This window comes from Oncorhynchus mykiss, chromosome 2 (genome assembly GCF_057628025.1).
Source record: "Oncorhynchus mykiss isolate SJ-2025 chromosome 2, ASM5762802v1, whole genome shotgun sequence".
In the NCBI taxonomy this organism is placed as follows: domain Eukaryota; kingdom Metazoa; phylum Chordata; class Actinopteri; order Salmoniformes; family Salmonidae; genus Oncorhynchus; species Oncorhynchus mykiss.
Genome location: NC_143023.1, coordinates 32,347,492 through 32,491,670, shown reverse-complemented (window position 1 = coordinate 32,491,670; position 144,179 = coordinate 32,347,492). Strand labels below are relative to the sequence as shown.

At 42.8% G+C, this 144,179-nt stretch overlaps 8 protein-coding genes and 1 long non-coding RNA gene across 14 annotated transcripts in view; 8 read left to right on the top strand and 1 right to left on the bottom strand.

The window, feature by feature from the left end:
- sv2a (synaptic vesicle glycoprotein 2A) overlaps positions 1–6,297 on the top strand; it is a 68,426-nt gene extending 62,129 nt beyond the window's left edge. Inside the window, exons 11-13 of the mRNA XM_036946294.2 lie at positions 528–734; positions 1,185–1,344; positions 2,041–6,297. Coding sequence (XP_036802189.1) covers positions 528–734; positions 1,185–1,344; positions 2,041–2,224 — 551 coding nt within the window. The 3' untranslated portion in view covers positions 2,225–6,297. The remainder of the gene's footprint in view (positions 1–527; positions 735–1,184; positions 1,345–2,040) is intronic.
- A 293-nt stretch (positions 6,298–6,590) lies between these two features.
- Positions 6,591–8,215, top strand: bola1 (bolA family member 1). Its single transcript, XM_021559550.3, has 2 exons — positions 6,591–6,660; positions 7,239–8,215. Exon 2 carries the CDS (start codon positions 7,276–7,278, stop codon positions 7,726–7,728), a length of 453 nt encoding a protein of 150 aa, XP_021415225.2. The 5' UTR covers positions 6,591–6,660; positions 7,239–7,275; the 3' UTR covers positions 7,729–8,215.
- Positions 8,216–37,510: 29,295 nt separating this feature from the next.
- On the top strand, positions 37,511–54,090 carry LOC110487618 (nuclear receptor subfamily 2 group F member 5). Its single transcript, XM_021559540.3, has 4 exons — positions 37,511–38,636; positions 49,115–49,395; positions 49,686–49,932; positions 52,021–54,090. The coding sequence occupies exons 1-4, from the start codon at positions 38,270–38,272 to the stop codon at positions 52,335–52,337; spliced, it is 1,212 nt and encodes a 403-aa protein (XP_021415215.2). The 5' UTR covers positions 37,511–38,269; the 3' UTR covers positions 52,338–54,090.
- Positions 54,091–82,595: 28,505 nt separating this feature from the next.
- On the top strand, positions 82,596–91,507 carry LOC149985056 (uncharacterized). The gene is made up of 4 exons (XM_090215050.1): positions 82,596–82,634; positions 90,350–90,767; positions 90,848–90,911; positions 91,142–91,507. Exons 1-4 carry the CDS (start codon positions 82,596–82,598, stop codon positions 91,374–91,376), a joined length of 756 nt encoding a protein of 251 aa, XP_090071176.1. The 3' UTR covers positions 91,377–91,507.
- On the top strand, positions 91,142–101,046 carry LOC110487594 (uncharacterized). 4 transcript variants are annotated; one of them, XM_090197180.1, is made up of 7 exons: positions 91,543–92,296; positions 92,731–93,018; positions 93,228–93,324; positions 94,280–95,207; positions 95,351–95,420; positions 95,675–95,847; positions 96,699–97,593. In XM_090197180.1, the coding sequence occupies exons 1-7, from the start codon at positions 91,978–91,980 to the stop codon at positions 96,852–96,854; spliced, it is 2,031 nt and encodes a 676-aa protein (XP_090053306.1). In that variant the 5' UTR covers positions 91,543–91,977; the 3' UTR covers positions 96,855–97,593. The 4 variants fall into 4 exon arrangements, with proteins under 4 accessions (XP_090053290.1, XP_090053306.1, XP_090053302.1 ...); XM_090197176.1 differs by lacking the exons at positions 94,280–95,207; positions 95,351–95,420; positions 95,675–95,847; positions 96,699–97,593 and adding exons at positions 98,183–98,393; positions 98,522–98,687; positions 99,136–99,386; positions 99,856–101,046 and having other exon boundaries at positions 91,573–92,296; XM_090197164.1 differs by having other exon boundaries at positions 91,142–91,622; positions 95,675–97,593.
- A 1,513-nt stretch (positions 101,047–102,559) lies between these two features.
- LOC110487588 (uncharacterized) lies at positions 102,560–131,917 on the bottom strand. 3 transcript variants are annotated; one of them, XR_005036445.2, is made up of 5 exons: positions 123,868–123,991; positions 123,034–123,144; positions 108,353–108,420; positions 106,452–107,492; positions 102,560–106,370 (listed from the first exon to the last, which is right to left on the bottom strand). It is a non-coding gene; the product is annotated as an uncharacterized LOC110487588 (long non-coding RNA). The 3 variants fall into 3 exon arrangements; XR_016486054.1 differs by lacking the exons at positions 123,034–123,144; positions 123,868–123,991 and adding an exon at positions 131,715–131,917; XR_005036447.2 differs by lacking the exons at positions 102,560–106,370; positions 123,868–123,991 and adding an exon at positions 124,050–124,147 and having other exon boundaries at positions 107,378–107,492.
- rpz (rapunzel) lies at positions 107,006–117,908 on the top strand. Its single transcript, XM_021559504.3, has 3 exons — positions 107,006–107,085; positions 110,679–110,735; positions 114,712–117,908. Exon 3 carries the CDS (start codon positions 114,806–114,808, stop codon positions 115,487–115,489), a length of 684 nt encoding a protein of 227 aa, XP_021415179.2. The 5' UTR covers positions 107,006–107,085; positions 110,679–110,735; positions 114,712–114,805; the 3' UTR covers positions 115,490–117,908.
- LOC149985055 (protein rapunzel-like) lies at positions 112,189–114,170 on the top strand. Its single transcript, XM_090197202.1, has 2 exons — positions 112,189–112,301; positions 112,864–114,170. Exon 2 carries the CDS (start codon positions 112,897–112,899, stop codon positions 113,563–113,565), a length of 669 nt encoding a protein of 222 aa, XP_090053328.1. The 5' UTR covers positions 112,189–112,301; positions 112,864–112,896; the 3' UTR covers positions 113,566–114,170.
- Positions 123,956–128,099, top strand: LOC110487585 (protein rapunzel). The gene is made up of 3 exons (XM_036946241.2): positions 123,956–124,423; positions 125,921–126,417; positions 126,605–128,099. Exons 2-3 carry the CDS (start codon positions 125,924–125,926, stop codon positions 127,293–127,295), a joined length of 1,185 nt encoding a protein of 394 aa, XP_036802136.1. The 5' UTR covers positions 123,956–124,423; positions 125,921–125,923; the 3' UTR covers positions 127,296–128,099.
- Positions 131,918–144,179: the final 12,262 nt, after the last annotated feature.

Here is a 144,179-nt window from a genome sequence, read left to right as displayed (position 1 = left end):
TGCCATGCAGGAGCTACTCATTTGAATTTGAGTTAGAAACTAATTTCACTGCTTTTGCTTTAGTTCTTAATCCCTCTGTGATTTCCCACTAAGAGCTAGAAGCTGCTAGATTGTTGCCATAGTGCAGAATGTTAACCCACTATGGGAACAACCACATGATGGATTTATGCTGAGAAGTACAGCAGAGCAAAACCTAGAGATTGGAGGTCAGAGGTTAGGCCTGGACACTATGGACAAACTGTTCTCTTATGTACAGTAGAATAAAGAATTCAGTATTATGAATGTATTTTATTGAGTTACTCATTGAATAGGCCCTAGATATGTGAACCTTAGCCCCAGTTCATATTCTGTTGTTCATCCGTTAGAATGACTGTGGTTTATTGTACTGTGTTCATATGAAATAGCTGACATTAAAGATCCGAGCATTACAGAATGCATTAAAGTCTATCCCTACATTGAATCTATTTAACCACAATTCTCATCAATACACCCCTCTCCCCCCTCGCCCCTCCTTCTCTCCCCTGCAGATCTGTTCAAGTACAGGCTGATCAACAGCAAACTGGTCAACAGCACCTTCCTGCACAACAAGGAGGGCTGCATGCTTAGCGACTTCAGCGACGAGAACAGTGCCTACATGATTTACTTTGTCAGCTTCCTGGGCACCCTGGCCGTGTTGCCTGGCAACATTGTGTCGGCGCTGCTCATGGACAAGATTGGACGGCTGAGGATGTTGGGTAATAGAGCGAGGAGTGGCACAGTGTCGTCACGGCTACAATCGTGTCATTTGATTTTGTACCGTACTGTTGGTGCATGTCTTCGACACATAGAGATCACTAGCGGACCAAACTAATGCACAGTACACTGTATCCTGATCCAGTTATCACTTTGTTTTCTATTCTTTTTAAAAACGTTTTTTAATTTCCCACTAAGAGCTAGAAAACAAAATGTTGTCTGTTAAAAACCTATGGTAGATTGGGCAGAATTTCCTGTCTCACAACGGCCAAAATGGATTCAGCAAGAATAGCAGGCATATTAAATGACATATTCATAGATTCACTCATTTTCCCTCTCTTCTTCTCTCTTTCTCCCCTTTCCCCCTCCCTCTCTCTACCCCTCCTTACCCCACATCTCCCTCCCTTTCCCTTCCTCCCCATCTCTTTCCCTCCTCTCCTCTCGCTCTCCAGCGGGCTCCAGTGTGATCTCTTGTGTCAGCTGTTTCTTCCTGTCGTTCGGCAACAGCGAGTCGGCCATGATCGCTCTGCTCTGTCTGTTCGGGGGCATCAGCATCGCCTCCTGGAACGCCCTGGACGTGCTGACGGTGGAGCTCTACCCCTCTGACAAGAGGTAGGAAACCCCAACCAGAGAGCCACACCAAAACCTTGGCACTGTGGAAGGTTGTAGCTTCCAGGGTTTACTGGCAAAAGTGGTGCCTTGATGTGATTGGCTACACTAGATGGAGGCAAATGGAGGAAGTAGTACTGTGTAAGAGCATTGGTGGTAGTGGTGTGTGAGACTGGGTGGGAATCCTTACTGCCACCCCATGGCTGAGTGAACACTGCACTGCCTCAACCAACCTATACTAAAAAATCCTGTATATCCCAGTAAACTGGGTTGACTGAAACATTTCTGGCCATTTCAAAACTCTGAGATCTCATCATAGCAGACTGGCTGTTCATTATTATTAATGGAGTTCTAGCCCTGAATGCTGATTGGCTGGCAGCCGTGGTATATCAGACCGTATACCATGGGTATGACAAAACATGTATTTTTTACTGCTCTAATTATGTCGGTAACCAGTTTATAAAAGCAATAAGGCACCTCAGGGGTTTGTGGTAAATGGTCAATATACCACACCCCCCATGCCTCATTGCTTAATAATATCTGACCATGATTAAATATTATTTTCCAATTTCAGAAAGAGTAGTAGCGCTCCCTATCTGGCTGAACAGTCCTCCTGCAGGTGTCACATTATGAGTTCAATCTGAGACTGTTTGAATAGAGGTCATTATGGAACTGACTGATCTTCCTCTCTCCTCCCAGATGCACAGCGTTTGGCTTTCTAAACGCCCTCTGTAAGCTGGCAGCCGTGTTGGGCATCAGCATCTTCACCTCTTTCGTGGGCATTACCAAGGCTGTGCCCATCCTGTTTGCCTCCGGGGCGCTTGCAGCGGGCAGCTTCCTGGCGTTCAAGCTGCCGGAGACACGGGGCCAGGTGCTGCAATAATGTGGCCACACCCCTAGGGGGCAACGTGGGGGGCCGGAATGAGTAAGCCACACTGTGAACAACAAGCAGCCCAAGAAACCCCTAAACTCTGCCCTGTACGCCCCATTGAAGTCACAGCCTATTCACAGGAATTAGTTCAATGCAGATGCTGCACAGATCTACTAAGTTGTAAATATTGTGGATTGCCTGATATTGGATGTACTGTTTAGATAGACACATCTCTATACTACTAAGATCTGTGGAACTGTGCTGCCGCTGCTTGACATTGATCCCCATGAATATGCTGTGAGTTGGTCGAGGAAGGGAAGTGCAACCAAACTCTGCCCCTAGACCAACAGAAGCTGTTCCAACTTTAATGCTTGTTCAGTGCAATCTTAATCACTGAGTGTATGTGTTTAGGAGGGTTGAGGAACTAGTTTAGATGCAGGTCCCCAAAATGAAGACAGATTTATGGGGTTATGGGGTAGGGACATGGGGTCTAGTTTATGAGCCATGCCAATAGCCCGTAATAGAAATGACCACTAGCCATCCGATCTGTATTCAGACCAATTTCTCCGATAAGCTCAGCTCACTTCCCATCTACATGTGTCTACATTGTTATGGGAGAACGTCAGTCAAAAATGATGCGTTATGCCTTGATTTGAACCATTTTTGACTTAATGGGTCAACCAGAACATTTCGTTAAACCAAGGCCTCTCCTCATTATCACACCTTCCAAGGTCTTGTGTTTATTTTATGTACAAAATAACTGCCATTTTATAGATGCTAGAACATTCCAGGTTTACTTTTCATTATGGTTTGAATGAGACTGTTGACAAAAGTGATCTGTTGAGCTTTTCCCCTTTAAAACATTCTTTCTAGCCGTTCTTATCTCAGTCAATCATAAACGGCTGCTCAAATCAATCCTTCAAATCTCAATTTCTGACTGTGTTGAAATTTGTTCAGCCCATATTGTTCTCCATGTACATTTTAGAACAACACTTTTGTTCAAACATTCCACGTTTAAAGCACAAATGTTTGCGGATGCAAATATGACTCTTGTCACAACTTGTTACAGTAGTTATTACTATTGTCACGTTTTAAACAAACGTTTAAAATCCCACAGTTCAATCGGCATTCTTGCTTCATATATCCTGTAGTAAGAAATGCCTTCTTTGTTCCATCTGTCTTAGGCATTATGTTTTACTCTTACAAAATGTGTTTTTGGAAAGTGGTATGCATTTAACTAAGTATGTAAGTGAATTCATGGACAGTTTGCTAGAAAGATAGAACACGATATGAAAGTGGCATTGAAGTGTATCATGTTACTGTAGATCAATAAGTCAGATGTTAGATGTTATATCCATGTCCTTTTCACGAGAGAAATCACACTGCCTTTGATATCATTCGGCTGTTCTAACATTGACCTTGGATTTCTGGAACATTCTCGCATCCCTTAAACACATCAAACCATTTTAATGTGCTCAACTGAAACATCCGTTTTCATTTTTTGTGTGATATTTCCATACAGGAAGTAGATGTTAAAAGTGAAGTGAAAATCTTCAAAATAATGAAGTTGAAAATAAGACACAAAGGTATGGAAAGGATATACTAAACTTCAGTGAAACATTGTGATATATTTTCAGTAGATTTCAATTGATATTTGTTTTGAGTTTGAAAGACATTTAGATATATTTACTTTTGGTGCAATATATGTGTTTCAAAAGAGACTATAGTGGGAAGCACATATATGCACTGTCATTAAACACTAACATGTACGTCATAGCCCATATCTTATTCTGAGCATAATTCTGATATGGGTGTGAGAATGTGCTTGTTTGCCTGTGCACGATTGAACTTTGACCTGCAATATTGATGACTCTTTTGTGGATTCTTGATAGCTTGTTTATTAGTTGTTTTATTCGATACTCGGAGTATGATTAACTGATGTGGCGATACAAGTAAAAGCTGCTTCATTGATCGGATGATCAAAACGAGAATTAAAACTCAATGAGAAGGAGAACATTATTGGATGCTATTGGATGCTATTGGGAAACATTTCACCGAGCATTGAAATAGAAGTAGTATAACTTTCCTTTGATTTCCACCCTTGAAGCTTAGAACATCATGATAAATGGGTACATTTAACATGTTACACACCTCCGCTGAGGTTTTTTTTATCATACATGATAGACTAGGACTAAACACACTGCTAAGGGCAGTGTCCTCATGGGATATTTGATCCATAGATTTCCTGTACATTGGTTTGGTACCAAAACACATTTCCCATTTCCCTTATAGCTAGCACATTGATCAAGTGTGGTATGTTCACAATTGCATGTTACAAAGAATCAAGCAGAGAAAAGCAACAAGCACTGATTCAGCCACAAAGGAAATTATCATAAACTGCCATTTTTTAGGATAGCAGCCATATGTAGACTTAACAGCATTCTAGATAAAGACCAATCCATTGCACTAGCTGTACATGCACAGTTGTTAATGCCTTGCATTCTTCAAAAGACCAAAACCTTTGTGACATAAAATATATCAGTAGCTAGCACATGAAGGGTAACAGAAGGTGACGTAGGCACACCAACTGCTTTACAAGTGACCACTTTAAGACAGTAGCCAAATGATTCATTGGTACCAAATGAGTCACGCATGCAGTTGTGAACAGCGCACAAAATAATCAGTATACGTTGATTTACAGTTGTCGCAGTTGACTATTTATTGACATAGCAACCTCTCACTTTACTTGATGTTTACATGACCATAAACTAGCATATTCCACACAATTGACATGCATTAGTCTACACACCCAAACCTTTCACTGATGGTTTAGTGACTGCCGATCTATAAGTGTGCCATGAGTAACTTCTCATTTATTATTGCCAAATATTTTTGTATGTCTTAAGTTTATACTATGTCATTAAAAAAACTGGAATATAGATTTAAATATGTAAATTAAAATACATGAAATATAACATAGATCATTAATACATATTATAGGTCTTTATAACCTTTGACTCCTTGAACATATTCCTGTAGTAGGGGGAGCAGTTTTTATAAACTGATCTGGGACGTGGATGGCCAGTCTGTCGGAAAGTACATTTGTTAACAATTCCTCTAAGTAGCAGAGTAATCTTAAAAGATTCCATTTGTTATTGAAGAATCAGCCTCAGCATTGCAGCATGTGTCTGATCTGTGTTTCCATATCCTATCTGTATGTTGTCCTAATTATACCGCCCATGAAATGATAAACAAGGATGTCAATATTATTGTTGTATAGTACGAGATGGAACGCTGTGAAATGCTCAACTATCTATTTACTCTCTCAGTGAACCAGTTCAGGATATTTTAAGTCAAGATTGTTTCTAGTACCTATAGTTGCATATTTTCAATTCTGTTACAGGGTTTTTTTGTATTCTTAACTTGTTGCTTGGTCAACAGTCAATCATGAGTGCAAAAACGTAATTATAGCAATAAGTGTTCGATTATTTGTCTTTTATCTCTCCCCAAAACACTACTGGGAAATTAAGCACATTATATGCTGGGCCTTTTCCACTGAAATGCTGTGTGTTGGCTTCTACTAAATGGGACTGAATGGCTAATATTTACTTCTAAAACTACCCCTAGGTCTTTGGAGGCTTTTGTCAATAAGAATATATTGTGATTAATTCATGTAACAGAGAATTTATCACTGTCATTGTACTGTGCTGTAGAATCTGTAGTTGTTTGTATGTAAGTATAGATCATAGTATTAGGAATTACAATACTCTATACATGTGGAACCATAAATAAAATACAAAGGACAAAAAAACTGAAGTGTAAATGACAGAATACTATTATATGTTGTCTTTGATTTTGTGTATTTTGTAAATGAGAATGGAATATAAGTAAATACATCAAAATAAATACTACTGGTTATGAAGAATACTTAAATGTTACAACGTCATGATTCTGTTATAAAGTTTGTGTGTGAGATTTTTTCTTATCTTTTGTCTATGTTTATTTATTTGCACTGTTGTGCACTTGACATTTTCAGAACTGCAATGGATAGCAAAGAAAAATAAACTACTGTCCTAATGATGAAACACTTGTAATTATTTAATTTACCGAATTGATCATCAATGATATAATGGATTTCTTGACTTCTGTGCCTAGGGGTCAGAACAGCATCCCACTGGGAACAGATGTCAATCCAACGTCTTATTCCACGTTGGTTCAATGTAATTTCACCAACAGGCATGATAGCTCATTTAGAAAAAAATGTACTTTGCAACAAACCTCCACCAGTAATAGATTTACTAGCCTACAAAGACTACAATTTACTGCTGAAATATGAGTCCCAGGCCGTCTACAAAGACTACAATTCAAACAAAGACTACAAGTCCCAGGCAGTCCAAAGCAGGCAGCACTTCCTGTGTACGTTGGAAAACTGAGGACACTGTGAAAAGGTAGGTAGCTAATACATGTATTACAACTCACTTTGGGTTATTACAGCTTTGATCATTTATTAATAACAACCCAAACTAGCTAAGGTACTATTCGAGGCTACGAAATGCAGTCAATATGGCGGTGATTACTGCAAGAAGCTTGCTAGCCAGTTAGATAACGTTAGCTAGCTAACGTAGCTAGCTATAGTATGTTGTGAAAGAAATTAGCAAACGTCGTTGCGCAGCATTGCATTTTCATGTATCTAAAGAACATAGATGTTGTAGCTATAGCTAACAGATACTGTAGCTATGTAAAGCAGAGTCTGCTGTAAAATAGCTAGCTTAACAGCAGATAGCGAGCTACTGAATGTAAGCTACAAAATGGTTCCAAAAGGGTTATTCGGCTGCCCCCATAGGATAACCATTTTTGGTTCCAGGTAGTGCCCTATTTGGTTCCAGGTAGAGAGCCCTTTTAGGTTCCATGTAGAACCCTTTCCACAGACGGGACAGCCAAAGAACCCTTTTAGGTTCTAGATAGCACCTTTTTTTTCTAAGATTGTAACTTCTGAACCTGAAGAGAGACCACTTCTTCATTGCAGGCTTTCTACAGTCGTCGACTTCCCCAAAATCCTCTGAATGCTGCCCAGTGTTCTCCGCTGTGCCAGTCCAATCTCCACCACCCTCGCCTTCACCAGGCCCTTAGCCCACTTCAGACCCCACATGGCTCCTGATCCCAACCGGCCCGTGGAGGGGGCCATACGGACCAAGCTCACCCAGCAGTTGGAGCCAGAACACCTGGAAGTCCACAATGAGAGCCACATGCACGCCGTGCCCCCTGGATCCGAGTCCCACTTCAGAGTCCTGGTGGTCAGCCCACGCTTCGACGGCCTCTCCCTGCTACAGCGCCACCGCCTTGTCAACGAGACCCTAGCCGAGGAGCTGAAGAGCTGTGTCCACGCGCTGGCCATCCAGGCCAAGACACCCCTGCAGTGGGGCAGCAACCCCAGCATAGCCAAGAGCCCACCCTGCATGGGAGGATCCAAGGGGGACCACACGGTGGAGGAGAAACTCAAGGCTGGACGGGACTGACCAGCAAAACTCAGCAGTCATCAACCCTGGTTCTAGAGAGTAACAGCCTGTGCGGGCTTTGGTTCCAGCACTAACTCATCTATTAAAATGTGTTGTCTGTTCAATACCTTGATAAGTTTAATCAGGTCTGGAACAAAAGCCTGAACGCCCCATATGCCTGCAGTTGAAGAGGGTGTCAATTAACATTGTTGTAAACTAGTGTGATATCATTTCAATACTGCTTGAGAGATTGTTTCTAAATGAGCAACATCGCTTCGGTCTCTTGGCAGTTTAATTCAAGAAGAGTTTGGTTTTAGATTAGACTCCTGCATTTTAGTGGCCATCACTAAAATGAAGTGCACGAAGAAGTGAAGTGCACGAAGTCGAGACAGAATAAAGAATATGTTTTCTCAAGGTGCATTGGGGCAGTTTTGTGGTTAGCATTATTTCCCCCCCCCCCCCCCAAAGGGCTTGGGTGTCTGCTAATAAAAATACATATTTGATGACATTTTGCTTGTAATGTTTTTGTTTTGCATGCTACCTTTGAATACACATCTACAATATAGGTTTTAAAACGTGCTGTGTTTTGATTTGGAAACGGAACACTAAGTGTAGTACTTGTGGTACCACGTGAGGGCAGTATGTGCAAATGTTCTGTTGATGTGAAGTACAGAGTTTGACGGAATGATGACACATGGCTTCGTTATTTTCCTATGACACTGCCTTTCATCAATTCTTCAATACGGTAATTATTCAATCCAATACTTTTTATTTCATTTCTCACCATAACAAAATGCCAGTGTTATAGCAACAGGGGATAATCACTCAAATTGTGGAATATAAAGTGTTGGTTAATAGAGGTGGTCAAACTCGATTGTCTTAACTCACATACAGGGTGTATCACAGTTCACTTACTTCCTTATCAATTTGACTTATTAGCCTGTCTTTTCTAATTATTGTGGATGGCTTAGGGCCAGACGACAGGGTGAAAGATGTTTGGTGGTTCTCAGAATGACATGTCCTAACCCCTTCATGGCCGTGTGTCTCTATTTCTGTCTCGGGCTGTATGTGTCAACGTGAAGGTCCTCTTGTCCTACCCTCAACCCCAGGACCTGTCAAAATATCTGTTATTACAAAAACATGTAAGAGTAATGACACGAAAAACATTGTTGGTGATAGCCTAAACAAACAGTGAACGAACATCTTTTCCCAATGTGTTGTTTTTACGATAAATTAGTAAACATTTTAATGTTTTAGGAGGTTTTATTGAAATATTTCAGTACATCAACAAACAGGATAACTTTAAAATATGCAACTAAATCAAAACAACCATCCAAGCGGCCATTTTTCCCATGAATGTTTTAAGTGCTGAAAAGCTCATAAAGATGGTCCTTATTGAATGTGGAGACAACTCAAGGTTGACTTCTACAAACATCCCTGTCTGGAATAGACGACCTGTCAGGCATTACAAAAGGCCCCATGAGGAAGGTGAACAACTGGTGTCACTGGTTTGAAAAAGGAAAAGAGTAACGCAACCATTTTATGACCCTGTCCATTAGAGTCAGGCCTCAGGGGGAGACGTAAACTACTACACAGAGGCAAAAAGCGAAGGGTGAAGGCAATTGCAATAAAGTCTACTGCCTCGGGAAGCAAAGACTTGTCTCTGCAAATTAGATTTACCTGTCACAATTCCAGGTGCTGTTATGAGGGAGTGGTGAGGAGGACACGTCAACCATTTTAAGCTAGCATAGCATAGTGCTGTTGCAACAAAAATGACAAAGTTGATTGGCTGAAATCCATCATAAGTTATGAGATTAGAGTTTGTCAGAGTTTATTGAACTGCTAGTTCACAACTCAATCAATACATTCTGATGGTGTATAGGTAGCATGGGTTGGGGTAAATTGCTTTCCAATTGGAAATACTTTGAAATGTATTAATTAAAAGTATAAATAATGTTGACATATAATGTGGTGTCTTCAATTCATGAACTGAATGGAAATGAAATATTAAAAACTAAAACAAATTAAAGCCAAACCTGGAAGATAGGCTGCTTTCCCTCTGGCTGGTCACTGGTGATGATGGATCATTCAGGGGGTCCCGGGTTGCCCACGTGTCCCGGTCTGGGTGATCCATCAGTGGGAACCCACCTCAGTGGTAGCCTGCTCTACGTCAGAGCCAGGAGTGATGGTGCCAGGCCGGGCTGGGACCCTGGGCAAGGCAGGGTTCCCGCGATGGCCCCTGATTTACGCTCCCTGCTCTGGACCAGTGCTTCTTTTGCACAGCTGACCCCTCCAGGTTGGCGGTCAGGGGGGCTCGAGGAGAAGAGGGAGGGAGGCACCAAATGGGTTTCTACTCTGAGAAAAGGCCCTGCTGGGGCCTGCTTGACCGTCCCAGGGGACTATCTGCCTCCACAGCCCCCTTGTCATCTGCAGTGTCTGTGCAGCATGTGTGTGGAGGGAAAATAGCCTGTTTAACACATTTAGTTCAACCCCACTAGTAACAACAATTGTTAAATTTACGTGTTTTGAATGATAAAGCTGGGGGTGGTACACATTTAAAAACAATTTATCATTGTAGGAAATGTTACACAGACCCATGACTATTACATGGGATGATTTGTACTAGCTTTATTATTCTATTTTGCATTAAAAACATACTTTGGCAAGTCTTCACAGTATACTCGTAGGTCAAAATAGGGAATACATCACATTCAAAACACTAATTATAAGTTAGAAACTTCAGAAACGGTTTTAAAAGTTCACACTGATCTGATAAATAATCATTATCTGGTTTCACAATGTGAGAAAAAACAAATGTTGGATTTAAGATGATGGTAATAGCCTATTAAGTCCTTTAATTGGAAAGTTTTTCTCTCTCTCACACCACACTGCCTACTAATGAATTCAGTGAATGGGCGGCTTGAAAGAGAAGGACAAAGAAAGAGATAGGGGAAGACAATATCCTTGTGTGGGAGAATTAGTTACACTCAGTAGTCTAAGTATTCAAAGCAGAGTAAAAGGGCTGCATGGATTAAGAGAAAAGTCCACACAGGTGGGCTCTGGGAGAAACCAGGGTCACTTGACAGGACGTTACCTCGTTTGATAAACACCAGCCGTGCTCACAGGAAGAAGGAAGGGAGTTATTTTATAGGGGAATTAACTGGCGCTTCACATCAGGTATTTTATTAAGGCAGATCTCCCAGGTGTGTAGTGCAACCAAGTCAAGCAAAACATCTTGGAGGGTTGCTTAATGAGAAACATCTTGGATCTAAACTTCATAATGGTCAGTAAATAGTCATACTGATAAGGGTTGTATTGATAAGGGTTGTATTTGAGTTTTCATGGGAGAGGAGTTAAACAATCTCAAACAGTCAATCGCACGTAATCACTTTTGCACATTTTCCTCTGCACATTTGTCAATCATGTCATTAGATGAGAAGCATTTTTCTACCTTTGTCCTTTTACATTTTCACTTATTTTATTCTGGTTGCAAGAACGTTTGACCTCTTCACAAACTCCAGTCATAAAATAAGCAGGGCATATCGATTGTTTTCCCCCTTTTTACAACCAAAGAAGACAAAATGTTCAGTTGTGTAAAAATATTTACTCAATCGCCAAACTCGAAAAAATAATGAAATCGAGTAACATTTTGCATGTGCCATGCAGAGTATCTGCCTTTGTGTGATGACGACCTTTGGTGTGCATGGTTCGCTGACTCACATGACAGTGGAAAACCATGACATCAGAGTTGAGGCTGGGGCTGGTTAAGGCTGGTTTTGGGCCAGAGTGCACAGGCCTTACCCCTAAGCCTTCTGGAGGATCCACACTCAGTAATTGACATGTATGCCTCTTATACTCTCCCCTGCAGGGCTTCAACTAGAGGAGTGTACATGTCAAGACAGATGGGACACAGATAAGACTCCCTCTTTCAACCTCGTCTCTCTCTGTCCTCCCTCAAGCTCTCTCTTTCTCAGCCCCCTGTCAGCGTTTGAGCAACCTCTGATCTTTTGTTGATCTATGATGCGTCTTTTAACCTGTTCCCGTTCCTTTCTCAACCTTCCCTCTTCTTCTAATCGCCCTTCAACTGTTTTTAGTTTAGGACACCCCTCTCAATCCGCTCTCGATCTGCTCTCGGCCCCCACCCGTAGTTTCTCTCGATGTCCTACTATTTTCAAACTTTCCCTCAACTTTCCCTCAACTTTCCCTCAACTTTCCCTCAACTTTCCCTCAACTGTTTCAAAGCAACCCCTCTGAATCCACTTCCAGCCGCCTTGCTCATCCTCTCAGAGCTTTTTTCTTTTCTTTCTCGCAGCCTTCTTCTAACTTTTCTCAACCCTTCCCTCAACCTCCGTTCCACTCTTAACTTTTCCTCAACTCTCTCTCAACTTTTTAGCCGGCCCTCATGTCAATCCTCTGTAGACCACCTAACGTAGCCTGGCTGCCCTTTGTCCTTCAACCTTCTCTCAACTTTTTCTCAACCAGCCCTGCCATTCAAATGAGCTCCATGCTCTGCTTCTTATAGAGGAATACCAATGCTGAGCCCCCCAGAGAGCTGACAGAGCCTATTTATGTTTAATGCACAGCCTGAAGCTATTATCATATTACCAAGTGATGTTATTGATTTGCCCCCTGAGTATTACTTAATGTTCATGTTTTTAGTCAGAGGTTGTAAGTTATTCAAACATAAATGTTAGGAATTTTTTTGTATTTTGAGTGACAGCCGACAGAGGTACATGAGCCTATGGCTGTAGGGTGCGGCGCCTACTTTGGCATCAACTCTCTCTTCCTTATGGTCTCTTTCTGGTTTAGTTTGTTGGAGCAAAATGCACTGACATGGATGGTTACTCATAAATGTAACTTCAACTCATAATTCATTCCCTGTCTATAGGAAATGATCAGACCATGCGCAGATACTGAATAGATGAATGCTTCATTCTCAGGATGTTGAGGAAGTATTTAAGAGCAAACAGTAGCTATTCCACACAGTGCTATGGGGCCTCTGTTTCCTGTTGGAAAAACAAGTGGTCACGGTCGGGTCACCCAAACCTAACGTTGCAGTAAACTCTCATGAATGCCCCCCATTCCATGCCAACCTGCTGAATTGCTGAGGAAAGGCACCTGGTGTGCGTTGCTAGTGGTAGTAGTGTCCTATAAAAACCCATGGGAGAGATCGTTTGTCCGGGCGTAGGGCATCCCAACGCGAGGCCAGTGAATAGAGGGTTAATCTTCATCGCTTCAGATGTACGGTCAAGCTGAAAAGAGCCAGAACGCTTGACTCGGGGCTCCGACAAAATGTGATCTATTGTTCATCTGTCGGGCGCCCGTGATATATTCTATCCTACACTCTCGGACAAAACGTACCCGGCGATTATACAAGCGGGGGCCGCTGGCCTGTAACAACGCCAGCTCAGGGAGTTTGGACACCAGGGTGTTTGACCTCTCGGGTCCTCTTGCTCTTTTGTTCCCAGTGACCTCTGTTGCTTTTACCCCCCCTCTGAACCTAAAACCTCAGTCCCCGCCCTCACTCTCCCACACACCCTTCACACAAACAAATAAAGAAATGGGGCCCTCCAGTTTATTTTATTAGCACTTTGAAACCCAGGCCTTTTAAAGGGGAGGAGAGAAAAATAATAATAGGATAGCCTTTTAATTTGAAGAGTTATTAGGGTTCAAATAAAACAACAGGGCTCGGGTGAAGCTCTGAGTCAGATGGGGGTGTCACCGTGTTTGATTTTAGGAACCCCTCTGTTTTTGTCTTTGACCTTGGAGCTCTGAAATGGTGGAAAACGCAGACTTGGTGCAGGGGTTTCTCTCTCTCTCTCTCTCTCTCTCTCTCTCTCTCTCTCTCTCTCTCTCTCTCTCTCTCTCTCTCTCTCTCTCTCTCTCTCTCTCTCTCTCTCTCTCTCTCTCTCTCTCTCTCTCTCTCTCTCTCTCTCTCTCTCTCTCTCTCTCTCTCTCTCTCTCTCTCTCTCTCTCTCTCTCTCTCTCTCTCTCTCTCTCTCTCTCTCAAAAAGTATGCCCGACACACACACTTTTTCTTCAACAGCTAATGTGGATCAAGTATTAAATAAAATAAATCACACATACACCACCAGTCCTGGTGTGGTGTATGTTCATTGCCACAGGGCTGTTGTCCCCTTGTCTAACTCTGAATTGACCTAGTGAATAGTGGTGGTAGGTAGGCAGTCCCTGCCCCTTCCTGAATCCAATTTACAGTAAACACTCTCCACATAGGTCTCCGCTCCACTGAACCTGTGTAGGGCTTGTATGCCCACTTCTCTTGTTCCCTCTCCTCTACTTCCCTCCTCTTCCCCTGTTCCTCCACTTTACAGTTGGTTCTTGCATCATCTTTTCGACTGTTTACTAAACAGACCTCTCTTGTAGCCCTCCCCCTCTTTCCTCACATGCATGTCTTTGTTTGGGATCATCTAAGCAGAAAATGGTTTTGCCCTCAGAACAGTCTCAATTTGTCAGGGTATGGGCTCTACAAGGTGTTGAAAGCGTTCCACAAGGATGCTGGCCCATGTTGACTCCAATGCTTCCCACAGTTGTGTCAAGTTGGCTGGATGTCCTTTGCGTGGTGGACCATTCTTGATTGCTACGGGAAACTGTTGAGGCTGAAAAACCTAGCAGTGTTGCAGTTCTGGGCACATCCAAACCAGTGTTTTGTCTCGCCCATTCACCCTCTGAACGGCATACATACACAATCTATGTCTCAAGGCTTAAAAATCCTTCTTTAACCTGTCACCTTCCCTTCTACACTGATTGAAGTGGATTTAACAAGTAACATCAATAAGGGATCATAGCTTCCACCTGGATTCCCCTGGTCAGTCTGTGTCATGGAAAGAGCAGGTGTTCCTAATGTTTTGTACATTCTGTGTATACCAGCAGCATGCCTGGCGTTAAAGGAGACAGGAGACAGGAGTATTTAGGCGCTCATTCTGGGAGAGGGAAATCTGACAGTGCCAGTCTCCTTCCCTGAGGGGGAAAACCCCAGAGCACAGGGGAAGTACAGCAGCTATACACAACACTGCAGAACACAGCCTAGCACAGAACATAACATAACAGTCTATCACAGAACACAACAGTCTTATCACAGAACACAACAGTCTATCACAGAGCACAACGGCCTAGCACAGAACATAACATAACAGTCTATCACAGAACACAACAGTCTATCACAGAACACAACAGTCTATCACAGAACACAACAGTCTATCACAGAATACAACGGCCTAGCACAGAACACAACAGTCTATCACAGAACACAACAGTCTATCACAGAACACAACAGTCTATCACAGAACACAACATAACAGTCTATCACAGAACATAACATAACAGTCTATCACAGAACACAACAGTCTTATCACAGAACACAACAGTCTATCACAGAACACAACAGTCTATCACAGAACACAACAGTCTATCACAGAACACAACAGTCTATCACAGAACACAACATAACAGTTTTTCACAGAACATAACATAACAGTTTATCACAGAACACAACAGTCTATCACAGAACACAACAGTCTATCACAGAACACAACAGTCTATCACAGAACACAACATAACAGTCTATCACAGAACATAACATAACAGTCTATCACAGAACACAACAGTCTTATCACAGAACACAACAGTCTATCACAGAACACAACAGTCTATCACAGAACACAGCCTAGCACAGAACACAACAGTCTATCACAGAACACAACAGTCTTATCACAGAACACAACAGTCTATCACAGAACACAACAGTCTATCACAGAACACAACATAACAGTCTATCACAGAACACAACAGTCTTATCACAGAACACAACAGTCTATCACAGAACACAACAGTCTATCACAGAACACAACAGTCTATCACAGAACACAACGGCCTAGCACAGAACACAACAGTCTATCACAGAACACAACATAACAGTCTATCACAGAACATAACATAACAGTCTATCACAGAACACAACAGTCTTATCACAGAACACAACAGTCTATCACAGAACACAGCCTAGCACAGAACACAACAGTCTTATCACAGAACACAACAGTCTATCACAGAACACAACAGTCTATCACAGAACACAACGGCCTAGCACAGAACACAACAGTCTATCACAGAACACAGCCTAGCACAGAACACAACAGTCTATCACAGAACACAACAGTCTTATCACAGAACACAACAGTCTATCACAGAACACAACAGTCTATCACAGAACACAACAGTCTATCACAGAACACAACATAACAGTCTATCACAGAACACAACAGTCTTATCACAGAACACAACAGTCTATCACAGAACACAACGGCCTAGCACAGAACACAGCCTAGCACAGAACACAACAGTCTATCACAGAACACAACAGTCTTATCACAGAACACAACAGTCTATCACAGAACACAACAGTCTATCACAGAACACAGCCTAGCACAGAACACAACAGTCTATCACAGAACACAACGGCCTAGCACATAACATAACAGTCTATTACAGAACATAACATAACAGTCTATCACAGAACACAACAGTCTATCACAGAACACAACAGTCTTATCACAGAACACAACAGTCTATCACAGAACACAACGGTCTATCACAGAACACAACAGTCTATCACAGAGCACAACGACCTAGCACAGAGCACAACGGCCTAGCACAGAACACAACGGCCTATCACAGAACACAACGGCCTAGCACAGAACATAACAGTCTATCACAAAACACAACAGTCTTATCACAGAACACAACAGTCTATCACAGAGCACAACGACCTAGCACAGAGCACAACGGCCTAGCACAGAACACAACGGCCTAGCACAGAACACAACGGCCTAGCACAGAACACAACAGCCTAGCACAGAACACAACAGCCTAGCACAGAACACAACAACCCAGCACAGAACACAACGGCGTAGCACAGAACACAACGGCCCAGCACAGAGCCCAACGGCCTAGCACAGAACACAACGGCCTAGCACAGAACACAACGGCCTAGCACAGAACACAACGGCCTAGCACAGAACACAACGGCCTAGCACAGAACACAACGGCCTAGCACAGAACACAATGGCCCAGCACAGAACGCAACGGCCCAGCACAGAACGCAACGGCCTAGCACAGAACACAACAGCCTAGCACAGAACACAACAACCCAGCACAGAACACAACGGCCTAGCACAGAACACAACGGCCTAGCACAGAACACAACGGCCTAGCACAGAACACAACGGCCTAGCACAGAACACAACAGGCCAGCACAGAACACAACGGCCTAGCACAGAACACAACAACCCAGCACAGAACACAACAACCCAGCACAGAACACAACAGCCCAGCACAGAACACAACAACCCAGCACAGAACACAACAACCCAGCACAGAACACAACAGCCTGGCACAGAACACAACAGCCTGGCACAGAACACAACAGCCTGGCACAGAACACAACAACCCAGCACAGAACACAACAACCCAGCACAGAACACAACAACCCAGCACAGATCACAACAGCCTGGCACAGAACACAACAGCCTGGCACAGAACACAACAGCCTGGCACAGAACACAACAACCCAGCACAGAACACAACAACCCAGCACAGAACACAACAACCCAGCACAGAACACAACAACCCAGCACAGATCACAACAGCCTAGGACAGAACACAACAACCCAGCACAGAACACAACAACCCAGCACAGATCACAACAACCCAGCACAGAACACAACAACCCAGCACAGATCACAACAACCCAGCACAGAACACAACAACCCAGCACAGATCACAACAACCCAGCACAGATCACAACAACCCAGCACAGAACACAACAACCCAGCACAGAACACAACAACCCAGCACAGAACACAACAACCCAGCACAGATCACAACAACCCAGCACAGAACACAACAACCCAGCACAGATCACAACAACCCAGCACAGAACACAACAACCCAGCACAGATCACAACAGCCTAGGACAGAACACAACAACCCAGCACAGAACACAACAGCCTAGGACAGAACACAACAACCCAGCACAGAACACAACAGCCTGGCACAGAACACAACAACCCAGCACAGAACACAACAGCCTAGGACAGAACACAACAGCCTGGCACAGAACACAACAACCCAGCACAGAACACAACGGCCTATCACAGAACACAACGGCCTAGCACAGAACATAACAGTCTATCACAAAACACAACAGTCTTATCACAGAACACAACGACCTAGCACAGAGCACAACGACCTAGCACAGAGCACAACGGCCTAGCACAGAACACAACGGCCTAGCACAGAACACAACGGCCTAGCACAGAACACAACAGCCTAGCACAGAACACAACAGCCTAGCACAGAACACAACAACCCAGCACAGAACACAACGGCGTAGCACAGAACACAACGGCCCAGCACAGAGCCCAACGGCCTAGCACAGAACACAACGGCCTAGCACAGAACACAACGGCCTAGCACAGAACACAACGGCCTAGCACAGAACACAACGGCCTAGCACAGAACACAACGGCCTAGCACAGAACACAATGGCCCAGCACAGAACGCAACGGCCCAGCACAGAACGCAACGGCCTAGCACAGAACACAACAGCCTAGCACAGAACACAACAACCCAGCACAGAACACAACGGCCTAGCACAGAACACAACGGCCTAGCACAGAACACAACGGCCTAGCACAGAACACAACGGCCTAGCACAGAACACAACAGGCCAGCACAGAACACAACGGCCTAGCACAGAACACAACAACCCAGCACAGAACACAACAACACAGCACAGAACACAACAGCCCAGCACAGAACACAACAACCCAGCACAGAACACAACAACCCAGCACAGAACACAACAGCCCGGCACAGAACACAACAGCCTGGCACAGAACACAACAGCCTGGCACAGAACACAACAACCCAGCACAGAACACAACAACCCAGCACAGAACACAACAACCCAGCACAGATCACAACAGCCTGGCACAGAACACAACAGCCTGGCACAGAACACAACAGCCTGGCACAGAACACAACAACCCAGCACAGAACACAACAACCCAGCACAGAACACAACAACCCAGCACAGAACACAACAACCCAGCACAGAACACAACAACCCAGCACAGATCACAACAGCCTAGGACAGAACACAACAACCCAGCACAGAACACAACAACCCAGCACAGATCACAACAACCCAGCACAGAACACAACAACCCAGCACAGATCACAACAACCCAGCACAGAACACAACAACCCAGCACAGATCACAACAACCCAGCACAGATCACAACAACCCAGCACAGAACACAACAACCCAGCACAGAACACAACAACCCAGCACAGAACACAACAACCCAGCACAGATCACAACAACCCAGCACAGAACACAACAACCCAGCACAGATCACAACAACCCAGCACAGAACACAACAACCCAGCACAGATCACAACAGCCTAGGACAGAACACAACAACCCAGCACAGAACACAACAGCCTAGGACAGAACACAACAACCCAGCACAGAACACAACAGCCTGGCACAGAACACAACAACCCAGCACAGAACACAACAGCCTAGGACAGAACACAACAGCCTGGCACAGAACACAACAACCCAGCACAGAACACAACAACCCAGCACAGAACACAACAACCTGGCACAGAACACAACAACCCAGCACAGAACACAACAACCCAGCACAGAACACAACAACCCAGCACAGATCACAACAGCCTGGCACAGATCACAACAACCTAGCACAGAACACAACAACCCAGCACAGATCACAACAGCCTGGCACAGAACACAACAACCCAGCACAGAACACAACAACCCAGCACAGAACACAACAACCCAGCACAGATCACAACAGCCTGGCACAGAACACAATAGCCTAGGACAGAACACAACAACCCAGCACAGAACACAACAGCCCCAGGTCGTTCAAAGAAAGATTTGACCCGTTAATTACTGAATAAGGTGAGATATTTGATAGAGGTTTTGTAAATGCACCAAACCAAGACAGGATCACCAACATGGCAAGGGTTGATAAAAATGGATGAACTCTTCATCTGAAAATAATTGACACCCAGAATCATAATTCTGTGATGCGGCCGACAGCAGAAGACAGATGTGAGATGGTGCTGAGAGGAGAGATGTGGGTAATATAAGTGGCTTGCTCCTGGACGGCCAACTAGGTCAAGAGAATCAACGCGGGGGTGAAGGGGCTCACAAAGGCGTGAGGAGAAGGTCAACCGTGAAATTCCCCCCTCTTTGCCACTGTGACCCCCCAGGGAGGAGTCTTAAGGACTGGAGAGGAATGTGTATGTGTGTGTGTATGTGCGCGTGCAGGTGTGTACGAGTGTGTGAGAGTGCGTGTTAGAATAGTATGTCTATTCATGTTGAGTGTGTGTGTGTGTGTGTATAGTATTTCTATGAATGTTTTGTGGTGTGTGTGCATGTATGTTCGTGTGTGCGTACGTGTGCTTGCACGTATGTGTGTGCGCGCGTATCTAGGTCGGGATTCCTCTTTATCCGCCCTGCAGTCAAACAACTCATCCTTGTCATACCCTGTCGCCTCATGCTGCCCCACTTGGCAGGGTTTTTTTTTGTTGCACTCTCTCCACGTCAGCACTCACCTACAGTACTACCACTATGGTTACTCACATATTGTTTACTAGGTCATTGTCTTCTCCTGTAAATCCTTATTTAGTCTCAATGCTTATTACTAAATGCTATGATTTTTTACATTTATGGTTGTGGTAACGTAGACAGGTGAAGTGTAATTACAGTGTAGGTACACGTTGTCAGCACTTAAAACTGTTATTTTAATTCTAATTAAAAGTGTTATTTTAAGTCTTATAAAGGAGACTTCTTAAGAAGGGCATTTATTTTCCAGTAAGACACTGTAGCCAAAACAAGTTGCAATCAACACAGATAGTACGTCCCCCAAACGCAAACAGACCAGTTGACCCCTGTTCCTTTTGAGGTGTGTTTTAAATGAACATCACATTGACTCGTTAAAGTAGTAGCCATTCTGGTCCTAGAGAGTCTCATGGAGTCCTAAACTCAGTGTTCCCTTTCTCGCCCAAGTCTTGTCCAAAAACTTGAGTTGAACACTGTGAACTCTGACCATTGTGTAAGAATGTCATGCACTGATGTCAAACTAGGATTTACGTGACAACTTGAGTAATGCACACACATCTTAAGTTAGGATTTGGGATGTTAATGAACTCAAAACCAGAGACTGTTGTGTTATGTTCATAATGACTTACGGTCATTTCCCTCCAAAACAAATCTAAAATACTAAACTGGTCAGAGCTGGCTTCTTTCAGAAGAATCCAAACTATAATCGATCATCGGTGAGAGAGGCCTTATGTAAGCTTATGTAAGAGCAGGGAGAGTGATTTCCCCTGTGAGCATAGTTTAGCCCCACCATGCTGAAAGTCCACATAATGAATGAGCATTAAGCTACGGTAGCCACGGTCAGAGCTTGTAAGTGATGACTGAGGAATTTACTGTAACGGTCAGTCAGAGGACCTGGCGGTGTGTGTGTTGGATGGTAAAAATGTATTTGAACAGCTTTGCAAAAGGAAATGAAAGACCATGAGCAATTACACATTATTACATAAACATGAACATATTTGATAAAGTACAGTAACCATAAAACAACCCAAAACAAGTGCACTCACAGATAGTATGTATCTCTTATGGTCTCCATTTTGTTTGTGATTGTGTATGTGTGTGTGTGTATGTGTTCATGCTTCTGTATGTGTGTGTTAGGAGTGGTAGGACGTAGGGCTGGAGGGTCAGTCAGCAGGAGGAAGGTGGTGGTGGTGGGCTAGGCCCCTCCCTGAGGTCAGGGGAGAGAGGATGAAACCTGTCATTAGAAAGGTGAAGGGAAGAAAGGCCTCAACGGGGGAGCTATTGTCCCGGGGGCGGCGAGGAGGTCCACCTCTTTAGTGCCTCAAATAACACGGCAAGGCCGCCATTGTGCTGGGGTGAAAGGGCCGGGGGCGTGGGGGGTGCTCCCAAACAGTGGTCAGAGGAGAAAGCCCCCCATGGGTTAGGGGGTTGTGGGGGCTATTTCGGCTGCTTTTCCCACTCTTTTCTTTTTCTTTCTCGTCAGCTCATCCAGAACCCGTGGTTTGAGAAGATCGGCAGTGGGGGGGATTCCTTGTCTTAGAGAATGGGGTGTTGCAGATTGAATGCCATAGTTTGACATCTAAGCTGGGGCTCAATGCAGAGTCGGGACCTTTCACTCATCCCTGTGTTTTAAGAGGACGGGTCACACAGATAAAGGGGAAGGCTAAAGACCTAACGCTTTCCTTTTTTCAGAGGCAGAGTGGCGAGATTCTTAACAACTCTGTCAATTCTCTGAGCACCGAACGCAAATAGAGCACAGGAAATACACTTTCACAACAAGTTAGCGGCAAAGTGGATGAAGCTGATGTTGTACAAAATGTGCACCATTCTAGACCACCTCTCCCTTTTCCTCTCATTTCAGTGCTGTGTGATTTTCTCTTACAAAACAGATACTTTATCAAAGAAAATTCAGCTTCTGAATTTCATTTACCTTGCCTGAATAAACTAGCATTCTGCTAATTATGTGTACTTTTCTCCAAAGCTGTTCCCACCACCAGAGCACCTAATAAACTGATTGGACCAATTATCAACTCCATCAGAAGGCTTTCACCCAATCCTGAAGCGCTGATGACTTTAGAGGGACAATAAAACCTGCTGAGTTGTGACCTGAATGTTTAGGAAACCTGAGAGAGACAACGTGTACAGAGTGAGCAGGTCAAACACTATGGTGAGAATGAAGAGTGCTGACTGAGTGTTGCTCTGCGCTGCCTTGGTTTGCACTTCTCTTCAATGGGAACCTGTGGTAGATGGTTAGCTCAATGACCAATGTCAATGACAAGTCTGAAATAGAAGGATGATCAGTGGTAAGCTGCTGCTAGAGAAACAGAGGAGAAGGAGAGAGAGAGAGAGCGAGCACGCTTGAATGTGTATTGAGGGAAAGCAAGGATGTGTATTGGGAGGTGGAGATAGGACAATTTTGCATTTCCAATCCACTGAGAGGTGAGGAAAATAGCAACAAGGCTCTCTAACAGTGCAAACTGTCACAACTTCTATTAGAAGGCAGAAGAGGAGGAGGAGGAGCGGCTGCTTTGCCTAATCACTTTCCCCGCTGACTTCTCAGAGGGGAAGGAGTGACAGATCACAGCCCCGCTAGCACAATGCAGCAGTCCCATACTCCTCCCTCCTGTATTCCTTTCTCCTCCCTCTATCCTCCCCATCCTATTGAGAGGACGCCCGGGGTGCCTGGTTCTCTAGTTCTGCCCACTGGGCTATTGAGGAAGTGATGGATGGCTTCATAAAGAGACTCTTGTTGAATCCCAAATCAGCCCCTTGTCCCTACCAACTTGCTCGGAAGTCACGTGTTGCTGACGAAACTCAAAGGGTGACTTCCAGAGTGGCGAGGGGATCAAATAAACTCATCAACTTTGGGACACAGCCGTGACTGAAATAATTTCATTTGTTACATGTGTTACACCTGGAAATCAATGTCATATATTTAGTCACGCCTCTCCATTCGCCTCTCTTCTGTATGAAATTATGCAAACTCCAAACATATCGCGGTGCGTGTTGAGTTACAACTTCGCTGTGAAGCTGGCAGCATAGCTGGGTCAGTTGACGTGGCTATTGGAGGGTCGAATTAGCACCTACACCCTCAATAGTTTAACACCCTCAGCTTTGGGACACTGATTGGTCTCTCTCTCTCTCTCTCTCTCTCTCTCTCTCTCTCGTGAGAGTGGTGGTGAAGGAATTCTGGCTTCTCTCCTTTGCTCTCTCTTCTCTTTTTTCCTCTCTTTTTCTCTTCCTCTCTCTCTGTTTCCGCCTCTCTCCCTCTTTCTCCCCCTGGGGCAGAGGACAGATGCGGAGGCCTTCCTTTCCCAGCATTCCCAAGGGAGAGAGTATACAGGCCTTAACACCCTTTTGGGGATGGAGGGATGGGGGACATATGAATGGAGGGAGGGGGTGGGTTGTTGTTGTCCAGGGGTCACGTATTAGGCGTTAAGTGATGCATAATGAATGCATTGTTTGGGGTAATTTTGGGCGATTTTACTGATTTGGCCTTTAATTGGGTCGTTCTCTATGAAAGTATCCCGTAAAGACAAGTATTTTACAGGCCTAGTATTTTACATGGTTAGTTTGGGCAACAAAAATCGACAGTTGAATGCAGTTAAATATAGTTATTTAATTATTCACCTTCATATGGTTCATTTTAAAAGGTAGTTCCAGTTACCATTCCCTTAATCACATTTGTTCTTGTTAATATCCATACTACTGTAGTTTTCTGCCCCAGTATGTCTTTATGTTGCAGCTCTTTGAGAGAAACTACAAACAGACCTTTCATAATGCTCTTGATGAAATGTATCTTCATATCATAAGCTGGCAGTTCTAACCAGTCTGGTGGTTATTTGGCTCATTCTCCTCAGGCTGTTGAAGTGACAGCACATGGTGGTTTGACTGTGAGGACCCATTCAGCCTCATGGCTTCCGTAGCCCAGGCGTAAAAATCAGCTACATTTAATCAGACACGGTGCAGAGTTTAAAGAAAGGGATCAAGAGACCTTTGTCTTAATGGATTGGCTACAGTTTAGGGATCCACCACACCAAGTTACCTTAGATGAAGGCATGCCACTCGGTAACAAACTAACTCAAACCACATGGTGTTTCCTGGCATTTTTCTTGTCTTTTTGGGCTTCAAACTTTAAAAAATTGTGTTGTTTAATAATTGGAGACGTTAGACTGGGTTAGTTAATAAGAATATTGGTCAGCCATGTTTTCAATTGATGAGTCCATCAATCATTTCAAAATGATTCTTCAAAAAATTAGCAAAAAGGGAAAAAGTAAGCCTTGTTTTTTAGCAGGATCACTTGACTTTCTCTTCTCAGTCTGTGGTCCTATTCTTCAGTCTATCCGTCTGTACATTAGAATTTCAAGCTTATGGCCATGGCAATTCTTAGAAATACAGAAACGAGACAGCATTAAAAGGCCACCACAGTCCAACAAAGAAGTAAATCAAGTGGTTTGACAAACGCTCACCAGACAGTTTGCCGTTTGTCATGGACGTGAATGGAACTAAACGAGAAGTGCGGACACGTCGTTCAGATCGACATTGCTCAGATACTGCACAAGAGGCCTTTTCAGACAGCTGCAACACTGATTACATTGTGAGAGGGCCAATCAAAGAGAAAAATGACGAGAGCAGTCACGCCGGACACACACAATGCACAAACGGCAGTGGTCAGATGATGGAAAGAGAGGTGGTGCACCACAGGGTTTTAGAGTCGTACTGGGGCTGTTGGGGCATCTCGTACTGGGGCTGTTGGGGCATCGGCATGGGAACAGAGGACTCGCACCATCTCGCAAACATACACACTAGCTCGCACACACTTACGTGTGTGTGTGTGTGTGTGTGTGTGTGTGTGTGTGTGTGTGTGTGTGTGTGTGTGTGTGTGTGTGTGTGTGTGTGTGTGTGTGTGTGTGTGGGAGAGAGGGAGGATTGCTAGAACAGGGATTTTTTTTGTGTTGGGGGGAAAGAGAGGCTTGGACACTTCATCTTCTCTTCTCACTGCTGCCAAAAAGGGCAGAGGTCAAAAGTCAGGGCGATTGGAGAATTCCTGCTGCATGCCTACAGATCGGGTTTCAGGGGTGGGGGAGGGACGTGGACTGCCCTAGAGGGATATAGGTGCCTCTCTCTCTCTGTGTGTGTGTGTGTGTGCGTGCGTGCGTGCGTGCGTGCGAGAGAGCTTGTGCGGACAGCTCTTTATTTAAAACTTCTCCTTACAGCTCTAGTGCTCACAGCATTTGAAACACTCTCTTGAAGTGTACTGCTCTGCAAAAGCCTTTTGGTAAAAACTTGCCCAACATGTTGCAAAACTAATACTCCTAACTTGGTGTCTAGATTAGAACACCACTATCATACTGTAATGCATTTTGTAGTTTAAACTTTTAGTGATAAAGCGATTATGGTGTGAAGAAATTTAAAGACAGGACTTGGGAACCAAAGCTATGCCTCTTCATCCAAACAAATGGTTTAAGAACTCTTCAAAATAGCTCCACAAGAGCTGTTGCAACTTGGAACACAGGCTCGATATATGGCGGATTCACCTTGCGCTGGGGACAACAAAAGGCCACTTTAAAATGTGCCGTCGTGTCACATGACACAATGCCACAGATGTCTCAAGTGTGTGCAATTGGCATGCTGACTGGAGGAATGTCCACAAGAGCTGTTGCAAGATAATTAAATGTTCCTTTCTCTACCATAAGCCACCTCCAATGTCTTGAGATGCACAGAGATACCGTGACGAGATCCTGAGGTCCATTGGTGTGCCATTCATCTGCCACCATCACCTCATGTTTCAGCATGACAATGCCTGGCCATATGCGCAAGGAATTCCTGGAAGCTGAAAAATGTCCCAGTTCTTCCATGGTCTGCATACTCACCAGACATGTCACCCATAGAGCAAGTTTGGGATGCTCTGGATTGACTGCATGTTCCTGTTCCCTTCTAATTTGGGGTGGCAGGTAGCCTAGTGGTTAGAGCATTGGGCCAGTAAACGAAAGGTTGCTGGATTGAATCCTTGAGCTGACAAGGTAAAAATCCATTGTTCTGCCCCTGATCAAAGCAGTTAACCCACTGTTCCCCAGTAGGCCGTCATTGTAAATAAGAATTTGTTCTTAACTGACTTGCGTAGTTAAATAAAGGTTAAAAAAATAAAAAATCCAGGAACTTCACACAGCCAATGAAGAGGAGTGGGACAACATTCCACAGGCCACAATCAACAGCCTGAACAACTCTATGTGAAGGAGATGTGTTGTGCTGCATGAGGCAAATGGTGGTCACACCAGATACTGACTGGTTTTCTGATCCACTCCCCTACCTTTTTAAGGTATCTGTGACCAACAGATGCATATCTGTATTCCCAGTCATGTAAAATCCATAGATTAGGGCCTAATGAATGTATTTCAATTGACTGATTTCCTTATATGAACTGTATCTCAGTAAAGTCTTCGAAATTGTTGCATGTTTCATTTATATTTTTGTTCAGTATGTATTGTTTAACCAAAAAAGTTGTGTTTGAAAACGTAACTGAACTATTTTGATAAGGAAAACTTGAAATGCATTTAAACAATCTGAGGTGTTTTCAGATGTAGAAGTTTCTCCAAACATTATTAATGACAGCCATTTTTTATAATTAGAGGAAAGTTGAGGGGAAGCAAGTAACTCGCTGACTTGTTTCTTCAGTAAATCAATGTTTAATAGCTAATGACTGTTTTTACACCCAGCCCTAATGGGCTTAAACCATCCGACTCATCCATGATCAGTTTAAGACGACATCGTCGGTTATACATTTAGCAGAAGGTTTGGTCATTCAAATGGTTTGAGATGCAAAGCACTACAGCCCTCAGCGACTAGTTCCCCCATTGTAGCCGTTGTAATTGATCATTAACGAACATGTGCTCCCAAGTCTCCAGTGGCTCCAAGACCCCAAATAGAGAGCACAGCTGTCTTTCCATTGTACTTATCCATGGAGCCACAAAATAACGCAACACTCTGAAGCCTACTGCCCTGGCTATGTGCTGGAATTTAGAACGTTTACTTTCCAAGACTTGGAGGAGATGAGTGAAAAGGGTGTTGAACGGTTGATGTGCAGGAAGCGTTAGAGTAAACGTGGGGGCTCACTTTTATGATTTCAAAAAAGAACGACTGATTTATGGACATGTAGGTAGTGCACAGTTTCTTTGTGGCCGATAAAGTTACACAGGGAACTACAGAGAGTTTAAAGGGACATGTCAGGTCAAACCCATGGAGAATTACCTGAATAGTGTGTTATTGTTGCACGGTGCAAACATGGGGAGAGTCATTCAACTACGACAGCTCTTTCTTAAGCCATGTTTGTTACATTACCAATCCATGGATGTAATAGCTATTTAATCGTGTGGGTAATATTAACATACCATATAAAGGAAGTGTTGATTTTATGTTCATTGAGCCACCAGGCAATATTTTCTTTAATGAGGAATAATACAATTTGTGAATGCTACATACTGTACAGCAGCACATAGCAACTTATTCAGAAATGTCTCCAGAAGCTTGAGTGACACCCCAACAACATAACGTTGAAGTAAATCTAACTTTTAAACGTTCATATTCTGTTAACTCATAATCAAATAATGTTGTTGACTCATTCCATACTCGCATTTGTGGCCAAAGTATACATTTGAGAAAAAAACACTTCAAGAACAACACCTCAAACTTATCTCAGACTGTTAAAAAAAAGAGCTATTTCCTCATAGAGGATGATGTCATATATTGAATATTTTTAATGACCGGTATATGCCCACACCATTCTGTTGTTGATGTACACCGACACCATTCCAACACTGAAAATCAGCTTTTTAACATACTTAATGGGATACATTGAGATTTTGGCAATGAGTCAGATAAAAACATGGATACCATTTTTATGTCTCTGCTTACAGTTTGAAGAAAATTGCTAACTAGCATTAGCGCAATGACTGGATGTCTATGTTACCATATAGCATTATAGCATGCTAGCTGTTACCATAGACATCCAGTCATTGTGCTAACGAAACTACCTCTAACTTCCTTCATACTGGATGCAGAGCCATACACATGGTATCCAAAATCAAATCCAATTTTATTGGCCACATACACATGGTTAGCAGATGTTAATGCGAGTGTAGCGAAATGCTTGTGCTTCTAGTTCCAACAGTGCAGTAATATCTAACAAGTAATCTAACAATTCCCCAACAACTACTTAAGACACAAAAATCTAACAAGTAATCCTAACAATTCCCCAACAACTACCTAATACACACAAGTCTAATGGGGTGAATGAGAATATGTACATTTAAAGACAAGGTGCAGTAGATGGTATAAAATACAGTATATACAGTACATGTGATATGAGTAATGTAAAATATGTAAACATTATTAAAGTGGCATTATTTAAGGTGGTATTGTTTAAAGTGACTAGTGATCCATGTGATTGGATCCGCAATTTCCTCTGACTCCGGGGAAAGAGAGAAAGTGCTTCTTTGCCAAAATCCAAATATATATATTTAGTTAAACATTTTTTGTCAAAAAAACTATTTTACTCATATTGTAATTAATTATAGGTCATATTTCATAGAAATCTGGAAACACTTGACAGTTACTTTAATTATCCCTTTTGATTAATGCACAAAATGTGTGTTGCAGATCATGCGGTTTCAGGGTTTTGTGTGGTTTCCAATAGAAGTGTCGGCTTTATTACAAATTAACAGTGAACAAGTGCTCCACTCACTGTCCCATTCACAGCATCCACTGCACAACCCTGGCCCAGAGAACAGTGCTATCACACAGAGAAAAACACAAAGGTCAGAACCTACTCCCACCACCCCCTGTTCCCCCTTCTAAAACCAGAGACTCTCCCACCCATCGCCCCTCAGCCACACACACTTCCCTCCACTCTCAGGCTCCCATCCTGTCCCAGCAGAGCCCATACACTGAGGCCTGTTTACAGTTTCAGATCCCTTACTACCCACGTTCACGCTCAACATTTTTTACACGACCAGGGATCATGAAAGAGAGCAAACGAGTCATTGATGGATCGGGCGAGGGTCTAAACTCAGGGGGCCGGGGGGCACAACCCCCACCTCACACCCAACCACCCCTTCCAGTCCTAGGGCTGTGTGAGTGGTGTGTTCTGATCAGGCCCAGCTCTCTCTCTCAGGTCCTAATGGGGCAACTTGTTGAGGGGGCCGTAGCTTTGATGCCAGCTGAGCTTCTTAACAATGTGTCCTTTCTGTGATTGGGGTGAGAATTCGCCAGCAGGGTTCCAGCAGGGGAAAATGTAAACTACGGATTAGCTTGACTAATGGCCCCTTGCCTGTCATTGATGTTAATTAGTGTTAATTAGGTGCCCCTCATTAAACGGGATGGGGATACGGCCATGGAACCTGTGTGTGTACACTTGAGGCTTTCTTTGAGACCTGGGCGACTCGGAAGAGTTAAGTACTGTCGCTTTTATGTGAATGAAATTCGGAGCATGTTGGGAAAATGTCTGGAGTGCGTTTGGGGGGGGGTCCCAAAGCATGGCGTTGGTCCCACGTGGGGAAAAACAGCACATCTCAAAATGGATGGGGCACAGTGCAGACAATGCATGTATCATCTCTTCAGCTGGTAACTTTTTTCCTGCTGTGACAGGTCCATTTGCTGCAGCCTATAAACACAACGAGACTGATGGAACAGACCCGGGCCCTGACCCTTTTTTTCACACGCCATCAGGACCACATCGAACTGATATTAATTGCTGGTTGGGCCATAGGGTGGGGGCATAATCACAATGAGTTGGTTCCGAGGGTGTTGGAACCAAATCTGGTGGTATTCTGCTGTATATACTGTAATTTCAGCTTTACACACACAAGCCGAGGCCTCCCTTAGTTAACATCGCGGCTGCAGCCGCTTCCCTCTGTTGCTCTTCTCTCGTTGTCAGAGGCGGTTTGCTCTGGCCACAATGATTCCCTTTCACCGGGTTTGATCTTCACAGCTTTTCAGGGGGTCCTCTTTTCTACTGTTCCAGGGCTCAAGCCACCCTACACAACTAATTTTTTAAATTGAACCTCTATTTAACTAGGCTAGTCAGTTAAGAACAAATTCTTATATAACAATGACAGCCTAGGAACAGTTGGTTAACTGCCTTGTTCAGGGGCAGAACAGCAGCTTTTTACCTTGTCAGCTCAGGGATTCGAACTAGCAATATTTTGGTTACTGACCCAACGATCTACCCACTAGGCTATCTGCCGTCCCAGCATGCCACCCTATAAACCTCTGATCTGTGCTTGTGTATCCACTGATCCGGGAGTGACTGGTGGGATTGGGATCTTTTTGGCTAAAATCCTCCTCCGTGGTACATAATCAGACACTTTGTTGGCTCAGTTAACCCATATTGTTATAGAGGCCCATTGGAACTCTGATGCTATTCAGCTTGCCATCACATGACATGTGTCCTCCCCTCTGCTTAGGATGTCCACACACACACACACACACACACACACACACACACACACACACACACACACACACACACACACACACACACACACACACACACACACACACACACACACACACACACACACACACACACACACACGTCCACCATGTCTCTGTGACTCACTGCTACCTGAGGGGTGTTTTCATGTTGACATACGTGGCCACCCCTCCTGGGGGTGGGGCAGTTTGGTGGCGGAGTTAAACAAAAAAGAGAAGAAGAAAAAAGCCTCTCTGGCCAACACCTGGTATCACTTTATTAACCCTCGGCTGTCTCGACTCTGAGAGCCCAGGAACAGCGGGGGCAAAGGGGGCGGGGGGCTATGGACGTCACCACGCTGCCTTTGAAGGGGGAAGTGATGCCCCGCATCGGAGCCCCAGCGATGACTTTACCAGTGCCATGACCCTCGTGACCTCAACCCCCCCCCCCCCACCTCTCCACAGCTGCTGGTCCCTATTGGCCGGCAGTGGAGCCTCAGTGGTGGAGGTTAGAGGGAAAGAAGAAGGGAATGGAAGGAGAGGAGGAGGAGGAAACGGAGGGGGCCAAGGCGAAAGGTCAACTGTTGGTCAGAGATTTTTATTGGGAGAGAGGGAGAGAGGGAGAATGTGTTAAAGACCACCATCTGAGATTTTAACAGTGGGGAGGGAATTTGGCCTTTTTCCACCCCTGCACACGTTAACTACACAGAGATGGCTGGACTGACCTGGCCTGCTGGCCTAATGTTTCGTTACTAAGAACAGAGGAGTATTCTCCATATGTTTGTTACTAAGAACAGAGGAGTATTCTCCATATGTTTGTTACTGAGAACAGAGGAGTATTCTCCATATGTTTGTTACTGAGAACAGAGGAGTATTCTCCATATGTTTGTTACTGAGAACAGAGGAGTATTCTCCATATGTTTGTTACTGAGAACAGAGGATTTCTCCAAACATTTGCTGGTGGTTCTTGTCTTCTGTGCCTACAGATTGGACCATGGGTTGTAGCCTGGCTAGTAGAGATTCCATCATAAGGACGTCACATGGTGGACATCTAATGCAATCAGACACTAGAGCGGGTCTGGGATCAGTCAGAAGTCTGTGTGGCCCTTGACATGGCCATTGGTGAATCATGATCACAAAATAATCTATACGGCCTGATGAGGTAAATCTAACAGCATGTGGTCGAAAAGCATGACGTCTAGACAGACTAGATTGAAAAGACTAAATCATCGCCCACACAGACAAACCTCCTTACACAAGAAGATAATTCATCTCATGCAGGAGTTATTGGAGATGAAGAATAAAAAAACGGCATCAGGATCCCCAATCTTTCCCGCATTGTGCTCGTATGCTGCCTCATTTCCTGTTTTTGGCATTCTTATCACCACAAGAGCACAACGACGACATTTGGCTAAAACGCTAGCCACTTCCAGGAGATGTACGGTTGGCAGGCCTGTGTTAGCCAGGTTCCACTGGGAATGCATTAGGAACCTTGCGAGGCGGTGCTGGGTGTTCTTCTCCAGATGTCTGTCTTCTTCATGGCTGTTTCAATGGAAAACAGTGTCACACAAGGTTATCTCCTGACTTGGCCCCAGCCATGCGAGGTCAGAACTGTTCCGGCTAGCCTAGTGCGCACAGGCTAGCAAGTCCCTTCCCTCTGCAGGGGCCAGGGGTTCATTTATTGACCGATCACATGACTGCAGTTCAGGGTAGAAATGGCTGCAAACATTACAGGACACAAGGCTGCCTCCTTATAGTCCAGTCTTAGGTAGTCACACACTTGCATGGTCCTCAGGTGGCACAGCCAATAGACAGTATAGAGGAGACAGTAACACACTACTGAAGATCTGAAATGCACTTCATATTTCACAAGAGTTCTGCTTATTATTTGTTTGTTACATAAACTAACAACTTCTTAAACTGTGGACAATTTGATGGCATCATAAATAGTGTGGATGTGTGATAGGGTATCCTTTTTTTGGTGAATAAGTATATAGGACTATGGGCAAAGTGCGGGGTCTGGCAGCATAGCTGGCTCGGTTGACGTGGCTATTGGAGGGTCGAATTAGCCCCTACACCCTCAATAGTTTTAACTCCCTCAGCTTTGGGACACTGATTTGTGATTCAGCCTCTCTCTCTCTCTCTCTCTCTCTCTCTCTCTCTCTCTCTCTCTCGCTCTCTCTCTCTCGGCATCTTTTTATGGAACTGACATTCCTGGAGTGGTCGAAACAGAAGCCCTTGTTTAGGAGCAACCCTCCCATCCAGTCCCTTTTTTCATCTTCCTAGTTCTGGAGCCTGAGTTCAGAGGTCGAGACCCCCTCCAGCTTCAGAGACATGTCAGGTCATGCTAGCACATAGCATTCCCTGTATAGCCCCCCTGGAAAAGGCCCACTGACTCTAGGCTGTGGCAGGACCCTACACAATAGGTGTGAGTAAGTGTGTGTGTTCGAAAGATAGTCAGTTGAAAATGTTTAAGACTTTTGGAAGAAAGTGTCCATGTGTTTAGAATTTTTTATGTGTAGTTTTTCCAATCCAGGTCCTAATATCAGTAGTTAGAATAACTTAATTATAATATATTATTTTAGAACTATTAACTCCTTATCTATATAACTATAACAAACTTGATAATATGTCATAGCTTCTTATTGTACAGGAAGTTAGTGAGAGTGTTTGTTAAAAATGTAAAAAGGTAATTAATGTAGGAATAAATTAAATAGGAAACTGAAAACCATAAGGTGGTACTGAATTGAAATAAGCAGTGAATGCTGTAAAACAAACACAGTCATTTATCCAAGTGTCAAAGTTGAACTGATAACAAAAATACACATTTTAGGGAGTGTCTTACTGGTTTTATAAAGGTCATGAGACTAAGCAGGGACTTCATTCATGTCATAACATATCTTGCTCAGCAAAATGGCAACAACTTCATAACCACTGCAACAAAAAAAAAGTATGAGAAATGAGCTTGGGATGGACAAACGGGGAAAATGGAGTGGGGAAATGAGTGACCCCTTCCAACATATAAACAAATAACTAAATAAATCCTAAGGACACTGGGGTGAGGGAAGCAACCCCTAAGGGGTCAGCGCAGGAACAAATAAATCTCCCTTAAAGACGCCATGCTTCTCCATGGTTAACCTCTTAATCAACCCCAATCGGGCTAAGGAAACAGCAAGGCCTAAAAACTGTCGGCTCAGACCACTATAAAAAGTAAACATGCTCACACATTCTCTTTGACACACACACAAACAAACACACATTTCCTTGGATTTTCATTGATGTCTGTCTCTGTGCTAGCCTAGTTCTTCTTAAAGAAAAACGAACAGGTCTGTGAGAGCCGGAATTCTTACTGGTTGGTAGGTGATCAAATACTAATTAAATGCTAATTAATTACTTAAAAATCATATAATGTGATTTTCTGGATTTGTTTTAGATTCAGTCTCTCACACTTGAAGTGTACCTATGATTAAAAAAATACAGACCTCTACATGCTTTGTAAGTAGGAAAATCTGCAAAATCGGCAGTGTACCAAATACTTGTTCTCCACACAGTACATAGAGAGTCCAAACACCACTTCCTGTCTCTCTAAGGGCCTTAGTGTGGCCCTGTCCAACAGGTCATTCAGGTCCCACTTCTATTTTCGCCCCACACTCAGCTCACATACCTGATCAGTTTATGGACACCTTTCTGAAATGGGTCATATTTAGCATAGCCAGAAGAAGCATTGCACTGTGGGCCTCTGGCGTTGTCAGAGCCTTCATAAATTACCCAGTAAACCTGTTGCCTTTGCATTTGCTAGGCAATCCTATGCGGTCCTGTTTACCCCCCCCCCCCCCCCCCCCCCAAAACCTGACCGCCAGTTGTTGTGGTAGTCTATCACTTAAAGCTGTAATATCAATTTCAATCATCAAGTTACAGCTAAATAACAACAAATATAACCCTAATTTATGTTTAGAAATACAATCCAAAATGTTATTGTCATCTTAATAAGTCATTATCAAGGTCCATAAAATCAGGTCTCTTTACCTGCATCTTTACCTGCATTGACCCTTTTTGCAATGACTCTCTTGAACTGGCTATGCACACCCACTTGACTCTACCCACACACTCACACATACTTACGCTGACACACCAACACACACACACACATGCACACTACATACACCCACACACACAGCCTATACACTTTCACACTCACTACTTAAGCTGATGCTACTGTCTATTATATATATCCTGTTGCCTAGTCACTTTATCCCTACCTATATGTCCATAGTTACCTCAATTACCTCGTACCACTACACATCAACTCGTTACTGGTACTCATTGTATATAGCCATGTCATTTTTACTCATTGGTATTCGTTATTTACTGTGTAATTTTTTCCTCCTGTCAGTATTTCTATGTTTTCTTTGATATCTTTATCTTTAACTCTGCATTTATAGAAATTGACTCACAAGTAAGCATTTCACTGTTACTATACAACTGTTGTATACGAACCATGTGACAAATAAATACAATTAGAATTTCATGGATCGTTTTTATGCCTTCTAATTAATCTGCCATGGAAACTGATCCAATTTCACTAGTTCCAAATGTCAACAGTTCACTTAGGTCAATGAAAACATAATTTACAACTAGTAATGGTCCATCTACTTATGTTGAAGAATATAATATGCATTATTTTTTTAAATAACAATTTTGGTTGAACATCATTAAATGTTGCTTTGCTCAATTACATTTACTTGATAACTCCTCCAGCCTTCCTCATAAGCCTTCAATGTATAGAATTACACCCTAATTATTAGGCCCCCAAACCAAAAATTGCCCTTGGTCACTGGCCTATAGCCAGTGGAATGCTCTAATAGCGAGTCAAGGGGCTAATTGGAAGACAGGTAAGGTTACATGTGACAACAATTATGCCGAGCGCGAGGCCAACTTTTTCGCCCGGGGCACTTGAAGCACTGCACTCAACCTGGCTAAAAGCTAAGTGGGGTCCCGTCCTCTTTGCGCTTTTTTTCCTTTGGGGAAATCACTTCAACGTTAATAAAGTTTTTCCGTTCTCACAGCTTATTTCTCTGAATGTGAATAACCCAGTCTGTATTCCGTTTATACTTTAGGCCTACTGAATATTTAGTTTTACGCATGGTTTTCAAACCAACCTGCACCGGCAATAGGTTGGCTAATGACATTGTAATTAAGATATTTTAAAGATGAGTTATCCTCATTATTGAAAAAGTAAAAATCATAAAAGCAAAATGTGTGGAGCGTTGCATTTCTGAAAGCGCCAAGCCTTCACGACACACGCTGTTCGGTCTGTTCTGGTACAACTCTTCAAACAGTATGAACGCCAAATAGAATATGCTTTCTAAATGGCACAGGCTAAATGAGTTCACGTCAGAATAGATATAGCGGGTTAATGGCATTTCCATTTGCCACAATTTATTGACCTTATGAAAGTTAACTTTTGGCGCACACCGGTTGGGGACATGTAGGGGAGTCTTTCCCTCTGCATGCTTTGACACGTCTGGGGAAAAAAAATCTACTCACAGATCTCTTGCGATAAAACATACATTGTTGATGTTGTCAAAGGTGTTAGGCTTAAATGCTGTTATCAACTTCTGACATTTCAGACCTTAGTTAGAAAATATCAATTTGTATTTGAGTTAGGCATATAGCTTACCTTCGATATTGACTATGTTCAAGTCACTAACAAATGGCTGTTACATATACTACTATTAATATCCCGAGGCCCAGGCCTAGGTTATCAAATTCCGCAGAGTGAAGGGTTGAAAACATGTACTATTTTGGTTGAGTTTACTTTTAGTCTTCACATGGGATTCTGCTGCTGTCATCTACAATGGTCTTATTACTATGACAGATCAGGACCTGTCTGGAAAGATAATTAGGTCCCTACTGTTTTCAACTTGAAAACCCCATTAGAGAAAAACACTGTAGCCATCGTTCATTACTGCTATGGCCTTTTGTGCATTGATATCCAGATGGCAAGTTTGACTGCACAACAAACTGACAAAATTAACACTCCATATGTGTCTCTTGGTGAGAAGTTTGTCACCTTGGTTTGGCACAATCGATAATCTTACTGTGAAAACTGTATTGCATTCAGAACGTTGGCGTAACATTAAACATTCAGAAAGAGTGCATTGCGGTATCAGTAGGATATAAAAGTCATTAAAACATTTTTAGAAAAGTAAATTAAGGTGGGGATGATTGAGTTCAATATACATCAAATAAACTATGAAAATAAAAGCTAAAGTAGAGTGGAAAAGTTTATAAAGACTGATGTTTGGGGATGTATTTGACATAAGCCTATTACTTTGATAAAGACATTTTTCCCTTTGAGTGAGGCCTAACAGTTTTGTGTTATTATATATATAAAAAGATCTATGTCTACATTGATTTGTGTATACAGCTACACTCTGCTATACAGGAATAACACAGCCACTCTCTCAACCAGAACATACTGTATAGCTAATCCGCGGCTGCCCAATTGGAGAGTGCCTTACTTCTTTATTCTCCTCTTGCCAATTGAATCTGCCCGTTCATGCGTAAAACCGTTCTCAACGAGAGGAGGGGTCATGCCTTATATGGTAGTTTTGGCCTTATATGGTGGGTTAGGGGGGGGGGGGGGCTACAAGCACGTCTGTTTAGTGTCACTTTCACCAAATTCTAACTATGATTCTCAGAGATGGGACAGGCTGCCGACGGGTGAAGTACATGATTGGCAAAGATATCTGCTTGTAAATATACTGCATCTACCACAGAGCACTCCATCCATGGTTAATCGTCATTTCTATTCAGTCCTCATCGTGGCGCACAACATTAGAGGAACGAAAGCAACTTTTATTTTGGTATTGCACGTCCGTATGAGTTCACAAGACAACTTCGATCACATAATTGCGTAGAACTATGGTCAGTATTGTTCTTTTGTGATTGAGAGAAGATGTTGATTTAGTTCAGTTCGATTATTAAGCAGAATAAGATTCGAAGCAGTCAATATTCATGAACATGACACTTTAACGACCACTTCTCCATTCTGTACATGCTGTTGGTCGACTTTTCAAAAACACGAAGTTTTTGAGAGAGCGTGTTTATGGATTTCTCCCGAGAGGAGAACACTGGCAGTAGGCTCCATTCTTACGAAATAGTCATGTTGATACCGTGCTGTCTTCGTAAACTTTGATAGAAGTTTACAGACGATACGTTTACGACAGGGACATTTGATTAACGAATTAAGAACATCTATTTGAGAATATATTAAATACTTTTTGGAGGAAGTGGGAAGCGCCTTTTCGCTCTGCCTTGTTTTCCCAAGACGTCAGAACGGATTCTTATCTCCTCCCCGCGCTACGGAGTTGGACTTGTATCTGTTGTTTAACCAACGTGTTTTAGGATAGCATGGCAATGGTAGTAAACCAGTGGCAAGAGAACATTTCGGCGGATCCCGGGTCCCAGCTCCAGATTTGCAGTCAGGAGCCTGGCGGGACACCGGGAACCCCCTCTGGTTCCACCCCGGGGAACGATGCACTTTCCGGGGACAAGATCCCCAACGTGGACTGCATGGTGTGCGGGGATAAGTCCAGTGGCAAGCATTACGGCCAATTCACCTGCGAGGGCTGTAAAAGCTTCTTCAAACGTTCGGTGCGACGGAACCTCAGTTACACATGTCGGGGGAACCGGGACTGTCCCATCGACCAACATCATCGAAACCAGTGCCAGTACTGCCGACTGAAGAAGTGCCTCAAAGTCGGTATGAGAAGAGAAGGTAAGACAGGGTTTTAGATTCGTTGAAGACTGTATCCTTTATGTAAATGTAATGTAAACTAATACAATTTTCAAATTGGTTTTGGCGAACGTTTGGTGTCACGAATATCGGTGCGTAAAGTTGAAACCATATAACGTTAGCGCTTTAAAGATAGATATCCGTGTCTTATATATTTCCTGCTTCTATCAGTCATAGTTCTCCTAAAAGGCATTTGTAGTCTGCTGTAACGCAATGCTTGTTGTTTCAGATCGTCTACTCTTGTATGTCCTATTCAATCCATGGTATGCAATTATTTTTCTCCCCTCGGAAAAGGGCTCCCTTTGTCTCCCCATTAATTCTGGTGTTTGCTCCCCGACACCCTATTCGTTTACAAGAGGGCCCGCTACATGTATTGTATTGTGCATGTTTAAGAACTTGTCAATTAGTGCGAAAGATGAACAGTGGCAACGTGTTCGGAAAGCACTGCGTTTTACTTTTAATCAGTCCGCTAGGACCTTGCTGCGTCATGTTCAATCAGACGAGCTGTGTAAATTATAACAGGCGAACCAGACACTCGAAATCCTCACAAAAGCTTTGCACATGCATGTCTCCATGCTGGACGTCGTTGTACTCTGTGTTTTATGCGTTATCCACCAACAATACATTTATATAAACATAAATACATGCATCGCTGTGCAGTGTAGCCTACTATGGAGTCAACCTTGTTAGCTTATTGGAATAGATTTTATCGCAAATTATATACTGTAATTGTTGATAAACCTGGCCACGCAAGCTGTTGTGGATACTCCAAAAGGTTCCTATGATATGACCATAAACAGTGCAAATAGTGACACAAACTGTAGTCAACAGAAGACGCGCGCTCTGTGCATGAAGCACGCTGTACGCTGTGTTTAACTTCCAGTGTTTGAGTGTATCTAGCAGGCAGGCCTATTACAAACGAGGTCTTGAATACAGTAGCCTCTGTCATAATGAACTATACAATGCATTTTAGGTGGAAATACCCGTTCTATCGCCTAAAATTATCCTCCAATGGATCTCGTTAGTGTGCTAGTGTGTACGCTGTACATAGTTCATGTAAAGCACTGCAGGGTACATTTTGTCGGCCATGGCCCTTTCTGATTGAATGAACCCGAGGAAGTATCCTGACGCACCGCAGTCTGTTGACCTTTCATCTACATAAACACACTCAATATGTTATCAGACCATTATTTGGCTACATTATATATTAACTACTGTTTTGCTATGTTACTATTATATGGCCTAGATTATTATTCAGCATAAACACGATTTAAAAAAATCTAAATTCTTTCAAGTGTTGATTAAATTGGTACAAGTCAATCACACGCAAAACAGACTCATCCTCATCGTGGATTATAGGCCTAGAGACGTGTCTTCGTAAGTGTCAGTGCATTTGAGGACAATTTTTAAATATTGCACGTCTTTAAAATATTAAAAGTGTTGATTTTAAATTGAAGATGACGACGTGGTTAATGCAGGCCTTCTCTAATTGACATTCAATCAATCATTATAATTGAAATGTTATGCATACTTGTGTTGTACTACAACCAAGTGTTAACAATGCTTTTAAACGGCAACCTGTGTCAGGTAGTAAATACAACATATTTAATTGTTTTCTTTAGGCCTACCAATAATTTTCAAACACCAAAAGAAAAACAAATTAACTTTTTAGTCAGATTATAATAACCAAAATATTAGAGGCATTATTTGGTGTGAAATAGTCTACATATCTGTTTCTAACTCGGCAATAGGGCCTAAGATAATGTCCTGTTAACCATTTGCCCTGAAATGTTCAGAGGTAGACTAATGGTGGGGAAAATTAATACTAGAAGCACCAATTGCACACATTTCAATTCAGCATTGCAATCACATAAAAAAACTTACTGGTAGCAGCGAGAAAGCAGTAAGACTACACCCCCAAAGCTTCTTTTCGTCTTCCTCAGAGGTCATACATAAGTCATGTTTCTTCTACATAATGCACCTGGGTCGGCTGATGAGAGAAGGCTATTGGGCTTTCTGAGTTATAATCCCTGTGAATTTTGGAAATAATCTCAAATTGATTGTTGAAACTATCAATAATTAACTTTGTAATAGTTATTCAAAAACGAGTGTTTGCTCTTGGGTTAAAGCAGAGGACTGTCACGTCTTTAAAAGTCATCAGAAATATCTTCTTTCATTTTCCCAAATATAAAGAAAGCACTACAAGTTATTGCCTACTTATGCAAGCCATGCACAAAATAATCATCTAAATATCACGCTATTCTCGACACATGGATTGGTAACCAGTGGGAAGCCAGACGTCCCCAAAAAATTGACCAAGAAAAAAGATATACTGAACAAAAATATAAAGTGTTGGTCCCATGTTTCATGAGCTGAAATAAAAGATTCCAGAAATTTTCCACACGTACAAAAAGCTTATTTCTCAAACAAAATGGCACAAATGTGTTTACATCCTTGTTAATGAGCAAATCCCCCTTTGCCAAGATAATCCATCCACCTGACAGGTTTGGCATATCAAGAAGCGGATTAAACAGCATGACACAGTTGCACCTTGTGCAGGGGACAATAAAAGGCCACTCTAAAATGTGCAGTTTTGTCACACAAACATTTTAGCCAGGTAGCCCAGGACAACAATACAAAAAAGCATGTACTGTATGACAGAGTGATAGACTGTTTTGTCAACTTGAAAGAGAGGAGGATGGCATTGGCCTTTCTCTACAAGTAGGCTGAATCAACATGTTTTTTTTACTTGCACACACACACACAGAATTGGAACCATGGACAGCCACATCATATTTAGCTTATGATGATTGGACTGAATTGTTTTTTGTATATTTTAGTTGTCAATGTATTAGACTAAGCATAGGTGATTAGATGATGTTGAAATGTTGAAGTTGAAATGGGGCTGGAATAGTGGAAGTAGCTCCTGTTTTCTTTGCGACTTGCGATAACTCTCCGGGGTTCTAAATCAATAGTTGTTTAGTGGTCCGAAAATGTCAGAAACATTAACTTGCTTGACCATGCTGTAGGTCATGTAACTGTTTGTTACATGCAAAATGATTGGGGACTTCACTGGACAGATTATAGGTTATAGAGCAAACAACGCAATTATCACAACACATAGGTTGTAATATGGCTTTTTTCCTGGCTTCCCCAGTGATTTTATCCACGCCCTTCTACTGTTGGTAACATTGTTAAAAGTAATGTATTGATGGAGTAGTAGGCCTCTACCAGTGGAAATAAACAAATAGAGCATAATATCTGCAACAAAGCATATAAAAACAAACCTGACAGGTTATGTTTGTGGTTACGTGGGCCTTTCTTGTTGACCAAGTCGGTGCCCCACATCTCCCCTCCCTCTCCAAAAATGCACCACTCCCTAGTGGCGAAATTCTGTTAAACATGGCAACTTTTTAGTAAGGTACAAAAAGTGAGGGAGTAATTGATCCAATCCATGCAGTAACTGGCTCCAAAATATACCACACACACATCTGCATTATTTAAGACAAGTTTCACATTCGCTGGTGTTGTACGTGGCTAATTCTGGAGCGTTATTTGGACAGTCCAGCTGATCTTTAGGGTGACCCTTAGTATGTAACTTGACTGAGAGGTCACTCTATTTCAGCCCACATACATATCTAATATCTTGTGTTAAAGGTTGATTTATACTAAATAGTCATGTAAAAGGTCATATTTACCTCTTTGCTGCTCTACCTGTTTGGCACCTCTGGCATCTCTACTCCATGTTTCTCAATGACATTCCTGCTTAGAGTAGAACACTGGTTTAAGGGATGAGGAGGGAGTGAGGAAGAAAGAGACAGTGAACCTGTGAAACTGGCTGACAGTTCCTTGGGCTAGTTGGGAGTGAAGTGCATATCATGTTCTGCTGTCTGAATGTTCCATATGTGCTCCTTTGACCTTAGTGGGACCAAAAAAGACCAATATAGACTGTGATGTTTGTCAAATTCACACGTTTGAAGAACACACTGTATACTTGACAGCCTTCTCATGCATACAATACATTCCCTACCAGCTACCACACATAGTGAAATGGTCACAGATACGAACTCACATGGTGACATGCACCCAGATATTGGCATGGGCAGGCACACTATCCATTAGAGTACACACTCTAGAACAGAAGTCTCCAACCTTTTCTAGCACGGGAGCTACTTTTAAAAAATGAAACGTGTCGTGAGCTCACATCAAATCAGAATACCCATTTTTAAAAGTTTGGAAACTGGTATCATTAAGTTTGCTGACGACACAACAGTGGTAGGCCTGATCACAGACAATGATGAGAGGGCCTATAGGGAGGAGGTCAGAGAACTGGCAGTGTGGTGCCAGGACAACAACCTCTCCCTCAATGTGAGCAAGACAAAGTAGCTGATTGTGGACTACAGGAAAATGCCCCCATTAACTTTGACGGGGCTGTAGTGGAGTGGGTCGAGAGTTTCAAGTTCCTTGGTGTCCACATCACCAACGAACTATCATGGTCCAAACACACCAAGACAGTCGTGAAGAGGGCACAACAAAACCTTTATCCCCCTCAGGAGACTGAAAAGATTTGGCATGGGCCCCCAGATCCTCAAAAGGTTCTACAGCTGCACCATCGAGAGCATCCTGACCGGTTGCATCACCTCCTGTTATGGCAACTGCTCGGCATCTGACCGTATGGCACTACAGAGGGTAGTGCGAACAGCCCAGTACATCAGTTGGGCCAAGCTTCCTGCCATCCAGGACCTATATAATAGGCGGTGTCAGAGAAAAGCCCATAAAATTGTCAGAGACTCCAGTCACCCAAGTTATAGACTGTTTTCTCTGCTACCGCACGGCAAGCGATACCGGAGTGCCAAGTCTAGGACCAAAAGGCTCCTTAACAGCTTCTACCCCCGAGCCATTAGACTGCTGAACAAGTCATTAAAATCGCCACCGGACAATTTACATTGACATCTCCCTCACCCTTGTACACTGCTGCTAGTCTGTTACCTATGCATAGTCACTTCTCCCCCACCTACATGTACAGATTACCTCAACTAGCCTGTACCCCCGCACACTGACTCGGTACCGTTGCCCCTGTATATAGCCTCGTTATTGTTATTCTTATTGTGTTACTTTTTATTATTACTTTTTATTTTAGCCTTCTTGGTAAATATATTCTTCTTCTTGAATTGCACTGTTGGTTAAGGGCTTGTAAGTAAGCATTTCACAGTAAAGTCTACACTTGTTGTATTCTTGTGCATGTGGCAAATAATGTTTGATTTGATTTGATTGGGGGAAAGTATTTCTGTCAACCCACAAGACGGTTATCACATCAGCTGACTACACACGGAGTGACAAACGCACGCACCACACAGACAGACAGGAGCAATATTGCTGGACATTAATTGGCAGATAGTGTTAGGTTTGGCTTTTTAAGCCAATAGTGACTAACTAGGGGTGTGATAATGTCAATAAATAGTAGCTGGGAGCTTGTGGTGTCTGATACTTCTGAGATTTGTTTATGACAGTTTGCCGTGGAACACGTGAAAATTGCATGTACTTTCAGAATTGTTTGGCGATTTACTCAAGGTGGGCTGCGAGCTACTTGTAGCTCGCCATCGACCTGCTGGAGACCCCTGCTTTAGATTGTTCATAGTAAGTACATATTTACGACTGTTCATAGACAGAACATTCAAAGACAGATTATCTCAATTGTGACTCCTATTGTGTGTCCCACAATGGTAAATAACACAGGGAAAGTCCTGTATATTGATATTCAGTTACTCATACATAGGATTGCTACAGTTGGTGAACCTTGGTTCACACCAACCAAACACAGAGACAGATATACTGTAGGTCAACGGGAACCAGAAACTAAACATTAATAATGGACATGTTCAAGGTCCAAATGTGAGGTTGACTCTATTGAGTAAGTACCACAGCTTGCTAACTGACTGCCTTTATTGACTAACCCATACACGTTGTCCAGTTTGTATGAGCAGGCAATCAAAAACCGAAACTAGTTTGCCCCCTAAACTCTGGCCTGCCAAAACATTTCCCTATTACAATACTGTCATAGTTTATTGACATGTTAGAATAGGTCTCTTTACGTAAAGCTAATAGGCTAATTCACTCTCCCCAGTCCAAGCTGTCGGTGAGGTTCCAGCACCATGGCTTCCATATTGACAGAGGCCTTGCCATTATTCACTGCCAGAAAGCAGCCTCCATTGAAGTGATAGGCCACGAAGAGACCATTGAGCTGAGGCACTCGTCGTTTCCCATTCTGATAGCCCCACGGCTAGCATTTAATATTTTAGAGGAGGGGGATGTGTGGGGAGGAATAGAGCTCACTCTGCAGAGATGGGCTTCCTTTGACACCTCAAGGTGAATAGACTCCAGTTCACAATACATTGCATGTCATATTGTCATATTTCTTTGTTGAGTCTCTAATTTTCTCTCTTGTTTGTACCATAGCCAGGTTAGCCTATTGCTACAATATGAAAGGCTAGCTTTTACATTGTCTAGCATTATCCATGTCCATTGTTACATTTTGAAGTATTGAGTCCAGGTGACTTTACACCAATTTCCTTGATAAACAGCCATTGAGTTTTAACTCAATGCAATGAAAATGATTGAGTCGCTTGTATAGCATAGCTTTTTTGTGTGATCGAATAGATAGAAAACCAGACCACTCCTTCGTGCAGGGTGCATTTCTGTTATGAATTCACATCTGCTTCATCAAAGCAGCGCCAACATGACTGGGTGGATATTAAAGGGGCTACGTTTGCAGCTAACGCGTCTGAGCGTCCTCACCGGGAGCTCTCTCCATCCCCGTCTGTCTGAATCTCTCTTTTTCCCTGTCTCTTTATCCGTTGCCTCTCCCTTTCCATACAATGTCATACTTCACTCTGTTTCCCTCCCTCTTCCTCGATCCCATTGTCTCTTTCAAGGGTTCCCAAACTTTTTTTACTATGGCCCCCCTTTCCAGCATTGAGGAATATACCGTGCCCCCCCCCCCCCCCCCCAACGCGCATACGCCACGTCTATTTCTATGGGCACAAGCACTGTTCATGACACAAACTGTTCACAGCCCTCTTGTTGGTGGAGATAATTTTGTATGTTGAAAGCTTGTTTCGGGGGCGGCAGGGTAGCCTAGTGGTTAGAGCGTTGGACTAGCGACCGGAAGTTTGCAAGTTCAAACCCCTGAGCTGACATGGTACAAATATGTCGTTCTGCCCCTGAACAGGCAGTTAACCCACTGTTCCTAGGCCGTCATTGAAAATAAGAATTTGTTCTTAACTGACTTGCCAAGTTAAATAAAGGTAAAATAAAAAATGTCCTGCAATTCTACACATTTTGTCATGTCTAATGTCTATTCATGTGATATTTATAGGTCTCTAAGGTCTGCAATGACTAACATGTCAAGAGGAACTGATGATGCACTACCCAATTTCCAAATCGCACCTTGTGCATTCGACTATTACAACTTTCAAGAGTATGTTTAAAGCCGGACTGAGTTCCTTAATTTATTTATTTTTGTGGGGGGGACCCCACGTCCTCCCTTTCCGATCCCTCGGGGGTGCGCCCCACAGTTTGGGAACCATTTCTCAATTCTCTCCTCTTACACTCACCTTCATCTTCTTTCTCAACCTCCTTTTTTCCTCTCCTTTCTTCTCACCCTTTCTTCCTCTCTTTCTCTCCACATCTTTCTCACAGCCTTGCCCCACCTTCCTCTGTGTATTTGTATTTGACTACGGGTAAATGGTTTGACGTTTTGCCCGGGGGTTGGTTCTTCACTTACCCTTGCGTGCAGAGTGAGAGCAGTGAACCCAGAGTTCAGAGTTTAACCCAAACTAAAGGAATCTGTGAGAAGCACAGGAATAACACATGAATGTCACACAGTCATCAGACACTCCTCTCTGAGCGGGCTTACACAATACAGACTGCTTTACTGTAAATCAAACAAAAAAACTATTGTTGTGTGTATCTGTGTTTTGAATGTTACAGTATGTTGTGTTTTTTGTTAGCAGACTTTTAAGGGACTACATGAAAACCATTATACCACTAATCTCAGTTGACAATGAGGCTGTGCCAAATCTGTCATGCTTCTAGTACATAGCCCCTGACTATGACCTTTTACAGTAGCAGATAGTCCTTAATTGTATTTATCTACAATAGTTTGCTCAACTGTCTTGTACTTCTAGCAGTGACTAAAGGCCAAATAAGGCCAGCCGTGGTAAGATGAGGCGTGCTTAACTCCACCGCCACACACTCTCTGTGACTCGCTGGGGTGGTGTTTTTTAAAAGTCAGAGCTGAAATCGCCCATGATACCTGTTTTGTGCCCTTTTCTCCCCTCTGCCTTATTTATGTACCATGAGGTTTGATGTATTGCCATGGTCTTTCTGTTTGGGGTTTTAGGCTCTTTCGTTGTTTGGTCCCACTGTTTGCCAGTCTTTCCAACCACACTAGAAATCGATTATGGCAGGCATTAAAATCTGTCCCTACATCTCTCTCTCTCTCTCTCTCTCTCTCTCTCTCTCTCTCTCTCTCTCTCTCTCTCTCTCTCTCTCTCTCTCTCTCTCTCTCTCTCTCTCTCTCTCTCTCTCTCTCTCTCTCTCTCTCTCTCTCTCTCTCTCTCTCTCTCTCTCTCTCTCTCTCTCTCTCTCTCTCTCTCTCTCTCTCTCTCTCTCTCTCTCTCTCTCATCCAGTGCCACTCACTGTCTTTCTCCCTCTCCCTTTTACCCTGTCTATGCCCTTCTCTCCCTGTCTCATTCATTTCCCTTGCTCATTCACATAGAGATGCTGTTGATGCGTCATTTCGACTCATGCATTCACACACAACCTCCTCAAAGAGGCCTTTCAGAAGACAAGTGGAAGTGGTGGATTTGTCGTCTGGTGGATTATGGCATTAATCATTATGATGTATTGATACATCTTTTTTAAATTCAGATAGTTATAACATACTAACCTCTAATGAAGGACAACAGTGCTCTAGAAAAAAGTTCAGGTTTGAGTACGACCAGGAGTTTTTTTTTTTGTGAGTGACATGGTATGGCCCATTGTTCAATGCGGTCTCTGTACGCTATGTTGTTGTTTGCCAAATGAGACAACATTCTTTCCCTGGGACAGAAGTTGCTTGAGTTCAAGGGAGACCAATATTTTTTGGTCACAAACCCAAACGTTTTTCTAATCAGTCAACAGTCTTGAAATTCTATGGACGAATCTATTGACTTACTATGTTCTTGAGTGATTTGACCTGTCCTCTTTGATACACTGTAGTGTATTCAATTTTCACAGCTATTGTGTCGAAGGACAGGTGATGCTGAGTTTCAAAGTCTTTTCCAAACCCTAGCCCTCCTCTCTCTCTCTCTCTCTCTCTCTCTCTCTCTCTCACTGTCTCTCTCTCTCTCTCTCTCTCTCTCTCTCTCTCTCTCTCGCCCCTCTCTCCTACACTATTTTCTCTTGTTCCTCTCTCTGTTAACCTTTTCTATCACTCATTCTGTCACTACCTCTGCCTTCCCTCATCACCTCTCTTTCCCCTTCCCTTCCCTTCCCTTTCCTTCCCTTTCCTTCCATTTCCTTCCCTTCCCTTCCCTTCCCTTCCCCTTCTCGTGCTCTCCCCTCTCTCTCCCTCGTTCTGTAACTGTAGATGGAGTTATTAGTCAGACAGCGGGGATGACTGAACAGGTGTTTTCCAAATGGGCTTTGAGCCGCCACATCATAGTTCGGCGGGGGTGGGGATGTGTGCTTAGCCTCTGCGTGCCCTCTTCCTCTTCGGCTGAGCCATTTGGCAGGGGGGGGGGGGGGGGGGGAGGGGGGGGGGGAGGGGGGGGGGGCAGAGGTGTGAAGAACCGTAGTGTCTTTACTGGCTGCTGGTTGCCATTACTCACTGATGCACGGCACCGGGGTCTGCCGGTCAGGAGACAGAGTGCCGACACATTTAGAGCCGCAGAAATTACCCCCCGTTTCTCCACACTTTGCGCCCCCCACCTCCAACCTCCACCCTCCTTCCTCCTCTCCCCAGGCACCCACCATGACATGTCTTTTAGCTGCTAGCCCCAGTGTGATTTGGCCCTATATATTCCCATTGAGAAAGAGCAGACTCGTTTGAGTGCCTCTAGATGGTGCTTTATGACACGGTGGTAATTGCAGCCTACTAAATCAAGCCGGTTAGTGCTGGATGCAGTAATGACGACGTGATGACAGAGAAGCTTCAGGTCCTAAATGTTAATGTAACTGTGCCAGCCTGGATTGAAATAAAATCTCATAGGGTGCAGCCACATGAATGAACGAAAGGTGCAGTAGTCTAACCAAGTTAGCTCCTACTGTACCTGCACCACGCCAAACAATTAGCTTCTAGCACTTGTGTATTCGCTTATGAAATGTCAAAAGAGGGCAAATGTATTTTGCTCATAAAATTCAAATGCCATATCTTCTTATTCTCTAAACCCTTTCTTTCTTTCTCTCTCTCCCTCAGCTGTCCAGAGAGGCCGCATGTCCAACTCCCAGTCTAGCCCGGGTCAGTACCTGACCAATGGCAGCGACCCTTACAATGGGCAGCCCTACCTATCAGGATTCATCTCTCTGCTGCTGCGCGCCGAGCCCTACCCCACATCCCGCTACGGGTCCCAGTGCATGCAGGGAAACAATTTGATGGGCATCGAGAACATCTGCGAGCTGGCCGCACGGCTGCTCTTCAGCGCTGTGGAGTGGGCCAAGAACATCCCCTTCTTCCCTGACCTTCAGCTCATGGACCAGGTGAGGAGGACCACCCTGATTCCTGACTAGAAACTATGCCTGACTAAATATTTTGTTATGCCTGACTAGAAAATAGAAATTATTTGGGTAGTCCCTTATGGATGAGCTGTAGATGCAATGTAAAGGTTCAATTGTGGGTTCAGCAGCCTTTAAGTTGGAGCATATCACTAACACTTTCCATACTCAATCATCTGCATAAGGAAGATAAACACTGTTATCCCTGTTTCCCAGAACCACCCTCTGTCTACTCTGAACTAACCAATTCTACCATCATTCCTCCCGTGCCCTAGGTGGCGCTCCTGCGCATGTCATGGAGTGAGCTGTTTGTGCTGAACGCGGCCCAGTGCTCCATGCCGCTGCACGTGGCGCCCCTGCTGGCGGCGGCTGGCCTGCACGCATCGCCCATGTCTGCGGAGCGCGTGGTGGCGTTCATGGACCACATCCGGGTGTTCCAGGAGCAGGTGGAGAAACTGAAGGTTCTGCAGGTGGACACGGCTGAGTACTCCTGCCTCAAATCCATCGTGCTCTTCACTTCCGGTGAGTGGCGTTGACTTTAGTGGTTTCTGTTTCTATATGTCTTTGTTTATGTCTATCTGTAGGATAGTTTGTGTTGTATTTTGTGCGGAACTACACATATAGCTAATAGTGGTCACTCCAGATAAGTTAGTAGACGTATAGAGTCTGCAATACAGCATGTGGTTAACAACCAAGTGGTTAACAATGCCTTTGTAAACAATGTATCAATAATGTATGGATACCATACAAATATTATCATGGATAGACTACTTATGAGATAAAGAAGCGTAGATATTGGTGAAATAGCAATATAAAAACAATAGTTTGCTTATTGCTTTGATAAACCACTTTTGCCACTGTATGAGGCACAGTAGAAAGTTATGGTTATTCTACACCACCCAGAATGCTGTCAGATCTGGGATTGAGATGTGTGGAGGACTCATTGTTTATGACCCAGGGGGTATGAGTGTGAGAGAACCCAACTCTGAGGTCTTGCTTTTTGTTTCCTGTCGATCACCCTTTTCCTTGTCTCCATCACACAGCTTGTCAGAATAACTATGCCCGCACTCTTCCATTTGGATGGCTGAAGAACCCCTTTGCTCTCCTCATTTATTTCATCACCCTCCTCTCCTTCACGCTTCCATCTATTATTGAAACCAGTCAGGCAGCCCCTCCCCTTTCCTCCTCTCCAAACCCCAGCCCTCTCACCCCTGCCCCCACCACTGTGCTTGAATTATTCATGGTGGGTTGCAGCGACAAGAGGGATTCGCCACAGCCCAGGCCCTGACCTACATAACCCCTGTAGCCCTGAGCATCCATGTGATCCGTCCCACAACTCCAGCCAACACACATGCACGTACACACAATGAGATAGACAGACCAGTCGTTGACCAGCCCCCCCCCCCCCCCCCCCCCATTGAGACCTGCCTGCATGAGCTAACAAGGACAGACAAACTCTCAATACCCCTTCTCACCTCCGCCCACAGACATTCCACCCTATATCCCAGTTCCATCACCCCGAATCAAAGAGCGGCCATCTTACCACTGCCACCATCTTCATCCCCAGAGTGTGGCTGTGTGTGCTCAGGGAGCCAGACAAAGGGAAGTGGTGCCTGTAAAGGATGCCTGCGGAGGTGTCGGAGTTGCATGCGAGGGTTCAGTCACACAGACAGCCCTTGCTTTCTCAGCCACTGATGCCTCACACAGACCCTAAAATTGCAGATAGCTAAAAAAAAACTACACACCTGCCCTCAAAGTGGGAAATGTGTCAGATTTTGCAGTTATACTCCCCCTGGGGGGGCCCTATGTGACAAAAATATGAGGCATATTAATCTTTTGTTATGCGGAACTGATGCTCAGCAGGACCAATATTGCACAGGGGGCCGATTAAAGGGTACTGTGACAAAGGGACTAGCGTGCTGGGTGGTGGGTAAAATATCCTGTCCCAGTGCTTCTGCTGCACACTAGAGTAAAGCACTTGGGAGAAAATTACCCTCACTGTTCGATGCAGCCTTTAAACAAGGTTCATACTGGGGACAGAAACACGGGCACAGTAGTACTGAATGTGCAGTACGGTACCGTGCAGTACAGCACAGCACCGTGCAGTACACTAAATGGGACTTTTGAGTTCACCCACCTCTGACCCCATAACCACCGAGCTCGAAGGGTGTGAAAAGTATCACACACAGTCAACACACTCTCTGTGTGGTGTGAGACTCACACCAGGGACTGGTGCTAGGGGAGGTGTGAGACTCACACCAGGGACTGGTGCTAGGGGAGGTGTGAGATTCACACCAAGGACTGGTGCTAGGGGAGGTGTGAGACTCACACCAGGGACTAGTGCTAGGGAAGGTGTGAGACTCACACCAGGGATCGGTGCTAGGGGAGGTGTGAGAGCATGGACAAAACCTCGACCCACAACTGAAGGCAAATGGAATTGTATTCCACTACATTGAATGACATATTTACATAAGGATACTGACATTTCAGCTCTAATGTATGTACGTAGCTGGACACAAATTCACATTGCAATTCAGTGTTAGGTCAACTCATCAAAACCATAATGAACCAGAAACTCATCAACGCCTAATCTTCTCCTCCCCTTCTCAGATGCCATGGGCCTGTCGGATGTGGCCCACGTGGAGAGCATCCAGGAGAAGTCCCAGTGTGCCCTGGAGGAATATGTGAGGAACCAGTACCCCAGCCAGCCCAACCGCTTCGGCCGCCTGCTCCTGCGGCTGCCCTCCCTCCGCATCGTCTCCTCGCCCGTCATCGAGCAACTCTTCTTTGTGCGCCTGGTGGGCAAGACGCCCATCGAGACGCTGCTGCGCGACATGCTCCTCTCCGGCTCCAGCTACAACTGGCCCTACATGCCCGTGCAGCGCGACCGCCCCATCTCCCTCCACTACAATGAGAACGGGCCCTGAGGAAGACGAGTCGCTGCGTATTCAGCTCTTCATCCAGCCTTCATCGACCATCCCTCAATCCCTCTGTTTATCTCCTCCATCCATCCCCTGGAAGACCACCACCGTTCCAGCAAAAAGCAGACCGATCACCTGACTATCTCACCACTCCCCTCCCCCATTCACCAATCCAGCCATTCACACGCCTCTTCTCCAGGGGACCACAGCCAATAGAGAGACTTGGTGGCTGCCATGGCCCCTCCTACTTCGCCAACGCCACGTTTGTGAGGTGGCACTAGACGGGCCGGTTGGCAGAAGGGTTTTTCTCCTGCAGCTCTGTAGGACTCACGCCGTTAAAGGCAATTTTGTCAGTCTTGGACTCGAAGCGGTTGCGGCTACTGGCGACGCAGTCATTGTATTGTTGGCACTGTGCTTGCATCTAAAGGACACGTGTCCAAGAATCTCCACTGTCTGGCGATTTAGAGCAAGGCCTTTGCCGATAGAACTGCTTGACCGAGAGAGCCAGGCCAAAGGTTCTTCATCAACCAATTATTTTTTAATAAACCAGAAGCCATTAAAAAATGAATGCCAAATTTCCTTGGAATTTTCAGAAGACATTTATTGTGCGTGTGTGTGTGTATTAGCACTGTTTATAATGAGAGAAATTCATGATTGTGTCCATATGTATGTCATTGACTCATAGACATCCACGTTAAGGGGTATGTTGAGACTAGCTCAGGTTCAGGATGGGGAGACAGGACAGACAGGACAGACATGCCACTAGGAAACAGAGAATCACGCCTCACCCAGGGCAAAATACCTATCAACAGCCTGTATCAAAGTGGAACATGGATATTAATTGTCTTTGTGGTAGTGGTGACAAAAATACCTTTTGTTTTGTCTATAATTTGATGTCAGAGGGTGTGGGAAGTTGCAAATAAAAAAAATAAAAATAGGCACTTGCAATGTGAAACTATCCAGAACCCACACTCGACCTACTCCCATCATACACACAGCACTGGTAGATTCTTCCTCAGCTGCCATTTTGAGGTCAAAACTACAGGGCCACTAACTGGTAATGGTCAGTGTACTTCTGCCACTGTTTCAAAGCGGAATATCATACAAGTATCCCTTCATAACATCTACATAATGCTGTCATAGAAATGACATGACACATGCCAGTTAATGCCAGTTAGTTTCATGTCACAATCACATTTGATGTTTTTGTGGAAAATGTAAATTGTTATGGAGCCTGGATCAATACGCATTTGAAAACTCTAGTTGTACTTGCCTTAGAACAAGATTTTGTCACTGAGCATTTATTTTATGACTGTGCCATAATCTGAAGTTACCTGTTATGACAGGCAATATGTCCTCCACATGACATTGTCATGTAGGGGTAGAGACCACCTCAATTCAATTGTCATTCAAGCAGCATACTAGGACATTGTATCACTAACCTCCAAACCTCCATTAAAGTTACAATGGTCATCTACTGTGATGTAGCATAGATATTATTATGCGTTTGAGTTACCATCAATTGATGACGGGCTGTAAGGCAACACTGATTGTTGGACGACCAGTCTGTTTTTTAACGTGGCACTGTGGTATCAGCAACAATTATTGGGATTTGAAAGCCATTGGGACCTTGGAGAGCAGGACTGTCTGTTGATGAATTAGTTCACAGAATATTTCTATAAGAGTATGTTTTTTTCTCTCTATTTTTTTGTTTGGAAATTATGGATCCATTAATTGAAATAAACATATGTTGTTCACAGTTATTTCTCCGTCTTGTGTTGCTATGATCTCAACCACTTGTAAGACCTATGCGAACCAGCTAACATCCTACTCTATGAATGTATTGCCTGCCTAATGCTGTTAAAACATGACTTACAGATGTCATAACCAGTCATAACCATGACTAACATTTTAGATGTTTAAGTAGACTATCAAAAGTATATTCACTTCAAACACCATGACATATTCTGTCATTATGACTACAACATAATACAACTAAATGATCTTTTTACCAAAGAACAGGCTGAAATCAGGTGATACACAAAGTCAATATGAATTCAAGTGGCCATTTTAGACCAAGCTTATGACAGATGGCTCAAGTCATATGGGTAATTCCATGTAGTGCAGTCCATTGGCCATGAGTAGTAGTCACTCAGTGTGGACAGTGTGTTTATCTCGAGTTGTTTGGATATGATGGGGTACAGAGGCATGAAACCAATCAATAGTCTTAACCAATCAGTGAGAAACAAAGTGGGGGACTCACCAACTCTCACGGCAGGGTGCAGCCCAAATGTTGATACACCCCTGCTGTTCGTGTGAGAGATAGAGTATAAACAAACACTCTGACCTCTCACTTAATGATGTATGTGTGTGTTTGAGTCAGGGAAAATAGAGAGAAAAAGAGAGAGAGAGAGAGAGAATCAAGAGAAAGTGCACACATGGTCTTTGACCCTTCAGTTCAAGGTGGTGTGTGTGTGTGTGTGTGTGTGTGTGTGTGTGTGTGAGAGAGAGTGGCTTGGTGGGTGGGTACTGTATGTGTAAACAACATCTGTGGTCCTTCACTCGGAGTGGCAGCTCTGTGACAGCCTGATAAAGGTAAGAGAGAAGAGCTCACAGGTCCTCTGCCTCCCTAAAGACATGCTTTATATTCAGTCATTCTCCCCCCGCCCACTCCTCCCATCACACACCACTACCCCACACTGTAACCTTGTGCCCTTTACACCCCACCTCCCTCCCACCAACTGCCTTACAGCCTTCTCCCTCCACAGTACCCTACCCTTCATAGCCTTGTTCTGTTCCCCTCCCCTCTCACACTATCCCAGAATGGTGCGTGTGGTGAGTAGGAGAGTGACTTATGCCTTCATTTCAGAGCTGTCACTCCTGGCCAAACACCATGACCCCTCAACCCCCATTTTGGAAGCACACTTTTTTTTCCCTCCCTTGGTATGAATATAAAAAACACATGTGGCCCAAAGGTAGGTGTGTGTGTGTGTGTGTATATGTGTGTATGTGTGTGTGAGTGTGTGTGTGTGTGTGTATACACCACTGGGGGGTAAGGGTAAATCAAACACTGGCATGGCTGCTTTGAATGGCTTGGAAATCATTACTCTTGCCTTCCGTTTTGCACACCTGCCTTTTCGCAGAGAACATTTCAACCTACACATACCATCAAAACATGACCACATAGACATTTGAATCAGTAGGTGGAGTCAAACATCAAATTCGAGGTTGTATAGTACTTCCCCATGTGTGAACATAGAAGTATTTCATTGAATAAACCAATATTGGAACAGCATTGCAAAATAGCTGCATGCATCTAAGCAATCTGGAGGTTAGGCCTCACCAATCAAGGCTCAAGTCAGAGGTTGGGATGATAAATACAATAACCCTGCCGATACGTCACTCGTAGCCTGACAGTAATTGTTCCAGGTCCCATCGCCTCCTAAAACACACAGGTACCTCTGGAGATGACACACACAGGCACCAGTCACATGCATTTAACCCAGACAACTCCTCAATCTGTATTGACAAACACTTCACATTTTGCAAAAGGTTCCGCAGATGAGTAATGCATGTGAGGAAAATCTGTAAAACAAGGCTGGGGGGTTGGGGGGTTTGTATTCCAATTCATCCTGTGTAATTTATATTTCGGGGGAGGGGGATGGGGGAGGGATATGGGGGCTTGTGCTTGATAAACAGGCCAGAGGTTTTTAAACGTGAACGTCAGCCATTACAAGGACGGCCAAGCTGTCTGTCTCCGGGGGATATGGCAGCCCAGGCAGCCATCGGAAAAGATCGATAGGCGAGACATCAGATTGAATTGAGGTCACTCTTTGCCCCCTAAGAGGTCCCACTTACTAGCTCGCACGCAAAAGCTAGATGGGTTGAAGGGGGGGAGAGAGGGATGGAGGGAGGGGGGTGGAGGGAAGGAGGGGGATGGAGAGAGGGGGATTTTAGCTGGACAGCTGTATTGGCGACCCATGTCAGAGATACTTTTTTGTCCCACTGTATTTAGTCAGACACCAATTGTGCAAGTTCTCCCACTTAAAAATATGAGAGAGGCCTGTAATTTTCATCATAGGTACACTTCAACTATGACAGACAAAATTAGAGAGAAAAAAAATCCAGAAAATCATTTTGTAGGATTTTTAATACATTTATTTGCAAATTATGGTGGAAAATAAGTATTTGGTCACCTACAAACAAGCAAGATTTCTGGCTCTCACAGACCTGTAACTTCTTCTTTAAGAGGCTCCTCTGTCCTCCACTCGTTACCTGTATTAATGGCACCTGTTTGAACTTGTTATCAGTATAAAATACACCTGTCCACAACCTCAAACAGTCACACTCCAAACTCCACTATGGCCAAGACCAAAGAGCTGTCAAAGGACACCAGAAACAAAATTGTAGACCTGCACCAGGCTGGGAAGACTGAATCTGCAATAGGTAAGCAGCTTGTTTTGAAGAAATCAACTGTGTGAGTAATTATTAGGAAATGGAAGACATACAAGACCACTGATAATCTCCCTCGATCTTGGGATCCACGCAAGATCTCAAAAAAAAAATGATCACAAGAACAGTGAGCAAAAATCCCAGAACCACACAGGGGGACCTAGTGAATGACCTGCAGAGAGCTGGGACCAAAGTAACAAAGCCTACCATCAGTAACACACTACGCAGCCAGGGACTCAAATCCTGCAGTGCCAGACGTGTCCCCCTGCTTAAGCCAGTACATGTCCAGGCCCGTCTGAAGTTTGCTAGAGAGCATTTGGATGATCCAGAAGAAGATTGGGAGAATGTCATATGGTCAGATGAAACCAAAATAGAACTTTCTGGTAAAAACTCAACTTGTCGTGTTTGGAGGACAAAGAATGCTGAGTTGCATCCAAAGAACACCATACCTACTGTGAAGCATGGGGGTGGAAACATCATGCTTTGGGGCTGTTTTTCTGCAAAGGGACCAGGACGACTGATCCGTGTAAAGGAAAGAATGAATGGAGCCATGTATCGTGAGATTTTGAGTGAAAGCCTCCTTCCATCAGCAAGGGCATTGAAGATGAAACGTGGCTGGGTCTTTCAGCATGACAATGATCCCAAACACACCGCCCGGGCAACGAAGGAGTGGCTTCGTAAGAAGCATTTCAAGGTCCTGGAGTGGCCTAGCCAGTCTCCAGATCTCAACCCCATAGAAAATCTTTGGAGGGAGTTGAAAGTCCGTGTTTCCCAGCAACAGCCCCAAAACATCCTTGCTCTAGAGGAGATCTGCATGGAGGAATGGGCAAAAATAACAGCAACAGTGTGTGAAAACCTTGTGAAGAATATTACAGGCCTCTCTCATCTTTTTAAGTGGGAGAACTTGCACAATTGGTGGCTGACTAAATACTTTTTTGCCCCACTGTATATGGGTTTTGTCAGTAAAATGTTCTTTGGGAGTCTGAGCCAAGACATGGTTTTCATTATTGACACATTTTGTTCTATATATGGTCGATGCAAATTCAGATGTTTAATGTACACTATTAGTGGATTCGGCTATTTCAGCCACACCCATTCCTGACAGGTGTTTAAAATCGAGCACACAGTCATGCGATCTCCATAGACAAACGTTGGCAGAAGAATGGCCTTACAGTAGAGCTCAGTGACTTTAAAAGCCGTCATAGGAACGGGACCGCCGAGTGCTACAGCGCGTATCATGTAAAAATCGTCTGACCTTGGTTGCAACGCTCACTACCGAGTTCCAAACTGCCACTGGAAGCAATGTCAGCACAAAAACTGTTTGTCGGGAGCTTCATGAAATAGATTTCCATGGCTCAAAAAGTCGCACACAAGCCTAAGATCACCATGCGCAATGCCAAGCATCGGCTGGAGTGGTGTAAAGCTTGCCACCATTTGGCTCTGGAGCAGTGGAAACGCGTTCTCTGAAGTGATGAATTACACTTCACCATCTGGCAGTCCGACGGACTAATCTGTGTTAGGCGGATGCCAGGAGGACACTACCTGCCTGAATGCATAGTGTCAACTGTAAAGTTTGGTGGAGGAATAATGGTCTGGGGCTGTTTTTCATGGTTCGGGCCATGCCCCTTAGTTCCAGTGAAGGGAAATCTTAACGCTACTGCATACAATGACATTCTAGACAATTCTATGCTTCCAACTTTGTGGCAACAGTTTGGGAAAGGCCCTTTCCTGTTTCAGCATGACAATGCTCTAGTGCACAAAGTGAAGTCCATGTAGAAACGGTTTGTCGAGATCGGTTTGTCGTGAACCCCATCGAACACTTTTGGAATGAATTGGAACACCAACTGCGAGGATGGCCTAATCGCCCAACATCAGTGCCCAACCTCACTAATGCTCTTGTGGCTGAATGGAAGCAAGTCCCCGCAGCAATGTTCCAACATCTAGTGGAAAGCCTTCCCAGAAGAGGGGGGACCAACTCCATATAAATGCCCATGACTTTGGAATGAGATGTTCGACAAGTACAGTTCTTTTGGACATGTAGTGTATGATAAGCAATTTGTGTTGCCTAGTTAGAAATGTTTGTGCATGATGGAAATAGATGGATTCATAAAGTGCTAGTAGGTACATAAGATTCAGAAGGAGACCCCTAAAATCATGACCAATAATGGCTCTGTCACTAAATTTAACAGTCAAAATGACCAATGCTTCTGGATTCCTTAATAAGTCTGATAGAATGATTGTGTCAGGCAACAATGTCAAGGTCATTCACATCCGTTTTATTTATACTGGGTTTTCGACAAAGTCAATTTATCACAGAATGCATGACAAAATATCCAGGCCTGGAACGCTTTATAAGTAAGCCCACTTGACACTTGATATGTAAAGCAATGCATCTTCAAAACTTATAATGAATGTGATATGGGAGTCAGTGTGTGTGGCTAAACAGTGGACTGTTTGTGAAGATGTCCCAAAAGCAATATCCCGTATTCCAGAATCAACAAACCCATTTGACATTCCCAGATCCCTTGAAATGGAAAGCTCATTTTTCCATAACAATCATCCCGGCCATGCAGCATCGGAAGGGAATTGGATCTGCGTCAAGGCAACCCTCTCTCCTCAGATCTCATCAAGGGTGTACAGAAGTCACCCCTCTCCCACGGAAATTGCTACGAAATTGCTACGAACAGAGAGAAATTGTCTGCATCATCGAGGTACGGATCCAAAATGGCATTGCCCCTCAGGAGGAGTGTGCATCCACTGTTCCTGCTATAAATCCTTAAAGAGAGCCCAACTCCAATATCTGGCAACAACATCAATATTAATGTGGGAGAAAGTTCTTCCAAAGCCGGTTTAGCCACAGAACATTAATATTGATGGTGTTGTGCAGCATCCCCATTGCTCAGTTGGAACTCTAAAATGTTAATGGCAACAGGGCTGGGGTTATAGGCCAATCTCACTGCTGAATATGGACATGGAGATTGAGGTAGAAAGGGACAACGGTCCATTCCAATCACCAGGTCTTCTCCAACATTTTCACCATCACAATTCAAGATGGCGCCAATAGAGAGGGCAGCTTTGCTTCTAGTCCTTAGGAAACTGTGCAGTATACATTTTTTAATGTATTATTTATTACATTGTTAGCCCAGAAAACCCTATATTACATACAACTGGGGAGAACTATTGGATATCAGACAGTCAACTTACTAGCACTACGACCAGGAATATGACTTTCCCAAAGCGGTTCCTTTGTCTGCACCTCGTAAGTCATTTGAACTGATTCCAGAGGCCGACCCAAAACAATGTCGCTGGAGGAGAGGGTGCTGGAACGGTCTTCTAGTGAGGCTTCGGATGTGCACACACCACCCAGCGCTCCAGAGTATATTACTCGCTATTGTCCAGTCCCTAGTTAACAAAGTCGACGAAATCTGGGCAAGAGTTGCTTTCCAAGGAGATATCCAGGATTGTAACATACTCTGTTTCACGGAAACATGGTTAGCTGGGGACATGCTGTCGGAGTCCATACAGCCAATAGGATTTTCAGTGCATCGCGCCGACAGGAATAAACATCTCTCCGGAAAGAAGCAGTGCGGGGGTGTATGTTTCATGATTAACGACTCATGGTGTAATTGGAACAACATAAAGGAACTCAAGTCCTTTTGTTCACCTGACCTAGAATTCCTCACAATCAAATTCTGACCGTATTATCTCCCAAGAGAACTCTCCTCAGTTATCATCACAGCCGTGTATATCCCTCCGCAAACAGATACCAAGACGGCCATCAAGGAACTTCACTGGACTTTATGCAAACTGGAAACCATATATCCCCAGGCTGCATTCATTGTAGCTGGGGATTTTAACGAAGCTAATTTGAGAACAAGGCTACCTAAGCATATCGATTGTTGTACACGAGCGAGTAACACGCTCAACCATTGCTACTCTAACTTCCGTGATGCATACAAGGCCCTCCCCCACCCTCCTTTTGGCAAATCTGACCATGATTCCATCTTGTTGCTCCCCTGATTTAGGCAGAAACTTAAACAGGAAGCGCCCGTGCTTAGGTCTATCCTATGCTGGTCTGACCAATTGGATTCCACACTTCAAGATTGCTTTGATCACGTGGACTGGGATATGTTCCGGGTAGCCTCAGATAATAACATTGACGTATACGCTGACTCGGTGAGCGGGTTTATAAGGAAGTGTATCGGAGATGTTGTACCCACTGTGACTAAACCTTCCCTAACCAGAAACTGTGGATTGATGGCAGCATTCACGCAAAGCTGAAAGCACGTACCACCGGATTTAATCATGGCAAGGCGACTGGAAATATGACCGAACACAAACAGTGTAGGTGTTCCCTCCGTGAGGCAATCAAACAAGCCTAGTGTTTAGTATAGAGACAAAGTTGAGTCGCAATTCAACAGCTCAAACACGAGATGTACCAATGAAGTCGGAAATGTACATACATCTTAGTCAAGTACATTTAAACTCAGTTTTTCACAATTCCTGACTTTTAATCCGAGTAAAAATTCCCTGTCTTAGGTCAGTTAGGATCACCACTTTATTTTAAGAATGTGAAATTTCAGGATATTATAGTAGAGAGAATGATTTATTTCAGCTTTTATTTCTTTATCACATTCCCAATGGTTCAGAATTTTACATACACTCAATTAGTATTTGGTAGCATTGCTTTTAAATTGTTTAACTTGGGTCAAACTTTTCAGGTAGCCTTCCACAAGCTTCCCCCAATAAGTTGGGTCAATTTTGGCCCATTCCTCCTGACAGAGCTGGTGTAACTGAGTCAGGTTTGTAGGCCTCCTTGCTCAAACACGCTTTTTCAGTTCTGCCCACAAATTTTCTATAGAATTGAGGTCAGGGCTTTGTGATGGCCACTCCAATACCTTGACTTTGTTGTCCTTAAGCCATTTTGCCACAACTTTGGAAGTATGCTTGGGGTCATTGTCCATTTGGAAGACCCATTTGCGACCAAGCTTTAACTTCCTGACTGATGTCTTGAGATGTTGCTTCAAAATATCCACATTATTTTCCTACCTCATGACGCATCTATTTTGTGAAGTGCACCAGTCCGTCCTGCAGCAAAGCAACCCCATAACATGTTGCTGCCAATCCCGTGCTTCACGGTTGGGATGGTGTTCTTCGGCTTGCAAGCCTCCCCCTTTTTCCTCCAAACATAACGAGTGTCATTATGGCTAAACAGTACTATTTTTGTTTCATCAGACCAGAGGACATTTCTCCAAGTACGATCTTTGTCCCCATGTGCAGTTGCAAAACGTAGTCTGGCTTTTTTTATGGCGGTTTTGGAGCAGTGGCTTCTTCCTTGCTGAGTGGCCTTTCAGGTTATGTCGATATAGAACTTGTTTTACTGGGGATATAGATACTTTTGTACCTGTTTTCTCCAGCATCTTTACAAGGTCCTTTGCTGTTGTTCTGGGATTGATTAGCACTTTTCGTACCAAAGTGTGTTCATCGCTAGGAGACAGAACACATCTCCTTTCTGAGCGGTATGATGGCTACATGGTCCATTGGTGTTTACACGAAGCTCATCACTAAGTTAAGGTCCCTGGGACTAAACACCTCCCTCTGCAACTGGATCCTGGACTTACTGGTGGGCCGCCCCCAGGTGGTAAGGGTAGGCAACAACATGTCTGCCACACTGATCCTCAACACTGGGGCCCCTCAGGGGTGTGTACTTAGTCCCCTCCTGTACTCCCTGTTCACCCATGCCTCCAAATACGACACCAATGCCATCATTAAGTTTGCTGACGACACAACAGTGGTGGGCCTGATCATAGACAATGATGAGATTGCCTGTAGGGAGGAGGACAGAGAACTGGCTTTGTCGTGCCAGGACAACAACCTCTCCCTCAATGTGAGCAAGACAAGGAGCTGATTGTGGACTACAGAAAAAGGCGGGCCGAACAGGCCCCCATTAACATCAACGGGGCTGTAGTGGAGCGGGTCGAGAGTTTCAAGTTCCTTGGTGTCCACATCACCAGCAATCTATCATGGTCCAAACACACCAAGACAGTCGCGAAGAGGGCACAACAAATCCCCCGCAGGAGACTGAAAAGATTTGGCATGGGTCCCCCGATCCTCAAAAAGTTCTACAGCTGTGCCATCGAGAGCATCCTGACCGGTTGCATCACCGCCTAGTATGGCAACTGCTCGGCATCTGACCGAGGGTAGTGCGAACAGCCAAGTACATCACTGGGGAAAAGCTTCCTGCAATCCAGGACCTATATAATAGGCGGTGTCAGAGGAAAGCTTATAAAATGGTCAGGGACTCCAGTCACCCAAGTCAGAGACTTGTTTTCTCTGCTATCGCACAGCAAACAGTACCGGAGTGCCAAGTCTAGGTGTCACGATTGTCGTAAGAACATTCGGACCAAAGCGCAGCGTGATATGGGTTCCACATATTTATTGAAGTGAAACCCACAAAACAATAAAGAACAAATGAAACGTGATGTCAATGAAGTGCTCACAGGCAACTACACAAAAACAAGATCCCACAAAACACAGTGCGGAAATGGCTGCCTAAATATGGTCCCCAATTAGAGACAATGAAAAACAGCTGCCTCTGATTGGGAACCATACCAGGCCAACATATAAATAAACAACCTAGATTACCCACCCTAGTCACACCCCGACCTAACCAAAATAAAGAATAAAAAGGCTCTCTATGTTCAGGGCGTGACACTAGGACCAAAAGGCTCCTTAACAGCTTCTACCCCCAAGCCATAGAACTGATGAACAATTAATCAAATGGCCACCGGACAAATGGCCCCACCCTCCATTTGTTTTGTACACTGCTGCTACTCGTTGTTTATTATCTATTCATGGTCACTTCACCCATACCTACATGTACAAATTACCTCTAACCTGTACCCCCTGTGTATAGCCTTGTTATTGTGTTACTTTGTAAAAAAAAATTACATTCATTTATTTGGTCAATATTTTTGTCTTAACTCTTCCTGAACTGCACTGTTGGTTAAGGGCTTGTAAGTAAGCATTTCACGATAAGGTCTATGCTTGTTGTATTCGGCGCATACGACAAATAACGTTTGATTTGATTTGATATCATGGCTGTGCCATTGCAGTCTCTTCTGTTGGAGCACAGATATGATTACACTGGGGCTGTTTCTGGGTCAGTAAGTTAAATATTTCAGATGGTTTATTTTCAGCCCATCTGTTTCCACTTTCTGTAAGTTCCCCTCAAGTGTGTGTTCACCAGTGCATCTTCCGCTCTCTCTTGTTCCCTATCTACCTCTTTCTATCATTCTCTCTCTCTTGTTCCCTCTCTCTTTCCATTGCTGTCTCGCTCACTCTCTCCCTCTCTCGGGCTCTCTCCCCCTCTATCTTTCTTTCTCTTTCTCTTATCTTTTTATTTTTTTATGTTTTGCTCCCTCAGTCTTTCCCTCTCTATCTCCTCTCTCTTTCCCCCGGTTTCTCTCTCATTGACTGCCATGTCTGCAGGCTCCATTTGACCCACTAAGTCATCTTCACATGGCCCTGAGGCATATCAATCGCTCATTGTGTGCAGAAGGGTCCCTCTGTAATTGGTTGTGAACTGAGTGTAAACATCCAACCACAGAAGAGCCACAGAGGTTGTGACATTGAATCCTTGGCTGCTGGGGTCAAATCGAACCATCACCCGCTATGCCCCTATCAGATCCATTTCAGGATTGGTCTTTGGAGTGAATAGTCAGTCAGTCATATAGTCTGTTTCGGTTTGCAGATCAACATTGTTTTACATTTTTCAGGAGAACACTTTATACCATATAGATTTTTTAACCACTCTTTGTGGAAAGGAAACATTCCATTATATTGTACAGTAGACTAATTATGGTCCTCTGGTTCCAGTGCCCTCAAACCAGTGGCGATAGATCTGGAATATTAGATCACATGCATGTTGCATTGAGCGCACAGGATGCAGGGAGGGCAGGGCCATTGTTGCAGAGATGAGCGGCCATTGGACTGAAAACATGGTGCAAGTTTTCCCAGAAACATAAATAATTACAATGGGCCCAGAAGCAAATGTCCCATGATATATTTTGACCCATGCCACATATGTGGGATCAATGGAGAGCTCTGATGTTTTTTGCCCTCAGATGGTCTGTGGCATTGCAACTCATACATTCATCTTCTTTGTTTCCATGTAACTCTATAGAAATTATTACTGAAGGGGAGAACAGATTTGAAACAGTTTGTTATTTAACATTTGTTACAGTTGATGTCCTTATGGGTCATTATGTTATCTGAAATTGAATAAAGACAATGCACTGTCATTTAAATAAAAGTTATAGAGAGAGATGCCAGATCAGGACAGGTAGTAAAACTAGCATAGTCATTTCCAGCATTGTGACTTGTCATACTTTATATGAAACATCAGGTGATACAAGATCAGGGTGAGGGCCAAATCGCCAGCCACAGTGTTCCATTGTGTCTCTGCCAGGCTTTAACAGAGGCCCCATCCAACTTCTCACCTGCAGCATTGTCCACCGGGCAGCTGACTGTAGAGTAATTGGGAACAGGGATTCCAGGACGAGCTTTCTTTTTGTTCTTGTTGTGGGAATCACTGACCCGGATGTGTGATGTCACCCCCGTGGTAATTGGTGCTGGGTGATGCAGCTTTATGCTCCTGAGTGCTTCATCGAGTGTGATTAAAGAGTGAGACTTTTGTACGCTTGTGTGTGTGTGTATGTTGGTGAAATTAGTTTTTTTTATGAGTGTATGAATTCTTCACAGGGGTCAGAAGGAAAGCAATTCCATCAATGCTGTAAATTATGTGTTATTTGGCTTGGACATTGAACACACACACACACAAACTAAAAAGTGAGAAAGTGACTGTGAGAGTCACCCTCGTATCACCAGTATGGACACTGTTCCAGTATTTGTGAGGAACTATAACAAAGCAACCACCACCGTTTTATTGCAAATAGATAAACAGAGTCCACAGCCTATCAAAGGGAATTGTGTATCAGTGACCGACCAGTTGCCTGGAGGTGAAACCCCATCCTAGGTCATGACTCATGATAGGGATGTTGACAACGGTTCCCTCTCCACCACCTGTCAGCCTCCCCTGCACTGTCTGTGTGGCCAACGCCCAGCCAGGTCTCCATGGCAGCTGTCGCTATGGATGTTACCAGGAGATACCAACACCTGTCATTACCTCGGGGACAGCCTGACTCCCAGTTGTTGTTTTTATGAAGTCCAGAAAATTGCCGCATTTCCATGAAAGCCCAAATGTCTGCTGGTTGAAATGTATTCTTTTGTATTTCATTAATGGTGAGAGTCATTGGTTTGAGAGGTCTCATTCAGTATTGAAACGAGTATTGAAATGTATTGAAATGAGGACAAAAACTTAGACACTGCAGGTCAATATACTGTATACTCTTGTCTTGGTTTTAGAACTTAATTTAGGATTAAATGTGGATGTTCTGATATGCAACCATACTGTAGATTTTTCATATCACATCCATAGAATTTTAATTATATACTCACAAACAAGCATCCCAACATGATAGACCTCATGGGCCAATGTTCAAACCTACTCAATATTCAATAAAGACCTCAGTGTCCCTGTACGGAGGCAGAACAACACAGCGGGGGCCCCGACCCACCCCTCCAGGGGCCACACAGTCACTTTTTCACTCGCAGTGTGTGATATCACAAGTAAACCTAAAGTGTTCTGTGAGGACTCTCAATGTGATGCCTGCTGGCCTGGATAACAGCAAGGGCAAGAAAGGTTTCCGTGACCTATGTCTGACATAACTTACTGACCTGAGACGACATATCCATATACAGTCAGGAAACAACAGAGGATCAATTGGAAATCCTCTTACCTCGGGTATTTTGTCTTTTCATTTACACAGACCTATGTCTTCCTCATTTTGACAGATACATGTTCTGCAAAGAGGTTCAAGATAATTTAATTATATAAAATAAAGAGGTCACACTTTAAATTGAATAAGCCCTTCACCAGATACAGCCAGTGGAATGACCTATGTAGTTACCCTGTAAAAGGTTAGCATTAAGTACATTCAATTATGCAGTGCCTCATCCATTACGCATGTAGTGCAAGGATGCTGACACAACACTACAGTTTAATTGGGATCCACTTAAGTGACTAAAAACAGGTGAGAAGAAGAAAACAGAACATAACACCAGTAAAAGGGGAAATGATTGCGTCCCATTTGTACAAGTACACCAAGCTTCTGTTATTTTCCTTCCCACATCCATCCTCTGGGATATGAATAAATTATCAGAGGAAACGTAGGAAATGTCTTTAATTAATCCACCCGTTAAATTAAATACTCAGCTATTCTCAAACAACGGGATATTGTAAATTCTACAAGAAGCTCGACTGTGTCCAAGCCAGAGTCAATTCCATTTGCGGACAATAGTGCTTACCTTTACAGAGCAAATGCTAATTCACAGAAATCAATTTCCGCTAGTATTTAGGGATTTTTTGTGCAATGAATAATATATGTTGATAAATATGTATTCATTCCATACACATATCACTGCATTTATATTACGACATAAATGGCTGCATAATATATTGTTGTGTATTTCAGGATTTGGAATATTGTGTATCTGCTTCATGCATCTGTGACAATAACTCAACGCACAGTCTATACCACTCAAACTGTAATCCTATGAGTCTGTGGCCTTGTCAAAACATTTAACAACAGACTGAATTTCCACCACAGTGCATCCTGGTGGCGTTTAGATTCAAAGTCGCCATAAAGGGATTGAATCAAAATAAACAAAAGGAAAAGTCACATTTGTGGTGAAGGGGCGGCCTACGCGACGGGGGTCCAGTACGTGGAACCCTGGTGCTTTTGTGGCTTCCTAACATGTCTGACATGTTGACAGCGCAACCCCAGACCAGACCAGGCGAGGGGGGTTGGGGGGGTTGTGATCCGAAATCCTTCTGTTTTACCGTCCTTCCTCACCCCGAAGCTCCCTCTTGCCCCACTTCGTACAGTGGGAATTTCCATTGGGACCTCATTGGAACACCAAATACCCCTCAGAAAAGTCAGATAACATGAAAAACAGCGCCCCTTCTACAACATTTAACCATTTTCCCCTACAGCTCTCTCTTTCCCCTCCCTTATGACATTTGGAGATGAATGCCAAACTGGGACAGGGTTGGTATGCTCTGTGCTGACCTGTCCATGACCCCGCGGTGCATTCTGCCATGTCCCCATGGGCGTGTCACAGTGGGATGGTTAAAGGGCTAGCTGCCGAGGATGTGTCTGGTAGAGTGTTAGCTGTTGTTAGCGTGCCCTTGTGTTTGTGTGTGCTTGCGTGTGTGTGACACACAAACGCTGTGCATGATGCTTTTGCATGTCTGCTTGTACACACACACCTCTGCGGACCAGAGAGCATGTGCCTGTGAAAATGGCACGCAGGGTCAACCTGTGTGTCAGGAATCGAAAGTGTGCATGTGAGTGTCACATTATTACGTTGCTGTGTGTGTATGTGTGTGCGGGCGTGCATGAATGAGGATGTGTCTGTGCGTATGTTTCCATACCCAGTACCGGATGAATGAGGATTATGTGTGTATTACGTACCAATGTGTGTGCGCATGCTAGCGACTGTGTATGTGTGTGTGTGTCCCAGCGGTGGCTGCACTCGCTTGTAGCTCCCAGGGAGATCTGTGACGGACGCTCCTCAAGTTGAGGGTTCATCCCCAGTTCAGTGATAGGTTCAACTGGCGGTCAGCAAGCTGCTACCAGGGCACTCTCTCGCTTGCTCGCTCCCCCCCCCCCTCAGTTTGTCTCATTCTCCCTTTCCTTTCTCCATCTCTTTTTTGACTGCGTTAAGCAATCAGCCAGTACTCTCTCCAAAGAAGTGTATTAAAAACGAGAGCTTGAAAACAAGTGTTATTTTTACTGCCGTAGCCGACACAACGGCCATATTGGTCCCTCTATGCCTGCTCGATCGAGGGAGATATGCGCTGTATGTGTTTGGCTAAGTGTTTGAGTGCATGTGTGTCTGTGTGTGTAAATGTTTTTGCCTGTTTACCGTTTTACTATACACAAAGTAAAGTGGTTGTAGTTGAGATTTCATCTGTTTTAACAAAATATGTGTTCCTTTTTTATTTTTCACAGGGGAGATTGTGATGAAGGTTGTACTGTACATGTGTATGACCTGAGACAAGACAGTAACTACTAACAATTGGATGCCATGAAATTGGGGTAAAAATTTTTTTTAAAAACATGGTCGCAAAATGTAATCAGAAACCCTTTTTCTTTCGCTGTGGGTAAAATGTGTGATCTATTTTCGGAGCTGATTTAAAAAAAAAAGCAATGTGTTGATAAGGTTAACCATGTGTTGATCTGTGGGCAGTTCCAGGGAGTTCAGCACCACTGTGACACAACAACCCAGTGAAAAACAAGCCCTAAGCCCATGTAGGCTAAACCAGACCACTATTACAGTGTGTCCTCTACAGTCAGTGGCTGAACATATGCCAGTCGTTGCCATTACGCATGCCGGTGTGCTCACATTATTGTCATTCCGTTGTTGCATTGCTCATTGTGGTCAAAGATCATTGTTTCATATACATGGCTATTTGTATTTGCACTAGATTAGAACTGAAGTTTGAAGATATTTTGCTTTGACTGCAAGTGCATAAAATACATGGTGCTGGTAGCATACACAGTTATTTAGTCTTAGCTTAAGTCTAGCTTAAGTCTAGCTTAAATTTATCAGGAGAATAATACAAAGTGTAACACCAATAACAGTGGGGTGGCAGGTAGGCTAGTGGTTAGAGTGTTGGGCCAGTAAACGAAAGGTTGCTGGATCGAATCCCTGAGCTGACAAGGTAAAAATCTGAACAAGGCAGTTAACCCACTGTTCCCCGGTAGGCTGTCATTGTAAACAATCAATTGTTCTTAACTGAATTGCATAGTTAAATTAAACAGTAACGCAGCCCATAATGATACATTAACAAGCAGTTAATTCATTCTAGTCTTTGAATACATTTGTACATTGTAGCAGCAGCATTAAAACTAGCAAGCTAGCAGGATTAGCTGCTAATGCTAGCTCATCAGTTGTAGACTTGGATCTCCCTCCCTCTGGTCTACTATAATGTAGCACAGTTTGTTAAGCCAGCCCATTGGCCAAGTTCCAAAAGGAGTAGCGCCAGATTGGAGGGGTGAATGGCAGAACAAGAGAATTACTAGTTAATTCAGCCATAACGGGTCCCAAGCATCATAGCAAAGCAAACTGGCTTTGTTAGAACAATGTTGGACTGACAATAGATAATATATTTGTTTAGTAAAGCATAGCTATATGACCACAAGACAGTTCCTAGTTGATATGCAACACAGAAGACAAGCAGAAGGCTCAGCAAAGGTGTCTGATGTGATGAAACCGCCCTATCTGAATACCAGGTTTGCTAGCGCTGCTGTTTAGTCCGCCGCAATATTGTATTGCTGAGTTTCATTTTGCATGAGAAATCGAAGCTGCCCGTTCTTTATGGAAGCCACCCGACCTTTGTCAACCCAGCGAATTAGCTAGAAGCATATCAGCTGCGCTGGCCCTTTTTCCTGACTGTCCTATTAACTGAGTGAAGCAAGGCATGGGTCACACTTAAGTAACCTTTTCTTGTAATTGGGTTCAAGGTTAAATGACCCCGGAGCAGGGAGGTCCGGGGTTAAGGTCGCCGTGTCAGGCTGAAGGGTCTGCATTTAATCACAGATGGGAGAAGAAATCAAGGTCCAGGCTTAAGCTGTCTGGGTAGGCCGGGACCCCGGTCAAACAGTGGGGTGGGGGGTCGAAGGGCCGATTGCTAGGCGACTCATATTCAAGCCAAGGTCTTCAAAGCTTTTAACCTTCGCGCAAATCGATATGGACAGCAATTCGGCTAATATTCATCTTGCAGATGGGAAAATTAGGCGAGAGTTGGGTCAGAGGAGCGCTGTTGGCATTGCAACAGCACTGTAAGGGCTCCACTAATTGAAATGCATGCAGAGGGAGAAAAAGAATGAAAGAACGACAGAAAGATGAATGAATAATGGCTGTGACAGCTTTTCAGTGGAGTGGCTCTATGTCTCTCTCTATCAATCTCCCCTCCCTCCCTCCCTCCCTCCCTCCCTCCCTCCCTCCCTCCCTCCCTCCCTCCCTTTGTCTCTCATAGCCAGTGGGAGATGGACAACCAGGAGTGGAAGGGTTCAGCTAGCATGACCCATAGACCTGTCCATTGCCAAGGGTGAAGAAATAGCCCAGATTAAAGAGTTTGTAAATAATGGCCCATAAACATCTGCCTCTTAGGACCCTCCATCCATCTCTGTCTCCATCTGCTACTACCGCTTTTGATTCCCTCATTGTGCTTCCTTCATGGGCAAATGCAATCCCCAGTACAAAGTTATTCATATTCCAAGACAAACAAGCATGTGCTTGACCCCCGGTCGACGGTCTTGTACAGTTCAGAACTCAAACGTTCACAGACACTGTGTCTGGTCCAAGGACAACAATGGAGCACATTTAGCTTTGTTTTATTTCGTTGGGCTTGCCCCTTTCTGAACTATATATGTAGCTTTGTTAACTTAGCACAGTGACATGCTTGGATATGTCTACGGTTTACCTTCCGTTACAGCCCTGTTTTGATAAGACGCTAGTGACTGTCCTTATCCTCCCTTTTCCAGGCCGCTCCCTGGCTCCCTCTCGGTATTAACCTTCATTAGCCCCCCTTAATTAGTGATTAGGCCTCATTAATGGTGAGCTGCTGACATCTGCTCGGGGTTCTGTCCACTTGCGCTCCTCTCTCCTCCCATAGTGACGCAATACAGAGCAGCGTAAACTAACCAAACGACCCCTGGCACCAGCGCTGGCCACCTCATTTGTGGCGAAACTGCAGGTGGGGAATTAAGGTAAACAAAAGGGCAATCAGGGATAGACTGACACTGAGCAACACTCGCCAACAAGTTGCATGTACAATCCTGTGATTTGGTTTAGTTTAAGATTGCCGAATGTTTCTTTATCAATTCTTAGATATATTTTGGAATATGTAGCACCATCTTGTTTTATTTAAACTTTCTTTAACCAGGAAGAAACCCATTGAGACACAGTTTTGCTAAGGAGACCTGGCCAAGAAAGCAGCAGCAGTCAATACAACATGACAACATTTAAAACATACAATACAAACAGCACAACTGCACATCATTAAGAGCTGATCCGGCCTAAAGGAAACAATTACACTCCTCCTAAACAGAGTTTTGGGACAGAGTTTTAAACTCACTAAGGGGCACTAGTACATCTAGGTGAAGCGTATTTTGCAGACGGTTCCATTCCTCCGGTGCACAATAGGAAAAGGCAGACTTGCCTAACTCGGTAACGGCCCTGGGGGACTATCAATCACCTAGTAGAAAGCGTCTGGTAACTGCTAGTGGTGAAGAAGAGCAGGGTACCAAGAGAGAGGGGGTGTTTACCCAGAAGGGTTTTGTAGATGAACACATACAAATGTAGCTGTCCGCGCATGTAAAGTGAGGTCCAGCCCACCATTTGATACAAGGTGCAATGGTGGGTGAGCGACTTGGCATTTGTAAAAAAAAACAACAACTGAGTCCAGTCTCTTTTACACAGAAGAGACTGCATGCCCCGTAGCACTCACTTCTGTCATCATTAAGTACTTTGAGAGGCTAGTTAAGGATCATATCACCTCCACCTTACCCGACACCCTAGACCCACTGCAATTTGCATACCGCCCCAACAAATCCATGGAGGACGTCAACAAAATGAAGGAGCTGATCGTGGACTTCAGAAGACAGCAGAGAGAGTATGTAACCCATCCACATCGACAGGGCCACAGTGGAGAGGGTGAAAAGCTTCAAGTTCCTCAACTGACAACCTGAAAATGGTCCATCCAAACAGACAGTGTGGTGAAGAAGGCGCAACAGTGCTTCTTCAACCTCAGGAAGCTAAAGAAATTAGTCTTGGCCCCTAAGACCCTCACAAACTTCTAAAGACGCATCATTGACAGCATCCTGTTGGGCTGTATCCCAGCCTGGTACTGTATGTCAATTGCACCTTCCACAACAACAGGGCTCTCCAGAGGGTGGTGCAGTCTGCCCAATGCATCACAAGGGGCACACTGCATGCCCCCCAGGACATCTACAGGACCTGGTGTCACATGAAGGCGAAGTAGATCATCAAGGACCTCAGTCACCCGAGCCATGACTTGTTCAGCCCTCTACCATCTAGAAGGCAGAGACAGTACAGTTGCATCAAAGCTGGGACCGAGAAACTGAAATACAGCTTTTTTTCTCTAGGTCATCACTGTTAAATAGTCACCACTAGCCGGCCTCCGCCCATTACCCTTCCCTGAATTTTGTCACTTTTATTAGCCGGCTACCCTGCACCTTAGAGACTGCTGCCCTATGTACATAGTCATTGAACACTGGTCACTAAAAACGTTTACATACTGTTTAACCCACTTCATTTGACCATCCTACTGATCCTCGACTTCGGGGATGCCATTTACAAAACATCCTCCAACACTCTATTCAACAAATTGGATGCAGTTTATCACAGTGCCATCCGGTTTGTCACCAAAGCCTCATATACTACCCACCACTGCGACCTGTATGCTCTTGTTGGCTGGCTCTCACTTCATACTCGTTGCCAAACTCACTGGCTCAAACTCATCTACAAATCTCTGCTAGGTAAAGCCCCGCCTTATCTCAGTGCACTGGTCACCATGGCAGCACCCACCCGTAGCACGCACTCCAGCAGGTATATCTCACTGGTCACCCAAAAAGCCAATTCTTCCTTTGGCCGCCTCCCCTTCCAGTTCTCTGCTGCATATGACTGGAACGAACTGCAAAAATCTCTGAAGCTGGAGACTCTTACCTCCCTCTCTAGCTTTAAGCACCAACTGTCAGAGCAGCTCACAGATCACTGCACCTGTACATAGCTCATCTGTAAATAGACCATCCAATCTACCTCATCGCTATACTGCATTTATTTATTTATCTTGCACCTTTGCACCCCAGTATCTCAACTTGCACATTCATCCTCTGCACATCCTACCATTCCAGTGTTTAATTGCTATATTGTAATTACTTTGCCACCATGGCCTATTTATTGCCTTTACCTCTCTTATCCTACCTCATTTGCACGTGCTGTATATAGATTTTCCTACTGTATTATTGATTGTATGTTATTGATTGTATGTATGTTCATCTTTATTTAACCAGGTAGGCTAGTTGAGAACAAGTTCTCATTTGCAACTGCGACCTGGCCAAGATAAAGCAAAGCAGTTCGACACATACAACAACACAGAGTTACACAGAGTTACTGAGTTACTGCCAGGCCGCAGTTGCAAATGAGAACTTGTTCTCAACTAGCCTACCTGGTTAAATAAAGGTGAAATATATATATATATATATTTTTTTTTAAATATGCATATACTGTATTTCAGTCATCCTATAGTCAAGGCCCATCCTATATAACTACTGCTGTAAACATATTTTATATTCATATACTGTCCCTACACAGGGCTCCTGAGTGGCCCAGCAGTCTAAGGCACTGCATCTCAGTGCAAGGGCATCACTACAGTCCCTGGTTCAAATCCAGGCACATCCAGCCGTGATTGGGAGTCCCATAGGGCGGCGCACAATCGGCCCAGCGTAGTCCGAGTTTGGCTGGGGTAGGCCGTCATTGTAAATAAGAATTTGTTCTTAACTGACTTGCATAGTTAAATAAAAACACACACATCACGCCCCCATTCTCATCGACGGGGCTGTAGTGGAGCAGGTTGAGAGCTTCAAGTTCCTTTCGTCCACATCAACAACAAACTAACATGGTCCAAGCACACCAAGACAGTTGTGAAGAGGGCACGTCAAAATCTATTCACCCTCGGGAGACTGAAAACATTTGGCTTGGGTCCTCAGATCCTCAAAAGATATTACAGCTGCACCATCGAGAGCATCACTGCCTGGTATGGTAACTGCCTGGTATGGCAACTGCTCGGCCTCCGACTGCATACGGCCCAGTACATCACATGGGTCAAGCTTCCTGCCATCCAGGACCTCTATACCAGGCGGTGTCAGAGAAAGGCCCTAAAAATCATCAACAACTCCAGCCACCCTAGTTATCGACTGTTCTCTCTGCTACTGCATGGCAAGCGGTACTGGAGAGCCAAGTCTAGGTCCAATAGGCTTCTAAACAGCTTCTACCCCCAAGCCATAAGATTCCTGAACAACTAATCAAATGGCTACCAGACTATTTGCACTCCCCCCACCCCACGCTGCTACTACTCTCTGTTATTATCTATGCATAGCCACTTTAACAACCCTACCTGCATGTACATAATTATCTCAATTACCTCGACACTGGTGCCCCCGCACATTGACATACTGACTCTGTTCCGGTACCCCCGGTATTGTTATTTACTGCTGCTCTTTAATTATTTGTTTTTCTTATTTTAGGTATTTTCTTAAAACTGCGTCATTGGTTAAGGGCTTGTAAGTAAGCATATCAATGTAAGGTCTACACCTGTTGCATTCGGCGCATGTGATAAATAAAACTCATTCAAGGGTTTTTCTTTATTTTTACTATTTTCTACATTGTAGAATTACAGTGAAGACATCAAAACAATTAAATAACACATATGGAATCATGTATTAACCCCAAAAAAGTGTTAAACAAATCCAAATATTTTTTCTGTTTGAGATTCTTCAAACTAGCCACCCTTTGCATTAATGACAGTTTTGCACACTACTAGCATTCTCTCAACCAGCTTCACCTGGAATGCTTTTCCAGCAGTCTCAAAGGAGTTCCCACATATGCTGAGCACTTGTTGGCTGCTTTTCCTTCACTCTCATCCCAAACCATCTCAATTGGGTTGAGGTCGAGTGATTGTGGAGGCCACGTCATCTGATGCAGCACTCCATCACTCTTCTTCTTGGTAGAATAGCCCTTACACAGCCTGGAGGTGTGTTGGGTCATTGTCCTGTTGAAAGACAAATGATAGTCCCACTAAGCGCAAACCAGATGGGATGGCGTATCGCTGCAGAATGCTGTGGTACCCATGCTGTTTAAGTGTGCCTTGAATTCTAAATAAATCACAGACAGTGTCACCAGCAAAGCACCCCCACACCATCACACTTCCTCCTCCATGCTTCACAGTGGGAATCACACATGCAGAGATCATCCGTTCGCCTTCTCTGCGTCTCCCAAAGACACAGTGGTTGGAACCAAAAATAAACCATCTCAAATTTGGACTCATCAGACCAAAGGACATATTTCCATCGGACTAATGTCCATTGCTCGTGTTTCTTGGCCCAAGAAAGTTTCTTGTTATTATTGGTGTCCTTTAGTAGTGGTTTCTTTGCAGCCTGATTTACGCAGTCTCCTCTGAACAGTTGATGTTGAGATGTGTCTGTTACTTGAACTCTGTGAAGCATTTTTTTAGCTTTTCTGAGGCTAGTAACTCTCATGAACTCATCCACTGCAGCAGGGGTAACTCTGGGTCTTCCTTTCCAGTGGCGGTCCTCGTGAGATCCAGTTTCATCATAGCGCTTGATGGTTTTTGCGACAGCACTTGAAGAAACTTTTAAAGTTCTTGAAATGTTCTGTATTGACTGACCATGTCTTAAATTAATGATGGACTGTCGTTTCTCTTTGCTTATTTGAGCTGTTCCTGCCATAATATGGACTTGGTCTTTTACCAAATAGGGCTATCTTCTGTATAACCACCCCTACCTCGTCACAACACAACTGACTGACTCAAACGCATAAAGAAGGATCTTTCCACAAATTAACTTTTAACAAGGCACACCTGTTTATTGAAATCCATTCCAGGTGACTATCTAATGAAGCTGGTTGAGAGGATGCCAAGAGTGTGCAAAGCTGTCATCAAGGCAAGGGTGGCTACTTTGAAGAATCTCAAAAATAAAATACATTTTGATTTGTTTAACAATTTATTGGTTAATACATGATTCCATATGTGTAATGCCATAGTTTTTGATGTCTTCACTATTATTCTACAATGTAGAAAATAGTAAAAATAAAGAAAATCCCTTGAATGAGTAACTGTGTCCAAACTTTTGACCTCTACTGTATGATTTAGATGAAGATCTAAGTGGCAAGAAACAGTGGCAAGAAAAGGTATGTGAACCTTTTGGAATTACCTGTATTTCGGCATAAATTGGTCATCAAATTTGATCTAATCTTCATCTAAGTCACAATAATAGACAAACATAGTGTGCTTAAACTAATAACACACAAATTATTGTATTTTTCTTGTCTATATTGAATACATAATTTAAAGATTCACGGTGTAGGTTGGAAAAAGTATGTGAACCCCTAGGCTAATGACTTCTCCAAGGAGAAGGAGTCAGCTAACCTGGAGTCCAATCAATGAGGTGAGATTGGAGGTGTTGGTTAGAGCTGCCTTGCCCTATAAAAAACACTCACATAATTTGAGTTTACTGTTCACAAGAAGCATTGCCTGATGTGAACCATGCCTCGAACAAAAGAGATCTCAGTAGACCTAAGATTAAGATGGACTTACATAAAGCTGGAAAGGGTTACAAAAGTATCTCTAAAGGCCTTGATGTTCATCAGTTCACGGAAAGACAAATTGTCTAAAAATGGAGGAAGTTCAGCACTGTGGCCATTCTGCAAAGATGATTGAAAGAGCAAAGCGCAGAATGCTCAATGAGGTTAAGAAGGATCCTAGAGTGTAAGCTAAAGACTTTCAGAAATCTCTGGAACATGCTAACATCTCTGTTGATGAATCTTCGATACGTAAAACACTAAACAAGAATGGTGTTAATGGGAGGACACCACAGAAGAAGCCACTGCTGTCCAAAAAAAAGCATTGCTGCACGTCTGAAGTTTGCAAAAGTGCACCTGGATATTCCACAGCGCTACTGGCAAAATATTCTGTGGAGAGATTAAACTACAGTTGAGTTGTTGGAAGGAACACACAACATTATGTGTGGAGAAAAAAGGCACAGCACACCAACATCAAAACCTCATCCCAACTGTAAATTATAGTGGAGGGAGCATCATGGTTTGGGGATGCTTTGCTGACTCAGGGTCTGGACAGCCTTCTATCATTGACAGAAAAATGTATTCCCAAGTTTATCAAGACATTTTGCAGGAGAATGTTAGGCTACTTGTCCACTAATTGAAGCTCAACAGAAGTTGGGTGATGCAACAGGACAACGAACCAAAACACAGAAGTAAATCAACAGCAGAAGAAAACACACCTTCTGGAGTGGCCCAGTCAGAGTCCTGACCTCAACCCGATTGAGATGCTGTGGCATGACCTCAAAAGAGCAGTTCACACCAGACATCCCAAGAATACTGCTGAACTGAAACAGTTTTGTAAAGAGGAATGGTCCAAAATTCCTCATCACCATTGTGCAGGTCTGATCTACAGCTACAGAAAACGTTTGGTTGAGGTTATTGCTCCAAAGGAGGGTCAACCATTTATTAAATCCAAGGGTTCACATACTTTTTCCATCCTGCACTGTGAATGTTTACACAGGGTGTTCAATAAAGACATCAAAACGTATAATTGTTTGTGTGTTATTAGTTTAAGCAGACTGTGTTTGTCTATTGTTGTGACCTAGATGAAGATCAGATTAAATTTTATGGCCAATTTATGCATAAATCCAGGTATTTCCAAAGTGTTCACATACTTTTTCTTGCCACTATATATATACAGTGCCTTGCGAAAGTATTCGGCCCCCTTGAACTTTGCGACCTTTTGCCACATTTCAGGCTTCAAACATAAAGATATAAAACTGTATTTTTTTGTGATGAATCAACAACAAGTGGGACACAATCGTGAAGTGGAACGACATTTATTGGATATTTCAAACTTTTTTAACAAATCAAAAACTGAAAAATTGGGCGTGCAAAATTATTCAGCCCCCTTAAGTTAATACTTTGTAGCGCCACCTTTTGCTGCAATTACAGCTGTAAGTCGCTTGGGGTATGTCTCTATCAGTTTTGCACATCGAGAGACTGAAATTTTTTCCCGTTTTCAGTTCTTTCCACAGATTCTCGATTGGATTCAGGTCTGGACTTTGACTTGGCCAGTCTAACACCTGGATATGTTTATTTTTGAACCATTCCATTGTAGATTTTGCTTTATGTTTTGGATCATTGTCTTGTTGGAAGACAAATCTCCGTCCCAGTCTCAGGTCTTTTGCAGACTCCATCAGGTTTTCTTCCAGAATGGTCCTGTATTTGGCTCCATCCATCTTCCCATCAATTTTAACCATCTTCCCTGTCCCTGCTGAAGAAAAGCAGGCCCAAACCATGATGCTGCCACCACCATGTTTGACAGTGGGGATGGTGTGTTCAGCTGTGTTGCTTTTACGCCAAACATAACGTTTTGCATTGTTGCCAAAAAGTTCAATTTTGGTTTCATCTGACCAGAGAACCTTCTTCCACATGTTTGGTGTGTCTCCCAGGTGGCTTGTGGCAAACTTTAAACGACACTTTTTATGGATATCTTTAAGAAATGGCTTTCTTCTTGCCACTCTTCCATAAGGCCAGATTTGGGCAATATACGACTGATTGTTGTCCTATGGACAGAGTCTCCCACCTCAGCTGTAGATCTCTGCAGTTCATCCAGAGTGATTATGGGCCTCTTGGCTGCATCTCTGATCAGTCTTCTCCTTGTATGAGCTGAAAGTTTAGAGGGACTGCTAGGTCTTGGTAGATTTGCAGTGGTCTGATACTCCTTCCATTTCAATATTATCGCTTGCACAGTGCTCCTTGGGATGTTTAAAGCTTGGGAAATCTTTTTGTATCCAAATCCGGCTTTAAACTTCTTCACAACAGTATCTCGGACCTGCCTGGTGTGTTCCTTGTTCTTCATGATGCTCTCTGCGCTTTTAACGGACCTCTGAGACTATCACAGTGCAGATGCATTTATACGGAGACTTGATTACACACAGGTGGATTGTATTTATCATTTATTTCAGCTTTTGTTTCTTTCATCACATTCCCAGTGGGTCAGAATTTTACATACACTCAATTAGTATTTGGTAGCATTGCCTTTAAATTGTTTAACTTGCATCAAACTTCTCTGGTAGCCTTCCACAAGCGTCCCAGAATAAGTTGGGTCCATTCCTCCAGACAGAGCTGGTGTAACTGAGTCAGGTTTGTAGGCCTCCTTGCTCGAACACGCTTTTTCAGTTCTGCCAACAGATTTTCCATAGGATTGAGGTCAGGGCTTTGTGATTGCTACTCGAACACCTTGATTGTTGTCCTTAAGCCATTTTGCCACAACTTTGGAAGTATGCTTGGGGTCATTGTCCATTTGGAAGACCCATTTGCTTTGTTTAACAATTTTGATGTCTTGAAATGTTTCTTCAACATATCCACATAATTTTCCTACCTCATGATGCCATCTATTTTGTGAAGTGCACCAGTCCCTCCTGCAGCAAAGCACCGCCACAACATGATGCTGCCAACCCCGTGCTTCACGGTTGGGATGGTGTTCTTCGGCTTGCAAGCCTCCCCTTTTTCCTCCAAACATAATGAGGGTCATTATGGCCAAACAGTTATATTTTTGTTTCATCAGACCAGAGGACATTTTTCCAAAAAGTACGATCGTTGTCCCTATGTGAAGTTGCAAACCGTAGTCTGGCATTTTTATGGCGGTTTTGGAGCAGTGGCTTCTTCCTTGTTGAGCGGCCTTTCAGGTTATGTCGATATAGGACTTGTTTTACTGTGGATATTGATACCTTTGTACCCGTTTCCTCCATCATTTTCACAAGGGACTTTGCTGTTGTTCTGGGATTGATTTGCACTTTTCGCATCAAAGTACGTTCATCTCTAGGAGACAGAACGCGTCTCCTTTCTGAGCGGTATGACGGCTGCGTGGTCCCATGGTGTTTATACTTGCGTACTATTGTTTGTATAGATGACTGTGGTACCTTCAGGCGTTTGGAAATTGCACCCAAGGATGAACCAGACTTGTGGAGGTCTACAATTTTTTTTCTGAGGTCTTGGCTGATTTCTTTTGATTTTCCCATGTCAAGCAAAGAGGCACTGAGTTTGAAAGTAGGCCTTGAAATACATCCCACAGGTACACCTTCAATTGACTCAAATTATGTCAATTCGCCTATCAGAAGCTTCTAAAGCCATGACGTCATTTTCTGGAATTTTCCAAGCTGTTTAAAGGCACAGTCAATTGAGTGTATGTAAACTTCTGACCCACTGCAATTGTGATACAGTGAATGATAAGTGAAATAATCTGTCTGTAAACAATTGTTGGAGAAATTACTCGTGTCATGCACAAAGTAGATATCCTAACCGACTTGCCAAAACTATAGTTTCTCAACAAGAAATTTGTGAAGTGTTAGAAAAACAAGTTTTTTTCTCAGACTTCAACTGTATATATAGTTAAATAAAAATAAATAAAAATATATATTCGGGCTCTGACATTGCTCTTTCTGATTTTTCTTAATTTCTATTTTAAAATGTTTTGGATGTTTGTGTGTTATTAGCTATACTACACTGTTGAATCTATAAACATAAGCATTTCGCTGCAGCGAAGTCACCATATTCAATTACAGGAAGAAGTGTCTTGAACAAAAAAGTGTCTCCTTTCTAGTCTCAAACAGGAAGCAAGCCTTGTCACAAAAATAAAAACCCAATTTCAGTTTAAGCTTATCTACTAATTATCTAGTTTATCTACTTGAACTTTGTAGGACAGCTTATTGTCCAACCAAAAACCAAGGGTATTTGTAGAATGACACCTTTTCAATGGGTGTGCCCCCAGATGTCAATATACTAACCATCTCTGGCTGAGAGCGAGCTCTGGTGAAGGTTATGAATTTAGTTTTTTGAGCAGTCTAGATTAGTTTGAGACAATATAAGGAGGTCAGCAGTGACTTAAAGGCAGTCTGGAGCTCTTCAACGGCCTGAATCAGAGAAGGAGCATTTGCATAGATGACCATATCACCTGCACTTTGTCTGGTTGCATCCCATTTCCCCTGGGGTACACCTCTAGTGATCTCAAGAAAGCTTGACTTGTGATTCTTAGCATAGACACATTGTGTTCTGTCTGCAAGATCATTTTCAAACCAATTGACAGCTCCTTCATTGAGTCTGGCTAGCAACAGTTCATGGTCAACTGAATCAAACGCATTTGATAAATCAACAAGCATTGCAGCACAATGTTGTTTTTTTATCAAGTGCATTATGATGTAATTTGCGACTGCCATAGCTGCAGGTATGGTCCTGTGCCCTAACATAATACACACAACATAAAGTAATCATGCACACTCTTAGAAAAAAGGGTTCCAAAAGGGTTCTTCGACTGTCCCCAAAGGGGAACCGTTTTTGGTTCCAGGTAGAACCCGTTAGAGTTCTATGTAGAACCCTCTGTGGAAAGGGTTCTACATGGAACCCAAAAGGGTTCTACCTGGAACCAAAAGGTTATTCAAAGGGTTATCCTATGGGGACAGCAAAATAACTTTTAGGTTCTAGGTAGCACCTTTTTTGTGTATATGGTGTATATGGGACAAACTAGATTCGAACCTTGACCTTCTTTATAAAATCATATAAACGTTCATAAATGAAATGCTCATTAAAAGGGTCAGATCATCAAAAGTAATGTATAATGCCAGTGATACAGGCTAGGAGTAGAGAAGTGTTTGTGGGTAATAATGTGAATGAGGCCAGTCATTTTTCAGGCAGGTGTTGTAACTAAAGCATTCTAAACCCAGAGAGCTGGGAGGGAGGGACACTGCCCTTTACTCTTTAGATGAGCCCTCTAACCTGCCGGCTCAACCTCAAACTGTCAACATGAATGATGCGCCGTCTTATTGCCGGATCTTACTCAAGGTGAGGTCTCCCACGCTGCACTGTACCGAGACATTTAGCATTCAAGCCTCTTTAAAACACCCTATTCCTCCTTAAAATGCCCTGCCCCCTCCATTTTTCACCAAATTGTAAACTCTCCCCTTTTATCTCCGGGTCCATCTCTCTCTTTCTCTCTACCTCTCCTCTTGCCCCTCACCCCAACTTGGATTTATTAGCTGCCATCAGTGGCCTGGAGAATGACCCCCACCTTAAACTCATTTCAATGGAGCCAATAAATTTATTTGGCAGATAAATCACTGCTTACCAAATGCTCGCAGAGCAGAGAAGGTCAAAGTCATGGAAGGGATAAAAAGGAAATTACAGAGATGGTGAGTTCAGATGAGAGGTGCCAACACCAATGTAGCATGTAATGCACATCTCCCTGTAGGTGGTGGTGGCAAACTGGACCCAAACCCCTTCACTTTTTTCTTCTCCTGTGTACTGTACATGAAACGGACTGAATAACTTATTCAAATAAAAATGTATTGAAAGTTTATTGGTCGCGTACAGTTTAGCAGGTGTTATAGCTGGTGCAGCAAAATGCTTATGTTACTATCACCTAACATTGCAGTAAAATGTCAAACAATTCAAATGTAAGGAAATAAAATACAAAAATAAATGGTGGGACAAATCTGATTAACAACCCAAAGAGCAGGGGATATATTAGAGAAAGCTCTGTCAAGAATCCAGTATATATATATACTCATATGTTGTGTGTATAAACAGTGTAACTAAAATACAATGTACAGTAGTAGAAATATTATGATGAGCTACATTGGGGATACAGTATTTAAATACACATTTTGAAACGGGAAGTGACCAGTGGTTCAATGTCTCTAACATGGGACAGCAGCGTTGACTGTGTGTGTGCTTGCATGTGTATGTGCATGTGTTTGTGAGTATGAGGTGTGTGTGTGAGTGTGCATCACCCGGTAGACGGCTAGTGATGGCTGTTCAACAGTCTATTCAACATTGTTCAAAAGAGCAGGGACAAAGAACTATGACATGACCTGACCAACAATTCTGTTACGTTACAGCCTCATTCTAAAATATATTAAATTATTTTTCCCCCTCATCAACCTACACACAATACCCCATAATGACAAAGCAAAAACACGTTTTTAGAAATGTTTGCAAATTCACACAAAACATTTTTTTTTACATACATAAGTATTTAGACCCTTTACTCAGTACTTTGTTGAAGCACCTTTGGCAGCGATTACAGCCTTGAGTCTTCTTGGGTATGATGCTACAAGCTTGGCACACCTGTACTTGGGGAGTTTCTCCCATTCTTCTCTTCGGATCCTCTCAAGCTCTGTCAGGTTGGATGGGGAGCATCACTGCACAGCTATTTCCAAGTCTCTCCAGAGATGTTCGATTGGGTTCAAGTCCGGGCTCTGGCTGGGCCACTCAAGGACATTCAGAGACTTGTCCCGAAGCCACTCCTGTGTTGTCTTGGCTGTGTGCTTAGGGTCATTGTCCTGTTGGAAGGTGAACCTTCACCCCAGTCTGAGATCCTGAGCGCTCTGGAGCAGGTTTTCATCAAGGATCTCTCCTTACTTTGCTCCGTTCATCTTTGTCTTGACCCTGACTAGTCTCCCAGTCTCTGCCGCTGAAAAACATCCCCACAGCACATGTTGCTGCCACCACCACCATGCTTCACCGTAGGGATGGTATTGGACAGGTGATGAGCGGTGCCTGGTTTCCTCCAAATGTGATGTTTGGCATTCAGGCCAAATAGTGCAATCTTGATTTCATCAGACAAGAGAATCTTGTTTATCATGGTCTGAGAGTCCTTTAGGTGCCTTTTGGCCAACTCCAAGTGGGCTGTCATGTGCCTTTTACTAAAGAGTGGCTTCCGTCTGGCCACTCTACCATACAGGCCTGATTGGTGGTTCCAGACTTCTTCCATTTAAGAATGAGCTGGACTCCACAGATGGAATACATTTGCAAAAATGTCTAAAAACCTCTTTTCGCTTTGTCATTGTGGGATATTGTGTAGATTGATGTGGGGGAAAAAATATTTCATCCATTTTAGAACGTAACAAAATGTGGAAAAAGTTAAGGGGTCTGAATATTTTCAGAATGCACTGTATTAGCATTTGGTTAGCACAGGTTAGTTAACACAGTGTCCAAAGAAGGGCCAGATGTATACAGAATGGTGTCGTCTGCATAGAGGTGGATCAGGGAATCACCCGCAGCAAGCGCGACATCGTTGATATATACAGAGAAAAGAGACGGCCCAAGAATTGAACCCTGTGGTACCCCCATAGAGACTGCTAGAGGTCCAGGCCCTCCAATTTGACACACTGAACTACGAAGTAGTTGGTGAACCAGGCGAGGCAGTCATTTGAGAAACGAAGGCTATTGAGTCTGCCGATAAGAATACGGTGATTGACCGAGTCGAATGCCTTGGCCAGGTCGATGAAGACGGCTGCACAGTACTGTATTTTATCAATGGTGGTTATGATATCGTTTAGTACCTTGAGCGTGGCTGAGGTGCACCCATGACCAGCTCGGAAACCGGATTGCACAGAGGAGAAGGTACTGTGGGATTCGAAATGGTCAGTGATCCCCCTTTGAAGAGGGGGATGACCGTGGCAGCTTTCCAATCTTTAGGGATCTCAGACTAAACAAAAGAGAGGTTGAACAGACTGGTAATAGGGGTTGCAACAATGGCAGCGGATAATTTTAGAAAGAGAGGGTCCAGATTGTCTAGCCCAGCTGATTTGTACGGGTCCAGGTTTTGCAGCTCTTTCAGAACATCTGCAATCTGGATTTGGGTGAAGGAGAACTGGGGAGGCTCGGGCAAGTAGCTGCGAGGGGTGCGGAGCTGTTGGCCGGGGTTGGGGTAGCCAGGAGGAAAGCATGGCCAGCCGTAGAGAAATGCTTATTGAAATGTTCGATTATCATGGATTTATTGGTGGTGACTGCGTCGCCTAGCCTCAGTGCAGTGGGCAGCTGGGAGGAGGTGCTCTTGTTCTCCATGGACTTTACAGTGTCCCAAAACTTTTTGGAGTTAGAGCTACAGGATACAAATTTCTGTTTGAAAAAGCTAGCATTTGCTTTCCTAACTAACTGTGTGTATTTGTTCCTGACTTACCTGAACAGTTGCATATCACGGGGACTATTCGATGCTATCGCAGTCCGCCACTAACTGGCGGTTGTTACGAATGTAATGTTGTTACGATTACTCCATGAGTCGTTAATCATGAAGCATACACCCTCACCCTTTTTATTTCCAGAGAGATGTTTATTTCTGTCGGCATGACGCATAAAGAATCCCAACGGCTGTACTGACTTCGACAACATAACCCGAGAGAGCCATGTTTCCGTGAAACAGAGTATGTTACAATCCCTGATGTCTCTCTGGAAAGCAACCCTTGGCCTAATTTCGTCTACCTTGTTATCTAAAGACTGGAATTTTGCGAGTAATATACTTGGAAGCGGTGGGTGGTATGCATGCCTCAGAAGGTTGTTTTGGGTCAGCCTCTGGAATCAGATCAAATGCCCTGGGTGGTGGTGTGAACAAAGGATCCGCTTTGGGAAAGTTGTATTCCTGGTCAATATGTTGGTAAGTTGAAGTTGCTCTGATATCCAATAGTTATTTTCGGCTGTATGTAATAACACTTAAGATTTTCTGGGCTAACAATGTAAGAAATAATACATAAAAAACTAATTACTGCATAGTTTCCTAAGGACTAGAAGAGAGGCCACCCTCTGTTGGCGCCATCTTGCCACAACTATTTTGGTCAAGTACCAGGATAAACAAAATTAAATGTGCGGTCTTATTCCATATGTGCCGTGATTTAAGAGGGGATCACAATATGATGTTAATTTGATTTGTCTGACCAACCAGCCAACTGGGCTGCTTATCCATGACCTCTGAACTCTTTCGTTTTTCAGTTGGCTGGTTGAGGACAGCACCTTCACTTGACGCTTCGGCCTGTATGGTAATGCCATGAAGTGGGAGGGGCAGTTATTTGAGAGGAGAGAGGCCACACAACATGAGCTCAAGGCCAGTGCCCTCTAACTATGTACCAACCCGCCTTAGCTATGTTTATACATCTTTGTATACAAACTACTGCCTTCTATTCCTTCATTGAACTCTAAGTCCATCCATCCGCCTATCTAGTTATCAATATTCTTTACATGCCTGCCAACAGTGTCTAACTGTATGCATACAGGCAGGCAGAACATATTCAAAGCCTTTGCATCTTTCTGTACATCTGTGTGAAGTGCTTCGAATTCAATTTGCAGGCTTCCTATATGCTGTGCATATTGATAACCTCTATCTACCATAGCAGATACAGTAGTACAGATTTCCAGGCTGCGCTCCAAAAGCCAGTGAAAGCATTCAGGCTTTAGATGGGAGTGCTGTGATCAGAGTGGGGCTCAATTAGCTACTGTTGTGGGTATTGAGATTGGGGCCGGAGGCTGGGGGCCGAGTGGGGCCAAATCCTCTCCTCCAGGCCCAGCTGGGGGATTAGGAGGGTTTCCTGTCCCTTGGCTGACCCTTCAAACCCTGCCCAGATGTCCGGAACCCCCCTGAACCCGCTCTTAACTCTTTCAAGACAAAGCACTCAGGTGACACCTCTTATCTCAAGGGCTCGCTCTTTTCTCTCTCTCTTGCTCTGCCTCTTAACGGCTTTCCCTGCCCTCTGGTCTTGAGAGGGGCTGTTCGTAGTGTCGGCTATCCCTCGACTGGACTCGCGGTCTGGGGTTCTGAATGACTTAAGGATGGAAATTAGTCTCTTGGTCTCAATCCTCTGCTGCATGCCTGCTGCAAGGTGTTTAATAGCCAACCAAGGTCGAAAGCCACTGACAAAGACTACGCTATCTGTATGAAATGAAGTGAAGAAAGGAAAAGTTGGTCTGTATGTATACCACGGTCTGTGGCTCTGTTAAAGAATCTGTCTGTGACCTCGCTAACCTCGTACTGTGCAGGTCTTCAGAAGTTGGTGGTGGTCCTTGAGGGGTCTCGAGGGTGACCCTGCTCCAAAGGACAGACACTTGGCAGGGTAATGACCACCCAAAGGGAACGCTATTGATATCTAAGAGGGCATGGAGAGATGAACGGAATAGGACTCTGTCCGGGTCAGATGCTGGGATTAGCATTCAAAATGGCTCTTATTTCTTAAACATATTCCGAGAAAGGTCCAAAGTATTTTCATGAAATGCCCAAGTATTTCCTTATAGACCTGAGATACCATATGTTTACACTGTTTTAAGTACGATGGAGTCTTTCACAAATGGGAATATAATAGCCCCATGTCTTCATCAAGGTTTGACAGTTTCAGTGTTGGATCAGTACTACTATACACATGCATGTTTTCATCACAATAAAGTACACATCTTGACCACCTGCCTTCACATTCAGCCAAATATGTATGTATATGTATATATTATTATCAATCTTCCTCCATCTCTCTACAATGTTCTGTTCTTTTTCATGTGCTTTTCTTAATCCTCCTCCTCTATTTATCCTCACCACCACCCTGCCTCTCCATCCCTTTATCTCTGCCCTCTTCATCATTCCCTCCTCTCCCTTCTCCTCCTCCTCTCCCTCTGTCATTGCAGGGCAGTCAGAGTTTTAGGGACCCAGTGAACTGTGAAATCGCACAAATTGCTGTTGCTTTACGTCTGGCCCAGCGACAGAGGGAGAGAAAGAGAAAGGGAGTGAGAGAAAAGAGGAGGGAGAGAGAGATTTTCTGCTCCAGCACTTCTGAACCTTTTTTGCCCCCCTTATTCAAACACACAGACACACATGCACACGCACAGCTGCAAGACTGCATATCTCCCCCCCTACTACCTCCACTTCACCACCACCTACTCTCAACATATAATCCCTCCACCCCCCATGATAAGACACCACCACTTTGCTTTAGTATCCGGGTCACAGAACAACTTGGTGAAGCAGCCTCAAGAGCGTTAAAACCCCTAGACCTGGGAGAGACATTTCAGCCACTTCTAATGAAAAGAACGCTTCCCCTAACACCAAAGTCACAAAAAGGCTAAAAAGAACATGCTTTGACTGTGTTTGCACTTGTGATGACTCCATGTTTTTTTCTATTTCAGTCAGACAGTAAGAACTAAGCAAGATATGTATACAGCATACCTGACTTTACCTCATATTGGACCATCCTTCTAATGATGAAGAGATGTCCAAAGCTATAGTTTTTAATGTTATATTTTAGGTTGTCTATTTGTCTATTTTTAGACAACCCCAATCTTTCCCATACTTTCTGCTCACAACAATTGATTTAGATTTCCATGCATCTCCACAACCTGAAATGTTATGAGCCAGCAAACCACATTATATGGATTTATCAACATCAATTTGTAAAGATGTTCCCATAAAACGTTCTGGCTTTATTTTGAAGATATAACGCACCTGCGCGTATATGATCGACTGTGACCATCCCTCAAAGGCCGGTACATACAGCATTGGAGCAATGGGCAACTTTCTTCCCTTATGTCCATATTATTTGCTGTATACTACCATCATGTGGAGCAAAGCTGCTACTGCAAGTTGGCCCTTTTATTTCAACATTTGCACTCTCTATGCACACTCACAGAGCCCAACACACACACACACACACACAATATGCACATACATTTATACTGACTCTACACAACTCGCACACCAACTCACATGCAAGCTGCTGCTACTCTGTCTATCTTATATCCCGTTGCCTAGCCCCCCTTTACATATCTACCTCCATCACTCGTGTCCCTGCACATGCATGGTATTGGAACTGATTTTTAAAATATTTCCTGTATATAGTATGCCTACTTACTTACTTTATTGTGTATTTCATATTTCTTATTATTTATCGTGTGTTCCTTTCTAGTGATACATTGTTATTGAGTATTGCATTGTTGGGGTTTGAGTTGGTAAGAAAGGCATTTCACTGTACTTGTGCATGTGACATTAAAACTTGAAACAAAATCATTCTTAATTGAGTTAGCTACCACTAGCCGACGCTGTGACTTCGCTATCACCTTTAACATACCTAATACATGCGGAAGTGAATGGTGTTTGGAGATAATTATCATGAACTGTGTCTGTTCTCTTTAATGTGTTATTTTCTCTGGTATTAACGTGTTCCTTTGAAATACCGCCGGTTCGTTCTCTTACCAATTTGTTGTTCTCTCATCACCTGTGTTAGAAGCTGTCGGCTAGCACTAGTCTTTAGTGCCCGGGTTTCAAAAAATATATTTACATAGTATAGCAATGTTCTCTGTTTTACAAAATGAAGACGACGCTCGAGCAGTCGAACATGCAGTTAGAACAGAGATGCATACTATTGTGAGTGTTATTTCTAGTATCAACAGTGCCAAAATACAGGAATATCAAAGTAAGTTGGCTAAGAAGGACAAAGAAAACGAAACGCTGAAACGAAAAGTTACAACCGCAGAACGTGAGGTCACAGCATTGCGAGGCTCCTTTTCCTCCTCCTGAATTTTCTGGAAATGAATGTCATCAAGTCAGGTCAAGAAGCACTTATGCACTTTCACCAGAAATGCAAAGAGGGAAACCAATTTGCAATGAAAACGAGGTGTCAAGCAAAGCTGAATGGAGAATAGATTTCCCCTGTGAGTATTGTCCTGATTGTTTTTATTCCAATGTTTAGCTCTTTGACATGCACTTACCAACCCCTACTTTTGTCCAAATATCTTTGTTTTGATCACAGGTCTCGTTGGAAGGACTCCTCCCCAGGTTTTTTTCCCAGTGCAAAGACACATCTCTTCCCACTGGGGCATCAACTATTTATATGTCCCATCACCAGAACCCTACTTCACATTCTGCAGAAGAGTCACGGTTTTTAGCAGAGCTAACCAGAGGCCAGTCCCCATCACCCAGTCCAGTCACCAGACCAGTGATAAAAGAGGAACCCTCTGACATTGAGACATTCTTCATTAAATGGGAGATGAGTGAGGAGGGTATTGGGGAGGAACAGGAGGGCCTAGGCCTGATACACATCCTGGGAAAAGAGTACGAAGCCCAGCAGACGGGTGGAACTCCAACCAGGCAAAGAGACGGAACTCACCCTGTTGCTGGTAGCCAGAGTGGACATGAGTATGGGGAGAGACCGACCAGGCATCTGAAAAGTATGCATGTGAAATGATGATTAAAAAGAATTCAAGTTTAAGAGGATCATGCCAATGACAATATGGTTCCATTGTCTCAGGGAGAGAGAGAGTCCATGCTGACCCTGAGAAGTTCCGGGCCTACAAGGAGAAGGAACGACGCAGGTAAATATGTTACTGTACCTTTCACTACCACAGTCTGGGTGTCCACCTTCAATATAGTCTTGATGAGAATATTGACGTTAACTTGAATTAAATTAATCTTAATTCCATTGTCCTACATGGACACGTTCATTTCAGACATTTGAAAACAGAGCATGCAATATGTTTATATTTGATCATGTGTATGTGCATTTGTTGAAGAATCTGTGTTCATACTCACACTTTTTTTTCAGGAATCAGCAGAGGAAAGTGTCGATATCAGATTTACCTGAAGAGAGAAGCATCCAGACGCTGTCGTGCCTGCAAATGTCCTTTTTCCCAACGAACCCCACACAGCCCTGCCACCTCCCACAGAGACACCTGGGGAGACTAGGAGACACCACAGACAGTAGAGGGGGGGGGATTAGGTCTGCACAGATGAGTTTAGGCTGCCGAACAAAGATTGGGATTTGGGATCATATTTGTTGATATTTCCTTTGTTGTTTGAGAGGATGATTTCTGTATCATATTGTAATGATCCAGTTATTCAATGAATTGGTTCGGGCTGTTAATGTTCTATGTTTTTTTTATTTGGAAATGTCGGTAAATTAATTCACATTGTACAGCATTTGCTTTTGTTCACTGATTTACCACTAGACGGTGCTGTGATTGAGCCACCCCAAGCACATTTGACACGTGACGCGCGCGATTGGCGCGGCGGAAGTGAACTGCGAGGTAAACGTTGAGACGTAATACAGTTGCTCTCTAAAACATGTCAAATTAATTTTCTTCTGAATATTTTATACAAGTGTGAGTGCCTTTGAAATACCACGTTTTCGTTCGCTTTCTCTTTTTGATAATATTGTCACTGAAGGGTTACAAACTGACGCACGCATCGGTAAAGTTGTTGGCTGCTGACTGTTTAGCCAGCTGAGCTAGCTAGTAATGTTACGTTACAGTGCCACAGACAAAAGGGTTAGCTAGTTATCACCTGCTTCACTCTGTGACTTGGCCAATTTAGCAAACTTGACAACGTTAGGTTGTGCGGGTGAGTTAAAAAATAAATAATAATAATCTCCCAAGTAGAGCAATGAATTCCTGTTTACATAACGAAGAAAACGCTCGTGCAGTGGAAAATGCTATCAGAACAGCGGTAAATACTGTCATGGATGTTATTTACAATATGAACAGTACCAAAATACTGGAATATGAAAGGAAGGTGGCAGAGAGGGACAAAGAAAATGAAACCCTTAAATATAAGCTTAAAAAAGCTGAAGACGAATTAACAACATTTCGAGTAGGCCTATCCTTTGAACTGTCTGCACTTTCACCAGAAAGAGATTTTGGGAAACCCATGTGCAATGAGAACGAGGTGGCAAGCGAAAATGATTGGAGAATGGATTTCCCCAGTAAGTAGCTCTCTCCCGATTGCTTGGTTATCAGTAGTTCATAATACTGTACATTCCCACTCAAGTCACCGGTGCATAAATGTCAGTGTGTACATCATTATAGACACTATGTTATGAGGATGAGTGTATTCGTAGTTGATATTCCCCATATGCTAAAGTAATGCTGTTGCCAGTACCAGTACTGAGACAAATCTGGTACATGAGGTCATGTAGCTAACTATCCAATTTGCCTCAGTATATGCTCTGCAGATTATCATTGTGTACTGGGTACTGCCCCATTTAACATGGCAACGCCTATGATGAGACATCTTTTTGTAATCTTGTTCATTTTAACCACCCTGCTGGTAGAGGCAACTTGAACATGTCTATGCTCAAACCTGGCTAGTTTGTGACCAGTTTGTGCTTTAGATATCATGTATTTGTTTCAATCCCAGGTCTCAATGCAGGGACTCCTGGGCTTTCAGCAGAGCGAGCCAGAGGCCAGTCCCCATCAGCCATTCCAGTCACTAGCCCAGTGATAAAAGAGGAGCCTGCTGACACTGGGTCCTTCTACATCAAATGGGAGATGAGTGAGGAGAGTATTGCAGAACAACAGGAGGGCTTAGGCCCGATGCACGTCTTGGGGAAAGAGTCTGATGGAACGTCTTCTGTTGCTGGTAGCCAGAGTCCAGGCGATAGACGTTCAGAACAGTCTGAGGAGACATTGACAGAGCATGTGAAAAGTATGCTTGTGTGTCTTGTCTCTGTCCTTTTCTGTTTGTTGATGTTGTGTTTTTTATAGTGGAGTGGTGAGGGGATTGTAAAGTTGTAAGGGGTCTTATGGGTTTAAAAACAACTGTCTGCTATGCAGTTCATGGTCAAATCCAAGTTAAATTCAGGTTTAAGAGGATCATGCCAATAACAATACGGTTCTATTGTCTCTTGACATCAGGGAGGCTGTCAAGCGCAGAGACACAGCGGCAATACAGAGAGAGAATCCGTGCTGACCCTGAGAAGTTGCGGGCCTACAAGGAGAGGGCAAAATGCCGGTATGACCTTTCATCCACACAGTCTGGGTGTCCACAATTTCACTTAAATGGCAATTCAATTTAGTTAAGTTGTCTTGCAAAACATGGAGCATGCAATATTTCTGACATGTTTAGCATATTTTAGTGCTTTGACTGGTCTGGATTTTGGGTTGTCGGTTAGTTTTTTATTTATCTGTACTGTGAAAGACAAATCCATAGTAAAATACTCTCAATGTGTTTTGCAGTGTAACACAGATTACATTACAATTTTGGACATTTTTTTTCAAGGTGGGAAAACAGTACAGTAATCTTTCGTAATATAAAGCTTCCTGTTATATTACTGTACTTCACATAAAGACATATTTACAGTTAAGAGTGTTGGGCCACTAACCGAAAGGTCGCTGGTTCAAATCCCCGAGCTGACTAGGTGAAAAATCTGTCGATTTAAGTCGCTCTGGATAAGAGCGTCTGCTAAATGACAACAATTGTGTTAAAATCAATAGTGCTTCACTGTCGGGAGAATATTTTAAAATATCATTGATTATCACGAAAGGTCTGTGTAAAGTATAAATGGAAAAGGTTTATGGTCTAACCGGACATTATGTTGAGCCAATTCAGCTCAGATGTCTTGGTTCCGATGCTACAGGCAGGATACGCTTCTGTCAGTAGATTCCTATCAAAGAGACTCTGACACCTATTCTTGGACTGTCAACAGTGAAAGACCAGTACAAAATGATCCACCTTGTTGCTAATGAGGACATGACAAATGGTCAAATTTGAAAGAAAATGGACTGTTACAAGAGCCTCCCATCATCATTGTCAATAATTCTCTACCAGGATGCATTGGAGGTACCAAATCATCTTGGTCCAGACAAAAAATAAACATTTAATAACATATTGGCTTTGTATATCACTGTGAACACTTGCCACACAAGCAACCATCAATTTATCCCATGCAATTGGTATTGCTTTTTAGGGAGGAGGAGGAGGAGGAGGATGATGATGAGGATTGGATCAGCAACTTTCATGTCCCTTGGCAGCAGACGCCTGAAAGCCTCAGGCGAGCCATTGCAGAGGGACGAAGAGTCGAGGCGGCAGATAGGCGGCTGATGGTGAGGATCACCGTTGATGCAATGCGTGTACACTGCCTCAACCCCAACAAGAAAGTATGTGCAGAAATAGCCAAAGCCATAGTTGCAGATTATCCAGAGAGCTTTGCAGACCTGTCAAAAGAAGGGGAACTGCTTAGCAGAAGGTACTCCTCCTTGCTCACCCAAATAAAGACAAGAGTGGAGCATGTGAACCGGAACACTGAAAATAGAATACGCAGACCCAAGACGAGCAAAAAAGGGGAACACAGCAACAGACAAGCCAAAACAGCAAGAACAAAAGTGGACAGTTATGGGTGCATCAACTGGCACCCACAGGACCTTCCGGAAGGGGAGACTCCTGAGTCCCTGGAAAACAAGAGACAGATTATGGCCACCATTTTCAACAGTGCAGGCCCCAGAGGTGTGGACAGGGGAGATGTGGATGAATTCATGAGGCTTACGTACATTAACCAACGCCACATGATAAATGCATGGCCAGCCCCAAGCATCGGTGACGTCAAGGAACAATGGCCTTTTCTTTTTACCAAGAGATGGCTCTGTGCCCACTTCCACATGCTCACTGGAGTTGAGATCGACAGCTGCCTCAGTGGCGCTCTGCTGAGCAAGGGAAAGACCATTGTCAATTTCTTCCGAAGTCAGAAACCCAACTGGAGGAGAGGCACCCAAAGTCTCCTCAATGACATTGAAGGTGACCTCAGTGGAAACAACAAGGACCTCACAGCCTGTGCTGCCATTCTTCTGGTGCTGTCCCACTTCAGAGAGAAAGAGGACTCTCTCTTCCTCTTGGCTGATGTAAGTTATTGTGTGTGATTTTATTCAAATAAAAAAACATTGTATTGTTTCATACTGGGACTATATACATTATACTGTGCTTTTACACACATGATTGATCATATCAGGATTCAACAACCTTCTTCTCTTTGTGTTTAATGTAGGTGAATGACACCCAGATGGATGTAGAGGCTCAGTTGCATTTGCCGGCCACTCCAAGACTTATCATGCTTGGTAATGACAACATTTTGTGTATGGACTGGAGATGATCATATTCATAACTCAGATTATGTCCATGGTGGGGCTAGATAAACCACCAGAAATACATACTGGTACTTAACTACATAATGTTAACGCTGAATAGAACAATAGGATGAATTCTAGCCTAAATACAGTAATATTTAATTGTGGTGGAACAGTAATATATTGTATAGGCCTATGTTAGGAAATATATTGTGTAACACAATCATTATTGCTGTATACTTCAGGGAGTTCCCTGCTGGCTTCATCTAAATGGATGGTGTCGCTCGAGGGGAGAGTGGTCTGTGTTTTGGAAAATCAGTCCGACTTTGCTGCTGCCCTCTCTGTGTTCTTCGGATGTTTCTACGTGTTCAATACAGAGTACCAGGAGGCAGCCTCAGCAACACTGGAGCTTATTCAGAGGAAAGTATTGAGCATTTATTAATCCAGCACTTACATTTGTCTTGCATGTCTTGCAGTTAAATTTCATTTAGTTTTTGCTTATCTCAGTTTTGAGAGACTTACTTAGTGTTGCAAAGGAAGGGTATATTACTGGAAACTTTAGTTTACCAGTAAACTACCAGATGTTTTGTATCTTTCAAGGATTTTATATAATCTATTACAATACATACAGTGGCCCTTTTGGGTACCTCAGATTATCACAGGTGTCTGTAATTATCTCTGGCCCTCTGTGTGGCCTTATCACATGTACATATATGAAATAATTAAAGAAGATGATTTTAAAATAGAAAAACAGTTGTAAAGCATCCTAAATATAATCCATCAATTTAGTGAATACCATTTTTAATGAATTTCAGCATGAAGTATCCTTTATCTTTTTCACTTATTTATTTTACTATGTCAGTATGCATTTGTTGTCCATGTTTTGGTGTCAAACTGCTGGCAGTTGTAAAAAAAAAAAAAAAAAGTAAATAGTTGGAAGAGTTAATTGAAAATAATGCCAACGTTAATTAGATTTTTTTTCATTAATTAGGCTATTTTCTCTTGAACCTTATAGTCTATCTACTAGAAACTCATGGACAATATGGACACGGATGTAAAAAAAAATAATACTATATATGAGTACATGTTGTTTAAGTTATTCAAATATAAATGACCAAAGTTGCAGTAGATTGCCATACATTTTCTCTTAATTACCAAAACTACTGAAGATTCCGGTAGATTAGTAAATTACCGGTAGCTTTGCAACCCAAATTGAAAGAATTGTGAAAGCAATGCCTGGATTCACTAACTCTTCCATGTTGACTGTTTAGGTTTCTAGTAGGGATCAACCCAAATGAAGGAACCAAATGCTCTTCATACCTTGATTCAGAAGCCGGGGTGAGCCGCAGGACTGGAAGAGTTGTGCAAAGGAAGACCGATGCAGTTGCCACCTTCCTCAAAGACCTGACTGAATTTGAATGGTAGAAACAGTTTCATAGGAGATGCAAACACACAAACAAGGACGCACATACATGATGCATAGCTTCAAATGTTGTAATGTTGCTCTTGTTTAGTATCAATCAATCACCACTACAGATTGCAATTGAGATCTATCATGATATGCATCTTGGAATATTTGTCCTATGTTTCTGTTGGCTGGCCCTGTCTGTGATGGGGAAACGTGATTGTATAACTTTTGTTATAATGATGTTCTAAATGATTACCGGAAGTGTTTTTTTTGTTGACAGATTTAAGATGTTTTGTAGACTTATTGTAAACAAAATCAGTGTGATAAATTATATTTTGTTCGGAACGAGTTCCCATTTCACTACAGTGTGAAAGGGGCAGTGCAGATGAACTTGATTTTCCTGCATTTAAAAAAATATATATTTCCACATGATGAGGTTGTAATAAAACTGAGAAATTGTGAAAATGATGCCCTTTGTTGTGTAAGAGCTGTTTGAAAATTGGCTGGAATTTCAGCCTGTTCAGTTGGGATGGAACTTTTGGCCCACCTCATTATGTCGCAATGTGATCTGATTATAATAGACCAATGATTGTTCATATGGGTAAGGGGGTTGGCTCTAGACCATTCTGTCAGCCAATCAGATCTGTATATGTAAATCATGTATATTCAAATGTGTTTCCTAACGCCCACATGATCAAACTGAGCATTTTAAGGGCCGAAGGAGGCTCAGGGAAATAAATGGTTAAACACGTTGAATATGTTGGAAGTTATTTTCATTAAATAAACACAGTGATTTGTTATACATATGGTGATGATTTAAAAATAGAATTACAAAGACTGCATGGGGGCTTAAGCTGTTATCTTTTTCAATATTATTTATTTGTGATAAAACATCCTCTTTTGGATTCAACTGCATTTTGCCATTGCCAATCTAGCTTGAGGAATGGAATTGGTCTACTTACAGTGCAGTGTTTTTCTCTGACTGGTAGCCAATCAATTTTGCACCTTAAATACAGTAAAATGTTCAAGTTTAAATACAATTGGCCTTAAATCAATAAAATCTCCATTAATCCCCAATTCATTCAACCTGTATTTGATGTGTGCGCTCTGCTGCTGAGTAGGTTATTTCAAAAAAATTGCACTTGAATGGGATTAATAGTGAGTGGGGAGGCTATGCTCAAAACTCACCCAATCTAGCTGATTGTAATAGGCGACACTCGGGGTACCTGTTCAAGAGGTCATTTTGACTGCATCTACTGTTTGTCAAATCAAATGTACTAATGTGCTCTCCTTGACATGTTTCTGTTTGTTTCTTTGTTCATTCTTTATCAAATTTAACCAATAGAACTCATGGCTCAACGAAGAAGGTGTGTGACAACTGCAAAAAGTTGTTAAATTGTGCTTCTAAAATATGTGAGAGCTGCAAAGCTGTGCAGCCTTTCAAGAAGTACCACAAATTACGCAATAAGGCAATGGACAAGACACTGATGGAATGGGCAAGAAAGACCATCCTGCACAACAACGTTGCCAGGTTCCTGGACTCACTTTTTATAATGGTAACCCTCTACATTTCTGGACACATTCTTAGCTTTATTCCATTTGAATTGAACTAATTCCCATTTTATTTCTGATTAGCAGCCATCTGATTGAAATGATAATTCTGTAAACTCTTTGTCTTCTTCAGCTCCGTAAAGTACATGCTCTGGGATTTAGGCCCATCCTCCTCATAGGGAAGCAGTCCCGCGGAGGCTGCTGGGGAGTAGAAATCATGATGCCCACCAACCCTCAGCCAGGTCTGGAGGAGGACTGCCTCCAGGAGCTGCTCAAATACTATGAATCTTTACTGAAGCGTAAGTTACTATGCTCTCTCTACAGCATACACAACATACACTGAGTGTACAAAACATTAAGGACACCCGCTCTTTCCATGACATAAACTGACCAGGTGAATCCAGGTGAAAGCTAAGATCCCTTATTGATGTCACTTGTTAAATCCACTTCAATCAGTGTAGATGAAGGGGAGGAGGCAGGTTAAAGAAGGATTTGTAGGCCTTGCAAACAATTGAGAAGTGGATTGTGTATGTGTAACATTCAGAGGTTTAACGGGCAAGACAAAATATGTGCCTTTCAATGGTAGTAGGTGTCCTTAATGTTTTGTATACTCAGTATACGTTCAACAGCATACATACAACAGCATATACCAACAACTCCCCTCTGTGTAACAACATATTAAGTTGAAGATTGCAGAATGTAAGCTACATTATTTATAAAAAATACCTGCCATTTTTCTTCAAACAGATATGCCTGACAACCAGTCCCCCACCAACTCCACAAAAGCCACCAGTGGTAGTGCCCTGGAAGGACAAGAGGGACAGGATGGAAACGTGGGTGACGTTAGCACTGGGGAAGGAGTGGACAAAAGGGCTGCAGATGTGGAAGTGGGAGAAGACGATGGAGATAGAACTGAGGGAGATGAAGAGGACATGGAACCTGACTACCGGCCACCTGCCAAGAAGACAAAGTAGAGTGAGCTGCACTACACCACAGAGGTGTGCTCTCCAAACTCTATTTAGCCATAATATATATTTTTTTAAATGTTGTATGCATGTTCCTGTTTTCTATCAACTATCTGTCTATGTGAGAGGCCCGATAAATAAACGACTTAAGGCAGAAAAACAGCATCATTCATTATTTTAATCTCCTTGTTGAAATGTACCAATCCAGACAAAATACATACATCTACTGAAATGTAAAACAATGACAGTCCACCAAGGTTTAGGCTTACTTCAATTTGCGCACGGTCTGTATTTATGACTGGTTATCAAATCAAAGTTTATTTGCAGATGTTATCGCAGGTGGAGCGAATTGCTTGTGTTTCTATCTCCAGCAGTGCAGTGATAATACCTAGAAAACATTAAGCACATCATCCAAAAGCAAAGGTTGGGCGGTTCTACAATGACAGCCCTAGTGTGTGTATCTGTGTTGTGGAGCCTGTGTTCATACTCATTCTCTCTTCAGGTATTATCAGAAGAGGGTGCTGATATCAGATCTACCTGAAGAGACTCAGAGACGGCAGAGGGAGGCCTGGAGAGAAGCATCCAGACGCCGTTGTGCCCGCGAATTGTCCTCCCTTCAGACGAACCCCACACAGCCCTGCCACCTCCCCCAGAACACAGAGACACCTGGGGGGACTAGGGGACGCCACAGGGGCAGGCAGTAGGGTGGAAAGTTTGGATAGCTACTGGACAGTCTTCTTTTGACATTCTATACAGACCACTTACTTAAAATGAGATCTTGAGCATGGGCTTTAACAATTTCAGGACTGAATAGATACATGGTTCATCTCTTTAATTGATGTCATTGAGCCTATCAACAGGAGGCACTGTTTGTGCATGTTCAGGAGTTTCCTGACAGGTGGAACTTACAGGTGTACCTTGTCATCCATACTTGCAGCGTTATTCTATCAGGTCTTCAATTTAGCATAAAATATTGTACAGTTTGTAATAGCAATAAAGTGAGACAAATGTTTTTCCTTTTTCATTTAAACATACTGTCTATCTTTTGCAACTGAATAACATTTAACAAACTGAAGTGTTTTTTTTTGTATTTCAAATGGTCCTGATTGGAAACAATTGAATAGTTGTTATAGAATTATGACCAACATAAATATTTATATATTATTAATAATTAAATATTATGACCAACATAAGAGCTGTTGAAGATGCTCTTCTCTATCTCCCCCACAGAGCACAATATTCTTTGACTTCTCCAGTGCATCCAATACCATACAACCCCACCTACTGGCCCAAAAGCTAACGGACATTAATCTCAACCCACACATAATCAAATGGATTGTGATCTGACCAATAGACCACGGTTCGTAAGACTGAACCAGGCAGTATCAGATCGGATATGTACAAACATGGGGGCCCCCAGGCTTCTTAATGAGTGTAATAACGACTGATTTATGGTTAATGTTGTTTCTGCTTGTTTCCCCAGAGTAGGATAGACAACTGCATTTCTTAACTCCTTTGAATTGAACTCTATGTTTTATGGCCTCTAAGGTGCAGGTGCCTTCATACTGTATGTGTCTATCTGTTTTCATCATGTGTTTGTTACATGTCTTCTCTTGTCCTTGTAATTTATTGATGATGCTTAGTGCTAAAACCATTTCCCAAGTCGGGATCAATAAAGTACTACTCTACTCTTTACACGTCACAGAAAAAATAAGCACAAATTACTTAATTATGAATCCTTTATCTTGACTAAATGCAGCTTGATATAACATTGAGAATATGAACTATCTTGACAAACCTTATGTGTGGAGTGATTCTAACTGTAGATAGGAAATGTGCATGCAGAGTAACTCAAGAGGTTGCACCAGTGTAGTCAAACAGGGAATTCAGTAACCCCTTTTGGACCACAAGCAGAAATAAGGCAGGTTGTGAGATATGAGATGTTGATTATGATAGGTTGTATTAGATTGTATTCTACAGACTCGGTGGCGGTTCTAGCTTGTATGCCCCCCCCAAAAAAACACCATTCTGCACTTACTGTCATTTTTATTTTTATACTCAATATATCACAAAATATAAAAAATATCAGCATAGTTTAGACATCTGCTAAGTTAGCCTACAGCATTGGAAATTCACCTTACTGAGCTTGGGACCTAGTCAATGTAATCACAGAAAACCTTTATGATGTTTCCTCAATGAAAGTTAACCACATCAATAATGTGCTAGTTAGGTTGGAATCTTTTTGCTGCAGGCTACACACATTATCATGATGAAACTGTGTGAAATTATATCCAATGTTATGTAAACTAGTTGGACAGAAAACTGAATATTGTCGCCCTATGTGTAATAGCATAGCAAGCAACATAGGCTAACAAACACAAGTGTTATACTAGCCTATTTCATTACATGCATAATATTATACTCATAAAGAGATGACATAGTTGCATACCTTTATCTTTTGCACGTTTCTCCTCTTCTTTAACTGGGCACTGATGGCTTAGACCTTTTCTTATCCATTTGTGTTGATTTGGCACTCAAGCACCAATACATTACCCATCTCCCAAACACTGTCAACCAAGAGTCAAGACTAAACCAATTCACCTTGGTGGTGTGCAGACTGGTTATATATTATTCTTAACGATTTCGCACAAACCAGAAAATGTCTGTGAAACTATATATTCACAGTATTTTGAATGAATTGTGGTTTATTTGGTAGCATTTCGTAGTGTGACTGGTTTTACTAATTGCATTAGTGCTGTACAAAGTTAGAGGTGCACTATTTGGTAGATTCCTCCTCTCCCCCTACCTCTGGCTTCCAGTGGTGATACCTGAGGTCAACCTACCCCCTCCCCCCTCCCCATCTAGTACTTCTGAGTGTGAGACCTTCCCAGGCAGTAGCCTGTCTAGCTCACAAACTAGAATCAGGGCGCCCACTCCGACAAGGTTAATTGACCCACAGTCCCACACGGTGACATGATATCATTGACGTGACGTGCAAATGAACGATAGAAAACCTATCGTGCAAATGTCACCATTCCAAAAACAATTGTGTGGTGGCCCCGTGCCACCCCCGGCACGATGCCGCCCTGGGCAGCTGCCCATGTCGCCTAATACCTAAATATGCCACCACGTGTCTCTGAATTATAAACAATGTATATGAGAAGAGGTTATAGTAACAATCTAACACTTTACACTTCAACATCTTGAAATATTAAATTTTATTGACAAAAAAAAATCTCTGTACAATGTTGCATTGAATATCGTCACTAAAGCAGCATAGAGTATCGCCAGTGTATGTAATTTGTAATAATCTATTGCATGTAGGATCCATCTTCCGTTGCCTAGCCCTAGTGCTTATAGAAAACATCAAAATGAACATAGAAACATCAACATGTATGGCATATCATGGACAGAAGAACCTTAACCTGAAATATTGCTCTTGTGTATTTATTTTCCCATTGTTTATTATAACAATAACACAAATATAAATAGCAGAGGTGTCATGCCCAAATGGGTCACAGGGGAACATGCTCCCCTCGGATTTGTCCTGTTTAAAGATATTTACATTATATACAGTATATACAGTACCTTCAGATGGTATTCACACTCAACTTTTTCCACATTTTGTTTTGTTACAAAGTGGAATTCAAATTGATTTCATTGTCATTTTTTGGTCAATGATATACACAAAATACCCTGTTATGTCAGGGGAAGAAAAAGTATATATATTTTGTATTAATGGAAAATAAAACACTAACATATCTTGATTAGATAAGTATTAAACTCCTTGAGTCAATTTATGTTAGAATCACCGTGGGCAGGGATTACAGCTGTGAGTCTTTCTGGGAAAGCCTCTAAGAGATTTGTACACCTGGATTGTACAATACTTGCCCATTATTCTTTAAAAAATGTGTCAAGCTCTGTCAAGTTGGTTATTGATCACTGCTAGACTGCGATTTTCAAGTCTTGCCATAGATTTTCAAGCTGATGATTTAAGTCAAAACTGTAACTAAGCCACTCAGGAACATTCAATGACGTCTTGGTAAGCAACTCCAGTACATATTTGACCTTGTGTTTAAGATTATTGTCCTGTAGAAATGTTAATTTGTCTCCCAGTGTCTGTTGGAAAGCAGACTGAACCAGGTTTTCCTCAAGGATTTTGCCTGTGCTTAGCTCTATTTCGTTTCTTTTATCAACAAAAAAAAACCTCCCTAGTTCTTTCCAACCCATAACATGACGCAGCTACCACCATTCTTGAAAATATGAAGAGTGGTACTCAGTGATGTGTTGGGTTTGCCCAAACATAACACTTTTTATTCAGGACAAAAAGTGTATGTATTTGCCACATTTTCTGCAGTATTACTTTAGTGCAAACAGGATGCATGTTTTGGAATATTTGTTATTCTGTACAGACTTCCTTCTTTTCACTCTGTAATTTATGTTACTGTTGCCGAGTAACGATGTTGTTGATCCATCCTCAGTTATCTCCTATCACAGCCATTAAACTCTGTTACTGTTTTTAAGTCACCATTGGCCTCATGGTGAAATCCAAGAGTGGTGTCCTTCCTCTCCGGCAACTGATTTAAGAAGGATGCCTGTATCTTTGTAGTGACTGGGTGTATTGATACACCATCTAATGTGTACAATTAATAACTGCACAATGCTCAATGTCTGCTTTTTTAAATTTGAGTTTTTTACCCTTCTTCCAATATGTGCCCTTCTTTGCAAAACATAGAAAACCCCCCTTGTCTTTGTAGTTGAAGCTGTGCTTGAAATTCACTGCTCGACTTAGGGACCTTACAGATAATTGTATGTGTGAGGTACAGAGATTGGGTAGTCATGTTATACAGTATCATTGTATACAGAGCGAGTCCAGGCAACTTATTATGTGACTTGTTAAGCACATTTTTACCTCTCAACTTATTTAGGCTTGCCATTACAAAAAGATTGCATACTTTGACTCAAGTTTATTTTTTCAATTAATTTGTTAACATTTCTAAAAACACAATTCCACTTTGACATTATGGGGTATTCTGTGTAGATAAGTGACACACAATCTGAATTTAATAAAACAATTAAATTCAAAACTACTAGCCACCTAGCAATTTGATGTTGGCTTTAGCTATCCCAGATAGGTTGAGGCAATCAATCAAGTTAGAGTAGCTAGCTTGTCTAACTATCATCTTCGCTGGCATGCCTGCTGGCAAGATTGGTAGACTTTAGAAAAGCAAGCAATAACTAAATGTACTGAATAAGACTCACATTCCTTTCAATATTTTACCCATATTTTAGCAGAGATGCAGAGAAGCATATTTCGTTTTTTTAAAGAATAACCAGGAGTATACAGACAGCTCAAAAGGTATGCTTAGATATGCAGAAAAACAAAAGTGTTTAACATAGAATTTAGCGTAGTGATTATGGCTGTAGATAGCAAGACAAATATGTTTAATGTGTTTGAAAAATGCAAAATTCTCCAACTAATGAACAGGAGCCAAGCCCACCTCCTGACCACCCCCAAGCCATTCATTACTGTATTACTGTATTTCATCCATATGCTCTGTTCCTATGTAGAAGCGTTGTGACGTTGGCGCGTGTTTTACGCACGCAGAACATAGCGTAGCCACATAGCCTGCTCTGCACTGCCTCATATCATAATGGGAATGCGATACTGTTACACTGCAGATATTGATGGATTTTATTGATATGTGTTACGACTTGTAGTGAAAGGCGACATTTAGCCTTGCATTAATCCCTTATGTATAATTCAACTTTAGGTAGCTAGAAGGAATGGTTTAAAATGTAAAATGCTCAAATCATATGCTCTTATAAGATGCCTAATTTGTCGAATAGTATGCACCGGCATTTAGGTTAGCTTTTCCCTTGTAGCCCATGCAATGGTCTGCCTGTCTGCAAACAAACCCCCATCAACAAGGGCGTCCATCTTTCGCAACGTCCAGGTTTGTGTAGGCCTACATGTAAATATTTACGCATTCAAACCGCCGACAGACAACTAAAATATGAAGCTTACTACCACCATGGCTATTGGCTACTGTTCAGATAAATTACCAGTTCATTTCTGTTATTTGTTCTTATTCCGCTCACAAATGTGCTCTATTCTAGTCAGACAGCTGCGACTGTTCTCGTGAACAAAAGCGACAGGCGCGCGCCAGCAGCTGACATCTCCAATCCTGCGCTGAAGCCTGTCTCCATATTCTGAATGTACCTAGTGTCTCATTATAATTCGATTAAATATAATCTAACATTGTTTACGAATACATGATTCATTTTAAATAGCATATCTGTGCTGTAGTGCCGATATTCGTTCTGGGTAGGTGTTTAGGCGTTTGTTATTCAAAGTTTTAAAATGAAGACTACGTTTTAACGCTCTATTTTGATACTGAAGGTTTGGATTGATCTGCTGTTGCTTTGGGCAGTTGACGACTGGTTTGGGGGATTATTGTTTTAGGACAAAGATCATCTCAAGTCTGGACTCGCAGGAAACCAAGTACTGGCATTTGTTTTTCACACCACTTCTACCTTGGCAATTTTTAAAGCATACTCATTTCATGTCTTGATGATGCCTACTGTCAGATCCTGATATATAGCTGCTTATTCAGGTAGGCTATATCAAATTGGGTTCAGTCAAGTCTTAAACTGCTAGGCTATGTTTTGTTCATTTTCTGATAAGTTTATTTTAAAAACATTAGCATGTTATCTTGTTTCAGGACCATGCTCTCAACTGTAAGCTAGTATAGGCTAGTGCTGAAAAAAATATTATAATAAAGTGGTAGGTGTATATTGTAGAATATATGGTAAATATGTATAATTTCAGTTTGAGATGATATATTACATCTTAAAATATTTTTAAAATATATTTTATTTAAGTATATACATATAGTTTTGAACAAGAATGAAGTCCTTACCTTATGCACTGCAATGTGTCCTGTCAATTAGTGAGCTTACCTGTTGGGCTTTCAAAGCGCGGACCCCAAAATTGGCATTTGTCATCCGCCACCCCTTAAAATGATAATTTGTTTAGTAATATATGAAGAAAAACATTCTTAAAAATTACATTTTAAACTTCAGGAGCTTAATTACCTTCTCATTGTGTGAGTGGAAAGCTCCTTGTCCCAGTGGATACATCTCTGCACTTTTGGAGAGGGACACTTGGAGACAGTGCTCTCTTTTTCCTTGATTGCATCATATTCACACCAGAATATTTTCCTCTGCATTCAAATGGTCTGTCTCAATAAAAAGGGGTCTCTGTGTGTCCAAAATATCCTCTAGCAATGATTTTGGGCAGCTCTAAGAGGCCCCAAGGCTTGGTGAATCCACAAAAACCCAGTGGAAACTCTCTGAGAGCTCATTTGTGCAGCATGTTACAATTGCTTCTCAGCATTGGCTGTATGACTGGTGGATGGGCCATATGATGTGAAAGCCATTGGGGGGGAGGACAGAGGGAGTTAGGGGAGGGTTATTTACTATAGGGCCAGTGTCATACCGTTTGAAAGGGACATGTTGGCGCCTGTGGGACTATGTACCCAAATAGGCCCTTACTGAGCATCTGGGGCCTTCTGTATTTTACAGTAATGGTTGAGTCCAAAATGAGCACCCCTACACATTCAACTTACATGGAAGTGCCCCTTTTGCAGGGATTTCTGGGAAGAAGAAGGAGGCTATCGAGGTTGGGACTTTGGAGAGAGAGAGGTATAGAGAGAGGCACTTTGTAAAGGTAAGAAAAGCTCTGTTCCACTATGGTTAGGGTGCCATTGGATGAATATGGGGTATATAGAGACTCTAATCTCAAAATATATCCAGAAAAATTTAGGTTTTCAGGTGCTAGGTGGTGTCTGTATAATGTTATAGAGAAGGGAGGGTCAGGCCATTATGCTGTGCATAAACAAGGAAATATGGAAGCACGGCTAGGGGGAGCCATAGCTGGGAAGGGAAGGGAGCTTGCTGGCTCTATGCTACTGCAGAGGAGAAGTTGGTTGGATTTAGTACTCACAAAGTCAGTAAAACTCCGGAAGAAACTGTATTGTTATCTATTGTGTTAATTAGTCAGTTATTGTCAGATTTATATTGGTCTCAGGGCTGTTGTCCAAAGGGAAGTCCTCAAACTGCCTCACAGGCTGTGCTCTGTAAAGAAAGATGGGAAGATGTCATGATTGAACAATAAGAGACAGAAAATTATTCAAATAAAGAGCAAACATGCAAATGGTAAACTTTGCAAAGATTTTAGTGTGAGATAACATGTAGAATTTAGTTAGCTTGCTCTGCTATGTGCTTTTTTTTAGAGAGCTGTAAAGATGGCCGCTCCACTGTAGGGAGAGTGTTGAGAGTAACTGCCCACTTCCTGATTGAAGCACCATCGCAACTGCTTTGTTTGCATTCATGCTCAGGCAAAATGTGGTGTTTGAATACAAATGACCAGCTTTAACTTAGAATTAAGTTAATTATTTTGGAAATAATGGTGGTATTTGAGGTTACAGGACATGGGCCTAGACTAACTGCTTCAAACAGGGAGTGCTGCAGTGTTCTGAATCTCTGAAGGCTCAGCTATACAGTAGCACAGTGGTGATCGGTTAACCTGAATTGGAGACGTTAGTTTAACGGGCCTTGGGGCCTGGTCAGCTGTTTCCCTGAAATAACATATTGGGTTGACAGCCCATATACATAAACTTTTCCATACATACACTTTTCTACTGTGTACAAACACAGTTTACTATGGGATGGGTAGAATTGAAACCACCAGTTATAAAGCATTCGATTGGGAGGAACAGTTAAACACAGGCTTCATTTGCACAAAGGGTTAAATTACACTGCCGCTTGCTTGCATTTCTGTGATGATGATAGACATTGATAGAGTATTAATGTGAAAATGTCTGTAATAGTGCTTTATGTTTCTTAATTTACTTAATTCCTTGCTGTTTTTGTAGTAAAAAAAAAAAAAAATGGCCCCCAGGTTAAAGAGAACAATTAACCCTTTCATGACCTACTTTTCAAAGCTGTATTGGGTTGAGTCGGGGGTGATGGGTAACAAGTTCTTTCTCAGATGCGGTGTTATCTGGAAAGGGAAAGACACAAAAAGAGAAATAATTACACAAATGAATTAGAAATTGTATCCATAGATATATTTCAGATCTCAGAAAGTGACATGTTGTCTCACCGGTGTGGTAAGGAGCACCGAAAGCTTTTAATCAGATTTCTTTAAGCTACTATCTCCCCATTTGCTTCTTTTCAAGTGCCTTCTTTCCCCCATATTAATTTAAATAACATCCTATCCAAACCCACTAACCAATATTTGCCTGAATGTAAAGGGTTAAAACATGCTCTGGAGAGACATTGCTACGCAGTCCATATAGTTGGTGCTGAAATCTGACTGAGTTTTTTTCCCCACATAAAAATATGTACATTTACTGCCCCCTCTGGTAGATTCAGGCAGAAAAGAGTGAATTTGACCAAAGACAAACAGGCAACCTGGGTGTTCCTCACACTATATAGTGTGCAGTGCCTCAACTCTTGATAAACCCTTGTCTCCGCCTGTACATTTAGGTGAACCTCTGCCAGAACCCATGTACATTTAGCCACTGTTGTAATGCCACAACTGGGGTGTATGTTTGTAGTGGCCGTGGTCTCAGCAGGCATTCCTATCCTGCCATTTGCACTCAGAGGTGAGTGACTAAAAATGAGATTATGAGCAGGCTCTCACTTTGACACCGCTCTCAGTCTGATATCTGTTGAATTCAACTCGTGACTTTGGTACATTAAGGCTGTGCTTTTTCATAAACACCTTAGTCTACAATTACGCGTTTCTGTAACATAGTTGAACATGAGCACAAGTACCACTGTGAAGAATGAGAAATCACTTCTCAGACATTAATCCTCAACTCATATAAATTCAATTAGCCTCTGAATTCCTCCACTAGAACACAGTGAAATGATTTAACTTCATGTACAGTAGTGTCTTTAATGTAGTACTATAGTTATGTCAACCGTGCTGCCCTACAACAGGTTTCTCTTCCACCAATATTGAGCTCAGTCTGTCGTCTCTGCTTCTCTGTATGACTCAGTGTCCCACCCAGTGGCTGTTAGCGCACATTGCTTCTAACTACCACTCGAAGGGCATGATTTCCTCAATTAGCCTGCTAGCGTTGCTATCGCAGCAACACTGGAGCTATCAGTCTCTTCCATAGAGGCACATTCATAATCGGCCTGGTGCTGAAGTGCTGAACAGAGGGCTGCTACGCTTAAAGAGAAAATGGTTAACTCCTTCACTGCCAAATGCCACTGCTACTCCAGATTTTAGACTTCTGTTTTGGTTTGTAGCTACTGTATGTTCTACTGCAGCAGTAGCCATGTGAGCCACAAAAAGTGGATTGAAGAGTAGCCCCCCCCCGCCCCCCCTATTATTTTGGCTACATCTCGTCTGTGCACTCCTTAGAAACAGCTGACAATGGGAGTCAGTTGCACGACAGCTGTGTGACTGTTAGCAGCTGAAAAACAGAAACGCAACCATGGACACCCTCATCTCAGTAGGTCTTTGTGTGCATCATGTGGCATTATATAATAACTTTCAAGATCATGTCCATGTAAACCCACACCTGAAGACAAACGCAGCTAAAAAACCAACAACAGCATCTTTTGTATTTGTATTTCAAACATGTGGAAGAGATGACCCAGCATTTGACCTTTAAGCCACCTCAGTTTCAGTCGCAGTGATCTAGGTACACCTTTGGAAACAACTGCCGATCTTTGAAAACGTCCATCACTCTCACTCAACTCATGCAGGTTAAATTAGCACCGTGAAATTATTTCACTTAATGTAAAGTAGTGTCTTTGATGTGGTACACAACAGTTTAAGCAACTGTGTTGCCATAGTACAGGTTTCTCTCCCACCAAGATTAAGCTCAGTCTGTTGTCGTCTCTGCTTCTCTGTATGACTCAGTCCTGCCCAGTGTATGTTAGCTTCCATTGTATCTGACCACCACTTGAGGGGCACGACTTCCACATTTCGCCTGCTAGCGCTGATATCACGGCTACACTGGAGCGATCAGTCTTTTCCATAGAGGCACATTCAAAGCAGCGTGGTGCTGAAGTGTTGAACGGAGGGCTGCTATGCTAACAGAGATAGCTGTTAACTCCTTCACTGACAAATACAATGTATCTGTATAGTAGGCAATGTGATCCCCTTTTAAAAACTGCATGAAAGGCTGTAGAGAGAAATGCTGTCTAATCTCATCTAGAAATTGAAAGAACACTTCGCTGTGCACAGATGCAGTTCATATTTTCCCCAAATCTTGATGGATGTTGTCTTTTCTTTAGGCGTCACATCGATCAGAGCCCGAAGTCGCAGTCCAGGAGCTTGTCAAACCCTCCAACGTAAGCAATTCCTCCACTCACTTGTCAACGGCTACAAATACTTCTTTACAAATTTTACTCAGATCATTTTACTTAGATATTTTACTCACTGGGATAATACAAAGGCTCTGTCTGACACTTTTTAGTATAGCCTACATATGGAAACTTATTGCAATGTGTATAACATTATTTTGTTTGTTGCTACAACTCTGGGTGTCAGTTGCTCAATAGCTGTGGTACGGTTGAGGGCAGCAGTGAACACCCTCATCCCAGTAGTTTTTTGTGTGCACTTGTATCATCTGGCATCATATAGTGTCTTTGATGTAGTACACTACAGTTTAAGTCAACCGTGCTGCCCCACAACAGGTTTCTCTTTCACCAAGACCGAGCTCAGATATTCTGTCATCTCTGCTTCTCTGTATGACTGTGTCCCGCCCAGTGGCTGTTAGCATCCATTGCTTCTAACTACCACTCAAAAGGTATGACTTCCTCACTGGAGCTACCAGTCCCCTCCATAAAGGCACATTCACATCGGCCTTGTGCTGAAATACTGAAAGGAGGGCTGCTATGCTAATGTAATGGAGGTAAGAAAGTGACATACGCTTACTCCACATAACTAGCTTAAATGTCGCCAATGGTGCTATCGTATCCGATCATTTTCTATAGAGCAACTGGTTGGTAAGTTGTCAAGGAGGGCGGTCGCGTGTGTTTGCGATTAGAGCGCCACTGGTTTGAGCCCAGTAAGGGGACACAGGGACAGTGGAGGAAGCAAAGCTGTTAGCAGCACACTGGTTTAGGTTTCACTGACAGAGATGGCTGTTAACACCTTCACTGCTGTCCAATATCAACTGGAAATTGAAAGGACACTATAGGCATCTGAGTCACTGATTCTGATCCTGATTCGGCTCACACAGAGTCTCAAACCCAGGATCTCTTGTTTTCTAGCACATGTGACCGCCCTCCCGAAGCGTCTTACCAGTCACGCCACACAAAAAGCTAGCTATATGGTGGCACAAAGTGGGGAGACTTCAGGGTGAGGAGTAAGTTTTACATATCCCCCATGTGCTACATTAGAAGCTGTCTTGAAACAGCAACCATGGACACCCTCATCTCAGTAGCTCTTTGTGTGGGCAGTTGCATCATAACTTTCTAGATAATTTCCATGTAAACCTTCTGAAGACGCAGCCAAAGAAAACACAAAATATTTCAAATCTTTTAGCACTTTGTCATTGTCACTCCTCAGTTCTCTAGTTCCATTCACATTAATGAAAGATTTCCATGGAAGTTGGCATCACTCGACACTGCAGCCATGGGATAGTGAACCAATCAAAAGTGGATTGAAGAGTAGCCTTTTCCCCGTAACCCAATCAGCATTGTGTATGCATGAGCCACTCCCACACCCTGCCCTTACATGGCACGGAGGCCTGGCCAAGGTCTACAGATGGATGTAAAGGCTGCTAGTTCAGAGACAACAGGGCCACAATACTAAGACCACTACAACTATTACTACTACTACAACAACAGAACCACAACTACCAAGAGCACTACTACAGAACCAGGAGGGGAACAGCTTCCGACTTGTCTCAGGTAAGATTCGATTACTAATCATAATTTTAGATTAAATCAATGGACATTGAATTTATCAAGCACAATAGCATATTTTTTTGGTCACAATTTCAGATTGAATAGTGCTAGTTGTAGAACGCACTGATATCAAAAGACGTAATCCCTTCCAATGATTGCATAAAAAATGGTACATTCATCAATACTCTGAGAAGAGTATTTATTTAACTAACATTTCCATCTAATGTGTGACATATAAGGTTTTTTAAACTCCAGTTTCAGAACTGGACAGCAACCATCTGCCACTGGCTGCAGCAGAATACTGTAGTCAGCCGATGTTCAAAGAGCAGACTAATCTGTTCTTCAGCTGTACGACAAAATTCTATTATTATTCAGCTAAATTCCAGATGCAGTTGCAGAATGTGCGTACACACTCAAATGTTTGTCAAAGATTCATGAGGCTGCTTTGTGGATATTCTGAATACAAGTCAAAGCAAATCACCCCACATGATTGAAATGCAACAAAGTTGGCACTACTTGCAGACATGAGCGATGTAAATACTAAAATACTCTCTTCTCTCTCTAGGACGACAGTTAAGTCGTATGTGTAGCAGCAGCTATGGACAAGGAGACAGTGGTCATAATCCTACAAGGCATGGAGAAAGTCTCCTCCTTCGCCGCCACCAACCCACTCTTCGACATAGTCACTGCAGTGGTGAAGGTGACAAAGGACCTGGTCGCCAAAGACCTCACCCAAGACCTGGACACCCAACAATTGGGCCACATCCACGCCAAGCTGGAAAGCATCTCCAAGACAAACCAGCAGATTCTGAAGCAGATTCACCTGAACGAGGTCAATGAGAAGTACAGCAAGTATGAGGAGTATATCAAGCACCAGTACACTGCTCTCAACACCATGGTGAAACAGTTCAATAACGACCCTGAGGGAAGAGAGCGCTACATGAAAGATTTCCAGGAAGTCTATGAGAGAGACAAGGATACCCTTGCTCTAGACACATACTACCGCAGTGTCATAAAAGAGAATACAACTTTTGAACAAAGAGGTTTGCTGGAGGTGTACCTAGAGCACTACAAGCAAAACCGAGACGTCATGGAGAAAAAGTGTTCCCAACTGGCTCATGTCTTTCGCATGGGCCTGATGACACTAATGGCATATACGGTGGTCACAGAGGATGATGAGGTTGAAGTCAGGGAGAAATGGGCCCCCAGGGTGAAGAAGATTCAGGCCAAGATGGATGAGGCGCTGGCCCAGTGTGAGGGGAACTGATCCTCATCCACTCCCAGGGTCGGGTGGGCATATGAGGGCTTTAAAGGGATACTTTGGGATTTTGGCAATGAGGCCCTTTAACTACTTCACCAGAGTCCGATGAACTCATGGGTACCATTTGTATGTCTGTGTCCAGTATGAAGGAAGTTAGAGGTAGTTTTGTGAGTTACTGCTAACTAGCATTAGCGCAATGACTGGAAGTCTATGGGTACCTGCGAGTCATCTAACTCTGGGGAAAGTAGATAAAGGGCCTCATTGGCAAAATCCAGAAGTATCCCTGTAAGGTTAAAAGCTGTTTGGAGACTAGTCCTCTTCCCTCAATTTAAAAAGAAAAGTGATTTCCTTTTGGGTGGTGGGCGATATTCTTTGTCAATGAATGGAATGCATTAAATCTAGATTGTATAATATTTTGCTATGATCGGTGTTGCACTTCAGCCCTCATGTTTTCAATTTACCACTGCCGACTCTGTCGTTTATTTTCAGAAATGAGTCGGAATGCATACTTTATGGTAACCTTGTATATCATTGTTCTTTCTTCCTTCGATTAAGTGTATTTTTGCTTCTTGACTTTTTCTAAATAAATGCTTTTTTGCACTTGTTATTCATTTTTATGCTCTTACATGGAGTTATGTAAATGACACCAATGGTGATAAAACCTAGTCCACTTTATTAGGTTCAAAACACTTACACAGAGAATGTTACAAAGCGTACATACTGATGAAGTTGATTTTCAACAGTGTTGGCCAGTGTTCATTTCAAACTATTTACAGAGTTACAGAAACTCAGTGAGTGTTAATTTTACATTTTTGAAATTTAACTAGGCAAGTTGGTAAAGAACACATTCTTTTTTTACAATTATGGCCTACCGGGGAACTGCCTTGTTCAGGGGCAGAACAACAGATTTCTTTGACCTTGTCAGCTTTGGGATTCGATCCAGCAACCTTTCGGTTACTTGCCCAACGCTATAAGCACTAGGCTTCCTGCCGGCCCTAAAAAAGCTAAAAACACATTCGAAAGTGTAACATTAACTCTGTGTAGTGTGGAACAATATAGATACTTTTTTGTCTTAAGTGTAACACTATTAGAGTTTAAAACATTCACTTTTCTTTTTTTAAGAACTTGCTCTACTCTCTCTCTTTCTCTTAGACTCCTGTCTCTCAATCAGAAGCTACCATCCTCCCCAACCCTTTCAAGCACTACCTGGTTTGGACTTCTGTGTCGTGACCCCCTGCTTGCCATCATGTCGGAGATGGAGATCGTGGAGGACCGGGCCAAGCTGAAACAGGGCCTGGTGAAGGTGCTGCAGTGTGTGGCCACCATCTCATCTGCTGCGGCTGTGGTCAACCCCATTTTTGGCGTGGCCGGCTCTCTAATCCGAGTGGTGCTGCACCATGTGGACGATGAGGACATCCAGACACTGAAGCGCGAGTTTGGCTCTGTCAACCGTGCCCTGGACCAGCTGTCCCAGCAGAACCGCGGCGCCCTGCTACAGATCAAGAAGGAGACGCTGGACGGCCAGTACTGCTGTGTGGAGGAAAACCTGCGCAACCAGTTCCGCAAGTTTATGGAGATGGTGGAGGCACGGCCTGAGCACTGTGAGCGCAAGAAGGTCGACTTCGAGGAGAGCTACTCCAACGACCTAGGCGACCAGAACCTGCACACACTCTACGAGGGTGTGGTGGGCAAGCCCAAGCTGTTCAGCCGGCCCATCCTGGAGGTGTACCTGAAGCACTCGCAGGGCGACCACCGCACCATGGAGAACCTGTGCACGCGCCTCACATACCTCTTCTGCATCGGCCTGATCGCCCTCATGGGTTACGCCGCTGTCATCGGAGACGACGAGGAGGGCATCAGCGACGAGTGGACCGAGAAGATGGAGCACGTGCAGGAGAGGATGCAGGAGGCCCTCCAGAAATGCAAGTGAAGAGAAGGAGAAGGAGGTGTAGAGGCTGCTACTTGTCCTCCATACACAGGACTCTCTCCACATTCCCTCTAGGACCCCCCCCCCCCCATTCCATATGCTCAGTTCAGGCCATTATAATGAGCCCTTCTCCCCTCATCAGCTTCATGTGATGTGGATTCATTATTCTTTAATGATCACATGGCTATTCACAGTTGGTATCTATGAGTTAGAGGTAAGTAAATTGAATGAAAACAGTCAGTGATTTGCCTCATCCACAGCAGTAGTCAATGAACAGACCTATATAATATACGTGAATGTTGATATGGAAACCTGCATACACAGCGGCCTGACGATCAACATTTGGACTGGCTCTCAATTAGATTTAACTATGCCATTCCTATCTTCTAAAGAGTAAGATGGAGTGGTTTTAATGTCTGACAATACTCAGCACTTTTGAAAAAATATATTCTCTTGCTGGTATTTGCTGGTGATTTAGAGGGAGACACAGAGAACAGGCTCATTCTGTTGCGTGAATGTAAGATTCACCATAATGGGTATCTATTTGAACAGATATATATACTCCATGCAATTCTAATAGCGCCACTGATGCAACCTAGCACTTTCAGTAAAAAAAAACATGATCTATACTGTGGACACTATTAACATAGCATGCCAATTGCCTAAATACAAAAACAATTGACTTTACAGTGGGTTAATTAGTATTACTTTACTAATTACTGTAGGTAATTTGTAACCATATATCTGCAGCTAAATTGACTGTTATTTAGCATTTAATTGGAGATAGCATAAAAAAACTATTGATAAATTATGCACACCCCCCCCCCACACACACACACATACACAACACTAGCATTATATTGCTTCCATAATTATTCAACAAAAACACTAGACTGTCTGTCAAAGCGCTTTGGCCCGGATAATGAAGTCAGTGGAATGATAATCATACTGTAACTAACACTAAACACTTGTAGTCTGTTTTAATTTAATACCAAAACTGGCCTACTATACTGTCCAAAAACACTACTGTTTCCTTTTCAACCATATTGTTTGGTGTTTGTTTGTTTTCATGAACCCACCACATTATGGTGGGTGTGATGTAAGCCAACCAAGTGCAGTTACTACACTAAACTATACGTGACAACTAATCGCACAACAATACAAAAGGTCAAAGTATACATTAGCTTTAAGTGCTTTCTCTCTTATGGGTTTTCTTGTATCACAGATCAATTAAGTATTAGCAAAAATGTTTGTTTTTTACCAAGGTTGCGTTCATAAATTCACTCTGGCCATCTACTACGATTTCAGAGCACTCTCGTCTGAGTGTGTCGTCAGCGTAGAATAACTGATTAATTTTCGAACACGCAACACCCATTGAATATGACCTGTGTCAATAAACATCTGCAAAGAAAATATATTTAAATTGTTGCCAGCAGCACAGTTAGTCACCAACACTCTACACAACACGAGTGAGGTGTTCTCTCATTTGTGTCTTGAAGTAGCTAGCAAGCTAGCCAACTTTAGCCAGTTATCTTAGGTGCTTGACTGCCGTTGTGAGGTCAGAACGCTCAGATCAACCCTATTCCCCGGCCAGAGCGTCCATTGTGCCCTCTAAACGTTCAAAGAGCGAAAGGCTCTGAATATACAAATTGAGAATCTGACAACACTCAAAATATATGAAGGCGCAAATTACGAACACACCCTAAATAATTTGATTTCTGGGGAATTATCTTTGCTCTGTGACCCACTTTCTTTTCACTTAATCTATTATATTATTTTCATATTTTGAAGCAATTTACACCACAATTAATGTAAGAGATATTTTTTTTTTACTCAAATACATTATGGTGATGTTTTGTAGATGTTTTCGGGATTTTATACATCTTAAATGGCCATAGTAGTTTTTATTTAGATAAGAATCCTCTCATAACTGACCAACAGTGTCTCTTACACTGTGGTCCATGTTCCGTGTCCCCTTACTGTGTCTTGCCTAAGAAAGGGTTCACAAAGTTATGTTTCCTGTTCTTTACTTAATTTGTTCTTGTGCTCTAAAGGACTGCTGTTTGATTTGATCTCTTTCTTCTGTGCTATAAACCCCACTACTCAGATTTCCAGTGTTACTGATGTCTATACTCACAGATCCAAGAGAGCTCTCCATATCTGTGATTCATAACCCTATATTCAATGGAATGGCTTTTCTGTGGTACCAGTCCCTGTCTCTCATGTTGTTACAACTGAGATGTATGGCTGTTAAATAGTTATAATTCTGTACTGTTAAAATTAATAGATGGGAATATATTTACCACTTTATGGCTTTCTGAAAATATATGCTCCTCATCTAAACTTCATAGCCTATTTTTTGTTATGTTCTTTGTTGGCTGGTTGTACTATGCAGCACTATCAATAAAGATTGAATGTAAAATATCACTTGTATTAGATTGATTTTATGCATTAAAATATCTTGAGGCATTCACAATAGTATTATCATTTTAACTTGGTTTATCTCAAAATGATGATGATGGGCAATACATACAGTCAGGTCCATTATTTTTGGCACCCTTGATTTAAAAAAGTCTATACAATAAATAATACAATTAGATAAATGCTCAGTGTAGTTACCGTCGCAAAGGGAGACTGCTAGAGTATTGAAAACAGGTGCAAAAAGATATCCTTTTTAACCCAATCTTTTGAGACTTGTTAAACAAAATCTCATTCTCTGAGCAATTGTATTAGTATAAAATAATAATGTACAAATGTTTTTGAGCATGCAATATAGTCTACACCCTCTTCAATTTTGCTTCCTTAAAATTTTAACTAAAAAGGGATTCAATTCGATTTGTTTATACAGATCTGCACAACCTACTCAACATTTTCAAAGTGAAAGAAGGTTATAGAAATGTTTCCATATAAATACAAAATAAACTGAAATATCATAATTGGATAAGTCTCCAACCCCTTAGTTAATACTTGGTGGAAGCACCTTTGGCAGCCATTACAGCTGTGAATCATTTGGAATAAGATTCCATCAAATTTGCACAACTCTTAGGGCAACATATATCCATTGTTTTTTATCAAAATTGCTCAAGCTCATTACATTTGGTTGGGAATCATTGATGGACATCAATATTCAAATATTGTCTCTGATTTTCATGCAAATTTAAGTCAGGACTGAGACTAGACCACTCAGGTACAACTCTTGGAAAGCCATTCTGGTGTGTCTTTGGCATTAAAATGTGTCTAATTGTCTCACTGAAAAATAAAACCTTATCCCAGGGTTAGGTTTTCAGAAGATTGAGGCAGGGTTTTCTCGAACTTTTTACCTTGGTTATGCTCCATTAATATTTATTTTGATCCTGACATACTGACCAGTCCCTGTTGATGACAAGCATACCCATAACGTAATGCTGCCATCACAATGTAGTTTTTTTTAAATGTATTTATTTGCTGTTTTGTCTTGCAGTATTACTTAACGGCCTTGTTGCAAACAGAATGGATGATTTGGAGTGGATTTTTTTTAACACAGGCTTCTTTTTTCCCCTTTGTCATACAGGCCAGTAATATGGAGTGAATGCAATGATCCCTTTCTATTTTCAAATATTGTGGCGGCAGCATCATGTTATTGGTATGGTTGTCACCGGCAGAGACTGGGGAGTTTGTTAGGATCAAAATAATTCATCTCAGTCTTTTGAAAACCCTGGGATTTTATTTTTCTGTAGGACAAGTACACACATTTTAATGCAAAATACACATCCAATTATGACATTTCCATATTATTATTATTATTTAAAACTGTTTTTGTATAACTTTGTTTCACTTTGAAAATGTGGAGTAGATTGTATAGATCTCTAGGGAAAAAAGTTCAAGGGAGTGTAGACTTTCTATAGGCACAGTAGCTCAGTATTTGTATTTATTTTATACAGTCTTTTTTGCTCATATTTTTTATGATGCCATCTATTTTGTGAAGTGCACCAGTCCCTCCTTCAGCAAAGCACCGCCAAAACATGATGCTGCCACCCCCGTGCTTCATGGTTGGGATGGTGTTCTTCGACTAGCAAGCCTCCCCCTTTTTACTCCAATCATAACGATGGTCATTATGGCCAAACCAATCTATTTTTGTTTCATCAGACCAGAGGACATCTCTCCAAAAAGTACAATCTTTGTCCCCATGCAAAACATAGTTTGGCTTTTTTAATGGTGGTTTTGGAGCAGTGGCTTCTTCCTGCTGAGCAGCCTTTCAGGTTATGTCGATATAGGACTCGTTTTACTGAGGATACAGATACTTTTGTACCTGTTTCCTCCAGCATCTTCACAAGATCCTTTGCTGTTGTTCTGGGATTGATTTGCACTTTTCGCACCAAAGTAGGTTCATCTCTAGGAGACAGAACACGTCTCCTTCCTGAGCGGGTATGATGGCTGCGTGGTCCCATAGTGTTTATACTTGCGTACTATTGTTTGTACAGATGAACGTGGTACCTTCAGGTGTTTGGAAATTGCTGCCAAGGATGAACCAGACTACAATTTTTTTTCTGAGGTCTTGGCTGATTTCTTTTGATTTTCCCATGATGTCAAGCAAAGAGGCACTGAGTTTGAAGGTAGCCTTGAAATACACTGCTCAAAAAAATAAAGGGAACACTAAAATGACACATCCTAGATCTGAATGAATGAAATATTCTTATTAAATACTTTTTTCTTTACATAGTTGAATGTGCTGACAACAAAATCACACAAAAATTATCAATGGAAATCAAATTTATCAACACATGGAGGTCTGGATTTGGAGTCACACTCAAAATTAAAGTGGAAAACCACACTACAGGCTGATCCAACTTTGATGTAATGTCCTTAAAACAAGTCAAAATGAGGCTCGGTAGTGTGTGTGGCCTCCACGTGCCTGTATGACCTCCCTACAACGCCTGGGCATGCTCCTGATGAGGTGGCGGATGGTCTCCTGAGGGATCTCCTCCCAGACCTGGACTAGAGCGAGACATGATGTCCCAGATGTGCTCAACTTGATTCAGGTCTGGGGAACAGGCGGGCCAGTCCATAGCATCAATGCCTTCCTCTTGCAGGAACTGCTGACACACTCCAGCCACATGATGTCTAGCATGGTCTTGCATTAGGAGGAACCCAGGGCCAACCGCACCAGCATATGGTCTCACAAGAGGTCTGAGGATCTCATCTCGGTACCTAATGGCAGTCAGGCTACCTCTGGCGAGCACATGGAGGGCTGTGCGGCCCCCCAAAGAAATGCCACCCCACACCATGACTGACCCACCGCCAAACCGGTCATGCTGGAGGATGTTGCAGGCAGCAGAACGTTCTCCACGGCGTCTCCAGACTCTGCCACGTCTGTCACATGTGCTCAGTGTGAACCTGCTTTCATCTGTGAAGAGCACAGGGCGCCAGTGGCGAATTTGCCAATCTTGGTGTTCTCTGGCAAATACCAAACATCCTGCACGGTGTTGGGCTGTAAGCACCACCCCCACCTGTGGACGTCGGGCCCTCATACCACCCTCATGGAGTCTGTTTCTGACCGTTTGAGCAGACACATGCACATTTGTGGCCTGCTGGAGGTCATTTTGCAGGGCTCTGGCAGTGCTCCTCCTGCTCCTCCTTGCAGAAAGGCAGAGGTAGCGGTCCTGCTGCTGGGTTGTTGCCCTCCTACAGCCTCCTCCACGTCTCCTGATGTACTGGCCTGTCTCCTGGTAGCGCCTCCATGCTCTGGACACTACACTGACAGACACAGCAAACCTTCTTGCCACAGCTCGCATTGATGTGCCATCCTGAATGAGCTGCACTACCTGAGCCACTTGTGTGGGTTGTAGACTCCGTCTCATGCTACCACTAGAGTGAAAGCACCGCCAGCATTCAAAAGTGACCAAAACATCAGCCAGGAAGCATAGGAACTGAGAAGTGGTCTGTGGTCACCACCTGCAGAACCACTCCTTTATTGGGGGTGTCTTGCTAATTGCCTATAATTTCCACCTGTTGTCTATACCATTTGCACAACAGCATGTGAAATGTATTGTCAATCAGTGTTGCTTCCTAAGTGGACAGTTTGATTTCACAGAAGTGTGATTGACTTGGAGTTACATTGTGTTGTTTAAGTGTTCCCTTTATTTTTTTGAGCAGTGTACATCCACAGGTACACCTCCAGTTGACTCAAATTATGTCAATTAGCCTATCAGAAGCTTCTAAAGCCATGACATTTTCTGGAATTTTCCAAGCTGTTTAAATGCACAGTCAACTTAGTGTATGTAAACTTCTGACCCACTGGAATTGTGATACAGTGAATTATAAGTGAAATAATCTGTCTGTAAACAATTGTTGGAAAGAAATTACTTGTGTCCTGCACAAAGTTGATGTCCTAACTGACTTGCCAAAACTATAGTTTGTTTTAACAAGACATTTGTGGAGTGGTTGAAAAACTCGTTTTAATGACTCCAACCTAAGTGTATGTAAACTTACAACTTCAACTGCATGCTCCTAGGACTTCATTGAAAATAAGAATTTGTGACTTGCTGACTTGCCTATTTAAATAAAGATAAAATAAAATTCAAATAAATGTATAGGGTCTTTTTGGGATTGGCCCATGTGTTGCAAAAAGCCAATCGGGTAGTGACTAGTACATGGCTCTCCATCCCTGTTCCTGGGGAGCTACCTACCTGCAGGTTTTCACTGCAACCCTAATCTAGCACACCTGATTCTAATAATTAGCTAGTTGATAAGTTACAACTGGGGTTTGAGTGAAAACCTACAGGAGGGTAGCTCTCCAGGAACAGGGTAGGAGACCCCTGCTGTAGCATAATTTCATACCTCTAGATGTCAGAATAGACGTGGAATCCTGATAACTAAACATTTGGTAACACTGCTACTGTAGGCACCCACACACGATGCCATATAAGTGAATTTAATACCTAATGATAAAGTGCATTTTAACATTTGCTATTAGCTGTCATAACTCATAAGTAGTTATAACATCGTTATAATAAATCACTAGGATGCATTAGTGAATGTCATTTTCTTGTTGCCAGCAGATGCTGTTGCGTGAAGATGCTTGTTTCCAGGTAGAACCTATTTGGGTTTCATGTAGAACCCTTTCTACAGAGGATTCTACATGGAACCCAAAAGGGTTCTCCTACGGAGACAGCCAAATATCCCTTTTTTTCTAAGAGTGTACTGTTTATTTCCACCAGAGGGCTTGGTGGAAACCAGACTGTATTACAAAGTCAATGTTTGGCCTATAGAGCGTTTTGATAAGCCTCATGGTGGGTCTAAATGAAACATACATTAATTTGGGAAAATATGTTACTATGAGAGTAGGCTTACTTAAATGTCTGTTTTCGTTTTAGGCCACGGCACTGTTAAAGAAGAGACACCGAGACAGCGCACACAGATATAGGCTACTCCTCTGTGGTATGTCCCCATGCCAGCCAGAAAAACAGGTTTCCCCCCCCCCACACTCCCCTCCCCTGAGTCGGTGGACCAACACTGAGATGTATTAAGACAAGTAGGCCAACTGTCTGACACATAAGATATTGTCTTACCTGCATAACTTCATGACTTGTCGGATTCACTTGTTTCATGTGCAGTTGGCCTATATGTGCAGCTCCCACAACTTTATGCTTCAGTCAGAAGTCGTCATTTGAGACTGGCCTCTGCATGCGTCAAAGACATCGAAAAATAGGATATGTGTTTTATTATATGGCAATTAAATGCCGTTAAATTCAATTGTGTTATGTCATCCGTTTCATAACATATCAATGAATAGAAAGTTATAATTGTGCATTAACCAAATCTATATGCAGATTATAATGATTTATAAATAATGATTTGCGTAATGGTTTCTGATCATGCGGGGATGGGGAGTAGGCGAGGCGCGATCGCGCACCAAATCTATGGCGCGCACAGAGAGAGAGAGAGAGGGGGGGGGGGGGGGGGGAGAGAATAAAACTGATGCAATTAATTGTTTTAGACATTAGGGTTAGGGTTTCAATTCATTGTAAAAAACTGTAAAAATTGACCAATTTCATCAATGTAATTGAACTGTCATATAAGCCTATACAATATTAGAGGCACAATGTAGCACAATATTATTTTGATTATAAGGTCAAAAAGCTTCAAACAGTCATGAACATGCCCTAATTGTATACAACACTTCGTTAATTGGATTTCAATAAGAAAACTCCTGAATTCAATGTTGGTTAAACAAAAAAGATTAGGCTAGAAAATATTTGATCTGCTATAGGTAGTACATAAAAGCTTTCCCTGTAGGGGAGATGCGCTCGGTAAAAGGTATCGACGTCTCACCCATCGATCAATGTCTTAACTGCTAAAACATGTCACACTATCACACATTTCTACAAAAGTGTTGTACATACCGAATTGTTTTAACCATTTCAGAATAGACAATGTGTGCCCCTCCCGCAACCATTTCCAAGAGCTGACTCTTTCACGCAAAGTGCGCAATAGTCTCTTCCAAGATCTTCAGCCAAACGCCTGTACCTGTGAATTACAGCCAGTCACAGTCACATCTATCTTTCCCTCTCTCATAATAGCTTACCAAAATCCTCTTCATGTAAACACTTACGGTTAAGACAGGGGAGAGGGAATCCAAAAATATTCCACCGCATAGTGTGCGCTCCTTTCTCTCTCTCTCTCTCTCTCTCTCTCTCTCTCTCTGTCTGTCTCTCTCTGTCTCTCTCTGTCTCTCTCTCTCTCTCTCTCTCCCCCCCTCTCTATCTCCCCCTCACTCTCTTTGTCTCTACGTATAAACCTGCAGATATTAAATGCGTGGCGGTGAATCCTGCTCTCTTTTTGGACCTCTCCTCAACATCACAGTGAAAAGAGAGCTGTGGGAAAACTGAAGAAAAAAAAAATCTTAACTGCAGCTGTTGGGGCTGATCGGGCGTGAAGGACAAGTCGAGCCATTACCAGGTAAAGAAACGCTGTGCTGTTGTAAGAGAGGAATGGGTTTCTCGAACAACAAGACAGGGGTCAGGACTGCAAGGTGTGCCCAATGCTACTCATGGGGCTTAGCCAAATGCGTGCGTAAATGTACCCATACAATGCATCTCCATCATACATGGGCATGAGTGAAAACACTGAATTATTATATTATTCGACCTACCCAACTGCAATAGTTATTAATTACAGTTGGAGTAATACAAATGTAGAAGTAAATTAAAGTCAGTATCAAAATTTGCTATATGTTGTTATTCTTTTTTTTCTCAAACATTGGAAATTACAACACAGACGGTTGGCAAAAACATAATCTAAGATATTCCAATAAAACACATCTAATTGGTGTTTATTTATTAAGACTTGGTTAATTGGATATCATGTATTTGAAAATGACGCAGTGTCTGTACGACCGTTCATCCTCTACGGATTGTGGTCTGACCAAGGACGCAATAATTTAGCCAATTAGAGTTTGCAGACAAGGGGTGCAAGGGGATTTTTAAAATATATTGCTTGAATTTGGTCGGTTCTGAAACCAAATGAGGCATAAACAGACCCAGTGAAGGGCTGCTCACACCTCTTTCCATTTCAGTCATTTTATGACATGATAAATGTATCATCCCTTTTGGCTTTAGATTGTCATTTGTTTTACATGCAAATGTTGCATCTCATTCAATATTATACACATTTTTACCTTTGACCTTGACAATATCAGACATAAAAATGTAGCTCTTGATTACAAGCATCTCTAAAACGCGTCTGTAAATAGTGGTATAGTAACATTCATGGCCAGTGATTACACTTGCTGCCTGACTAGAGTACTTTATTGATTTAATTATGATATTCTATGTATTTCTTTTCACTGACTGTCAATCATTCTAGGGGCAATCAGCAGTAGAAACCATAACAAAAAACACCCCACTGCGATAACGTTTGTAACGAAAAAATAAATAATCATAAACAGTGCTATGATATAAAAAGTCCATGATATAAAAATATATATGTTTGTTTACATTTACTTTGTTGACATACATTGGAGTTAAACAAGCTTATATTTTAGGTTCTGATACAGTACGATAGTTTAACTAAGCTCATGAGGCATTTATAAGTTATATTTTTCAGGAATCAATGGGTACATATCATTACTTTAGAAGTCCAAAAATGTATGTAGGAACTGCTGATTGCCCCTTTAAGATTTATTAGCGATGTGGCCCATAAATGTGTATTTTGGTCTGTAACAAGGTCCTCAATATTATTTGTAAATGTCCAAGTGTGTTACTCTGGAGGGAAAACTCACACCCTGCACCCCAATAAGGATTTGAATGTTGACTGTTATTATAGGGCATTCAACCACTTTCTTTGAGATTACTGTGCAGCCTTTCCCTCCAGACTTTGAGCATGATTCCTGAAGACCGGCACACCTATGCCACGCATTGACACATAGTTTACCTTCCCTATTGATTCTCCCTCCAGAGCATGGCAAGTCCCCTGGAGAAGGTGGTGGCCCAGAAGAAAGAGGTCATCGAGGCTGTGATGGAGTGTTTCGAGCGAGGGGCGGAGGTGTTGGCCAGTGCAGTAGGCGAGCTCTTCCCTCTCTGTGTGGCAGCCGCCCCTGTCCTACGACTAGCCCTGGACAACGTGCAGAGCAAAGAGGTCTTCTATGTCAAAGAGCAGTTCCTGGCCGTGAGGAACAAGCTGGACGTACTGTCCACCCAGCTAGAGGACATTGATTGTGAGATTAAGAAGGGCCGGCTGGATTCCCAGTACTTCTCGGTGGAGGAGAACATCAGGAACCAGTTCCGGAAATACATGGACATTCTGGAGGCCAAGCCACAGTTTCAGGAGGTCAAGAAGAGACTGTTTCTGGAGCACTTCTCCAAGACCGGAGGGGAGAAGAACCTGTATGTGCTGTATGATGCTCTGATGGGCACCAACAGCTTTGGGGAGTCCATCTTGGAGGTGGTGGAGAGGTAAAGTGTTCTTAACCATGCTAAATTGACCTTTATGCACCTGGGGAGCATGGTGTTTGTTGAGTATTTTAGTTTGAGAACACTTGTGTTATCAATTTGAACTGTTAACTTGTGATTATGGTAAATAGGATGACTACTTTTATTGTTATTCATAACAACTGAGTGGTTGGTTCTCCATCTGTCTCAGGTATGAGGCGAGGAACAGGCGCCTACTGGAGGACTTCTGTGTGAGGATGAAGGAGCTCTTCTGCCTGGGCCTGATTGCCCTGCTGGGCCACTGTGCCCTCACCAAGGGCCCCGATGAGGAGCAAGAAACCATCCAGGTCTGGAGCAGAGAAATCGAGAGAGTGGAATTAAAGATGAAGGCATGCATTGAGGCCTGCGTAGCAGCCTTCCCTGATCAGGCCTGCCTTGACGCCCAGCGTCTTCTCCAGGAAAAAGAGGAACGGAATCTTCAGGACACGGCTCAGGAAGTACAGGAATTTCTCACCAGGAAGTACGACTGGGTGAGCTGGTCGGTCCGAGTGGTCAACCACTCTGGCAGCAGCTATCGGAACTGGCGTGCCGGGGACCACTTCCAACACATGGCCGGTCAGAACTGGTTTGAGGTGCTGCAGGTGAACGATACCAACCTGGTGGTTTCCTACAGCACCAGTCCCCAACCAGTGCCCCGCGACTGCATCCGGCAACTGATGGAGGGGCCGGGGAAGAAGGGTGATGCCCAGGCCGTGGTGGGGGTCCTAGAGAAGCAGCTTGCAGGGTTTGTGGTGCATGCTGTCAGTCACCATAAGGAGAGTGAGGCCACCTGGAGCTTCCCTGAGGACTGCCACTACTGGGAGAGGCACAAGAACGTGGCGCTGTGCATACACTCGGAGTGATGCTGATAGAGGTGCAACAAGTCAGACAAATAGGGACCATTATGTAATCAACCTGAAGGGTTATTCTAAATTCTGAATTGACCGACTCAAAGAGGATGTGTGGGAAATTATGGTAAATGGTGATGAGGTTTTGTGAATACGTCATGCAGTTTGTCTTAGCCATTACATAATACTATGCACTGTGTATAGCAAGTAGCTTTGGTGGCAATTAGATTCACTGTATAGAAATCTGAATCTTTTGCTAATTGGAGGCAGTGTTACAATAGTCCAGTGTTCGCAGAGTACTTAATGAACTGTATATGCATTTTATTATAAGTGACGAACCCCTACCATAACTTATGACCACATTTTACTCAATACTCTCTAGTAGTTAAATAGCTTAACTCAATGCATCTTACCCTACTGCCAATAGGAATAACCTTGCTGCCCACAATTCCACAGAGATCATTTTGCTGAGATTGCAACTGCTGAGCTGTGCTCTCATTTTGTCTCTCTACGACACAGGCTGACCTACATTACAATGAAAGAGAGCATGGAAGCTATTTTGCCATCCGTGAAAACAACTTGGCAGTGTTCTCTACTGTGCTTTGTCTTCACAACACACTCAAACCCCTTGCTTCTGAACCCATAGCAGGCATGCTGCAGTAGCAGAACTTTAATGGTATTACCTCCCGAGCTGTGCCTATTTGTGAACAGATTACTTACGCCAGTTGTTACAGCATGTATGTGAAGTGATGTTTAATTGACAAATCTTTCTAATTCCTACTAATTCAGTCATAATAAAAACAACATCCAAATTCTAAATATGTCATTGTGCTTTGTGACAATAAACGGCAACACATTAGCTGTTATTGGATGTATACTGTGTATGTGTGTCTTGCCTGTCTTGTGTAAACATGTTGACGTCTATTGCCATTAAAGCAAGCTAGTGCACCCGCACTCACCGGGGCCCCTACTAATTGAATTGATATTTGCACATAAGTCAGCGTTTCCTGTCCACAGCTTTGGTTTGATAGTCTATGAATAACCTTTGGCTGCGCTAATATCCTGAAGACGAGCTCCAAAGTGCTTGGATCAGCATGATGGAATCACACATTATCGGTGTTGGAGGTGGAGAGCGGTGGAAACGGCCATCATTTCTTGGCCGGTGGAGTAGCTATATGGTTCTGCCAGGGCTTTAGCCTCAGTGCTACACTATTGTCAATCAAGCCTGTCAAAATTGATTGAGTGCAGTCTGTAATATACAGTGCAGTTGGAAATAGACCTTTTTTAATCATCCTCCTGTCTTCCATGCACCCTCTCTTAATGTGTCTATGGGATGTGTGAGGAAAACAGGGGTTAAGAGATTTCTTGCCGTTCACTAGGGTGACATAATAGGGTAACATTTCTCCTCTCTGAAGGTTGAGTTTCATAGTTAAGGGTCTCATTGATCATACATTTACCACCATTGAAAAACAGGTGGTGTTGAAAAGAGATAGAATGCTGCAGACCGATGGGTGTCAAATATTCACCATGAAAGAGCACTTCTCTTCAAACACACCATAAAACCTGTCCTGCAGACCACTGGTGAAATGCATCATCACAACAGGATAAACAATGCCACAAAGTTGAATTCCATTGCCAACTTTTTCCCAGGAGGACAGGAAATTGGAGTTAACAGGGCATTTTAAATGTTGCTCTTCATGCAGCCTAGCATAGTAGGCTATATATAGTATAGTATATAAGTATGGAAATAATTGCAACGTCTCAATTCATAGAATGGTGGGGTTTATGTTTTATTTTTTAAATACAGGATTGGAGCCATGTTGTCCCTCTCCATGGTCTGTTTATCACTGTAGGTTGGTGGTTAGTTCAGCTCTTATTACATAAACCATACAGCATAAGCCCATGGAACGTCTTGTATTCATTAGTGGTTCTGTGGGCTTTTCCTGGGTAACGTCTATTGATCCATGGAGCTCTACTCCTGCATAAAGAGCTTTCCCTGTGATAGCACGTCAATTCCAACTGCCAATATGGAACGATCAAAGCTTCTGTTTGCTAGCCTGATCTATTGAGGGAGTCTGCTTTGTGGTGAAGGAGCTACAGTTATTCTGTTCATCTGGATAAAAATATTATCTGGGTTTCTCCATAATGAACGAGAAAGGTTGTATGGAGACATGGAGCCGGTGCTACTCTGAAGACAGAGGGCGCTATCAACAAACAAATCAACAGTCTTCTCATTGGTCTTCTCTAAGACTCCCTCAGAATGACGGATTTTGCATGGTGATTCTCCACAATCTGCTGTCTCAAAGCAGTTAGGGATTAACATTTGAGGGTTTTTACCACATATTGTGCATGAGCATGTTTGATTTTTCATACCAGATTATTTGCAGTATGTGGTAAAATGGTAAACCTTTCAAAACTAGAACATAATCCTAATCTGAAGACATTTTCCAAAACATCTTGATTTTTACTTTCACTTTCATAAAGTATTCAAAGATTCCCATAATTCAACAGGACCACGTGTAGCTGATGTAAGCAGTGGCACTGCTGAATGTCAGAGTATTGATCCCTGTGTTCCATCTTCAAATTGCCCCTAGATACGGATGAAATAGAAAAGAAGCGACGGCTGACATTTCCATTGGAATCTATGCCTATACACTTCCACTCTGTGGCAATCAGCATTAAGGAGACAGGACATGAAACACATCATGTTGTTTGCACAGAATGGCTGAGCCCCCTAATGTTAGGAGACATTAACGAACAATCAGCAACAGGTTTGTTGGATTTAATATTTTAACCTGCTCAGGAATTCTAATAAACCCTATCTATTAGATCCAAAGGCCTGTTTAAAGACACGTTCTTCTCCTTACTAGCCACGTTTACCCGTCTTCAGGAAGAGATCACAGCTAATATCAATATTTCATAAACAAATGAGTGATTTGATGGAGGGAAGCATCAGAGTGGCCCTGGAGGGTCTGGATCAATGGCAGGATGGCTCTGCCTGGCTGTCTCTGCCAATCCCAGCCCAGGATAATGTTATTACCCATCAGTCGGAATGGACCATCGACCAGCCCGCTGCTCTTTAAGTGGGCTAATCCGATAAAAAGCATTAAAACATTTGTTCAGTGACACACAGCAGCAGGTCCAGCCCAGCACTCAGGATCAACTCTCTAAAAGGTCTCTCTCCTGGCTGGAGGATCTGCGGTTGGGGCAGTAGTCTTGTGAGTGTTCATCTACGCACTTCTCTAGGAGTAGTGGTATATGGGACTCTATGAAATAGTGTATGGAATGTCTACAGAACACATCTTTATGGTGAAATACCATAGAGAAAGTGTGTCCAGTGAATACAAAACATGTGTTTTTGCCATGTGCACTGCCTCAAACAGTTCCTTCATGTTGGGCTACACTTCCGGTCTCCCCCCATGCACTCAGTGCTCTCCCCTCAAGGCCCCCCTAAGTTTGTGCAGTATACTGTAGACTAGACTTCCCCCAGCAAAATTTCTCTCCTCTTATACATCACGTCAGCAGCCAAGAATCTCAGCAGATGTGTATGTGTCATCTCTCTCTCTCTCTCTCTCTCTCTCTCTCTCTCTCTCTCTCTCTCTCTCTCTATCTCTCTCTCTCTCTCTCTCTCTCTCATATCTTGGAGATAAGATCCAGAACCTCTTGTTTGCTCTCCTCCCCCACACTTACCCTCCTCCCCAAACTACACACAGAGTAGTTCCTCTTATACTGTCCAGTACATCAACCCATTTCGTTAGAGAATTTATCTACTGTAGCCTTGTATGAGCTGGGTGTTAGGGGCTACGGAGTGTGTGTGGGGAGGGGGCTAAGAGGCCTTCCCCCTTGGGAGTATAAGGAGTGTGAGCGAAAGCGTGAGAAAGAGGAAATGGAGGATGGGAAATCAGGAAACCACACAGCAGCGATCTATGATAGTCAACGCACAGGAAGTAATAGTTTCGAATCTACATAGAATCCCCATCTAAACAATCCACGTCATAACTGGCTGTGTGGCTTCATAGACAGTAGACTTTCAGGGAAAGGGTCACAATTAGAGTAAAGTACCAGCTTCAACCTCAGTCTGGGTGGTTCCCTGTAGCAGGACTAAAATTAGTCCCCCAGGCTTGCTGTTATTTGTATGTCCACAAAACCATTACTGAATTAAAGTTGCAATCTGTATATTCATCTAAACAATTCAGTGTGCTCTATAAAACATGTGCTCTCTGTTCTCTCTGTTCTCTCTTTTTTTTCTCTCTCTCTCTCTCTCTCTCTCTCTCTCTCTCTCTCTCTCTCTCTTTCTTTCTTTACCCCCCCTCACTCCCACACGCACTCACGTCTCACTCTCTAAGATGCACATATACTGTACAACCAGTCACTCCAGAACTTCAATATGGATAAAATACGATATATACTCTTGAAATTGTTTGGATTTCTTACCTTGTCCTTTGAAACTGACACCATAGCAAGTTCCATGTGTGCAACTTAAATGGTGTAAAATTGTCTGTAAGACAAAATAATATTCTGGTACAACTGTATCTAACTATTTAGCAGACTTTGGTTGACACTCATGGTTACCCTATGTGGTCTCCCTACTAAGCACTGTGGCACTTCTCTCTTCCTATGAATGGTATTAGTTGTTTGGCTGGCAAAGCGTGGGCCTGTGTGTGGTAGGCTGGGGTCCACAGCAGGGGACCATGGCCAATGATACTGGAACAATGAGGCATGTGAAAGAATCACGTGACTGTCTAGCTATCCACCTACACCACTCAAATACTGATGAGGCCAGATTCTAAAGAGAGCTTCACTGCCTCACTGAGTTGTGTGCAACTCAATCAAGCAAATAGACCTCAGAATAGGTTTTGAGACACAATAGACAGCAACGGTGTAAAGTACTTCTGTAAAAATTATTTAAAGTACTACTTTTTTTGATTATCTGTACTTTACTTTACTATTTACATTTTACTTCACTATATTCCTAAAGAAAATGATGCACTTTTCACTCCAGACATTATCCCTGACACCCAAAAGTACTAGTTACAATTTCAATGCTTAGCAGCAAAGGAAAAAGGTCCAATTCACACACTTATCAAGAGAACGTCCCTGGTCATCCCTACTGCCTCTGATCTGTTGGACTCACTAAACATAAATGCTTCCTTTGTAAATTATGTCTGAGTGTTGGGGTGTGCTCATGGCTGACAAAAAAAAGTAATACAAAAGGATTTTGTGCCATCTGGTTTGCTAAATATAAGGAATTTGATGTGTAGCATTTACTTTTACTCTCTAATTTTACTCACGTATGACAATTGAGTAATTTTTCCACCACTGTACTTACTGTAAGTACATTTAAAACCTGATACCTTTAGACTTTTACTCAAGTAGTGTTTTACTGGGTTACTTTCACTTTTACTTGAGTCATTTTATATTAAGTTATCTTTACTTTTGCTCAAGTATGACAATTGCATACTTTTTCCACCTCTGATGGACAGTATAATCTGGTTACAATCAAACAGATTATTGGAATGTAGCTGTTGTCCACATTTTCTAACAGTGCTCCTACCTGCGTGCATCAGAGACATTTTAATGTATGAGCCGCTCTGCTGAAATTAGGGGGTAAACAAGATTCTCGACAGTAAGAGTAATTACATTTTCAATTTGCTTAAAGTCTGTGGGTGATTCACTTGGCTTGTAGAGGCAAGGATGACGTCTGGGGTGAATTTGTATGCAATCAATAAGCTGACCTATCCCAGCCTCTGATCCTTTATCTGTTTCCTCTGATCTAAACTGAGTTTGTATCGATCTGTGGGACTGACTCATGGCTTGGGCCTGTCTCTGTGATGGAGACAAACAAGCATCCCTCACCAGTAGGGCGGCTGTGTGTATACAGATCAGTGGCTTCTCACTGGGCTCTGACATCAATTCAACATCTATTCCACATTGGTTCAGTGTAAATTAATTGAAATGGCTTGGAAACAACGTTGATTCAACCAGTGTGTGGCCAGTGAGTTATGACTCAGATTGGTCAAAGTTATGTTAGAGCGCAGCATTTATGGATGATTAGCCTATTGTACTTAACAACACATGACAAAGAGGGAAAGTGAGAGTGAGAAATTGTGTTTGTTAGTGACGTAAATCATTATCAAATAGTTAATTGCCATAGCAGCATTTGTTTGGATGTTAAATGACGAGAAGGAGTCAATGAAGCGAGTAACCAGTCTTGTTCAGCACATTGTAGTACATCCGGGTACATCAAGCACACTGGTAAAAACACTTCTGTTGCAGCAATGAACATTTACCAACAGATGGCAAAACGTGCCAACTTACACCCAGAACATCTTCCCTTTTATAAAATAGGACAGGAGATGTCAATTCACTAACAAAGCAAACCTAGTAATAATATCCAACATGAACAGTTTAGTTTTTTTTCAGGTATAAAATGAACAACACATTTTGATAGTCTGTTCACTTTTCCCATTTATTAAAAAAAAATGATCAGGAATCTATAGGAGGAAACCTACAGATAAAGGATTTTAGGTGGCTGGGACAGCAGCCCACAGCGTGAAAAGACAGGGGGCTTTTCTGTGAAGACTGCGGGATCACGCACAGGCATGTCATCTGACTGTCTGAGGGGAGTATTGATGGGCGAGGGAGCGGGCGTCCTGTTATCCCCTGGCTCCTCACGACACCTATGACCATCAGGGTTCTGAGTAGGGGCTGGCTCAGCAACCCAAAGGTCAACCCTGTTATGACGGTACAGTAATCCATTCACTACGACCAAAAATGTGGTTAAACTGATGTAAGTTTGCCTGCATAAAAGTCCCTGGCCACTAGGAGCGCCGCTTCTGGGTGAGCATTTTCTTCTTCGCTTATGGCCTTATAGAGTTGGTTGAGAGCGGTCTTAGTGCCAGCATCGCTTTGCGGTGATAAATAGACGGCTATGAGAACATTCTTGGTAGATAGTGTGGTCGACAGCTTATCATAAGGTACTCTACCTCAGGCGAGCAATACCTCAAGACTTCTTTGATGTTAGACATCGCGCACCAGCTGTTATTGATAAAAAGAAACATACCCCCACCCCTCGTCTTACCAGATTTAGCCTCTCTGTTCTGTCGTTGTATGGAAAATCCCGCCAGCTCTATATTGTCTGTTTCTTCGTTCAGACACGTCTCGGTGAAACAGAAGATGTTACAGTTTTTAAATTCCCGTTGGTAGGATAATCTTAACAGTAAAACGTCAGCCATGTTCTTCAGTGCCATCATGTCAGAGCAAATTCCAGGAGGTCGAAGGAATTGACCGTAAAGCTCCGAGACAGGATTGTGTCGAGTCTCAGATCTGGAGAAGGGTACCAAAAAATGTCTGCAGCACTGAAGGTCCCCAAGAACACAGTGGCTTTCATCATTCTTAAATGGAAGAAGTTTGGAACCACCAAGACTCTTCCTAGCTGGCTGCCCGGGCCAAACTGAGCAATCCGGGGAGAAGGGCCTTGGTCAGGGAGGTGACCAAGAACCTGATTTTCACTCTGACAGAGCTCCAGAGCTCCTCTGTGGAGATGGGAGAATCTTCCAGAAGAACAACCATCTCTGCAGTACACCACCAATCAGACCTTTATGGTAGAGTGTCCAGACGGAAGCCCCTCCTCAGGAAAAGGTACATGGCAGCCTGCTTGGAGTTTGCCATAAGGAACCTAAAGGACTCTGACCATGAGAAACAAGATTCTCTGATGAAACCAAGATTGAACTCTTTGGCCTGAATTCCAAGCGTCCCGTCTGGAGGAAACCTGGCACCGTCCCTACAGGGAAGCATGGTGGCAGCATTATGCTGTGGGGGTGTTTTTCAGTGGTAGGGACTGGGAGACTAGTCAGGATCGAGGGAAAGATGAACAGAGCAAAGAACAGAGAGAAGCTTGATGAAACCCTCCTCCAGAGCACTCAGGACCTCAGACTGGGGCGAAGGTTCACTTTCCAACAGGACAACAACCCTAAGCACATACCCAATACAGTGCAGGAGTGGCTTTGGGACAAGTCTCAGAGAGAACTGAAAATAGCTGTGCAGCGACGCTCCCCATCCAACCTGCCAGAGCTTGAGAGGATATGCAGAGAAGAATTGGAGAAACTCCCCAAATACAGGTGTGCCAAGCTTGTAGCGTAATACCCAAGAAGACAAAATGCTGTAATCCCTGCCGAAGGTGCTTCAACAAAGTACTGAGTAAAAGGTCTGAATAATTACAGAGGGCAAAAAAGTATTTAGTCAGCCACCAATTGTGCAAGTTCTCCCACTTAAAAAGATGAGAGAGGCCTGTAATTTTCATCATAGGTACACTTCAACTATAACAGACAAAATGAGAAAAATAAATCCAGAAAATCACATTGTAGGATTTTTAACGAATTTATTTGCATATTATAGTGGAAAATAATTATTTGGTCAATAACAAAAGTTTATCTCAATACTTTGTTATATACCCTTTGTTGGCAATGACAGAGGTCAAACGTTTTCTGTAAGTCTTCACAAGGTTTTCACACACTGTTGCTGGTATTTTGGCCCATTCCTCCATGAAGATCTCAGATTGTGAAAAACTGAGTTTAAATGTATTTGGCTAAGGTGAATATAAACTTCTGACTTCAACTGTATGTGGGGGATACAACCATCCCAGCTCTGCAGCTCTGCATGCTTCAAAGATACTATTTTGCTTCAAAGAGAATCATTAGATCATTTGTTTTGGGACTGTCCATATGTAGCTTGTTTTGGTTGCAAATTCAGGAATGGCTGAAAAATTGCAAAAGGAATCTGGAGCTAACTCCGCAAATAGCACTGCTGGGTGAAGATTCTTGCAGTCGTATTTGGATCTAACGGAAGTTTATTTAGTACTTTATCTGGGTAGCCAGAGTGTAGAGCTGTCAGGCGTACCCCTGTTCCCTCTCTCCGGCTCTTGACATCGCTGGTCTACTAACCACCAGTCCTGACTACATTATTGCGCACACCTGTTCACCATCATTACACACACCTGGTTGTCATTCTCTCCTTGATTACTCCCACTTTATTTAGCCCTCAGTTGTCATCGGTCACTAGGTGTTATTGTTTTCTGTCATGTTCAGTACACGTCTCATGTTTGTTCATCTGTTTCGGTTCATTATTCAACTCACATTTTGCACCTGTTTCCTGACTCCCGGCGTATACGTTACAGAATAACACCTCAACAATATGGAAGCCGAAGAATATTCAACCCTCTTCCAGACGGGTCATCTACTCTATCAGCACCAAGACCTGCTGGCGAAACTGGTGACGGCCATGGAGGACGTCCTCTGCGTTTTCCACCACTTCGACACCACCAGCGAGGTTACCCATTCCCCTATCAGAGGGCCTCACAGTGAGCCAGTCCCCCAGCATACCCAGCCGTCCGCCCAGGTCAGCGATGCCGACTGTCCCTTCCAGAGAAATATGACGGAACTCCATCGAAATGCCGTGGCTTGCTACTCCAGTGCTATTTCACCTATCAGATGGGCGCCCCCACCACTGAGAGGTCCAAGGTTGCCACGGTCATTTCCCTGCTGACCGGACAGCCATTGGAGTGGGCTACGGCCGTCTGGGAGAGAGGAGAGGAGGAGCTGGGAGTACGCTCTCACCTTTTGGATTGTGGTAGCTTCCAGTGGATGGAATGAGCCGGCGCTCCACACTCTCCTCCTTGACGAGGAGGTCAAGACGGAGTTGGCATGTCGAGAAGACAACATTTCCTTGAACGCTCTCATCTCGATGGCCATCTGTCTGAATAACCTTATTTGGGAGCGCCAGTGTGCACCTACCCACTCACCTCCCTCCTTTGGCTATCCTGAGGCAGAGCCTGAACCCATGGAGGCAGGGGCCACACACCTCTCTGCGGCAGAGTGGCGTTGCCAGAGACAGCTGGGACTCTGTCCCTATTGCAACCAGGGGGGGCACCAGTTTCAGCGGTGTTCGGTGTGCTCTAACCCGGGGTCCACTAGAGCAGAGGGGCGGCCCCGTGACTTTCCATATCCCAGAGTAGGCATGAGTATTTCATTATCATAATTTTCCGCCAAACCCTTTATGGTTCCTATTTCACTGGCTAACTGTCCTTCAAGTGTTGTTTCTGGTGGACTCTGGTGCTGCTGGGAGCTTCATTGATCAGGCCCTCGTATGCTCCCTGAACTTATCATACCTCTCCTTTTCCTATCCAAGCCCTGGATACACGACCATCGGGATCCGGCACATTTACGCACATCACCACGCCACTTATCTTCACCATGGGACCCATGCATCAGGAAAGCCTTCCCTCTTCATTACCTCTACACAAGGTAATCCTCTGTAATCCCGTGGTTCCAACATCACAACCCCACCATTGTATGGTCGAGCGTGAAAATTACCGCTGTTGACCTGGGCACACACATCCCTCACCACTGGACACCCAGGTCTCACCCGCACTATCCAATCCCTCTGCAAGAAGTACGGTGGCCCACCTTGGCGCAGGACGTCACCCACTATGTCAACTCCACTTCCCATGCCTCAGCGGCCCTGGTCACATCTGGCCATAGACTTTGTAACTGATCTTCACCTTTCTGATGGGTTTTACCACTATTATGTTTATTGTTGATAGATTATTTAAATCCTGCCATTTTATCCCTCTCTCTGGTCTACCCACTGCTCTCCAGGTCGCTGAGGCAATATTCCAGCAGGTCTTCCGGTACTATGGCTTTCTGGAGGACATTGTTTCCGGCCGTGGTCCCCAGTTCACTTTGTGGGTCTTGAACGGGCAGGTGGAGAGGACCAACCACTGCCAGGACCACAAGGAGAGTGGTTCCTTTGCCACCATCCACTTCCTTGTCTGAAACACAGGCATCCAGAGTAGGCAATTTTGGGGCTTCACCATGTTTTGTACAACTGTGTCGTCTGCATAGCAGTGAAAGTTGACATTGGGTTACTAAATGACATCACCAAGAGGTAGAATACATATAGTGAAAACAACAGTGGTCCTAAAACAGAACCTTGAGGAACACCGAAACTTACCATTGATTTGTTAGAGGACAAACCATCCACAGAGACATACTGATATATTTTCGGCAGATAAGAACGCATATTCAAAGAGGAGTCTGTATTTGCTTTCTAATGAATGATGTTATCGTCGCAGAAGTTCATTAATTCATCACTGCTGAAGCGAAGGATATCCTCACTTGGGGAATGCTGTTTTTAGTTAGCTTTGAATTGCTTTTAATTATACTCAGTCAGGTTGGAAAAGGAATGATCAAGCAGCAGTGAGGGCTCTTCAATATTTCACAATACGTTTTTTCTAAGCTAGTCAGATTACTTCCAATTTGGTGGAGCGCCATTTCTGTTCCAATTTTCTGGAAGCTTGCTTCAGGACGCGGATCTTTTCTGTATACCAAGGAGCTGGTTTCTTGTGAGAAATGTTTTGGTTTTTAGAGGTGCGACTGCTTCTAGGGTATTATACAAGGTTAACTTTAGATCCTCGGTTTGGTAGTCAACATATTTTTGTACCATGAAGTCTTTGAGTAGGCAGAGGGAGTCTGGGAGGGAATTTAGGAATCTTTGGGTTGTATGAGAATGTATAGCTTGGCTTTTGATAACCCTTGTGTGGGGTCTAAGCAAATTATTTGTTGCAATTGCAAACGTGCTAAGATGGTGATCCGAAAATATTTAGATCCACAATACCTATTCCACGGGACACAACTAGATACCGGGTATAATTGCGGCAATGCACAGGTCCCGAGACATGTTGGACAAAACCCACTGAGTCGATGATGGCTTCTAAAGCCTTTTGGAGTGGGTCTGTGGACTTCTCAATGTGAATGTTGAAGTCCCCACAAATGTGAATATTATCTGCAATGACAAAGAGGTCCGACAGGAATTCAGGGAACTGTGAGGAACGCTGTATATGGCTGTCGTGTCTTTGGTTATGCCAGATTAAGTGATATGACATGCTATTCTATAAAATCCTTTCTCCGTAATTAATATTACCTGATTGAGCTAATCATGTAAATGTAATTAACTAGAGAGTCGGGGCACCACAAAATAATATTTATAGAGCTGTTTTCTTCCGAATAAACTCTTAAAGACCTAGTAATATTTTACATCAATACCAGTCAATATTAATCGTCACCTTAATTCAGTCTCATCCGAAAGTTGTAAATTCTTGGTTATGTTCACGAACCCTGGCTAACAAGTTGAATCAGCAATACAAAATTGGGTTTAATTATTTATTTACTCAATACCTAACTAATCACACACAATTACATATACACAGAATGAATCATACCTTGATTACAAATTACTTCATAAAGGAAAATGTCCCTAGCAAAATGTCCCTAGGAACAGATATGACAGCTGGTTAAACAAAGAAAAGGGGCTGGGTTTGAGTGAAAGAGCGGGAAGACTGAGGAACAAAGGGAGAAGCGATGTCTCTACCGTAAATACAGTATCTTATGCATTCTAAATTACCGCACATTTGGAAAAGGAAAATGCAATAAATATTTACTCTGAGCTGCGCTTCAGTAGGTTGGTGGTAGATGAAAGGCTGTGTCCTTTGAAAAATGTCTCTCCTGGTAAATTGAATATGTTGTAGTAACGTTGTTGTGTGGTAGGTGTGATACTCTGTCTGTTCTTTCCTAGCCCACGTTTGCAGCTGCTGTTGCTAACTCAAAGGCTAGGAGGTATCACTTCTGTAGTGAATAAGAGTTCAAAGTTCATACCATTCGCAACCAAAGCTCATGCTGAGGTTGGCTTAGTTCTGTAGTTGACATCTGAACCATTCTGATATTGGACCGTCATCCTAACATCCTCGGAACAGATAGTTATTTGCCCTTTTAACGTAGAGGCTGCAGACCTCACATACTTGGAACAGGAGGTTACATTTTCGTCAAGGCTTTATATAGTGGAGCGAGAAGGGTGTGTTTAAAAAGTTTTATAACCCATCTCTCTTCACAGGGGCGGGCCACTGATTTAGCATGAGCAGACTTTCCACTGTAGAGTTTATGTCATGCTATCATTGATGAGAATGTCTCAGATGACAACCGAACTGACATCATATTCATTAAGTACCACCGCATATGTTCAATTGGTCGGTTTACCAGAATATAGTTCATTTCCCCCCACCTTCTGATGTTCCCAGAATCTCTATGTTAACCAAGGGATTTTCAGTAGGGTAGAGAGAGGAAAAAGGGGGGAAGAGGTATTTATGACTGTCATAAACCTACCCCCCCGGCCAACGTCATGACATGGCCCAGGTGGCCTGTAAACAGTAGCTATACAACGTGATTGAGTAGGCTGCATAGATTTCATGACTAGAAGCTAAAAAGATGAAAATGCCATCACCATGTCATTTTTTTTTTCTTTAAATTTGCTGTCATAAATGTGAGCAACACCTCCACCTTTGCGGGGTGCGTGGGGGATATGGTCACTAATGTAGCCAGCAGGAGAAGCTTCCTTTAACACAGTAAATTCATCAAGCTTGAGACATGTTTCAGTCAGTCCAATCACATCAATGTTATGATATGTGATTAGTTACTTGACTATGACTGCCTTGTAAGTGAAGGAACTAACATTAAGTAGTCTTATTTTGAGATGTCTCTTTCAGGACAGGAATGGAGGAGGTCTTTAATCCAGTGAGATTGCTATGGCGAAAACCGTGATGTTTTGCCCGACCTAGATAGAGGCACAGACACAGTCTCAATGAGCTGACTACACTGACTGTGCTAGGAGCTGACTCCACTAAGCTGGCAGGCTGGCAGCCTGGCTAACAGCCTACTGCTTAGCTGTACTGTATCTAATAAAATTATGACATAATCCTGTGGTTGAAATTTCACCCTCAAAACAATAGTTTTGTATTGTTGGGAAAGGGCATGTAAGTAAGCATTTCACTATAAAGTCAACAATTCGGTTCATGTGACGAATAACATTTGATTTGACAATATGTTAACAAATTATATAAAAACAGCATTGATTCAACAACCTGTTTCTGCCCAGTGAGGTGTAGCATCTTAATTTGACTAGTCTCAGGAGTAAAATAAACCTGGACAGGTGGGTTTGATTTTTCATAAAAGAAAGGGATAATTTCTAACTGGAAATTGGTTTTGATAGACTACACTAAGCTATACTTTAGGTGTAGCCTACAGCTGTATTTCAGATACACATGTATGCCATATATGTCATATCTATCTTGTCTTACAAAGCTATAAAAAACGACAGAAGTTAATGTATATGGCTGCATTTTGGATACATTTTTACACATTTGAAGGTTGTAGTAAAATGACATTTATTTTGTCAAGTACTGTAGTGTTTGAGCAAGCGAGAGAGGAAGAACATTTGGGGTTTTCAAGGAATTTATGTAAATTAAGGCTAATTTGAATTTCATGCACCGCATGAAAATTCTCAGTGACAACAGTGATCAAATTAAGATACCACACCTGTACATGGCATAACTGACCTAATAACTAAGCAGCTCTCAGTCCACCATGTCATGAAGTAATATTAAACTCTAATATCATAGTTTATGCTCATATTAGCACTCACATACTATATGTTGATGATACAGGCATGTGATGTTGATGCACCTACTGTATCTGGCTGTGACCCAAGCTGGATGTATCTCACGTCTAATAGCACCCCCTATGCCTGAGAAGCACTTTTCTTTTTAAGGCTCAACCCTATTTCTCGGGAACTGTCAATCCAACCCACATTTCTCTTCCATTGGGATCTGGGATAACTGATGCAAAGTCCTCTGAACAGTAACAACGTTTTGTTTGAATAACCATCCCTCATTCCAAGTATCTCAACCATGTGGTCATGTGGAATAAAGTATGGCTTCCTTTTATATCAAAATAAAGCAGTTATTACCTAGAAGTGTATTTTCATGTGTTTGTCAAATGCCTTTTTGTTTGTTTAGTCTTTTAATAAAAGACTGTGTAATCTTTCGAAATTTCCTACAAATTTATTACCAGTGAAGTCCGTAGCAACAATAATCCAAAAACCTGACTATTCTGTCAATCAGGGTGTAGTCTGAAATTCACACAACTCTCATCATGACATGAAAGACTTCCAATTTTTTTCCTCACCCAACCATATTCAAGACAAACACATTATAGACCAAGGACATCATGTATATTAACATTATGCAAAAAATAGTGTCTATTTCTTGCCCAAACACAGCCAAGCACCAGTTTTATCCCTGTTTTGGATTCTTCACAGTTTCTTTCTCCAGTGAACTAAAGTGACATCTTGTTGCAAGGAGGAAACCCTATACAGTGCCTTCTGAAAATATTCATACACCTTGACTTATTCAACATTTTGTTGTGTTACAGCCTGAATTCAAAAGGGTTTTTCCCAAAAATAGATTTTTCCCCACCCATCTACACAAAATACCCCATAACAACGAAGTAAAGACACGTTTTTAGATATGTTTGCTAATTTATTGAAAATAAAATACAGACATAAGCATTCCAAGCCCTAAGTCAATCATTTCTAGGAGCACCTTTGGCGGTGATTACAGCTGTGAGTCTTTCTGGGTACTCTACAGTGAGGGAAAAAAGTATTTGATCCCCTGCTGATTTTGTACGTTTGCCCAATGACAAATAAATTATCAGTCTATAATTTTAATGGTAGGTTTATTTGAACAGTGAGAGACAGAATAACAACAAAAAAATCCAGAAAAACGCATGTCAAAAATGTTATAAATTGATTTGCATTTTAATGAGGGAAATAACTATTTGACCGCTCTGCAAAACATGACTTAGTACTTGGTGGCAAAACCCTTATTGGCAATCACAGAGGTCAGACGTTTCTTGTAGTTGGCCACCAGGTTTGCTCACATCTCAGGAGGGATTTTGTCCCACTCCTCTTTGCAGATCAGTCATTAAGGTTTCGAGGCTGACGTTTGGCAACTCGAACCTTCAGCTCCCTCCACAGATTTTCTATGGGATTAAGGTCTGGAGACTGGCTAGGCCACTGCAGGACCTTAATGTGCTTCTTCTTGAGCCACTCCTTTTTTGCCATCCAAAGCCTAATTAATAACTTCACCATGCTCAAAGCGATATTCAGCGTCTGCTTTTAAAATGTTTACACATCGACAAACGATGCCATTCCTATGCGAGGAATCGAAAAACCTCCCTGGTCTTTGTGGTTGAATCTGCACTTGAAATTCACTACTCAATTGAGGGACTTTACAGATCATTTTATGTGTTGGGTAGAGAGATGGGGTAGTCATTAAACAATCATGTTGACCCTTATTGAACACGAGATGAGTCCATGCATCTTATTTTGCGATTTCTTATGCACATTTTTGCACCCTAACAAATTTAGTCTTGCCATAACAATGGAAATTCATACTTCTGGACTCAAGACATTTTGTTAATTTAATTTCTAATATCTACAAAAAAAGTACTGTGTATAGATCAGTGACACAAAATATAAATGTAGTCCATTTAAATTCAGGCTGTAAAACAACATTTTGATTTTTTTTTCTCAGTACTTTCTGAAGGTACTGAATCTATAAGCCAAGGTCAGAAAGATCAAGTGTGGTCATTAGCATTGAGGAAATAGAAGACTTCATAAATGCTATTGACCACTTTTAATCTTTCTAACCTTCAAAATGTTAAGACAACCGTTTTTTGATAACTTTTCGTTTAAGGAAATAAGGAAACCTCCGAGGGTGTCAGAGGAGTTGGATATGGAAAACAATATATACTTATTTATCTAAGAGTGTGGCATAAGTGACCTAATAATTAAGCAGTTCTCAGTATACCATGCCATGAAGTGATAGTATATTGTGATATCACAGTTTATGCTCATATTAGCACCCACATATGTTGATGATGCAGACATATGATGTTGATGCACCTACAGTTTCTGGCTGTGACCCAACTTACAGTAGTCTCATACAGTGCC

Bases quoted from the DNA above. Each gene is read 5' to 3' on its own strand.
- bola1 (XM_021559550.3), top strand. From the start codon at position 7,276: ATGCTGCCCAGTGTTCTCCGCTGTGCCAGTCCAATCTCCACCACCCTC.
- LOC110487618 (XM_021559540.3), top strand. From the start codon at position 38,270: ATGGCAATGGTAGTAAACCAGTGGCAAGAGAACATTTCGGCGGATCCC. The intron at 49,396-49,685 runs GTGAGGAGGACC...CCCGTGCCCTAG, and splicing joins ACCTTCAGCTCATGGACCAG to GTGGCGCTCCTGCGCATGTC. The intron at 49,933-52,020 runs GTGAGTGGCGTT...TCCCCTTCTCAG, and splicing joins CATCGTGCTCTTCACTTCCG to ATGCCATGGGCCTGTCGGAT.
- LOC149985056 (XM_090215050.1), top strand. From the start codon at position 82,596: ATGAATGATGCGCCGTCTTATTGCCGGATCTTACTCAAG. The intron at 82,635-90,349 runs GTGAGGTCTCCC...TTTTGATCACAG, and splicing joins ATTGCCGGATCTTACTCAAG to GTCTCGTTGGAAGGACTCCT. The intron at 90,912-91,141 runs GTAAATATGTTA...CTTTTTTTTCAG, and splicing joins AAGGAGAAGGAACGACGCAG to GAATCAGCAGAGGAAAGTGT.
- LOC110487594 (XM_090197180.1), top strand. From the start codon at position 91,978: ATGAATTCCTGTTTACATAACGAAGAAAACGCTCGTGCAGTGGAAAAT. The intron at 95,421-95,674 runs GTAATGACAACA...TGTATACTTCAG, and splicing joins TCCAAGACTTATCATGCTTG to GGAGTTCCCTGCTGGCTTCA. The intron at 95,848-96,698 runs AGGAAAGTATTG...TGTTGACTGTTT, and splicing joins CAACACTGGAGCTTATTCAG to AGGTTTCTAGTAGGGATCAA.
- LOC149985055 (XM_090197202.1), top strand. From the start codon at position 112,897: ATGGACAAGGAGACAGTGGTCATAATCCTACAAGGCATGGAGAAAGTC.
- rpz (XM_021559504.3), top strand. From the start codon at position 114,806: ATGTCGGAGATGGAGATCGTGGAGGACCGGGCCAAGCTGAAACAGGGC.
- LOC110487585 (XM_036946241.2), top strand. From the start codon at position 125,924: ATGGCAAGTCCCCTGGAGAAGGTGGTGGCCCAGAAGAAAGAGGTCATC. The intron at 126,418-126,604 runs GTAAAGTGTTCT...CATCTGTCTCAG, and splicing joins ATCTTGGAGGTGGTGGAGAG to GTATGAGGCGAGGAACAGGC.